Source organism: Patagioenas fasciata, chromosome 30, assembly GCF_037038585.1.
Source record: "Patagioenas fasciata isolate bPatFas1 chromosome 30, bPatFas1.hap1, whole genome shotgun sequence".
NCBI classification, from domain to species: Eukaryota; Metazoa; Chordata; class Aves; order Columbiformes; family Columbidae; genus Patagioenas; species Patagioenas fasciata.
The window spans coordinates 2558118-2674537 of NC_092549.1; the positions used below are offsets into that span (position 1 = coordinate 2558118).

General features: G+C 58.6%; 1 protein-coding gene across 17 annotated transcripts; it reads right to left on the reverse strand.

The window, feature by feature from the left end:
• Window positions 1-18364: 18364 nt before the first annotated feature.
• Window positions 18365-98773, reverse strand: MEF2D (myocyte enhancer factor 2D). Of its 17 annotated transcripts, none has more exons than XM_065857575.2 (12): window positions 98665-98773; window positions 73298-73367; window positions 52414-52695; window positions 45503-45706; window positions 38556-38690; window positions 35413-35623; window positions 31990-32046; window positions 28386-28576; window positions 28090-28110; window positions 24149-24275; window positions 21428-21674; window positions 18365-18757 (listed from the first exon to the last, which is right to left on the reverse strand). In XM_065857575.2, exons 3-12 carry the CDS (start codon window positions 52465-52467, stop codon window positions 18427-18429), a joined length of 1578 nt encoding a protein of 525 aa, XP_065713647.1. In that variant the 5' UTR covers window positions 52468-52695; window positions 73298-73367; window positions 98665-98773; the 3' UTR covers window positions 18365-18426. The 17 variants fall into 17 exon arrangements, with proteins under 17 accessions (XP_065713647.1, XP_065713646.1, XP_065713645.1 ...); XM_065857574.2 differs by having other exon boundaries at window positions 24149-24278; XM_065857573.2 differs by lacking the exon at window positions 38556-38690 and adding an exon at window positions 38825-38962.
• Between the last annotated feature and the right edge of the window lie 17647 nt (window positions 98774-116420).

Below are 116420 nucleotides of genomic sequence, written 5' to 3' on the forward strand. Positions count from 1 at the left end.
TCAGCTACCGGGGTTTTTAGTTGTTTTTCATTCACTTATTGACTGTGAACGGTCAGAAATGGGAACCAACCCGCACAGCGGCAGCCGGAGGGGTCCGTCCTTTCCCCCCGGGCATCACCGCTCCAACACGTTTTACATTTGGATTTAGTTCTCATTTCTACCTGGAGAATGAAGCCGCTGGTTCCTGCAAATCCGCGGGTTTTGAAATGCAGAGAGTACCGTTTGGAACCAAAATCAAACCAAATCAATCCCTTTCGGTTCCCCTTTTCTTGGCAAAGCCGCAGTTACCGACGACCAACGAGATGAAGCGTTTTCCCTGCAAAAATCCTCCCTCAAACCCGAGTGGATTTGGCATCACTTTGCCCACGAGTGGGGACGGCGGCTTCGCCCACCAGATGGATACCCACCAGTGGATATTTTTCCCACCTCCTTACCCCAAAGTAGCAATGAAGTGGCGACTTTTGCCTTCGGAGGAGCCCGGGGTGATGTGTGTCCAAACCTGTCACATCTTCATTTTATTTTGAGCCGCAAAGCTCATTTATTTTCTCTTATACTGAACTTTCAAGAGGAGGGTTTGGGCGGGAGAGGATAGAAATAAACTCGCCCCAGATTTTCGGAATTACCTCTGAAATCACCGAGGAATTGCCGCCTTCGCCTCCAGTTTTGTACTCGGCTCATCTCACATTGATTTTTCCCAGCGGCCGCGATTCGCAGTCCAAGGGACGTTATTTAAGGAAAAACAGGCGTTTTGAGCTGATTTCTTTTGTTTTTAGCGAGCTCAGGAGAGAAGGTGAATTCCGACCTGCATGGGGGGGTGTTAATTTGAGCTGATGCAGGGGGATTTTCAGCTCGGAAAGGCGGGATTTTCGGCGGGGGGTGTCCGGGGACCCACAGGAAACCCGCAGGGAGCGGTTCCCCCGCACGCAGCCGCGCAACCTCCGCACCGGTTGGAAAATACTCGTTGAGATCATGCATAACACCCCCCAAAACTCCTAATTCCACCCAAAAGCGCTCCCGGTGCTGGGCTGGTTTGCAGCGCACCGGACACGTTGTGTTTAGGGGGGCGGGTGGTGCGGGGACCCTCGGGGTTTATTTTGATGAGTTTTAGTAAAGCGCTGCAGCCCTGTGGGGTCCAAGCTTTGCCCCCCCCAGCCCCAATCAGCCCCACGCACATCGGGGAGCTGCAAAAAGGGGGGTGCCTGCTGCAAAAGGGGCGGTTGATTCACCAGCAAGACCCCCCCAAAACTGCTCGGAAAGCCTTGGGGTGCACATATACCCTGTCTGAGCACACCTCATATATGTGAGCCCCATACGTTAGCACCCATTACAAGCGTGCAAGAGCGTGTGGTGCACACACGCCGCGTGTGTGCACATGGTTTAATTCACATTCACAAGACCCACATGCTCCATCTACACCGAACACCCCCCCAGCGCCCATCTCGGTGCCCCCATGCACATGGAGGGGGTGAAACGCCCCCCATTCCACCCACAGCCTCGTCCCGCTTGGGGTCAAGAAACTGATGGTCCCTTTGCTCAGTGGTGGGTGCTGGACACCATCGAGCACCCCTGAGGCCGGGGTGGGGTTTGTAGGGTGGGTTCCCTGTATGGAAGAGCTCACACCTTCCCTGGTGGGATTTTTAAGGGCTGTTCCCTCATTTTCACCTGCCAGCTCCAAGTTGGTCCATGTTTGAGCTCTGTAAGAAATACCACAGATGGTTTGAAGAGTTTTTGGCTGAGTATTTGCACAAATGTGACCCTGGACAAACTGCATGTGCTTATTTCCTATAACCCACGGCCACGCAGCAACCGCTGCCTCGGTGAGTGTGTATTGCTGATCGTGTCTGACATTCAGACCCAGGTTTTCCTTGAAATCCTCCTCGCGGCCCAAGTCAAACCACAACCTGGGGTATGGGTGGCTGAGCAGAACAGATTTGGGGGGGAGAGAGATAGGTCCGGAGGTTAATTTCTAATTAAACTGTGGTTCTAAAACCCACTCACCTTATGTCCCGCACTTTGCGAGTGACCGCGTTCGCTGGGCACTTCTGCAGCGCCAGCTCCTCAGCAGCCCCCCAGACAAAGAAAATAGCGACAAAAGCTGCATTTTGAAGCAGCAGCGAAGCTCCGGAGCCACCCCCAGGGCCGTGCACCCCCCTGCCCATGGGACAAACCCCTTGCCCTGCACCAGGTCTCTCCAGCGAGTGTTTTCCTACCTCGGGTGGAGATTTGGAATAGTTCACCCAAAAGGTGTAATGCAGCTCAATGCATTTAAAGGCGCCCGCATAACCGGGGAGCGGCAAAGGGGAAGGGATAATGGATAAATTCATTGATACGCATCATCCCAGCTTGGGATGTGATGTTATCCTAGCGCTCAGCTCACCTCCAAATCGAAACGAACCAAAATTAAACCACACCAAAAACCCCAACAACAAAACGCCTCTAACATAAGAATTCTCCTTTCCCATAGTGGAGGGGAGTTGTTTTGTCTCAATAAAAGTGGGTAAAGTGTCTCCCCGGCACCTTCCCCGGCTCGCACAGCTGCCCAAAAGCACTCAGTCCAGCAGGTGCCTTTTCTTCTGCTTCAAAGGGCTTTGGATGGGATCTGGACAGCTCTTTTTGGAGAATGGCGGTTGTTAGTAAGAGATGCCTGGCACGGACGTGGCCTGATTACAGCCCCGCTCGTTAAAACAACGCTCGCTAGGTATTGAAGGGGATAACAAGGATATTTAAACATTCCCAGCGTGCACCTTTAAGCAGCAGAAAATAAGGGAAATTGCTATGGTTTAATTCACTATTGCTCCTTTTGAACTCCCACTGGCTTCGCCTGCAATTGTTCCCTACGCCGGAGCTCCGAGCTGAGTCTGGATTATGGAGGCATTGGGTCCAAAGGGTCGGGAGGACGAGCACAGTGGGGCCAGCGTCCCCACACACCAAAGCACCCATTACACCCATTTCCACTGGGGTTTTGAGAGATTTCCCTCAGGGTCTGAGTTTGGACCCCCGATTTGTGATTATTGTATTTCCATATGCATCAGGGAGAGGGTGGAGCGGTGTTTTTTTGTCTGTATCTCTGAAAAAACAAGAGCAAAAATACTAAATCCACAGCTGGTGTTCACGGGTGAGACGCTCAGCCGTGTTCTGGTAGGGGAAAATAGGGAAAATAAGTCTAATTTTAGATGTTCTGCAATGCTCACAACACGCAGCCCTCCAACCGCCTGGCACGGGCGCCTCGGAGTCATTTCCACCTCGGTACAAGGAGAGGAAAGGAGACCCCGATTTGGGGGGTGTCTCCTACGGGGGGTCTTTCTGCCCTGGGAAGGCCCATTTGTGAATATTGACAGACAGGGCTCCTCTTCTTTGGGGCAATTGGCTCCCGTTTGGGTTCAGTTAAGGTGGCCAAAGCCCCTTGGAGAAAAGCTCTATCCCCCAAAAGGGATTTTTGGGGCTACAGATGATGGGAAACCAAGCTGTACAATGACATTATTCAACAAGAAATTCATTATTCCCCAGGTCTTCTGCCCCCATCCCATTTCCGCGCTCTTGTGCCGTGCGGTTGGACTCAACCACCTCCAATGTCTTTCCCAACCTCCACGATCCCCTGATCCCTCCTTGCACCCACTCCTCATTTTCTCCCCACCTTGAAGATTTCACCCCCAGCCCCAACCAACACCCCACCTTCCCATTTAACCCAAAGCACCGCGGAGCATTTCGGAGGAGCGAAGCCACCGCATCACCGACCTGAAAGGGGGGGAATCCCCCCAAGCGGCAGCACAATGCGGCTCAACCCCCCGCTAAAGCCCGGCCTAGGGGAGGGTGAGGGTCTCAGCTTACCCGGCCTCTCACAAAAGTCTCCTCCATTCTAGCAAAATAACCTTTATGTCCAGGGACTCGCAAAGTTTGCTTTCTCCCTCCAGGGTTGGGCACAGCAGGAGCAAAAGAGAAAGCGAGCGCTTGTAGGAGGTTCCCTCGGCATAATAACCTCAGAGGAGTTTAGGTCTAAAGACTAAAAGGCTCTATTTACTTTCACTGACAAGGAACAATCTAAGCAGATGTCCTTTGATGGGATTAGTTATTAATCCTTGAATCATGGGTAAATGGGAAAATGATCCATTATTTTCCGCAAAATCCTTCACTACTTTAGATTTCGAGGATGGGGTGGAGGGTTGTTAACAGAAAGGTCTCGACCCGCCTGATTTTTTTGGGGGGGTGGGTCGTTTTGGGAATGTATTTTTTACAGTTTGTGCCCTGGAGCGTGAATTTAGAATTAAAATGATAATAAAAAGGGAAAATAACGCGAGGAAAGGGGTTGTGCTTCCAACAACTGAGGAGAAGGCGCCGTGTCGGGCGTTTATCGATACGCAGGCCCAAGTCTTGCTTGGGTGATAACACCGATGATGATGGTGATAATAATAATTACTACTACTACTGCTGAATAACAATCGGAAAAATAATAATAATAATAATAATGATGATGGTGATGATGATGATGAAGAATAGGAATAATAGGAATAATAGGAATAATAATAATAATAATAATAATAATAATAATAATAATAATAATGATGATGATGATGATGATGATGAATGGGAATAATAGGAATAATAGAAATAATAGGAATAATAATAGGAATAATAATAATAATAATAATAATAATAATGATGATGATGATGATGATGATGATGAATAGGAATAATAGGAATAATAATAGGAATAACAGGAATAATAATAGGAATAATAATAGGGATAATAATAGGAATAATAATAATAATAATGGTGATGATGATGATGATGATGATGATGAATAGGAATAGGAATAATAGAAATAATAGTAATAATAGTAATAATAGGAATAATAATAGGAATAATAATTAATAGGAATAATAATAGGAATAATAATAGGAATAATAATAGGAATAATAATAATAATAATAATAATAATAATAATAATAATAATAATAATAATAATAATGAAAAATCCCCCTCCAAAAGCGCACTCTGTGCTCTGTGCTATTCTCCCAACCGCTTTGGCAACTCTGCCCAAACGTTTAGCTCCGTCTGCCGCCCCCGTGGCACGCTGGCAGCGAACCAGCAGCCGAGCCCCACGAAGCGCGGCGGCGCGGGCAGGTGTGGCTTTGTGCCGGCTGTCTATGACAAGTGCCGCTTTCCTTATAAATAGCACGTGTAGGTGGGTGCGACACAGGAGAGGGAGGGATGGGGAGACACGTCGGGGTGTTCCCGGGGATGTGAATCCATGCGGATGCTTTGGGTGTGGATGGAGCTGTGGGCAAACCAGCGTCATCCCCTGGATGTCCCGCATCCCTGGTTGCCCGTAAAGGGGTTGGAGCACGAACCATTGGAGTTCGCATCCACAAATACACCAAATTACTGGCAATTTCTCCATCCCTGGGCGCTGTGGCCGTAGCTCAACTTCTTGAAGTTGAATGTGAATATCCCCGAGACAGCTGCTCAAACTCTGCCTCCCATAATAATAATGAATAATAATAAGAATAATAGGAATAATAATAATAGGAATAGAAATAGGAATAATAATAATAATAACAATAACAATAATAATAATAATAATATAAGATATAAGATATATCATATATCATATATAATATATAATAAATATATATTACATATATTATATATAGTATAGAAAATATATATTATATACAATTATATAATATATATTTTAGATATAATATATATTAATATACTGTATATAAATATATAATATATATATAAATATATATGTTATGTGTTATATATACTATATACTATATACTATATACTATATACTATATACTATATACTATATACTATATACTATATACTATATATAATAATATATAGTATAATAATATATAATATAATATAATATAATATAATATAATATAATATAATATAATATAATAATAATATAATATAATATAATATAATATAATATAATATAATATAATATAATATAATACAATACAATACAATATTATATAGTATATAGTATATAGTATATAGTATATAGTATATAGTATAATATAATTATAATAGGAATATATATTATAATATATAATATATATTATATATTATATGTATCATACGTATAATATATATAATATGTAGGGAAAAGCAGAAATAGCTTCCCAATGAATAATTTACTCTGCTTTCTTTCGCTCCGTGTTCTGATCGTACGCAGCGGCGCGGGCTCCGAGGGCGAGCAAAAGAGCCATGTTCTGATGAAAGATCCATACCGGGCGGATCATTTTGTTGCTGTTGTTTAAATCTACTTCCAAATTCGAGGAGGGCGGTCGGCAGGATCAACAGGCAGGAGCTTGCGGGCGATCCGGAGGGTGCGCACGGGGCAGGTGTGTGTGAACATAGAAGCAAAGGTGCACAAGTTCATGGCCATGGGCTTTGGATGGGCTTGCTGGACGCTGTCCCTGATGTCCCAGCATCACACCCAGCCAAATATTACAAGAGATAAACGCTCTGTGTTATCTGATGCTACCGACCCCCGGTTCCCGCTGCTAAGGACGCACCTCGAAGACGGAAAAATAGCATCATTTGCTTTGTTCTTTTAGCGATGACGCAAAGAAGAGTTTGTGGCTGTGAAGCATGATGGTTTTACACGGGGAAACTGAGACGTGGAGAGGGAAAATGCTTCAGCTCCCAGGAGGAATGAGACTTCCAGCCTCCTCTTTCCGTGAAACATAAAGACAAGGCCATGTTATCCGCGGGCTGCTGGCTGAATGGCTCAGGGCAAAGGATTTGCTCTGTCTTTCTTTGCTCTTCCTCCGGCTGCCTCGTCCCCGGAGCCGCAGAAGCACCTCCAGCACAAAGGGGCCGCGATACAAACACCGTTATCGCTGTGTTCCTCAAAGTGCCTTTTGATAAACCCTCGGTATTTACATCCCCGGCTCCCGCTGGCTCGGGGAGAGCGAGATCTTTGTGGCGCCACAGCGCACGGTCTGTGAAAAAGGGTGAATTTGATGAAACGGCGTTTTCCAATAAAAGTATTTTGTTGTTGGAAAATTTGGGGTTGGCTGCCTGTATTCAGCTGACCAAAAGTGTCGACAGTGAAGCTTCTGGAAGGTGGCGAGAACCAGTCATTGAACCAGCTTCTGGGATGGGGAAACTGGTGAGGGGCTGGAGCACAAGGGTGATGGAGCGGCTGAGGGAGCTGGGGGTTCAGCGGAGAACAGGAGCTGAGGGGAGACCTTCTGATCTCTGAACTGCCTGAAAGGAGCTTGGAGCCAGGGGGGTCGGGCTCTGCTCCCCAGGAACAAGCGCCAGGAGCAGAGGAAACGGCCTCAAGTTGCCCAGGGGAGGTTGAGGTTGGATTTAGGAACAATTTCTTCCTCAAAGGGCAATTCAACCCAGACTCAGGGGCTCCCCAGCCACACCATACACAGCGGACATGGCAACAACCACCCTGGCACCCAAAGCTCCCGTCCTGGCAGCCCCAGGTTGGCCACAGCCCCGCAATCATTGGAACCGCGAATTTCCAGCCGCGGTGAGTGACAGCTGTCAATCACCCCCCGGCGCGCTGCGTTCTGGCGCCACCTGGCGGCCGCGTTGGGGAAACGCGATCGTGCAGGGCACGTCCCCCACAATCCCAATCCCAGACGGGCCTTTAGTTTCCAGTAGCTTCATAACTTTGCATTCAAAACATTAAAGGAAACAGACAAGGGGTCATGGCTTGAACCCCCTGGGGAGGCTGCAGGTGCAGGGAATTTGGGGTTGAAAATTTGAGGTGTTCTTTTTTCTGGGAGGTAGCATTTCGCAGAATCATTTTGGTTGGAAAAGCCCCACAAGATCATCGAGTCCAACTATTACCCCAATCCTGCCCCTGCCCCATGTCCTGAGAACCTCATGTCCGTCTGTCCAGCCCTCCAGGGATGGTGACTCCAGCACTGCCCTGGGCAGCCTGTTCAATGCCCCACAGCCCTTTGGGGAAGAAATTGTTCCTAAATCCAACCTCGCTGCCCTCACTGCAGATAACGACCTGGTGACATCCCTGGGGAGAACATGGTGACATCCCTGGGGAGAACATGGTGACATCCCTGGGGACAGCGTGGCCCCACTGATATCCAGCAGCCATCTGGGGTGTTCGATGGGGACCCCCAAAGCGACAACAGCCCTTTGGTAGAGACATTTACTGGGAACCCAACATAAATCCCCTCTTGTTCTAATAGGGGTGGGGGGCAGGAGATGCTCTGACACCCACTGCGAAAAGCTTTGAGTGGGATTGTGCCACTGGACTCGGCACTGGGGAGGCCAAACCATGAATCCTGGGGGCAGTTTTGGGCCCCTCCCACCAAGAAAGGCCTTGAGGTGCTGGAGCGAGTGGAGAGAAGGGAACGGAGCTGGTGAGGGGCTGGAGCACAAGGGTGATGGAGCGGCTGAGGGAGCTGGGGGTTCAGCTGGAGAACAGGAGCTGAGGGGAGACCTTCTGATCTCTGAACTGCCTGAGAGGAGCTTGGAGCCAGGGGGGTCGGGCTCTGCTCCCCAGGAACAAGCGCCAGGAGCAGAGGAAACGGCTCAGGGTGTCCCTCGCGGCTGAGCAAACAGGACAAAGACACTGCAAGGAGGCACCAGAAACTCCGTGGTAGCCCCTAAGAGGATCCTGGGGTGGCCGTCACCCCACATAGCTTTTTGTTGAGCAAGGGGTGTCCGTGGGTCCTCAGACCAGCTGGATCCCTTGGGGACAAGGGACAGGGTGTGGGCGGTGGGGTGGGACAACCCTGTGCAGGAAAGCAGGACCGGCTCCAGCTCCAGCGTCCCTGTGGCCGTCCCCGCTGGATCCCACTGCCCCGCATCCGTGTGAGCTCCTGCCCGTGCATGGGTTACCTGAGGGAGCTGGGACAGCAGCATCACCTCTGGCTGCCGGGCCCAGGTGACACATGGAGCATCCCCACCCCAGCATCCCCACCTCAGTATCTTCACCCCAGCATCCCCACCCAAACATCCCCACTCAAACAGCCCCACCCCAGCATCCCCACCCAAACAGCCCCACCCCAGCATCCCCACCCAGAAATCCCCACCCCAACATCCCCAACTCATCATCCCCACCCCAACATCCCCACCCCCGCATCCCCACCCCAACATCCCCACCCCCACATCCCCACCCCAACATCCTCACCCCAGCATCCCCACCCCAACACCCCCCTCCAGCATCCCCACCTCAACATCCCCACCCCAACACCCCCCTCCAGTATCCCCACCCCAGCATCCCCACCCCAGCATCCTCACCCAGAAATCCCCACCCCAACATCCCCAACTTAGCATCCCCACTTCAACATCCCCACCCCAACATCCCCACCCAAGCATCCCCATTTCAGCAACCTCAGCCTAGCACCCCCACCCCAGCATCCCCACCCAAACATCCCCACCTCAGCATCCCCACCTCAGCATCCCCACCCCAGCATCCCCACCCCAACATCCCCATCCCAGCATCCCCACCCCAACATCCCCCACCCTAGCACCCCCACCCCAGCATCCCCACCCAGAAATCCCCACCCCAACATCCTCATCATCCCCACTTCAACATCCCCACCCCAACATCCCCACTTCAGCATCCGCACCTCAGCATCCGCACCCCAGCATCCCCACCTCACCAGGTTTCTGGTGGGACCTGGAACCCCAGACCCCAAGCGCCACCCGCAGCAGCACAGGGTGGGTGGGGAGGGTGGTAAAGAAAGAACCAGAGGCACAAAAAATTATCAGAAACGTGTATTTTTTTTCTTTTTAATAGTAAACCTCTTTACAACAAATATAGTGAAAGAGTTTCCAAACAAAACTCATAAGAATTTCTCATGGTAATTATTATTATTCTCATTTTTTTAGCTCTTTTTTTTCCTTTTCTTATTGTGGAATATACAATAACGCATCACCATACAGCACAAAAAAAGGAATATTGAAAAACGCAACAGACGTCTCAACCACGTGCTGCAGTCCCTGGGAAGGAGCCACTGATTGTCACGGGTGCAGGTGGGGAGCGGGGACGGGAGGGGACGGGGACGGGGGCCACGGCGTCCCCAGCACTCGGGAGGTTCTTGGGGTGCAAATACTCAAAAGAAAGACGGAATGAGGCAAAGATCCCGGTTAAAGTCACGAGCTCTTGGTGTAAATCCTCCCACCCTCCCAGCGCTGCTGCTCGATCGCGATGCGTCGCACCCCAGGAGCTGCTACGGAGCAGGGACACCATGGTCCCTGTGTCCCGTCCGCAGGACGAGCGCCACCGTCCCATCGCTGTCACCGTCACACCGCTGTCACCATTCCCCATTGTCACCATTCCCCCATTGTCACCATTTCCCCGTTGTCACCATTCCCCCGTTGTCACCGTTCCCCTGTTGTCACCGTCCCACTGCTGTCACCGTCCCACTGCTGTCACCATCCCAATGCTGTCACTGTGTCCCCATTGTCACTGTCCGACTGCTGTCACCATTTCCCCGTTGTCACCGTCCCACCACTGTCACCAACCCACTGCTGTCACCATTCCCCTGTTGTCACCATCCCACTGCTGTCACCAACCCACTGCTGTCACTGTCCCCTCGCTGTCACTATCCCACCGCTGTCACCATTCCCCCGTTGTCACCGTTCCCCCGTTGTCACCCTCCCATTGCTGTCACCATCCCACCGCAGTCACCATTCCATCACTGTCACCGTCCCACCGCTGTCACCATTCCCCCATTGTCACCGTCCCCCCGCTGTCACCGTCCCACTGCTGTCACCATCCCATCACCGTCACCATTCCCGTTGTCACCATTCCCCTGTTGTCACCATCCCACCACTGTCACCAACCCACTGCTGTCACCGTCCCCTTGCTGTCACCAACCCACCACTGTCACCATTCCCCTGTTGTCACCGTCCCCTTGCTGTCACCATCCCACCGCTGTCACCATTCCCCCGTTGTCACCGTCCCACCGCTGTCACCATCCCATTGCTGTCACCGTCCCACCGCTGTCACCATTCCCCCATTGTCACCGTTCCCCCACTGTCCCCATCCGCCACCCGCGGGCGCAGAGCCCCTTGACTCGCACACACACACGCACACACACGGAGGAGCATCGGGAAAAAACAAAAGGTTAAAAATATAGATATATTTATAGATACACGGTTTGGTGTATTTTTTTTGTTTGTTTTTTCCTTTTAAACTGCTTCTCAAAACAATAAATAAAACTACTGGGGGCAGCGCACGTTCTGTGCAGCATCCTGGGGGGGAAGAGCCACCTGTGCCGGTGCGGACGGGCTGAGCCGCGCAGGACACCGAGTGACCATCACCCGCAGAAATTGGGGAGGGAGTCGGTTTATTCACCTTTTAGTGCATCATTTTAAGGGTCTCGTCTATTTTGCAAAGGTTGTTGCAGAGCGTGCTACCTGCTTTACGTGGAAATAGGACGGGGGAAGAACGAGGACCCAACACGCGGCCGTCAGAGGGACCTGTTCACCGAGGGGATGCAGCGGCGCAGCCGCCACGGTCCCTGCTCGTTCCAGCACCATATTTGCCTGCAAACTGCTGGGAAAGAGCCGTGGGGAGCGGTGGCGACAGCGGCTGCTTGTCCCTCGACTCAAAGGGAGATGCTGAGAGCCCATGGGGACGTCCCAGCGCTGGTCCCGTCCCCGTTTCCACCCAGGATGCTCCGTATTGCTCCGCCGCGCATTCCCACTCAGAGAACTGCGCCAAACTTTACATCTTGGTGGCTCCGGTGGGAAAATTCTCCTCCGCAAACCAGCAAGGTCAAGAAATCCCTTATTTTCCCCACCATGAAGCTGGTGGTAAAATGTAGGGGGTCAGCGGCTCAGTGACATCTTGTGTTGCTCTGCTCATGGCATTGGGGATGTCCTAAAACCCCCAGTTCCCAGTAAAACCACCCGAGGTGCAGTGGGATACCCGGTGCGGCTCCCTGAGCCACACCACCCTCTTCTGGCTTCAAGCAAGCATTTGAAATTAAAGGTGTTGCTCTTAGAAAATGCAGCTCCAGAGCAATAAACCGGAAAATAAAGGTGTTTTCCACTCGCTGGGGAAGGAGAAGGGAGCTGGGAGCATCCCGATGCCTGTCGGGAGCCGTCCCGCGCACCCGCTGGGTCCCTATTGCCAGGACTCAATCAAAGGTGCTTCTGGGTGTTGCTGAACCCCCGGGTGACATGACAGCGCTTTGGGGTGACATGACAGCGCTTTGGGGTGACATGACAGCGCTTTGGGGTGACACGCGAGCACTTTGGGGTGACACACGAGCACTCTGAGGTGACACACGAGCACTCTGAGGTGACACACAAGCACTTTGGGGAAAAGCATCACTGGCGTTCAAGTCATCGCATCCCCAGCTGGGTACCCAACGGGGATGGAAAATCGGGGAGTGGGGAGGGATGGGGCACACGGGAAGAGCCAAGAGGGTTAAACAAGGAATATCTGTACAGTTCGGCCATGTCCGAAGTCGGTCTTATTACAATATACTCTGACAAAAATATAATCTCGTTTCATATCAATACAACCAAAAAAAAATCCAAACGCAAACAGTTCTCTGTACTGTTACCATTGCTAACATATCGAAACTCGCTATTTACAGTTACAGTAGCCAGGTGAAATACGACGAGTGAAAGGTCAGTGAGAGGGAAGGAGCGGGGAGAAAGGTGGATATGGGAGACAAAATCTCTGGAGAGAAGGCGGAAGGGAAGGGAAGGCCCTTGACAGCCCCAGCGTGGCCGCTGGCTTCCCGGGGAACGGCGACGGAGGTAGCGAAAATGTCATCGTGTGTACGTCTGGTTGAGGTTGTTGTTGGGAAAGGGAAAAGGGAAAAGGGAAAAGGGAAAAGGGAAAAGGGAAAAGGGAAGGGCAAGGGGAAGGGAAAAGGAAAGGGAAGGGAAAAGGAGAAGGAAAAGGAGGAGGAAGAGGAGGAGGAGGAGAAGGAAAAGGGAGAAGGAGAAGGAAAGGGAAAAGGAGAAGGAAAGGGAAAAGGAGAAGGAGAAGGACAAGCACAAGGAAAAGGAAAAGGAGAAGGACAAGGACAAGGACAAGGACAAGGAAAAGGAAAAGGAAAAGGAAAAGGAAAAGGAAAAGGAAAAGGAAAGAGAGAGGAGAAGAGAGGAGAGGAGGAGAGAGGAGAGGAGGAGAGAGGAGAGAAGAGAAGAAGAGGAGAGGGAAGGGAAGGGAAGGGAAGGGAAGGGAAGGGAAGGGAAGGGAAGGGAAGGGAAGGGAAGGGAAGGGGAGGGGAGGGGAGGGGAGGGGAGGGGAGGGGAGGGGAGGGGAGGGGAGGGGAGGGGAGGGGAGGGGAGGGGAGGGGAGGGGAGGGGAGGGGAGGGGAGGGGAGGGGAGGGGAGAGGGAAAGCCAGAGTAAAATGATGCAAAAATGGGAAAGGGAAACAAGAGCAATCCTTCAGCTGCCATCTGCAGTTACAGACTCGCCCGTGGCCCCCAGGAGAGGCAGACGGGATGAATTTTTGCCACTTGGGGTGTTCCAAATCTCCCCAAACCTCCCAACTGATGGAGGGGAGGGCAGGACATGGCGCTGGGGATGGACACGGCACGGCCGGGCCCCCATGAGCCCCTGTCCCCAGCAGCGTTTTCTCCAGAGCGGGTGACCAACTTTCCAACAAAAACATGGGGGGATTTCAATGGAATGGGGGGGAAGTGCAGGAGGTGGGATTCTTAAGGATTATTTTTTCCCTGCTTCGCTGAGATTTTTTGAGAAGAAGAAAGCGAAATCATTTTCTTCCCCCTCGCCCCGCTTTCCCTCCCGGGACCACGCGCAGCCCTTTGCAACCAGCTCTGCTTTCACCAGCCCCGACGCCGTCACACAACGCGACGGTGACAATCCAAGGGTCTCCCCGCCAGCTCGGGGGTGCCCCTTGCACAACCACAACCCACCGCATCTCCCACACCCCCCAGCGCCAAAGCACAAGCAGCCCCATCCGAGCCCCCAACACAGCCGATCCCCAAACCACCCCGTGGCCACAGGGTCACCCAGTCCCCTCACATCTGACCCGGTTGGTCACCTCACAGCCCCTCGGCGCAGGTGACATCGTCCCCATCCATCCATCCATCACCATCCTCAATACACCCCGGCAGCTCAAATATCACATTTGAAGTTTGAGGCGCCGTTTAGGGTCCAGCTCCGCTCCCAAATCTCCCCCTGGGGTGCGTAGGTGACTTGTCACCCCATCCTGCTCCTAAAGTTGTCACAGCAGCATCGCCTGAGCCCGACCCCATGTCCCCTTCCTCCTCCTCCTCCTCCTCCTCGCACCAGTCAGGGCCACAAGCCCGGTTACCCCGGCACACGCCGGCGGCACAGACCCCGCTCACTCCCCCCGGCACACAGATGTCCCCTGTATTCTGCATTTGCCTCCCTGCAACGCATCGTCCCATCAAGGGACACCACGGATCCGGCCAGTCCCCACCGCCAGCACGAAACCCCAAAATCCCGCTGCTCTTGGCTCTGCCAAACCCAGGGAAAGACCAGCTTCCCGGGACGGGGGTCACAGCCGCCCCCCCAGCGCCGGCACCGCAGCCACGTCCACCAGCACCAGCCCCGTGTCCCCAAAACCAGCCAGCCCGGTACTGGGGTCCCATGTCCCCATCGCCCCAACGGGACCAGGGGGGTTCCGCGTCCCCATCACCCCATGGGGACCGGGGGTCCCGCGTCCCCATTGCCCCATGGGGACTGGGGGATCCCGCGTCCCAATTGCTCCATGGGGACCAGGGGGTCCCCATCGCCCCATGGGGACCAGGGTGTCTCCATGGGGACCAGGGGTCCCACGTCCCCATCACCCCATGGGGACCGGGGGTCCCGCGTCCTCATTGCCCCATGAGAACTTGGGGGGTCCCCATCACCCCATGGGGATCGGGGGGTCCCCATTGCCCCATGGAGACTGGGGGGTCTCATGTCCCCATTGCTCCATGGGGACTGCAGGGTCCCCATCGCCCCATGGGGACCAGGGGGTCCCATGTCCCCATCACCCCGTGGGGACTGGGAGGTCCCGCATCCCCATCGCCTTGTGGGGACCGTGGGGTCCCCATCACCCCATGGAGACCAGGGGGGCCCATGTCCTCTTGGCCCCATGGGGACCGGGGGGTCCCGCATCCCCATTGCTCCACGGGGACCAGGGGGTCCCCATCGCCCCAAGGGGACCGGGGGCTCCCACATCCCCATCACCCTGTGGGGACCGGGGTTTCCCGGCGTTGCTGGTGCCGGTGGAGGGGTGGGGGGGTCGCACCGCTCGGCACCGGCCCCGGGGGTGCAAACCCCCCGCTTACCTCTGCATCCGCCCCGCGGCGTCGAGCCCCGAGCGCACGTGTTCCAGGCTCCACAGGGATTTCAAGAAGGTAAAGATCAGAAACAGACTTTGGTAAGTAACCACACTTTTAGAAAGTAATATATCATTTTCGAAACATATCAGTGCATACTTCTTATATGAAAATATACACAATTGTATTTCATTCTCCAAAAAAGGAACAATTAAAAACAAAAGCAAACTAGCCCAAACACAATATATTAGCTGTTTTTTGTCTTTTTTTCTTCTTGTTGTCATCGTTTAAAATTAATTTTAACGCTACACTTTGTTCAGGTTACACTTTTTTGTCTTTTTTTTCCTTTTTTGTAAATGTTTTTTTTTGTTTGTTTTCTTCATGCATTTTACACCTTTATAGCCTTTGAGAATAAATAAGCTCCATTTTGCTTCCACATCTCTAAAAACTGCAGCATTTTAACTATTGTCATTTAAATCGTGCAATTGTTTGTTTGTTTGCAACACCCCTTTTTAAAAAATGGAAAATATATATATATATATATATATTTTAAAACTAAACCCTATACAACGCGAAAATTCCAAATTAAAAAAGGAAAATTATACACAATTGGAACTGTCAACAGTACAGATGAGCACGAGAAATCAAATTAGATCAGAAACGCATTTATCGAAGCACAAAGGAGGGTGTTGGTTTCTTAGATTGTCGTTCTTCTCGTTGTCTTTTGAAAATTAGGAGGAGTTGACTGGATGCTACAGTCTGGGGAGAAATAAAGAGTAATGACCTGGATGAAAGAAACAGGGTGATAAAATAACCCCGAGCGCCCAACCAAATAAAGACGCCCACCAAACCAACCCCCGGAACCGCTTTGCGGCGAAGCTGACGCCGGGGTGGCCTCCAACGAGCCCGATTTGCCCGTGGCGCCGGCCCTGGGGATCAATGAGTCCCGCGGCCGTGCTGCTGCGGCTCCGCTCCGGCACCGTTTGGTTTGGCGCTGCGCCGAACCGCGCCGGCGCTTTCTCCATAACCCGGCGCCGGGTTGCGTCTTGGTTGGTTCTCCTTTATTTCCAGGCTCTCAGCTTGAAGGTAGAAGGGTGAACGTGGCGTGAGGTTAATGAGGAAAAATGGTTTGGGGTTGTTTTTGCCCCCGCGGGGTCGCTCTGCACCAGCTCCAGCGGCGCCGGCTCCGGGGGGGTCTTCACCTCCTGCCGCGCCGCTCACCGAGCGTTTGGTTGGTTTGCAGGACGGCGAAGAAGGAAAACAAACCAATGAGACCGATGAGATGTCGTTAATCCCGCCTAATTTCCAAAGCAAGGCCGTGCAAAGAGCTCAGGTGCGTGTCCGGTACGTCGTGGGGTCGGCGCGATGCTCTCCCGCATCCCACGGGGAGCCGGACGGAGGGAGATCGGCGTCTGCCGCCGGTGCGCGCCGGCGCTTCGGGGCGAGATCCCGGCGCAGCGCGGGACCCGCCGGGTGCGGCTCGGGGAGGAGAGCCGGGGGTGGAAGGTTTAACCGCACAAAACCTGCCGGGTGCCCGCCGTGGCGGCGCGGGGGTCCCGCTGCCCACCCAAGGCCCTCCGGAGCATTGGAGCAGGAGAGGGGATTCAAAATTTAGCATTAAAAACCACCCCTAAATCATCATTTGGAACAACTTTGTGGCAGCGATTGGGTATCTCTAAGATTTTAGCATGGAATCTTAGCTGGTCTATCCCCAAGGGGTTTGGTGAGATGCCGGTACTCAACGGCAGCTCAACCGCAGGCCAAGCACCGGCCGCCTCCATCACTCTGCCCAGTCCCCGCATCCAAAACCGATTTCACCGCCGGCGAGAGGTGAAGGAGACGCCCGCTCAGAAGGGCCGTGCCAGATTCACTGCAATCATCTCTTTAGCTCGTGCACCACTGTGCCCAACTGGCCACATCTTCCCTCTTTGGCCATTGTTTTTCACGTTTTCACCCCATTTTTGAAGGGCTTCCCGTTCTCCTCTCGTCCTCCAACCGCTCGCAAGTCTCCCCCACTCATATCATCATAATCATCAACTTTGTTTCGTATCGTTAGGTCGAAATCCTAGCGTGAATTTTTTGCTCCCCTCTTTCTGGGCTGGTCTGGGGGGACATTGGCCACAAAGCAGCTCCCGGAGAGGCTCCGGTCACCAAAAGAGCCGTTTGGCAGCGGAGAAGAGCATTTGCAGGGCCAAAACCCATCCCTAAAGCATCTGCCAGCAGGAACGGGCCCGGCTCCTCCAAACCCTCCAACCTGCAGCTGCTGCATTTTGGGGTCAAGGTGGGAAAGGTTTTAAATGACTGTGGCCAGGAACAGCGGAGCTCCCTTATTTGCCAGAAAGGATGCAAACAGGATTAAGCCTTAAAAATCTGCTCCACGGGGACTGCAGGGTCCCCATCGCCCCATGGGGACCAGGGGGTCCCATGTCCCCATCACCCCGTGGGGACTGGGGGGTCCTGCATCCCCATCGCCCTGTGGGGACTGCGGGGTCCCCATCACCCCATGGAGACCAGGGGGTCCCGTGTCCCCTTGGCCCCATGGGGACTGGGGGGTCCCGCATCCCCATCGCTCCACGGGGACCCCGACGCGCTTTTGCGCGTTGTGTTTCCTTCTGAGCCAGGCTCCCCAATGCCAACCTGCCTGCCCGAGCTGGGTGAGGAAAAATGGGTTAGGAAAGCTATTTTTTAGGAAAACTGGCACCTGCCAAAGCCCTTTGCCCTTCCTGAGAGCTGGATCGCGGCCAAACCGCCTCTCCCTGGGACAGCCCGGAGGCTGCATTTGGGGGGATGCTCCGTGCGTGGCCACTCGGAGCGCATTGTGACCTCCGCGGGGGACGCCCCGATGTCCCCGCCTGCTCCGGCTCGCGGGGATCTCGCCAGGATCTGCTTTTAGCGGCAAGGAGCGGCTATTTGATTCCTGTCCCCCGTTCGCCACACCCCGGCCGTTCCCGAGCCCGCGGCCGCCGGCCGAGCGCCGGACGTACTGCGTGCGGCACCTGCTGCGCTAGAATGAATGCCTACGTAATCCTAAAGCTATTTCTCAGGCAGTTTATGATACTTTCCCCCCCACCCCATCCCATTCCCATAACCCGTTTTGCCCCCGTGCCCCCCCTCTCCCACCCTTCCCACCCACCCCGTGGCCGCGTTGCGAGCCGGCGACGCTCCCAGGGCCGGTGGGGACCCGTTATGTGACCCAGGTATCCAACCGCATGCGCTTTACGGAGGGGCTCTCCCCCTCGGGCTCGCTGGTGGGTCGCAGGAGGCCCAGGGATGAGCCGAAATCGGGGCGGGTGGGATCGTCCCGCTCGCTGTTGCCTTCGTAGGAGCTGGTGTTGCTGCTGAGGCTGTCGACGGGCGAGCGGCCGGTGGGCTCGTGCCGGGGCTGGTGGGGGAAGGTGCTGAGCGGGGTGGCAGTGTTTCGTTCCCGGTTGGGCGAGACGGGCTCTGACTTGATGCTGATGTTGGGGTTGGTGTTGACAGTCAAAGTGGTGGTGTGGGACAAGTGACTCCCTTGTCTGGGCATCCAGAGGGTTGGGGGAGGAGGAGGAGGAGAGGAGGAAGGGGGAGAAACAGGTGGAGGAGGAGACAACGGGGAGGCTCTCATTATTCATCGTATCGGTGGCCTTTCACCCTCCAGTCCACAGAACTCATAACCCGCACACCCCGTGCCTAACGAATCCAGAGTTATGAATCTGGATTAGACAATGGATCTGGATTAGACTATGAATCTGGACTAGACTATGAATCTGGATTAGAATATGAATCTGGATTAGGCTATGAATCTGGACTAGACTATGAATCTGGATTAGATAATGGATCTGGATTAGGCTATGAATCTGGACTAGACTATGAATCTGGATTAGATAATGGATCTGGATTAGACTATGAATCTGGACTAGACTATGAATCTGGATTAGATAATGGATCTGGATTAGACAACGAATCTGGACTAGACTATGAATCTGGATTAGAATATGAATCTGGATTAGGCTATGAATCTGGACTAGACTATGAATCTGGATTAGATAATGGATCTGGATTAGACTACGAATCTGGACTAGACTATGAATCTGGATTAGATAATGGATCTAGATTAGACTATGAATCTGGACAAAACTATAAATCTGGACTAGACTATGAATCTGGATTAGATAATGGATCTAGATTAGACTATGAATCTGGACAAAACTATAAATCTGGACTAGACTATGAATCTGGATTAGATAATGGATCTAGATTAGACTATGAATCTGGACAAAACTATAAATCTGGACTAGACTATGAATCTGGATTAGATAATGGATCTGGATTAGACTACGAATCTGGACTAGCCTATGAATCTGGATTAGAATATGGATCTGGATTCATAATTAGAATTATTATGGCTCCAGAATTCATAACCTATGGATTGACCGCACCGCGTTGCTGCCAAGCCAGGATTAGACTCTGCATAACCCCACAGGCAGCACCCATCCGACACCAGCACCCGTCTGATACCAGCACCCATCCGACACCAGCACCCATCTGACAACAGCACCCATCCGACACCAGCACCCATCTGACACCAGCACCTGACACCAGCACCCATACAACACCAGCACCTGTCTGATACTGGCATCCGACACCAGCACCCATCCGACACCAACACCCATCCAACACCAGCGCTTGTCTGATACCAGCATCTATCCAACACCAGCACCCATCTGACACCAGCACCCACCTGATACCAGCACCCATCTGACACCAACACCCATCTAACACCAGCACCCATCTGACACCAGCACCCACCTGACACCAGCACCCATCCAACACCAGCACCCATCTGACATCAGCACCCATCCAACACCAGCACCCATCCAACACCAGCACCCATCCGACACCAGCACCCATCTGACACCAACACCCATCTGACACCAACACCCATCCGACACCAGCACCCATCTGACATCAGCACCCATCCAACACCAGCACCCATCCAACACCAGCACCCATCCAACACCAGCACCCACCTGACACCAGCACCCATCCAACATCAGCACCCATCTGACACCAGCACCCATCTGACATCAGCACCCATCCAACACCAGCACCCATCCAACACCAGCACCCATCCGACACCAACACCCACCTGACACCAGCACCCATCCAACACCGGCACCCACCTGACACCAGCACCCATCCAACATCAGCACCCATCCGACACCAGCACCCATCTGACACCAGCACCCATCCAACACCAGCACCCATCTGACACCAGCACCCATCCGACACCACCCCCAGTCCCCCTGCTGTCCCCACAGCAGCGACCCAGCCATAGAGAGGAGAGGGACAGGCTGTGACATCCCCGTTACTCTGCCCAGAGCCCTCCACGGCTGCACAAATCCAGTGGAGCGCTCGGACGGGCGCTTTTGCTCCAAGCCGGGAACATCTTTAGCCTCTTTACTACAACCCCACACTTTGCCTGGGCTTCCCGCACATCTGCTGGTGCACAAGGTCCAGGGAGCTGCTGGGGACACCTGCAAAATGTGCTCCAGGAGGGGACAAACACACTGACCTCACCGCACAAAGGTGCAGCCGCACATTCACCTGGCTGGGCGTTAGTCTGACTCCTAAGCTGCTTTGGGGCAAAGTCACTGAATCCTCCTCTTCAGTTCCTGCATCTTTGTCCCAGGGTCTTAGTGCAAGTTGCTTAAATCTTCACTTGGACTAAGACACTTTGAACAAGCTCAGTGTGTGGACGCTTTGTTCCAGACTAAAAGTGGATCCATTTCTGGAAACTTCCTCCACTATGCAAGTGCATTTTTTACCCTGGCATTAAGCAATTCATTTCCAATATTAAAAGTCACCCTCTTTCTGTATTAGGGGTCCACTGTCTAAAAGACATGGGAATGTAGTTCTTAGGGACATAGGTTAGTGCCAGTGTTGGGTTAATGGTTGGACTTGGTGATCTTGAGTGTGTTTTCCAACCAAAATGATTCAGTGATTCTATGCCAGCACTCCCCAAACTTCAGGAACTGGTTGCTCCTGCAGCTGTGGGCACATCTGCTCCCATAGCACGGTACAAATGGGGGGGCCCTGCAGCGGGAGGTGACCGTCACCCAGCAATGGTCCCAGCTCGCGTTCTTCAGGTCGTTCCCCTCTCTGACAACACCACCTGAGCGGCCCCTGGTACCCATTGCACTTACATTAGATTTCCTAGTGATACAGGAACCAGGTGCTGCTGCTGCGGCTGCTGTTGCTGCTGCGGCTGCTGCGGTTGTTGCTGCTGCTGTTGCTGCTGCTGTTGCTGTTGTTGTTGCTGCTGCTGCTGCTGCTGTTGCTGCTGCTGCTGCTGCTGCTGCTGCTGCCAGGCAGAGATGTTGCCAAGGGACAGCCCCCCCGGCGAGCTGAACGCTGGCAGCGAGGACAACTCAGCGCTCGTCAGCTGATAATCTGGAGAGAAAGAAGCCCTTGGCTCAGCTCAATGTCAAATCCCCCCCAGAGCCCTGAGCACTGCAAGAAGATGGGGAACCCCCCATAGAGACCCCCCCATATAGAGACCCCGACCAGCTACAGCTCACAGCACAAGAGAGACCCTGAGGTGCTGGAGCGAGTGGAGAGAAGGGAAGGGAGCTGGTGAGGGGCTGGAGCACAAGGGTGATGGAGCGGCTGAGGGAGCTGGGGGTTCAGCTGGAGAACAGGAGCTGAGGGGAGACCTTCTGATCTCTGAACTGCCTGAAAGCAGCTTGGAGCCAGGGGGGTCGGGCTCTGCTCCCCAGGAACAAGCGCCAGGAGCAGAGGAAACGGCCTCAAGTTGCACCAGGGGAGGGTGAGGTTGGATTTAGGAACAATTTCTCCCCCAAAGGGCTGTGGGGCATTGAACAGGCTGCCCAGGGCAGTGCTGGAGTCACCATCCCTGGAGGGCTGGACAGACGGACATGAGGTTCTCAGGACATGGGGCAGGGACAGGGTGGGGAATGGTTGGACTCCATGATCTTGAGGGGCTTTTCCAACCAAAACGATTCTATGACTCCACGATTCTGTGACTGCTGGGGTGTCACAGGACACCGGCCGCAGGACACGGCTCTTTTAGCTTCAAGTTACCAGCCTTAACAGGACCCTCCCGCCACCTCCGCACCATCCCGCACCCACTGGGTGCTGCCGCCCCCCCACCCAGACCGGACTGCGGTGCCTGGATCCCCCCAGCCCCCCTGGCGGACACAATGGGGTGTACAGCGCTCACACCGCCCCCGGTGCCTGGGTCACCGCCACGCCAGCAGGGGGCGCTCCCCGCCCGCGCAGCCGCCGCTCCCGCTCCCCCCGCCCAACCAGAGCCGCTCCCCGTCTCCCCCCCACACACACGGGGTGGGGAGGGGGATGCTCTGCCCACGCACGAACTCCCGGAGCATCCCCAAAGGCAGCAGAGCAGCCCAACCTGGGGGGGGGGTTGTGCTAACGGGTGGGAAATAGAGGGAAAATGGGGGGGCTGGGGGGGAACTGCTCTCCCAGGAGATGCTCAAACCTTTGGGCAGTTTCCCCAGAGCCGCGTCGTCATCTGATGTGGACGGCCACACACCCTGAGCCTCAAATCCCCCCTCTCCTTCCCTGTGCCCCCCTCCCTCCCTTTTCTTCTCATTCTGTGGGTTCGGCCCCCCACCCTGCAGGGCCAAACCCGCAGCAGCAGAACACGAAGCCAGAGGTGGCCGCGAAGGCGCTGAACCGCTGCCAAAGCCGCCGGGCCGATTCGAGGCACGCCCTACAGAGTCCCCGAACGGGGTGCTTCACCCTTTCTCTGCCCCCCCCAGCACCAGCCATTCTGGTTTAGGAGCTCCTGACACCCCCCGGTTCCAACAGCCGCCCCCGCGGCCGGCGCCAAGAGCTTGAGCTGGAGCCATCGCGCATCTCGGAGCCGCGAACGCTCCGGTTTGACTGAATCACCACGGGAAAAGGCCCCACGCTCGGGAACCTCCGCATAACCTCATCGGCCTGAGATGGAGAGAATTCCCACCCGATTAATCCTGGAAAGAACAACACCCCGGGCTTGGGAGTTTGCTCAGGATATCTACACCCTATAGCGACCCACGGGATGACACCCCCGGAGTGGGAACGCTGCTCTGCCCGCGGGCACCTGCGAGAGGAGAAATACATAGAGCAAGCCAAAATGTCAGCCCCCCCTCCACCCTGATTGCCCAGCACAGGGCTCAATTAAAAGCTATTTTGGGGATGCCGGCTGTGGTGGACCACGCCGGGACAGGAGCCTGCTCGTCACGCACCACCAGGCACCTTCTGGGCTACACCTACTAATTAGGAGAGGGAGTTCCCAACACACCTATTCTGGCTTCTTCCAGACAAGCAGCTTTGGACATTTTCGCAAATTTCGAATTGCCAAAGCGAGTTACGCAGCAAACCAGCGACTCCTTAAAGCCCTCACGGAGGTTTGACAGGTTGCAAATGAACAACCCTGCGCCGTAACCGCCGCCTCGGGCCGGCCCGAACCCCACCAGTGCCATTCCGATGTGCCTACGAGCCGGCTGGTTTGCATTCTTCCCCAACTTTTGGGGGCCTGACACTGAATTTTCATTAAGCCCCTATTACAACATCACCCGGAGCTCTGCAGAGCCTGGAGATGGGTGTAGCTGTAATTAGCATCCACTTAAAAGCACCTTCATGCTGCCAGCGCAACGCAATGAGCTGTAGCATGAGAGAATCATGCCCTCCTGGATATGTCAGTGCATTCTCATTACTTATATAATGAGTTTCCCCTTGATTTTAATCCCGTGGAACTGTAGGACTTGAGCGGCTCTTGCGGCGCTGAGTTCCGCGAGCGATGCTGCGGCTGCTCGGTGGAGCCAAGCACGTGCTGGGAGCAGCATTTTCCCTCTTGTATTGAATTATGTGTTCAAAAAGCTCTTCCCGAGCGCTCTCACCTGTGTTGTAGGCTGTGGGCATGGCGGAGAACGGCAGCCCCTGCGTCAGCAGGCTCGGTGTAGCCACGGACACAACCGGCGTGGTTAAGGAGTGAGTTGCTTGCGAGACCCCTAACCGCTGCGTGTTCTGCTGGGGAAGCCAAGGGACAGCGAGTTAGAACCCGGATGCGTTTTACTCTGGTGTCCCCGCGGGTCGTGGTCCCCAGACCCTCGTTCCTGCAGCTGCGATGCTGAGCAGCGTTGTGCACCGGCCATGGGGGACTGAGCAGGATTCACCCTCCGGGTGTTCCTCATTGCAGCAAAGTGCAAACCACACCAGTTACAGACACATAGGACCCTTGTGACATGGATTTGCAGGTCGCTTGGGTCAGGGTTGTGCTTCACCCGCAAGGATGAGCAACGTCCCTGCATGCACGGAGGGGAGTAACAGTGGGATGCCTCAGTCTGAGCTCCTTCTGATGTAAAAACCCACTGTTTTCCAAAGGATGCAGGAGGCTTTGCTGCTCAAGGAGCGAGAAACACAGCGAACAAACCCAGGAGCGGGTAACGCAGCACAGAGCTGACGCCCCCCTGCAGCACCCACGGCTGAGAACAAGCGTGTGAGCATCACTCTCAGGATTTCAGAGGCACTCCGGCATCCTTACACTAAAAATCCAGAGCACAGCAACCTCCCGGCTCGGTGCCCTCGTGAGGTTCGGGTGACTGCTCATGAGCAGGTCCACTGTGGGACAATTCTGCCCTTGGACCGGCGCACCCAGCCTCCCCCCGTGGGTTTCCACGTGGGTGGCTCTACGGGTCAGATTCAGCCCTGTTTACAAGGCAGATAATCTGAACTGTCTCTGCTGATCTGATTTAAATCAGACTCAAGAGGCTTGACTCTAATCTGCAGCACCCCGGCACACGTCACCCCGTGACGGCTGGGGCAGTGCCCAGCTTCAATCACGCCTGGCACGAGGCTGCGGCGTCCCCGGGGTCGCGGTGGGAGCCTGCGCGGCACCGAGGGCGCCCAGAGCCTTTTAGGGCCACGGATGGAACTGTGCACCGGTTCATGGCCACGCAGGACCCTCCCGGGATAAGACAGCAGGTTAAAACCCCTGCCCTTGCCACCTGTGTAGGGTGACAGCACCCTGGCGTGCAGGATTTGCAGCGCCCTGTGCCCACACGCTGCAGGTCCCTCTGTGCCAGCCAGGGAAGGCGATTAGCAGGGCTCTAATTGCTAAAGCCCTGGGGCTGGAGGAGCAGGTTTTCCTGGCGCTCATCCCGCTGGCAACGCTTCCTTCTCGCAGAGCCCACTGGCCCTGGGGTAAGGACACTGCGGTGAACGCCACGGTGGGCAGGATTCACGCACCAGGATGCGACCTGCAGTGCTTTGCACCGCGGCTCTGTGGTTTTCCTGGGGGGGTGACAGCATGGGGACAGCCCTGCCCGCGACACAGGGCTGGGGCAGTGGGATCCGGCTGAGCAGCAGTGGATGGGCCCCGGGAACGGGCAGCGGTGCCCTCCTTACACCCCGAGGCGAGCGCGGGGGTATCAGACCCAGCTGCGCTGTAGGGAGCACCCACATCTTCACCCTGATTCATGCAGAGGTGTGCAAGCTGCCCCCCCTGCCCCATGCACTCACACCCCCGTGCACTCACACCCTCGTGCACTCACAGCCTCGTGCACTCACAGCCTCGTGCACTCACACCCCCATGCATTCACACCTCCGTGCACTCACACCCCTGTGCACTCACACCCCCGTGCACTCACACCCCCATGCACTCACACCCCCGTGCACTCACACCCCCATGCACTCACACCCCCATGCATTCACACCCCTGTGCACTCACAGCCTCGTGCACTCACAGCCTCGTGCACTCACACCCCCATGCATTCACACCCCTGTGCACTCACACCCCTGTGCACTCACACCCCTGTGCACTCACACCCCCGTGCACTCACAGCCTCGTGCACTCACACCCCTGTGCATTCACACCCCTGTGCATTCACACCCCCCTGCACTCACACCCCTGTGCACTCACACCCCTGTGCACTCACACCCCTGTGCACTCACACCCCCGTGCACTCACAGCCTCGTGCACTCACACCCCTGTGCATTCACACCCCTGTGCATTCACACCCCCCTGCACTCACACCCCTGTGCATTCACACCCCTGTGCACTCACACCCCTGTGCACTCACACCCCTGTGCACTCACACCCTCGTGCACTCACACCCCTGTGCACTCACACCCTCGTGCACTCACACCCTCGTGCACTCACACCCCTGTGCACTCACACCCTCGTGCATTCACACCCCCGTGCACTCACACCCCCGTGCACTCACACCCCTGTGCACTCACACCCCCGTGCATTCACACCCCCGTGCACCTTGCAAAACGCTCCCAGTTGCAAACCGTTCAGGCTCATGGCAAACCCATGCAGGCATGCTCGGGGTGAGACCGCGCTCGCCGCGGGCGTGGGAAACGGGTCCTGCGCCACCCTTTCCATTGGGAGAAACGGGGGGGATGCGTCTCTGAACCCACTAAAGGAGCAGAAGGTGCTCGGAGCCTGAAGCCGCCCTGGGGGCGGCAGGGGCTGCGGGGGGAGCGGGCAGGTCTGGCGGGGGGGCCGCTGACTCATCCTGAGTGGAAGGAGGTGGGAGTTGCCATTTGGAGAGCAGCTCTGCTGTGTAGGTTGAGCAACACGGAGGGAGCAGATGTGGGGGGAAGGTTAGCAGAGCAAGGGGGGGCATCCGCGCCAGGCAGGAGGCAAATCCGCAGAGCGGCCGAGACGGGGCTCTGTGTCCCCTTCCCGATGTCCCCTCCCCATCCAGCTGCACTGAGGTCCCCGTCCACCCCCTCAAGGTTTTCATCACCTCCACCTCTCCGCTGCCAGCTCAGCTTGGGTGAGGATTGTACTTCAGGCAAAAATCAACCCGCTTATCTCAGACTAACAATTAAAACTCTTCATGCCAACCTGGCTGATTTTTGCCTAAAGCAAACTGGAGACAGGCAATGCCCTCTGGCAGCGGAACGGTGACGAGCAGATGGGGAGGCGGGTGCTGGCTGCGTTCGCTCCGCAGATGGAGAAACTGAGGCACGGAGCTGCTGGGAGCGGGGCGCTGAGCAAGAAGAGGTTTGGGGCACGGAAAGCGGCAGAATTGGCGTCTGCCAAAGCCTCGGCCAACCCTTCCCCCGGCTAAGAGTCTCCTTGCAGGCTGCGAGAGGTATCGGCTTTCCCCTGGGTTTTTGGAGAGCTCTGCCCTGGCTGCGTTAGCTGCATCCTCTCGCCCTTTCCTCGCTGCGCTGACCCGTGGCCCATCTGCCTTGCACCAGAATAGCAACAGAACAGGGTGAATCATTGCCACAAACAAGGTGGTGTTCACTTTGCTGGCAGGGGCGGGAAAAAACGAAAAGCCACAAAAATAACATGGAAAACTGCCCCCGTGCACAAAGGAGGTTTAGGGAGCGTACCAGCCAGCCAGCGGATTTACACAGGCTTTAAATAATATCCTTAATATGGGAAGAGCCTGATTTACTCCCTATCTCTCATGTGGTGGCAGCGGGCCAGGGCTCCCCGTGCCGTGACCTGCGGTGGCTCCGGCAAAGCCCACGGGACAGGTCCCGGTCCAGCTTGGCTCCAAAAGGGACCCAGCTGAGCTATTGGGGAGAACAGCACAGCTTTGTTTGCCTTGGTGGAGAAACACGCACTTCACAGCTCGTGTCAGCTCCCAGCGTGGCCACAAGCTCCTCCTTTTCCACCTGGTTTTCCTCAAAGCGTCTTCGAATCGGGATTGATTTTCTGTGGCACGGCAGGGTTGGTTGTGACATTTGTGCTGGCACCCGCGTCCCACCGTGCTCCCAGCGGAGGGCAAAGGGTGTCCACCCAGGGTGTGGGGACCGAGGGGACAAGCAGCCCACGTGCCACCCGGCCACGAAGCGCACTCAGCAGGGAACTCACCAGAGCCAGGTGATCCTCCGTCTGCCCACGGGAGAACAGGGAGAAAACCGAGAGGCACGGTTAAGCCAGCGGCCCCGCTGCCCCCGCGCTCGCCGCGCCGCACGCTCGCCCACCGACGCTGCGCACAGGGCTGCTCGCACCGGCACCGTGCAAACGGGAGTGCAAAGCACCCGGCCGGCTCCCACCGCCACCGCACCGAACGGAGCCCAGCGCAAAGTGCCCCCCGCGGCCCGTCTGCGGGCAGGGGACACATCTAGGGGCCGGGGACACCTCACTCTACTCTGCTGGCCACTCACCAAATGGTGCATTAAGCCCTTCCCGCTCTGCGAGGTGATCACGCGTAAATCGGGCTTGCGGCTGTTGGTTGCGAGCTGCGTGCCGTGCGAGGGCGGCGGCGGCGACTTGGCCGGGATGATCTTGCCCAAGCTGCTGCCGTTGGACACGGGAAGGAGCCCCGGAGAGGCTCTGGCGCTCACGTAGCCGTTACCTGCAGGAAAACGGGTGACGGAGAGGGAGGTGAATGCACGGCGGCGGGGAACACACGGCGAGCGGTGCCGCAGCCGCTTTCCACCGGTGCTTCTTCCCGGGAGAGCATCACCGCATCCCCCCCGGTCCCCAAAACGCTCCTGCACGTTCACCACAGCACAGGCAGCTCCCGGTGCCCATGGCGGCTCCTCAACCTGCAGGAACCCGCGATTGTTACTGCAATAACAAGCAATAAATACGACAAGATTTGCAGCAAGGCAAACACGCTGCTCGAGCAGGGCGCGGGGGCCCTGCCAAGGCGGGGTGATCACTGTTGGGTTCAGTTTTAAGGTGTCTTTATGGTAGCGGAGCAGTGAAAAGGGGCCGTGGCAGAGCGAGGACTCCGTTCACTGATCCCACCGCCCCTTTGAGGATCTGAGGTTCCCTCCTCCCCCTGCTGCCCCACTTTAAGGATTTTACGTGCAAAGAAGGGGGGGAAAAAAAGAAGAAAGGAAAGGAAGAAAAAGATTTTAAAAGGAAAAGATTTGATGAACATCAGGAAAGGAATAAATTGGATCAGATTACTGTTCTGATGAGGGTTTTTTTTTTTTTATGAATAGGCCCCAAAGATAGAAAAAGCGTTTAGCAATCACCAGGATTCAGCCCTCATATTCATTGCACGTTAGACCGGGAAAAATAGGTCGCTGATTGCATTATTAATCACATCTACCATTGCGCTACATCTGCATTTCAGCAGGCGGCTGGTGGCAGCGGCGCGGCGCGTGCTCAGCGGGTCGAGCGTCAGCCGCCGCCGCTCCCGGAGCCGTCCCGGCGCCCGACGCAGCGGTGATGGGAGAACCGGGCCCCGGGACGGCCCCGGGGATGGGAGATGCTGCCCCAGTGGGCGCCCGGAGCTGCCTGTGGTCCTGCATCCACATCCCTGCCCGAGGGATGGGAGCGGCGCTCTGTCCCCAGCGAGGTGTCCTCACAGCCCCGAATCACCGTGAGCATCAGGGATGTTTGGTGCAACCTCCACGCACCGTGAACTCCACGCGTTTCGCTTGCAAGCCACTGGTTTTTGTCTTTGTTATCAATGAAGGTGCAAATATTCCCAGGGTGACCTGTGCTGCGTGCGGTGCTGGGGACGGGGCTGCGCTGAGGGACACACAAAAGCCAATGGAGGCAAAGCCAAAAAATATGTGAAACCCCTCGATATTCTCCATCCTGAGGTGGCACCGACATCAGCAGCTCAGGGCAACTGCCACTTTGAGCTGGGATGTGGATTGGGGTGCAGGGTCCCAGCGCTGCCACCCACCACCCTGGCAGGTGACGGTGGGTGCTACCCCAGCCTGGATCCGGGCACCCCCCCAAGTTGGAGAGAAGAGCTGGGATCTCGGGATAACCCTGACCCCAAAAAACAGGCCCAAAGGCAGAGCGCCCCGGGAGCCTCTGCACCCCATGGGCTGGGGCAGCAGGGCTCGGGGATGGTGACACCGTGGAGGACATGGGGACGCAGCCGAATGGCCGCAGGATGCGAGCAGAGGCAGCCGCGGGCGATGAGTCAGAGGCAGAGGGGATCGCTCTGCGCTGCAGACTGCGAGGGAGGAGGAGGAAATGTCCCAGGTACCCGAAAACCACAAGCGCGGTGGCAGAGCCGGAGTCACGCTGCCCTCCCACAGCTGGCGTGGGGACACCCGCGGGTGGCAGGGGCCTGGGGACAGCGGAGTCTGGGGACGGCAGGGTCTGGGGATGACAGGGTCTGGGGACAGCGGGGTCTGGGGACAGTGGGGTCTGGAGATAGTGGGGTCTGGGGACAGTGGGGTCTGGGGACAATAAGGTCTGGAGACAGTGGGGTCTGGGGACAGTGGGGTCTGGGGACAATAAGGTCTGGAGACAGTGGGGTCTGGGGACAGTGGGGTCTGGGGACAATAAGGTCTGGAGACAGTGGGGTCTGGGGACAGTGGGGTCTGGGGACAGTGGGGTCTGGGCACAGCAGAGTCTGGGGACAGCAGAGTCTGGGGACAGCGAGGTCTGGGGACAGCGAGGTCTGAGGACAGTGGGGTCCAGGGATAGCGGGATCTGGGGACAGCGGGGTCTGGGGACAGAGGGGTCTGGGAATGGTGGGGTCTGGGGACAGCGAGGTCTGAGGACAGTGGGGTCCAGGGATAGCGGAATCTGGGGACAGCAGGGCCTGGGGACAGCGAGGTCCAGGGATAGTGGGGTCTGGGGACAGAGGGGTCTGGGGACAGAGGGGTCTGGGGACAGCAGGCTCTGGGCCTGGCCCCGGCAGGGCCGTCCAGCTCCTCGCGCCTGTTTCCTGGAGCAGCGGCAGGAACGCGGGGAATGCTCCGGTGACGTCAATGCTGACATTCACGGGCCCTGCCAAGCTCCGCGCCGCCGCGGCTGCTCCCGACAGCTGACGTGGGGGCGGCCGCGGGGGGAACGGGGCCATGAAGATGGCTGGGGGCCGCACCACCATGGCCCCTTCCCTCAGCCTTGGGAGGAGCAGGGGACCCCGTGCCCGGTGCTGCGAGGGGCGATGTGAACCCACAAAGCACCTTGGCGGGGTTCGCTCCGCGGGCACCGCGGGGAGAAGCGTGGCCAGCGCTGGCACAGCCGCAGCCGGCACGGGGACAGGGTTATTCCCAGGAGCGGGGACGCCGTGCTGCAGAATCACATCCAGACCAGCCCTGTCTGCACAACCCATGGGACCCAGGTGCCAATTTGCTTCTAACTGGGGCAACGCCAAATTGCAGACGCCTCCTCAGGGCTGGAGCCCCCGCACAAAAAGCCCCCGAGGGGGTGACGAGCCAGGCTCGGGGTGCAGGGGACCTGGACCGTGGGGCCGGCAGCAGCCGCCGTGCTCAGCAGGACCCGGGGGCCGTCGCTGGCATTCGGGGGGTACCTACGCAAGAGCCGGCCCCAGAGCCCTGGCCCCGCAGCCAGCGGAGGCGAACCGCGGCGAAGGAGGTATTATTAGCACATTTTATAGCCAGGGAGCTAAGCCACAAGGCCTGAGTCTCATTAGCACTGAGGCTCTCGCAGTGGAAAGGGACCTTAATGAGCTTTTTTCCTCCCAGTAAAGTTCCTTTATAAGGCCCAAGCGCAACAAGGAATCAGGTGTTGAGTGACTCACCCGAGGTCAGGGGAGGAATTGGTTGCAGGATGGGGAGTTAAACCCAGAGCTGCCCAAAGCGCGGTGCTCAGCTCTCCCAAAGCCCCTGGGAGACGCTGGTGCCCAGGCCACGCACCCCCCTCCCGCATCAGTCTCCGGGGTCCCCACTGGAGGCCTGGAGCTCCAGGTGCCCAACCCCAACAGCAGCCCAATCTTCTCCATCACCCGAGGGCGCTGAACAATGTGATGTGCAGGGAAACTGAGGCAAACAGAGCCAAGGACACAGGTCCTGGTGCTCACCAAAACGGCTCCTCACTTACCCACGGGGCTGGGGCAGGCGCCGTTGGTGTTGTTCAGGTCTCCCCCGAGCATCGCCCCTGTAACGAATGGGAAACACAGGGTCAGCTGGAAACACGGGGAGCATCCCCCCCCGAGGAGGGCACGGAGGAGGAAAAATGAGCGGTGTTGCCTTCCCGGAGAGCAAAACGAGCAGCATTCCTGGTGATCAGGTTGGGAAACACGATCCAGGCAGATCCGTTTCCTTTGGGCCGGAGCCAGGCGGCACCGGAGCTCGCTCCAAAGGGGGCGGCTTGGAAAACACTGCGGTTATTTCATTCCAAGCCCCGCTTTGGGGGACACGGGGAGGGAGCCCCAGTAGCAAGCCGTGAAACACTATCTCCCCCGTAATGTCTGCACCGAATGGAAACCACCCCCGCACGCCGCCAGGACGCCGCTACGATTTGGCCCCCCGCGGTCCCAGCGCTTGGAAGGCACCGGCGCTCCCCGCCGCGCCGGGAAAAACCGTATCGGAGGCCTTTTTATCCCCCAAAAACGCGAACGTTTCGCCTCGCCTGCAAAAGGAGTTGATTTTCTTCTGTGGCGTTATTTCTGAAAGCCACCTATTCACAGCGCAGGGAGGTGATTTTGGCCGCGGCCGCAGTCACGCCGGAGCCCTCGGCAGGGGAATGAGGAGCCTCCGATCCCAGGGCCCACGTCAAACCACCGCCCAGCCCTGCTCAGCCCACTTGGAGAAACCTGAGACACAACCTCTTTTTTCCATGCTTGCAGCTGGGACAGCTATGGGCTCAGCCCTGGTTGGGGGAGCGTGATTGGGGATGGGGGTTGTCCCCCAAAATATTATACAGCTTGAAAAAGGGCAAGGTGACCCCCAAAACGTGGCAGCTGCAGCAATGCAGCATCCTTGATGCAAGAGATGGGAAGTCAGAGGTTCTGACGGCTCTGGAGTCCTGGAGGAGAGATCCTCCTAGGATCTGGAGGATATGTCTGCCATGGGACCCCACTTGTACCCCAAACCTGGCCCCATGTTGCACTCACAAGAATTACAGAATGTGAGGGGTTGGAGGGCCCTGGGAAGCCCATCCAGTGCAACCCCCCCGGAGCAGGAACACCCAGCTGAGGTTCCACAGGAAGGGGTCCAGGGGGTTTGAATGTCTGCAGAGAAGGAGACTCCACAACCTCCCTGGGCAGCCTGGGCCAGGCTCTGCCACCCTCACCCCCAACAAGTTGCTTCTCATCTTCCAGCGGAACCTCCTGTGTTCCAGTTTGCACCCATTGCCCCTTGTCCTGTCACTGGTGTCACCCAGCAGAGCCTGGCTCCATCCTCCTGACACTGCCCCTTTCCATCTTGATCCCCAGCAATGAGTCCCCCCTCAGTCTCCTCTTCTCCAGCTCCAGAGCCCCAGCTCCCTCAGCCTTTCCTCACACGGGAGATGCTCCACTCCCTCCAGCATCTTGGTGGCTGCGCTGGACTCTCTGCAGCAGTTCCCTGTCCTTCTGGAGCTGAGGGGCCACAACTGGACACAATATTCCAGGTGTGGTCTCCCCAGGGCAGAGCAGAGGGGCAGGAGAACCTCTCTGACCCACTGAGCACCCCCTTCTAACCCTGTGACACTGACACCAGCCCCCTGGGTCACCCTGTCCCATGACGTCCCCGAGCAGGCGGCTTCAGCGAGCGCCGAAGTGCCGACCGAATTCCGCACTGAGCATTCACTTTGGAACCAACGCGGCAGCGCTCTGCTCCCATCTCGAGCGCATCGCTGAAAAAAAAAAGGGGAAAAAAAAGCTTTTGTGACATGCAGAGGCCTGGCTCCTATAAACAGGATTTCTTCTGTGTCCCAGGCAGCGAGTGAATGAGACGCAGATGGCCGGACTTGGAACACCTCTGCGCTCGCAACCGCAAAATGAGCCCCTTCAAACCACGGGCTCAGGAGCGCGATGGAGCCGGCGAGCCTCCAGCGTTCGGCATTACAGCAAACCCCTTCTTTCGGTGGTTCTCAGCAGAGGGGCCTGCGAGAGGGCAGGGGAGATCCCTACAGCTCTCCATGTGCCGCTCCATGCGGGGGGCTCTGGTCTGGAGGGAGATGTTGCTCTTTGGGACCCGTCCTAGAGCAGAATTTCATTGTCCCTGATCTCTAGGGGCCTCACCCTGGTGTCCAAGCGCTTCAAGCCCTTCCCAAGACGGTGCAGATAGAGCAGGAAGCAACCGAGCCCACTGAAAACCACGGCTCCTGTCGCATCGCAGCCCAAGCATCTTTCTGCTCGCTCTGACCCAGCTACCCAGCACTTCCAGCCCTTCCCCACCCTCCAAGCCCTTTGCAAAGCCCCCCCCGAGCTGTCCCAGCGCCGGGGGCCACCGCCCCGATGGTCCCAGCGTCACCAGCTCTGCCATTTGCAGCCCGGGTGATTTTTTACAGCCCATCTGTGAGAACCGAAATAGCAGGCAGGGGCTTTCTGCACGCTATTATTATTTATGATGGCACGGCGGGAGAGCCGGGCTGCGGTCACCCGTCGTGTCCCCACCCCGCCCCGGCGCAGCGGGGGACACGGGTGACGATCTCTGTCCCCCAACCTGCCCTCCGCCACCCATGGCTGGTCCCCGCTGGAAACGACTGCTCCCCCCGATCTGTCAGCAGATCCGCGTGAGTAATCGCTCGGCGACCAACTGCAACCGGCACAGCCCGACTCCGAAAAGCCCTTTTTAGGCAGCGGTCCCGTGTCGCCCGAGTGCCATCGGCGAGCAGGATGCCGGCAGCCACCCCCGAGCCTGGGAACGGTGCCCGGTGACTCATCTCCTTGCGCTGCCCAACCTCGAAATGGATCCCTGCGGGGACCTGGCGCTTGAAAAGACCCGGTAAGGGCGAGGGGTGGGTGTCACCCCCAGTTTGGATTCAACGCATAAACTGGGGGCATCAGGTTCTGGTAGAAGGGCAGGAGCAGGCACCCATGGGTAACACCAGGCTGTTGGTGGCAGCCATGGATGCAGGGACACGTCCCTGGACAGGGATGGATGCAGCAGGGTTGTCCCCTCTCTCCTGGGATCATAGAATCCCAGAATGTGAGGGGTTGAAGGGACCCCAAAAGCTCATCCAGCGCAATCCCCCCGGAGCAGGAACACCCAGCTGAGGTTCCACAGGAAGGGGTCCAGGGGGTTTGAATGTCTGCAGAGAAGGAGACTCCACAACCTCCCTGGGCAGCCTGGGCCAGGCTCTGCCACCCTCACCCCCAACAAGTTGCTTCTCATCTTCCAGCGGAACCTCCTGTGTTCCAGTTTGCACCCATTGCCCCTTGTCCTGTCACTGGGTGTCACCCAGCAGAGCCTGGCTCCATCCTCCTGACACTGCCCCTTTCCATCTTGATCCCCATTAATGAGGGATGCTCGGTGCTACACGCCCAGCAAGCGAGGATGGGGCCGGGGGGGTGCGAAGGGTGACAGCGTCGCTCACCTGCGCTGGCCGGCCTCTGCGGCAGCCCCGGGGACACCGTGTTCCTCTGCAGCGCCGGCTGCTGCGGTGACAGGAGCCTGGGGTCCGTCAGCGAGGATGTCACCAGGGACTGGGTCACCAGCGAGCTGCCCGGGTTGCTGAACTGCAGCGTGTTTTGGTTGCTCACCGGCACCGTCACCGGCATGGCGAAGTTGGGCGCGGGCACTGCGGACTGAATGAAGAGAGAGCGGGGGGTGAAGGGGGCGGCACGGCGGGCGAGGAGGGGGTGAGCTCCTCACTTTGAGCGAGTCTGATCCTGCATCACCTCCACTGCTGATGGGGGGGACAGTCCAGGCCTTCCCAAACCCCGGTGTCCCTGCTGTGCTTGCCCCCCACCCGCACTGGCAGCCTACAGGGATGCACCAGAGCCCGGACCCCAACCGGGAGGAGCAACCGGCTCTCCCCTGGGACACATCGAAGCTTTGCTCAGGTCTGTGTTTATTTCACCACTGCCCTTCACCCCACCAGGCAGCCCCCCAGGACTTCCGAGCCCGCTCCTCATCCAGCACGATGTGCAGAGCCCTCCCGAAGAACCAGGAGCGGGTCGGCGTTGCTGCTGCTCGACCATCAGCAAAAGGCTCGTTTTGCTCTGCACAGCCCCCAGGGGACACTGGGATCCATCCTGGCACCTCCAGGAGCTGCTGGGAAGGAGAAGGAGCTGAGCCCAGGGAAGCAGCAGCATCCCTAAAGCTCTATCCTTGGCCACGGGTCAAGGAGCAGCTTCACCTACCAGCGGCCCCGCTGGAGCCAGGCTCGCCGCGATTATCCCGCTCGTCTGTCTTATGTCACTGATTTGCTCTTCGTTAACAGGAGCAGGCACCTGCTTAGAGGCTTTAGCAGGGGCTTTGCTAAAGTCCCACTTTAATTTGCTCAGGGCTGAAAAGGGCCGGTCGGGACCATCGCGGGGCCACAGCTCCGACGCTGCAGGGCGCAGGGAGCCGAGCATCCCCCCATCGCAGCTGCGTAGGGGCTGCTGCCCCCCACAAATCCACTCCCACATGGGTGATTTTCTTTCGGGGTAGAGGGCAGGACGGCAGGAGGGAGCGGGATGGGGCTCAACCATTGCCGGAACCCCCGAGCAGCCTCTCAAGGGCACCTCGTCCCTTGGGGACATCCCGGGGCTCAGCCAGGGGATGGTGACTCTGGCAGCATCGCCGCCAGGACCGGGCTCGACGTTCCCCGGCCCTTTACACACCAAAGAGCCACAACCAAGAGCCCTCCCTCTGCTGCTTCTGCACGGCTGCAAAACCCAGGAGGGGGGACGGTTTTCTTGGGCGTTGCATGAGCACCGAGGCAGAGTTGTGTAATAAATCCCTGCCAACGCCTCCGCGCGTGTGCGTGGCAAAGCCAACCCCGGCGCAGCGCCGGGAGAAACCAGGAGGTTGACACATCGAGCGGAGAGCAGAGTTTTGCCTTTAATCCGCATCTATCCCATTGCGCCTTCAAATAAGCACCAGGCCCCGCTGCCCCGGGTGTGCAGCAACACACAGAGCTGGGCCACCAGCTGAGCGGTCCAGGGTCCCACGGGGACACAGAGGGGGACACCAGCTTGCACATCAGTCCAAAATCTATGAAGCGATGCACACACCGGCCAAACCTCAACCATTTCTGTTTGCACGAAAAGCCGTCACAAAGACCAAACGCAGAAGCCGCGCCAAGGCCTCTCGTTAGCGAACAAGGCTCTTGTTAAGCTTCGCCGGGGCTGGTTAGTCCTCACCACACGCCAAACCAACCCAGCGGGTTAAAAAGGCAAAGCATCTCCTTCAATCACACACACTCCACCTGCACCGCTCAGCCCCTCGCTGCACAGGGAGGTTTAGTGGGGGAAGCAGATGCTGCGCCCCCCTCCGGAACACCCAGCACCTGAATGCCACCTTCTGAAAGGACTTTAGGGCACGGATTGCTCCTTGACGGTGATGGGAGCCAGCTCGGAGCCCTCCTTTTGCAGCCGAAAAACACAGACGCTAAGCAGTCCCTGCTTTCCGAGGTGGTTTCGCACCTTTGCTGGGTTTTGGAGCTATTTCGCACCAGCAGGGCTCGCACAGCCGGATGGGTGCACATCAACCAGGGTGGAACTGCCCCCCATTAGTGAAACCAGGGAGGAACCTTCGGGAGGATGAGGTAGAACCAAGCCTAGCTAATCCTGGCTTAAACCCACCCCACAAGGCTGGGCTTGCTGGCACTTCGCTGGCACACCTGCACTTTGCTTTCCTCCACCCCCCCGGCTCGCCCCGCGACGCAGATGCAGATTTTGGGGTCCTTGGGAGCGCCGCAGCCTTCACCTGCTGAGTCAGCGAAATGCAGAGCTGTCATTTCACAAGAGCCAATGCTCCCGAAGAACCAGAATTTTAACGTGTGGAGGCTTGTAAGGCACAAAAGGGCCGATGTGCTTTTTGGCAGGGGGGGATGCGTGAGCGTAATTGTTGCAGTGCTGCATCCAGCCCTGGCAAACGAGCCTCCTCGCTGCTCCCCGTTAATTACGGCTGCGGCGACTCGGGGCTAATCCCTCGCCTGCATCAATAGTCTCTGCTCCCTTGAACTAACAACTAATTTGCAACGTGTCCCCCTCCTCCTCCTCCTCCTCCTCCTCCTCCTCCTCCTCCTCCTCCTCCGTCTCCTGACACAAATCCCTTTGGGCGCTGTCCTGATGCCACCCCGGTGACGGCTCCGGGATCACAGGCTAAAACCGCCCTGGATTTGTGCCACAGGCACCAGCTGCCCCAAGGGCTGGGTGGATTTGGGGGGAATTAATACGGAATAGCCCAACCCCTGCAGGGACCTGAGGGGCTGGCACCACCTCGCATGGAGCAAAACGGGGGTCAAAACCCCGTTTTTAGGGTAAAAAGGGTAAAAAAAGAGGCTCCAAGCTTTGCAGCAAAGGAGGGGAGAGGACGTTGCAATGGTTTTCCCAAGAAGGGTCGTTCCTGCTTCTCCAGGTTGGAAACCTGGGGACCCTCAGGACCCCTTGTTTGACCCACGGGACGCGGGCGCATTCGGGGCTGGGGGGGCTGTGCGCATGGGCTCCCAAGCAAAGCCATGCAAAATCCACCCCCCCCGGCACCGGGAGGCACCTGGGGGGGGGCTGCAGACCACCAGCTACTCACTGCGAGCCGGTAACTCTGCATCATTTTATCAAACTCCTCATCAATCTTTTTATATTTCTCCTCCGTCTGCGGGGTCAACGCAAACACTTCATCCCCTTCCGGGCTCTCGCACTCCCGGTGCTTCTTGTTCAGCGCCTGTTACGTCGTTGGGGGGGACACGGGGGTGTCGGGGAGGGATTCGGGACGGGGTTTGGGGGGAAATCGAACAGAAGAAAAACAGAACAGAGAATATATAATGAAGGTTTTCTGGCCACGAGGTGGGTACTTACACCGTATCGCTTGAACAGGATATCCAGATCCTCGCTGCCTTTACGGTATTTATCCTCCATCAAGGGGCTCTGGTCTATGGAGTCATCGCCGTCGGGCTCCGGGCTGTCACAGCCATTAAACCCTTTCTTTCTTAACGTCTGCAAACACAACCGGGACAGTCTGAGATCCGCCAGTGGGGCGGGGAACGCAGGCAGGTCCCCCCAAACATCCTCCGGCTCACACAGACGGGACCTTGCACAAATTAATGAGGTGTCGTGGACTTCAGTGGGGTGCAGGTTTCAACACTGGGGGTGTCTTTGATTTAGGAATTACCCGCAGGGTGGATGGACGGGTGGATGGGTGGATGAGTAGATGGGTGGATGAGTGGATGGGTGGATGGATGGGTGGATGGGTGGATGGATGGATGGGTGGATGGATGGATGGATGGGTGGATGGGTGGATGGACGAATGGACGGATGGATGGATGAATGGATGAATGGATGGATGGATGGATGGATGGACAGATGGACGGATGGGTGGATGGGTGGATGGATGGATGGGTGGATGGGTGGATGGGTGGACGGGTGGACGAATGGATGGATGGATGGATGGATGGACGGATGGACGGATGAGTGGATGGATGGGTGGATGGATGGATGAGTGGATGGGTGGATGGATGGATGAGTGGATGGATGGATGAGTGGATGAGTGGATGGATGGATAGACAGATAAGTGGATGGACGGATGAGTGGATGGACGGATGGATGGACAGATGAGTGGATGGATGGATGGATGGATGGGTGGATGGATGGATGGATGGATGGGTGGATGGATGGGTGGACGGATAAGTGGATGGACGGATGAGTGGATGGACGGATGAGTGGATGGACGGATGGATGGGGAGAAACTTTGCTTCCCAAGGCTCTGTTTACACCAGAGCTGAATTTGGCCCCATCCCAGCTCAGACTCATTCGTCACCTCCAATTACTACAATGACAAGGAGGAGAAATAAACCTTAATGACATCAGCTCTCCTGCTAAAAATAGGGAAAACCTTCGCACAAATAGGAATCACAGAACCCCAGAATGTGAGGGGTTGAAAAGGGCCCTGGGAAGCTCATCCAGTGCAATCCCCCCGGAGCAGGAACACCCAGCTGAGGTTCCACAGGAAGGGGTCCAGGGGGTTTGAATGTCTGCAGAGAAGGAGACTCCACAACCTCCCTGGGCAGCCTGGGCCAGGCTCTGCCACCCTCACCCCCAACAAGTTGCTTCTCATCTTCCAGCGGAACCTCCTGTGTTCCAGTTTGCACCCATTGCCCCTTGTCCTGTCACTGGGTGTCACCCAGCAGAGCCTGGCTCCATCCTCCTGACACTGCCCCTTTCCATCTTGATCCCCAGCAATGAGTCCCCCCTCAGTCTCCTCTTCTCCAGCTCCAGAGCCCCAGCTCCCTCAGCCTTTCCTCACACGGGAGATGCTCCACTCCCTCCAGCATCTTGGTGGCTGCGCTGGACTCTCTCCAGCAGTTCCCTGTCCTTCTGGAGCTGAGGGGCCACAAGTGGACACAATATTCCAGGTGTGGTCTTCCCAGGGCAGAGCAGAGGGGCAGGAGAACCTCTCTGACCCACTGAGCACCCCCTTCTAACCCACCCCAGGTCCCATTGGCTTCCTGCCCACAAGGGCCCAGTGCTGGCTCATGCTCACCCTGCTGGCCCCAGGACCCCCAGCTCCCTTTTCACTGCTCCAACAGCTCATTCCCAGCTTACACTGGAACCTGGGGTTGTACAAATATGAAAACAGAAACGACAAAACCAGGGGATCAAACCGGGCTGCACACCGTCCTGGGCGCTGGTGCAGGTGCTAATGAGGCCATTTCTCCTCCTCCATTAACCACAGGTTGGAGCACAAAACCAGCAAGAAAACCCCAAAAGCTCCTCTTTCGGGCTCAGCAGCCAATGTGCAGATTGCGTTGCACGTGCATATTTAATCATTCTATTTTCAAAACAGCCAAAGCAATTAGGTGTTATTGTGGAACCCTCGCCTGCCAATATTTTATGTTTTTTTGGTAAGTCAAAGCTACAGAATTTCCTGGAAGTCTTGATCTCTTTTCCTGCCAAATTCAGCAGAGGGGTGGAAAATAGAGCCTTGACGATTTGCCTGTCTTCCGAAACACTAATAAACATCTATTTTGAGGCCAAAACGTATCCCGAAGCGGCTCTTCATCTACCTGCGGGGAACACGGCGCTGGCAACAGCCACGCAACGATCCCCCGGCTCTGCCTTTCCCCACGCTTTCCTTCCCATTCCTCCTCCTTCGCGTTTCCAGAGGGAAACCAGAAGGTGCAAAGAAGCACCAAACCTTTCCTTAACCCCACTGGGCTGCGTCTTTTGGGAAACCACTGAGTTTTCACGGGAAGTAGATGAAGAGATCAGTTTTCAAAGGAGAAAAGCAGGGTGAGGAGCAGCAAGAAAGGCAGAGCGTGTGGGAGGAAACGATGCTCGAGCAGGATGTGACCGACTTCCCTTAGAGGAGGGACCGTCAACCGGCACAGGACATGGGGAAGGCTGGATGGGGATGGGGATGGGGATGGGGATGGGGATGGGGATGGGGATGAGGATGAGGATGGGGATGGAGATGGGGATGAAGATGAGGATGGGGATGAGGATGGGGATGAGGATGGGGATGAGGATGGGGATGAGGATGGGGATGGGGATGGGGATGAGGATGAGGATGGGGATGAGGATGGGGATGAGGATGGGGATGAGGATGGAGATGAGGGTGAGGATGGGGATGAGGATGGAGGAAGAAGATGGGGATGAGGATGGGGATGAGGATGGAGGAAGAGGATGGGGATGAGGATGGGGATGAGGATGGGGATGAGGATGGGGATGAGGATGGGGATGAGGATGAGGATGGAGGAAGAGGATGGGGATGAGGATGAGGATGGGGATGAGGATGGGGATGGGGATGAGGATGGGGATGGGGCTGAGGATGGGGATGGGGATGGGGATGGGGATTCAGATGGGGATTTGGTGCTGGCAGCTGCCTCTGCACTTCACCATCTCCTCAGCATCCTGTAAAATGCCCGATTTTACAGCACCGCGGGGAATGCCAACCCCAGGAAGGCAAAGCAGGCAAAAATCAGCCCCCAGCCAGCCACCCAGCCAGGGAGAGGACAGAAACGGCTGCGTGACTTTAACAGGCGGCAGCGTCCCCGTGCCTGGTGAGCTCTGCTCCCATCCAAGCCCCTTATCAGAAGCTGGCACATCAGCCGGGCTGCGAGGAAACGAGAAGCGACAGCGAGGAGCAAAGCCGGCGCGATCCCGGCCCGGCGCGCACGTGGCGCCCAGCGTGCCTGTCTGGGGCTCAGCTGTCCCCCGCCCGCCCAAGGAAACCCCCCTCTCTGCATTAGGAGAGATTTTCTCAGACTTAAAAGCTTGCAACGGCCGCGACTTTGCCGGGCACAGAGAGCCGGAGGGGCCGCGCGGCTCAATCCGGCTCCGACAGCCGCTGCCAAGCGCCGGTGTGGCCGAAGGGTGGAGGTGGATGCGCTGGGGACGGTGCCATGAGGCAGCTGGGGTGTTGAGTCCCTTGTGAATGGGGCCAGGGATGCTCACCCCGCTCTGCCTCTCGCTGAACAAGCCCCTGGCAGCACACGAGGGGGCGTCCCCAGTGCCCCCCGCATCTCCCCAGGACTAAAAAAACAAGGGGGGGATCTCATGGTTAATGTTGTTTTAAATCATAATTCGAATGGAGTAACTTGCAGCACCTGGAGTTGACGGCTCCAGCACCTTTGCACCCAAGAGCCCCCCAGGGAGGCTCTGCCGAGGCCTCGGAGCCACAGCTCATTCCCCTTCCTCCAAGAACACGAAATCAAGAGGTTTCCACAGACTCTGCCCCGATTCACAGAATCACAGAATGGACGGGGTTGGAAAAGCCCTCGGAGTTCATCCAGTCCAACCCGTGGTCCAACTCCAGTCCACTGACCAGATCATGGCACTAAGTGCCATGGCCAATCTCAGTTTAAAAACCTCCATGGCCGGTGAGTCCAGCACCTCCCTGGGCAGCCATTCCAATGCTGACCACTCTCTCTGCACAGAATTGCTTTCGAATCTCCAGCCTAAATTTAAGTTTAAGCCCCCTTGTCCTATTGCTGAGTGCCTGGGAGAAGAGCCCAATCCCCCCTGGCTAGAACTGCCCTTCAGGTCGTTCTAGAGAGTGCTGAGCTCAGCTCTAAGCCTCCTCTTCTCCAGACTGAACAAGCCCAGCTCCCTCAGCCTCTCCCCATAGGGCTTGTGCTCAAGTCCCTTCCCCAGTCTTGTTGCTCTTCTCTGGACCCGCTCCAGCACTTCAGTCTCTTTCCTGAGCTGAGGGGCCCAGAACTGAACACAACACTCCAGGTGTGGCCTCCCCAATGCAGAGCACAGGGGCAGGATCACTGCCCTTGTCCTGCTGACCACGCTGGTTTGGATACAGGACAGGACACCATTGGCCTTCTTGGCCACCTGGGCACACTGTTGGCTCCTGTTGAGCCTCCTGTCCATGAGTCCCCCCAGGTCCCTTTCTGCCTGACTGCTCTCCAGCCACTCTGTGCCAGCCTGGAGCGCTGCAGGGGGTTCTTGTGGCCAAAGGGCAGGACCCGGCACTTGGCCTTGTTGAACTTCATCCCATTGGAATCAGCCCATTTTTCCAGTCTATCCAGACCCCTCTGCAGAGCCTCCTGCCCTCCAGCAGCTCCACACTCCCTCCCAACTTGGTGTCAGCAGCAAATCTGCCGGTGCTGGTTGCTCCTCATCCTGCCGAGATGCCGGCAGAGCCGTTCCGGGCTGTGCCACTCCCGGAGCCACCGGCCTTGCGGGGAATGCAGGCACCAGCCCCCTAAAATCCACTGAAAACCATACTCATAGCTCATGCCTTCACCACTCTGCAAACGCTCAATGGCAGGGAAGCTTCCAGAATGCACAGATACTCTTGGAGGAGCCAAGTTCAACAGGGAGCCACCAAGAAGCAGCAGATAAACTGGGTCTGTGCGCAACGGGGACAAAGCCCGGCCTGGGGGACCTGAATCTGCACCAGGAGCGAGAGCGGTGTCCTGGGGGTAATTCGGAAGAGAAAACAGTAGAGATGCTAGAGCGGTCGTATCCCCGCTCCAAGGTGAGAGGCGGATGGGGGGACACCCGAGCAGCCTCCAAACCCGCCTGGGCCTCACTGGGTTTTGCTCCGAGGCGGCTGTGCCGGTGAAACACGCCGAGCCCGGCACATTTGGGCTCTTTTTCTTGCCATCACCAATATCCTTCCGCTCCCGCTGTTCCTCTCCTCGGCTTTGGATGCAGATCCAGCTTTTCATGTGGTGCAAACACAGGATTTCTTTGGGTGCCAAGGACTGTGTGTAACTTGTCGGCTTTGGAGTGTTTGCATCTTGGACCATAAGGGAACGGAGAACGCTGCCCAAAATGTTTACGGTATTTTTAGGCCAAGACAAATCTGTTCGGCGCTGCGAGAGCCGCAGGCTGCGCGACTCAAAGGCCGATTCCTCCCGCAGCGCTCTGGAGCAGCGAAGCCTCGAGGGGCGCGAGGTCCGACCTGCCCAGGGCTGGGCCGCCCCGCTCAGCCACCAACGGCTCCACGGGTGCTGATTTATGGCTAATTTATGTCACTAATGACCCAGCCACAGCCTTGGTTTGCTGGAATCTGCAACAACCGAGCGGCTCCATCTTCGTAGGTGCTGCACCCTCCTGTGAGCCAAACACCCTGCGCTGAGCACGGTGATGCTCAACCAGAGCCAGGGATGAGGGGAAAGCCATGGGGAGGGCCGGGGGGGTCACGGACAGCGAAGGGCGGCCGAGCATCTCTGTGATGCTGGAGGAGGAGAGCGACCTTGATGTGGGCAAGGTTTGGAGCTGGTGTTCTCATAGCAAAACCGTTCCGGGTGCTGGTGGGGTTGGTCGGACAGGACTCGGCATCCTCGGAAACCCAGATGAGCCTTCGGCAACCCCAGTGAGCCGTGAGATTTGCCACGCTTTGAGCAGGGGTTGCACCAGAGGCACCCAAAGGTCCTTCCCAACCCAAATTGGGTTGTGCCCACCTGACAAGCCCATGATGTGGGTCTGAAACCATAGACAGGGCAAGGCCACCAGCTGCACCCCAGGGCAGCAGATGCATCCAGATGCCCCTGGTTTGCCTGGACCACATAAAATCATAGAACCACAGATGGTTTGGGTTGAAGGGACGTATAAAGGTCCCCCAGTGCTCCCCCTGCAATGACAGGGACATCTCCACCAGCTCAGGTTGCTCAGACCCCGTCCAGCCTGGCCTGGGATGTCTCCAGGGATGGTTCATCCACCACCTCTCTGGGTACCTGGGCCAGGCTCTCACCACCCTCAGGGCAACAATTCCATTCTATCCAGCCTGAATCTCCCTCCTTTAGTTTCAAACCATCACCCCTTGTCCTATCACAACAGGGTCTGCTAAAAGAAAAATCCCACAAAGAAACCTGCACCTCAATTTCACAGCAGTAAATCAACCACATCACCTGAGACGGCTTCAAACTCCACCACCAAGAACTGAGGATTTTCGCTGGCTGGACCAAAACCATGCAAAACAGACCTAGAAGTAGGTGTTTGAGATCTGCTTGCTCCCATCCCCACCCGGCGCCGGCTCCACCACGACGGCAAAGCCGGCAAAGGGACGAGCAGCCTCACCTCGATGATGTCCGCGTTGGTCCGGCTCTCGTGGGGCTCGTTGTACTCGGTGTACTTGAGCAGCACCTTGTCCATGTCGGTGCTGGCGTACTGGAACAGCTTGTTGGAGTGGTTGAAGATGATGAGGGCGATCTCGCAGTCGCACAGGACGCTCAGCTCGTACGCTTTCTTCATCAAGCCGAACTTGCGCTTGGTGAAGGTGACCTGGAAGCAAGGAGAGGCACGGTCAGGGGCTGCGCCCGCGTCACCGAGCGCCCAGCGCTCCCGAGGAAACACAACAAGCCCGGGATGGAGAGCAAAAGGAAGGGGAGGGCAGAGGGAATCTCCCATCCTCATTTCCCCAACCGGACAAGCACCCCAAGCTCTCCTCTCACACCCCCTTGTTCCAGCCGCTTCATCCCGCTGCTTCATTTGGGATCCTCCAAAGGCAAACGCTTCCCAAGCACAAAGATGATTATCAGCGTTGGAAATCACATATTGAAAATACATTTCAGCGAAATCCCCAGCAGAGCTGCCATCTGGCCGGGGGCTGCGCGTTGTTGGGTTTGCTGTTGGGTTTGGTTTTAAGCTGAATATTCAAGCTGTGGAGATCTCACCCTCGCCTGCTGCCATAGCCCTAAGAGAACCTGACCCCAGGAGCTGCAGAGCCGGGGGTTCGGCCACCCCAAAGTGGGTTGGGGTGCTGCCCTGCACCCCCACCCACCCCATCCCACCCCAACCTGTTCTCCTGCCTCCCAGCACCCACTTTTGTGGGAGGCACCAGGCTCTTGCTGTCCCCATAACTTATGGTGCCATTTATCAACATCACCACCCCACCGGCGTCACCGTGACCGCGTCCCCTGTCCTCCCAACCTGCCCTGCCTTGAAATGAGCCCTCATTAGAGCTGTTGGCTAACGAAGCATCGCTTGCAGGACTGATCCTGGTGAGCTGGTTGGGGGACGGGGATGGGGACAGAGCCGGGTGTGGGTTCCAAACCCCCTCCAGACACCAAGCAGACATCGGGTGACACCCAGCCCACGCTCAGCTCTTGTCACGACGTCCTAACAGGACCCAGCGGGTCAGGACGGAGCTGACCCCCCCGCACTGACCAAAGGTTCAGCGTCCTCTTAGCAAAGCACAAAAGGAAACCAAAAGGCAAATAAAAGCAGGGAGGTCAGTGCTTTGCTTTCAGCATCGCTCTGGGGGCAAAGCAGCATCCTGGGGAGGGGCTGGAGCTCACTGAGATGTCCTTGGGTGCCCAGAGCTGCTCCCTCGCTGTGCGCACGCACGGGGGGGCCTGACCCCGCTCGATTTTAAAGCTGAACAGCTTGAATTTGCAGTGTTGAGTGAGGCGAGCAAACGAGGCTGTTGCCTCTGCTCAACTCGAGTTAGTGGCTTAACCTGCAGCTTCCCCATCGCACCGGTGCTGACGAGCGTTGCCACGCTGATGCCACCGATGCCACCCAAGCGGATCCTGCACCCAGCGCCCTGGAGATGGAGCCGCATCCCTGGGGCAGTGGGGGCAGAGCAGGGCAGCCCTGGGCACAGGGGAGCTGCCCGCCCCCCCCGGCCCACCTCTCAGAGATGATTAAGCAGTAACGAGATTCGGCTCTAATCGCCTCATCCGCCGGGAGGTGCTGGCCCGGCACCCCGCGCCGCCGCTCCCCGCCACGTGCGCCGCTCGCACCGCGGTCGGGACGCGAGCAGCGGCGCTCACGTTGGCAGAGCACCTTAAATTACCTAAGGGTGCCGTCCCGGACCTCTCAGCCACCCAAAATCGCTGCTCCCAGCGCCGAGACTGAGCCAGCAGCACCACGCTGCAGGTGGGACCCCGGCCAGGACAGGCACCAAAGCCAACCCGGGGCTCCCCAACAGTGTTTCTGGTCCCACTAGAGAACGGCTTCACCACCACGGGTGGCACAGCGTGACTTGGCCGTCCCCACCGCCATGGTCCCACTGCTCTGAATGACATCCCCCTGAGATCTGGAGCCTTCAATAGGGCAGTTATGGCTCTTTTATGCCCCACTGTACCAGGGTGGTGCCAAAGTGCTGACTCTACCCCAGGTCAAGGTGACTCCACCTCCACCAGCTGGGGGGGCCGGAGGGGTGGGACTCATGACCAGTTGATCAGGTCCTTAACGGGACCCTGAGTCAATGGACAGGGTCGTTAGCAGAGGAGGTGCCCAGAGCAGCCGCAAAGCGTCTGGACCATGTTGTAATGCCCACAGCCACATCTGCCAGACTATAAAATGGGGTTCCCGCCGAAGTCCCCCTTTGTGTGGTCATCTCGGAGCAGCGGGTCTGTGAACTGGAGCCCTCCCTTTAGACTGGGACCCCATCTAAGAAGACTTCCCAGGATTGAGAGTGCCTCACCTCCTTTGGTGAGTGCTAATTTACTGGATATATCCTTGAATAAGTCCTTGCCTAACCAGGCAGTGTTAGTCCTCGCCTAACCAGGCAGTGTTAGTCCTTGCTTAGCCAGGCAGTGTTAGTTCTCGCCTAACCAGGCAGTGTTAGTCCTTGCTTAGCCAGGCAGTGTTAGTCCTTGCTTAGCCAGGCAGTGTTAGTTCTCGCCTAACCAGGCAGTGTTAGTCCTTGCTTAGCCAGGCAGTGTTAGTTCTCACCTAACCAGGCAGTGTTAGTCCTCGCCTAACCAGGCAGTGTTAGTCCTTGCTTAGCCAGGCAGTGTTAGTTCTCGCCTAACCAGGCAGTGTTAGTCCTTGCTTAGCCAGGCAGTGTTAGTTCTCGCCTAACCAGGCAGTGTTAGTCCTTGCTTAACCAGGCAGTGTTAGTTCTCACTTAACCAGGCAGTGTTAGTCCTCGCCTAACCAGGCAGTGTTAGTCCTCACTTAACCAGGCAGTGTTAGTTCTCGCCTAACCAGGCAGTGTTAGTCCTCGCCTAACCAGGCAGTGTTAGTCCTCGCTTAACCAGGCAGTGTTAGTCCTCGCTTAACCAGGCAGTGTTAGTCCTCGCTTAGCCAGGCAGTGTTAGTCCTCGCCTAACCAGGCAGTGTTAGTCCTCGCCTAACCAGGCAGTGTTAGTCCCCGCCTAACCAGGCAGTGTTAGTCCTCGCTTAACCAGGCAGTGTTAGTCCTTGCTTAACCAGGCAGTGTTAGTTCTCACCTAACCAGGCAGTGTTAGTTCTCACCTAACCAGGCAGTGTTAGTCCTCGCCTAACCAGGCAGTGTTAGTCCTTGCTTAACCAGGCAGTGTTAGTCCTTGCTTAGCCAGGCAGTGTTAGTCCTCGCCTAACCAGGCAGTGTTAGTCCTCGCCTAACCAGGCAGTGTTAGTCCTCGCCTAACCAGGCAGTGTTAGTCCTTGCTTAGCCAGGCAGTGTTAGTCCCCGCCTAACCAGGCAGTGTTAGTCCTTGCTTAACCAGGCAGTGTTAGTCCTCGCCTAACCAGGCAGTGTTAGTCCTCGCCTAACCAGGCAGTGTTAGTCCTTGCTTAACCAGGCAGTGTTAGTCCTTGCTTAACCAGGCAGTGTTAGTTCTCACCTAACCAGGCAGTGTTAGTTCTCACCTAACCAGGCAGTGTTAGTCCTCGCCTAACCAGGCAGTGTTAGTCCTTGCTTAGCCAGGCAGTGTTAGTCCTTGCTTAGCCAGGCAGTGTTAGTCCTCGCCTAACCAGGCAGTGTTAGTCCTCGCCTAACCAGGCAGTGTTAGTCCTTGCTTAGCCAGGCAGTGTTAGTCCCCGCCTAACCAGGCAGTGTTAGTCCTCGCCTAACCAGGCAGTGTTAGTCCTCGCCTAACCAGGCAGTGTTAGTCCTCGCCTAACCAGGCAGTGTTAGTCCTTGCTTAGCCAGGCAGTGTTAGTTCTCACCTAACCAGGCAGTGTTAGTCCTTGCTTAACCAGGCAGTGTTAGTCCTCGCCTAACCAGGCAGTGTTAGTCCTCGCCTAACCAGGCAGTGTTAGTCCTCGCCTAACCAGGCAGTGTTAGTCCTCGCCTAACCAGGCAGTGTTAGTCCTCGCCTAACCCAGGTGAGTGATTATTTCTTGTGGACACCCTGGGCTCTGGTTTGTTTCCTGTGTGTTAATGCACGCTGGGGATCCTCATTATTCACATTTGCTGTACCCCAATAATCTCAACTGATATCTGAGCTTGGATTTTATGTTGTCCGAGCGCTAATTAATCGTATAAACCCTGTTTCTGGTTTATCGGCGCTTTTCCCGCCAGAACAAAGTCTGGTTTGGAACTTGTTGTGGTCTCAAACTGACTTTGGGTGCCTCCACAGCACAGCCCCGGGAGCCCTCGTGGGGAACACACGCAGCATTGCCACCGACATGGGGGGACCGCCACGGGCGGCTGATCCTGCAGCTGCTGGTGCCAGGGACACCTCCCCAAAAACACCTCACTACGAGCCACGAGCCCAGAGGCCAAACCCGCGAGCGAGGGCGGCTCTTGGCACGGCTGCGGTTTGGGTTTTACCCTTGAGAAATGGAGCTCTGGCAATAGTATGAGGTTACTCGTCCAAGAAATCAACCACCAACCTGAGCGGGGTCAAGCAGAACCCAGAGCACCAAATAGAGCGAGGTCTCTGCAACGAGGGGACGTTTCCCCTGCGGACAGGGATGGGGTGGCGGAGCAGCCCTTTGCCTTGGCACCCACACTTCTTGCAGGGAAAAGCAAAGATTTGCCATTTAACCAGCCTCGATGCACAAAAGAATCGCCTAACGTCCCCCTGCGCCTCTGCCCGCGTGGCCACGACCCGGCGCAGAACCCCAACCCTGCCCCTAGCGCAGAGGGGCCGGGACGGCCATGGGCACGAGCCTCATCTAGAAGAATTAACCTTGTAAATCTAAGAGGGTAATCAAATCTCATGCTTCAGGGCCTAAGCCGATCACCAAAGGGGTCAGGAAGGAATTACAGCCCCACACTAGCAGGGGATTTTTGCCTTTCCCCTGATGCAGACCATATTGGCCGTTGCCAGAGTCAGCAGGCCGGCCCTCAAGGACTGATGGTCTGATCTGTTATGGCAAATCCCCTCCAGTAATTCCCCTAATGACATTAGCGACTCTTACTTGCTCTGCTCTCCCGGTTTTGGCTTCTGCTGTCATTCTGGTCTCCTCTGCACGGCTCAGGGTCTGTGCACCCATGGGAGACAAGACCTGGGTTGGGTTGGAGTCGCTGATGAGGTTGGGTGCAAGACACATGGGAAGAGCTTCACTGCCCACCAAACGCTCGACCCCAACTCCACCTGGGGTCCACAGCACCTCGGCGGCCCCAAATCCCCATTACTGATGAACTCTGCTGGCAGAGCGAGCAGAACCCCCGGCGTGGAGAGCGGCTGCGATTCCACAACACCCACGGCCACGTTTTGTCCGCGACAACAGCAGGGGAGGAAGGGAAGAGACGCGAGTTGAAGCCAAAAGGGCTATTTTGAGCCCTGAGAGCGACTCCTGGCATTGCACACACACCATGCAAGGCAGGAGGGGGTTCAATCACCCCCTTTAGCGGGGTTCCAGCCGCCCCGGAGCTGGGGATGGAGCAGATCAGCAGCCGCCTCTCACCGAACGTCCTCTTGTCTCCCAAAGAAAGGGAGCAGTGAAAATAATCGACTGCAAAGCCTGTGCTGATGACCAATTCAACAGCTGCTCCTTTGCTGACACCCGACCTAAACAGGGCTGGAAAAGCAAAGCGATCCGTGCAGTGCCTGTGCGGAAAGGCCGGGACGGGGAGCGACGCGCTGGGTTTTGGAAGAACCAGCCCTTCCGGGGATAAAGCTGCTGTCAAGGGAAAACCAACATCCTCCAGATCCACAGGTTGGGGTCTGGGGATAAAACCTGACACCTGCACCCAGCGCTAAACCCCGCCTGGGCTCGGTTTAGGTCACGGAGACCTCAGCACGGCCGCCCCCCGCACCACGGAGCGGCTCGGCGCCCGCAGCAATGCCTCCCGGCGCTTGGCTTCTGCCTTTGGCACAGCAACGCCGCTTTCCTTTCCCGCAGGCTTATACAACCGGATCGGCTGCGCCATCCGCCTCCAGCATTACCGAAGACTTTCCGTCCGTCCGTCCGTCCGTCCCAACGCCTCACGGGGCCGCGATGCTGCGAATGGCGCCCTCCCCACACAACACCCTTTAACGACCCCCGACACCCTACTCCCTGCTCATTATGGGAATAAACAGCGCCACGAGCAACCGAAAGCATTTTACACCCGCCCCACCCCCCAAACAACGCTGTAATGAAGAAAACCTGTGATTTTCTATTGTTTCGCTGCGGAGCAATAAATCAGTTCATGCTTTTGAAGCATTAGGAATATACGCTATACATATATTTAGTGGTAGGTCAGGCTGGGGTATTGCAGGGATGGGAAGACCCAAGGGAGAGGGTTGAATAAACTAAAGGACCACGGGAGCAAAGGGACCCGCCTGAAATTCTTGTGGTTATGGGGAAATATAGGGATGGATTCATCACAGAGTAAACCTGGGTCGTCCCAAAAAGCACATTAATTAGGGGAAAATGCGTTGTTCTTTTTCGTCTGGGATACACACGTGTATTCCTACACACGCTTCAACAGCGAACAAGAAAAAAAGCCTGGATTCGTATAGGTTTTCCAATTAAATAAAAGAATACTTTGGGTTGTTTGCGTTCAGAAAAACGGATACTTGTGGCTGTTTTCGATTGGAAAAAACCTCACGGAAAATGTCAACTGAAATATATTTCGTGCAAGGCAAATTAAAAGAGGCAACTAAGCGGGGAAGATGCTTCTGGAAAAGCGCTTAGATGGAAAGGCCAAGGCACGGCAGAACGGGGCTGCTTCTCCGCATTCGGGATCCGCCCGGATCCAGCGCCGCTGCTGGGTTTGGCCCATCTGCTTCTTTTAGGGGTTGGGAGAGAAAAGCACCACGTGGGCCAAAATGGGATGGAAATGGGTGGGTTTGGAAGCAGAACCCTTCAAAGGAGGGGGAGGAAGGGGAGGCACCGACCTGCCGGTTGCGCTCGTCCGTGATCCGCTGGATCTGGATCTTTTTCCTCCCCATCTTGGTGGGAAATCGGCGCGGCCGCCGGGACCACTTGGCTTCAGGGCAGGGGAAAAGGAGCCCCCGTTTTAAAAGGTGTTCATGAAGGGCGTGGGGGGCTTGGTTTTGGTGGATGAGAAAAGGAACCCGACAAAAAGTCAAAATGAAAAATTAAATGAGTTCGGCGTCGCTCCTGGCTCAGTTCATGGTCTCCTCCTGTGCGGCCGGGTCCAGCGGCTGCTCAGAAACCTGCGAAAAGAGAGAGAGAAAGGGTGAGAACGGTGTCACCAACCCATCCTAGATCTGGTACCTTCCCAGCATCCCCCCGGTACCACAGAGTGACAGGGACTGGAAGCCCATCCAGTGAATCCCCCCGGAGCAGGAACACCCAGCTGAGGTTCCACAGGAAGGGGTCCAGGGGGTTTGAATGTCTGCAGAGAAGGAGACTCCACAGCCTCCCTGGGCAGCCTGGGCCAGGCTCTGCCACCCTCACCCCCAACAAGTTGCTTCTCATCTTCCAGCGGAACCTCCTGTGTTCCAGTTTGCACCCATTGCCCCTTGTCCTGTCACTGGTGTCACCCAGCAGAGCCTGGCTCCATCCTCCTGACACTGCCCCTTTCCATCTTGATCCCCAGCAATGAGTCCCCCCTCAGTCTCCTCTTCTCCAGCTCCAGAGCCCCAGCTCCCTCAGCCTTTCCTCACACAGGAGATGCTCCACTCCCTCCAGCATCTTGGTGGCTGCGCTGGACTCTCTCCAGCAGTTCCCTGTCCTTCTGGAGCTGAGGGGCCACAACTGGACACAATATTCCAGCTGTGGTCTCCCCAGGGCAGAGCAGAGGGGCAGGAGAACCTCTCTGACCCACTGACCCCCCCTTCTAACCCACCCCAGGTCCCATTGGCTTCCTGGCCACAAGGGCCCAGTGCTGGCTCATGCTCACCCTGCTGGCCCCAGGACCCCCAGCTCCCTTTTCACTGCTCCAACAGCTCATTCCCAACTTACACTGAACCTGGGGTTGTTCCTGCCCAGATTCCAGACTCTACCCTTGCCCTTGTTCTATTTCATTCCATTTCTCCCCCCCAGCTCTCCAGCCTGTCCAGGTCTCTCTGGACCTGATGCTGCATCCAGGCACCAACCGCCCCCCCCCCAGCCCCATTTCACCCCATTTTCAGCCTGCGCTGCATCGCAGTGAAGGTGACAGAGGGGTTAACCCATTTTCTGCAGGTCTGTTTATCTCCCGGTTGCGTCTCCGCGTGGCCGGGTAAGAGCAGGGCTAACACTGCACTTCAGACGAGCGTTCCCGTGCCAAGACCCGGGCAGAGGGAAAAGCTGATCCCAAAATAGCTTCTATCCGCCTCAATTTGGCGGCTCCAAGGCCTTGGTTGTGTCACAAAAAGAAGAGAGGCTTTCCTGCCCATCATCAGCCCAGATTCACCCGCAGCATCCGCAGCCGCCTCCTGCTCTGCTCCCACCCCAACACGGAGCCCCCAGACCCCGCTGAGCCCCCCGGGACCTCGGCCCCGACCGTCACCTCCTCATCCACCAACCTCCGACACAAACAAGCCCTGACAGCCCCACTCCCACACGTGTTTTTCGGGGTCCACTGAGTCGTGTGAGTCACTTCTCTGCTTTTTGGGGGAGTAAAACTATGCATCGTGCTCTGTGGTTTCAGCGTTGGTTCGAGCACCCGAGAAGGGAGAGGGGAGGTTTTATTCCTCCTCTGACACCCACAATTTGCACTGTGGGGCAGACAAGCAACGGGGAGCCCGGGAAGGGCCATTTGCAGGAGAGCAGAGCCACAAAGGCACCAAAACTGCTGCTTTTTTCATGGAAGTCCCACCAGGAATGCTCGTCGCAAGGACAAACTGTACAGGGATGGTGTTTGCTGCTTGAATCGTTATTTCTTGAAATCAGAGTGTGTTTCCCCTCCCGGCAGCGAACAGCAGGGACTGTCTGGCTACAAGCAGCACTGGTGCTGCAGGGGGTGCTGAGCCGGTGCCAGAGGGATGCGCGTTGGCTGCTGCTCGCCATCCCTCTGTGGTCAGCGCTGAGACGGCCAGGGGCAGAGCGCCACTGGTCCCACGGCATCGCTGGTCCCAGGGCATCGCTGGTCCCAGGGCATCGCTGGTCCCAGGGCATCAGTGGTCCCAGGGCATCAGTGGTCCCAGGGCACCACTGGTCCCAGGGCATCACGGGTCTCAGAGCATCACTGGTCTCAGGCCATCACGGGTCCCAGGGCACTGTCTGTCCCAGAGCATCGCTGGTCCCAGGGCATCAGTGGTCTCAGGGCATCAGTGGTCCCAAGCCATCAGTGGTCCCAGGGCATCACCAAATTCAGGCCATCGCTGGTCCCAGGGCATTGCCGGTCCCAGAGCATCACTGGTCTCGGGCCATCGCCAGTCCCAGGGCATCGCCAGTCCCAGGGCATCGCCAATCTCAGGCCATCGCTGGTCCCAGGGCATCACAGGTCCCAAGCCATCAGTCATCCCAGAGCATCACCAACTTCAGGCCATTGCTGGTCCCAGGGCATTGCCGGTCCCAGAGCATCACTGGTCCCAGAGTATCACGAGTCTCAGGCCATCACTGATCCCAGGGCATCACCAGTCACAGAGCATCACTGGTCCCAGGGTATCGCTGGTCCCAGGGCATTGCCAGTCCCAGGGCATTGCCAGTCCCAGGGCATTGCCAGTCCCAGGGCATTGCCAGTCCCAGGGCATTGCTGGTCCCAGGGTATCACCAGTCCCAGGGCATCACCAACCTCAGGCCATCACTGGTCCCAGGGTATCACCAGTTCCAGGGCATCACCAGTCCCAGGGCATCACCAACCTCAGGCCATCACTGGTCCCAGGACATTGCTGGTCCCAGGGCATTGCCGGTCCCAGGGCATCGCCGGTCCCAGGGCATGGCCAGTCTCAGAGTATCACTGGTCCCAGGGCATCACTGGTCCCAGGGCATCACCAACCTCAGGCCATCGCTGGTCTCAGGACATCACGGGTCCCAGAGCATCACTGGTCCCAGGCCATCGCTGGTCCCAGGCCATCGCCAGCCCCACGCGTTGCTGTTTGGGCTGGCACAGCGAGCAGAGGATGCAGGAGCCGCGCTGCCACAGGAGCATCCCTCAGAGGCGGGTGATACAGGACAAGCCAAAAGGAAGAAGACGACTTTTGCTCCAACCACCCAGAGTGGCCGCTTGGCATTTCCACCACCACGAGCCCACGCAGGACAGAGCCCACAGCCACGCGGCCGGGGAACGACGTGAGGATTTTGCACGTGTAGAGAAGATATGGCGGTGGAGGAACTTTCCACCGGGTTTACTTTCCATCTTTTCCCCTTGGAGTTGCCATTTCTTTAAGGTGCCTGAAAAGTATTCACCTTCACCACCTTCAACACCACCAGCAGCACAAAGCAGCAACAGCGCTGCATCCGGACCCAGGACAAGGCGCTAATTCTTTCCTTGTGCTACAGCTCTTGGATAGAGAAATGTTCTGAAAAGGCAGCGGATTTACTGTCCAAACCAGAGAGGAACTCTCCAGAAGCAACAATAAACACTGGAGAACAACGGGCAGCAAATTGAAACCCAGTGAAAGGAAACATATTTGAACGCAATGCATTTGTGGGACTTCTTCACAGGATGCTACGGTGGCCAAGAGCTTTGCGGCATTCGCGAAAGAGATGGGATGTTTGTAGGGTTGAGGAGAAGACGCCGGTGCTGCTCATCCGCCCCGAGCGTGGTGTGAGATGATGCTTCTCATCTGCGCTCGCACCGCGCTCCCCATCCCGCGCCAAAATCAAACCATGATACAAATCACCCTTCTCAACCACCAGACCGCGTTCCTCCTGCTGCTCTCGGATCGCTGGTCCCAGCCCCGGTGACGTCCCCCGCGGGAAAAAGGCAACGTGACAACATTTTGGGGAGAAAGGAGCCAGTGATGCCCCTGATTGAATGGGAAGGAAAACTCCCAATGGCAAACCTGGTCCTCGGATGGGAGAAAGGGGAGATGAAAACATCCCAGCGCTGTTTGCTGCCCTCCAAAGTCATCCAAACAACCCCCTTCTCCTCTTCGTCTTGCAGTTCTGGTTATGGGCTGGGTTTATTTGGTTTTAGGTTGGGTTTCTTCCCCAACCTATATTTGAACCCAGGTGTTCTTTCACGTTTCCTGCCCAGGTGGTTGTTTCAGAAAGAGCGGCCACAGGTTGGAGTTTCTGAGCAGCATCTGCAAGTGCAGGAAACCTGGAGAGATTCTCTGTCTCCTGTCCATGTGCCAGCACAGCAGCACTGGGGAGCAGCGCTGGAGCCAGCCCAGCAGCACCCACTGTGCACCGAGCACCGAGCCGAGCACCCCAGAGCAACCATCACAGAGTGTCAGGGGTTGGAGGGCCCTGGGAAGCTCATCCAGTGCAATCCCCCCGGAGCAGGAACACCCAGCTGAGGTTCCACAGGAAGGGGTCCAGGGGGTTTGAATGTCTGCAGAGAAGGAGACTCCACAACCTCCCTGGGCAGCCTGGGCCAGGCTCTGCCACCCTCACCCCAACAAGTTGCTTCTCATCTTCCAGCGGAACCTCCTGTGTTCCAGTTTGCACCCATTGCCCCTTGTCCTGTCACTGGTGTCACCCAGCAGAGCCTGGCTCCATCCTCCTGACACTGCCCCTTTCCATATTGATCCCCAGCAATGAGTCCCCCCTCAGTCTCCTCTTCTCCAGCTCCAGAGCCCCAGCTCCCTCAGCCTTTCCTCACACGGGAGATGCTCCACTCCCTCCAGCATCTTGGTGGCTGCGCTGGACTCTCTGCAGCAGTTCCCTGTCCTTCTGGAGCTGAGGGGCCACAACTGGACACAATATTCCAGGTGTGGTCTCCCCAGGGCAGAGCAGAGGGGCAGGAGAACCTCTCTGACCCACTGACCACCCCCTTCTAACCCACCCCAGGTCCCATTGGCTTCCTGGCCACAAGGGCCCAGTGCTGGCTCATGCTCACCCTGCTGGCCCCAGGACCCCCAGCTCCCTTTTCACTGCTCCAACAGCTCATTCCCAACTTACACTGAACCTGGGGTTGTTCCTGCCCAGATTCCAGACTCTACCCTTGCCCTTGTTCTATTTCATTACATTTCTCCCTACCCAGCTCTCAGCCTGTCCAGGTCTCTGTCCTCCATTGGTAAATCGCTCTGGCTCCCTCATTGCCCACCTGCAGCGCCGGGGTCTCTCCCGTCACCCTCCTCCATGCTCAGGTGGAACTGAAGCACCGTACTACCGAGCATCCAGAGTGCAGGGTTTTTCATGGGAGTTAAACTCTTGAAGAACTTCTAACATTTGGTCATGAAATCATCTTTATCCTTGGTCATTAAATCATCTTTTCTTCCTTCTGAGACAGCAGTTTCTGTCTCCTCACCCTGCTTTTCCAAGGAAAAGAGGCTCATGCCATCCCATGGTGCACTCGCCCCACACAGTGTCTGAGCCCATAGGTCCTTCCCAGCCCATTTGGGATGAGGCACCGATGTTCCCAAGCCATGACACCCCAGCAAGCCAACGTGGCCACCAGCACATCAAGCCCAACCCTCACGAGACACCCGAGAATCTCCATAGCCCCAAGCAGCTCACCTTGCCCTAAGCCTGACCCAGCGCTGTCCTAAACCAGACTTGCGCTGGCTCAAACACGAGGTGCAGTGCTCGGGGCCACCCCGGGCGCCCTCAACCTCGCCGCCATCCCCAGTGGTACCCGTTTCCACGGCAACCATCTCCGCGCAACCGCCCAGCATCTCAGCTCAACACCCCGCGCCGAGGAAGCGCCGGGTCCGAGGGCATCGCGGGGGACCCACAAACGTCACGGGCACCGCGCCACGCGAACGGCACCGAGCCAGCCCGGCCCTCATCGCACCCGGAAAATTCGGCAAAGGGGAAATTCAGCAGCGCCCCCGGGAAGCACCCGAGAGCACCCGCATCCTCCCTCCTGCCCTACGCCCCCTCGCACAAGGATGACTATCACAGCAATTAACACACATGCCAATTAACGACAAGCAGGTGCTGGTTAACTCTGTGCTGAGTAATTCATACCCAGCTCTGAGTAAATTGCTTTAAATTGGAGAGACGGGCGGGGAGCGGAGTTGGCACTTTGTAAATGGGGGAAGAAAGGGAAAGCAAAGAGGAATCTCAGCTGGGAGATGTTTTCACACAACAAGGGATTTGGGGGTGCTGAACCCACAGCTCCAAGCGCTGATGTCTCTTCCAAAGCCTTAGGAAGACAACTAAAGGCAAATAAATGCATCCTTTCCAGAAAGGTTCTCTTCCTTTCGAGCTGTGGCTTTGCTCTTCCCATTGCAACCCCCAAGCCACTAATGCATGTGGAGAAATACACGGTGGGAAAAGTGATGGGGAAATTGGGATGGGTTCACAGCGCCATTGGTTTGAGGGCTGTTTCCCCATCTCCATCCCCCAAAATCGGTTTCCCCAGGCAGGGACAGAAAAGGGAGAAGGAAAAAAATGCTGCCACCCTCACCCCCAACAAGTTGCTTCTCATCTTCCAGCGGAACCTCCTGTGTTCCAGTTTGCACCCATTGCCCCTTGTCCTGTCACTGGTGTCACCCAGCAGAGCCTGGCTCCATCCTCCTGACACTGCCCCTTTCCATCTTGATCCCCAGCAATGAGTCCCCCCTCAGTCTCCTCTTCTCCAGCTCCAGAGCCCCAGCTCCCTCAGCCTTTCCTCACACGGGAGATGCTCCACTCCCTCCAGCATCTTGGTGGCTGCGCTGGACTCTCTCCAGCAGTTCCCTGTCCTTCTGGAACTGAGGGGCCACAACTGGACACAATATTCCAGGTGTGGTCTCCCCAGGGCAGAGCAGAGGGGCAGGAGAACCTCTCTGACCCACTGAGCACCCCCTTCTAACCCACCCCAGGTCCCATTGGCTTCCTGGCCACAAGGGCCCAGTGCTGGCTCATGCTCACCCTGCTGGCCCCAGGACCCCCAGCTCCCTTTCCCCCTACGCTGATAAGAAATAGCTGGGGGTTATTGTCATTATGCAGAGCTCTGGGGAGACCTTAGTGCGGCCTTTCCAGACTTAAAGATGGGATAGATTTTCAGCTCGACCTGTTGTGATAGGACAAGGGGTGATGGTTTGAAACTACAGGAGGGGGAGATTCAGGCTGGATAGAATGAAATTGTTGCCCTGAGGGTGGTGAGAGCCTGGCCCAGGTACCCAGAGAGGTGGTGGCTGAACCATCCCTGGAGACATCCCAGGCCAGGCTGGACGGGTCTGAGCAACCTGAGCTGGTGGAGATGTCCCTGTCATGGCAGGGGGGGCACTGGATGAGCTTCAAAGGTCCCTTCAACCCAAACTATTCTATGATTCCCTGAACCCAGCCCAGCAGGACCAACATTTTGCTGGGCTCAGGGTTAACCCTCATATGGAAACAACTAATAACTCAGCACGTGGACACCTTCCCCTTCTCAGATCATCTCCAGACCTGGGGACGGGGGTCGAGAGGCGCAGCGTTTGTCCCGTCCCTGCGGCACCAGGGACCCGGAGCTGGGGAAACGCTGCTGCGCTGCAAACCACCCCACCGGCTCAGCCCGCCATGGGAAGTGGTTTACGGCGCCGCGCTGCGCCGAGCGCACACCGAACCCTTCGCCGCGGGGGCACGGGCGGACGGGCCGAGGCAGCGGTGATGTTCCGGTGGTGGTGAGAGCGGCTCCACACCCAAACTCGCCACTTTTACCAAGAAACGCCGAGCTCGGACCCCACCGCTGCAAAACACCCTTCAAAGCAATTGCAGACAAGCAACAAAGCGCAGCCAAGGTCTGCGAAGCTCGGCCTGAGGGTCTCGGCTCTCACAAACCAACGGAGCCGCTTCCCCGCTGGGCTCCATCCCCGGAGGACGTGGACTGAGCTCAATCACCTCTTGAACCCAAATGTTTAAGCGCAGCTCTTGCTTTCCTGTTTCCTTTCTCGCTGGCGGCCCAGCCTGCCCTTTGTGACTTGATTGTCGCTGTTTTTCACCATATCCTCCATGCTGACACCAAGGCTTTTTCGTTTCCTTCTTGGTGGTTTGGGGATCTGCAGGAGCAGCTTCCTCCTCCTCTACAGAGCGGGGAGAAACCCCCTGAAAACCCAGCGCCTCTATCCAGGTTAATGTTGCTCATCCTATCCCGCAAAGCCACCGGTGCCGTGTTTGCTGTCATCCCAGCATCATCCCACCATCATCCCACCATCATCATCATCATCCCACCATCATCATCATCCCACCATCATCCCATCATCATCCCACCATCATCATCATCCCACCATCATCCCACCATCATCCCACCATCACCCCACCATCATCATCATCCCACCATCATCATTCCATCATCATTCCACCATCATCATCCCACCATCATCATCATCCCACCATCATCCCATCATCATCCCACCATCATCATCATCCCACCATCATCCCATCATCATCCCACCATCATCATCATCCCACCATCATCCCATCATCATCCCACCATCATCATCATCCCACCATCATCATTCCATCATCATTCCACCATCATCATCCCACCATCATCATCATCCCACCATCATCCCATCATCATCCCACCATCATCATCACCCCACCATCATCATCCTCTCACCATCATCATCATCCCACCATCATCATCACCCCACGATCATCATTCCATCATCATTCCACCATCATCATGATCCCATCATCATCCCACCATCATCATCATCCCACCATCATCATCATCCCACCATCATCATCATCATCCCATCATCATCATCATCCCACCATCATCATCATCCCACCATCATCATCCCACCATCATCATCCCACCCGCTGCGGCTGCGGAACGGGGGTGACCCCAGCACCCTGGGGCTGCTGCAAAGGGGCGATGCAGCCGTGCAGGGACACGGGGACGTCCCCAGCGCCCGTGAAGGACTCCAGCTCGCCGGCTTTGCATTGTTTAGCACCTCTTTATCTCCAAACCGAGATCAAAACCACACAAACATGCTAAAGTCTCCTCCAAAGCTTCTATTCTGGTTTCAGGATGATGCTATCTGGGTTCCTGTGTTGAGCCTCCACATGCAGGCAGGGGGAGGGGAGAGAGAGGAAGGCGGCCGAAATGTGGCTCCGGAGCAAAGCTCCTGCTCGGAAATACTGCAAAGCCTCCCCGGGGCCGAATCCTGCTCAGCCAGCAGGTGTAAATCCAACTGTGCACCTGGTGCCTGCAGGATGGCCCCGATTCCCCCAAATGGCAGCAAAACCAGCGGCTCAGCCCCTGTTGCCCGTGCAGGATCCATCGCACCGGCTGCAGGTACAAACCTCGGGGGGCTCCGGAGGGTCGGGGCGACCCTGGATTCAACCAGGCCCCCGAGGGATTTCCAAAAGACACACACACATATTCCTGACCCAGATTCCGGAGCTCTCCGGAGAAAAGCAGATGCCAAGCGCGCAGGCAGCTCTGCTGAGCTGTAACGAACTGCGCACCGCGCCAGGACCGGCACGGTCGGGGGGGAAAGCAACCACGGCTCTTTGGTGCTGGAGAACCTCACCGCCTGGCGAGGGGATGGTGACAGAAAGGACTTGGGGGAGGTTATTAAACTGGAGGTGGTTTTCTCTTTCCCTGCAGCTCGTGGACTCAGACAACACACAGCAAACCAAGGTGACGGCGCCGATATCGGCACCACGGCACCCAAAGCACTCTGGTCCCCTGCGCCCCCAGCCAGCGATGCCGTCGCATCCGGCAGCGCAGAGTGACAGCGGGGACAGCCGGTGACCTTCCCCGCGCCGCCAGCGTGGCCAGAGCCAGCAGGGCCCGGCGGGGACGCGGGGCAGCTGGCAGAGCCCTGGGCAAGGTCACCGGCCGTGGTCCCGCTCAGCGCTGGTCAGCAACTGGGGGACGGTCAGCACCCCGCACTAAGGCCAGGATGTGGCCTCGGGGAGGAAAAGCCCGTGGGATGGGGGTGAGGGCGGACTCACAGCCCCTCACGCTGTGCGGGTTCCCGGGGGGCAGCCGGTTCGGGAGGGACTGGTGTGGACGGGCGTTAAACCGGGAGGGTCGGACGGCCCCTTGGAAGCTCCCTGGGAACAGCACCGGGCCCAGGCGGACACAGCCATGGGATCTGAGCAGGGACTGAGCATGGGATCTGAGCCACGGCCTTGAGCAGGGACCGTGGCGGTGGCAACACGTCAGGGCCACCTGTCACCGGGTCTGGCCGCGTTCTGCGCACCCCATTATGGGCACAGCCCCCTCTTTGCCAGCCCCGTGTCACCTCCGTCCCCATCCAATCACAGAATCACAGAACCCCAGAATGTGAGGGGTTGAAGGGCCCTGGGAAGCCCATCCAGTGCAATCCCCCCGGAGCAGGAACACCCAGCTGAGGTTCCACAGGAAGGGGTCCAGGGGGTTTGAATGTCTGCAGAGAAGGAGACTCCACAACCTCCCTGGGCAGCCTGGGCCAGGCTCTGCCACCCTCACCCCCAACAAGTTGCTTCTCATCTTCCAGCGGAACCTCCTGTGTTCCAGTTTGCACCCATTGCCCCTTGTCCTGTCACTGGTGTCACCCAGCAGAGCCTGGCTCCATCCTCCTGACACTGCCCCTTTCCATCTTGATCCCCAGCAATGAGTCCCCCCTCAGTCTCCTCTTCTCCAGCTCCAGAGCCCCAGCTCCCTCAGCCTTTCCTCCCACGGGAGATGCTCCACTCCCTCCAGCATCTTGGTGGCTGCGCTGGACTCTCTCCACAGTTCCCTGTCCTGCTTCAATCCAACCTCCATCCCCAGGGAGCAGCAACCGGAGCAGCCGAAGCCGTTCCCCTTCCCTCCACTCCTCCATCCATCCATCACCAGCTCCAGAGCTGGAGACCGGGGGTAATTTTCCCCTCTGCACTAAGTAGGGTTTTCTAAATGAAGGGAAACGAGAGCCCATTATCCAGCTCTGGCGCCCACCCCCTCGGCTCCCTGCAGGGCATGAAATAACCACCTGCCAGCTCCCCGGAGCCCGCGCCGCCGCAATGATATCGCAGCTTCCCCTGTCACTATTGTCAGGGCAAAATTTAGATACCTGGTAATGAGGAGGTTTAATGTGACAGATGAGAGGTTGAGTCATTAAAAAGAGAGAGAAGGGAAGAGAGCTGAACCGGGGGCTGGATCCTGCGCTCCCAGCCCAGATGGAAATGGGGAAGGCTGCCAAATCCCCCCCACGCCAGCGGGGAGCAGGAGCAGCTCTTGACCCCCAAGCAGACCCACAGTGGGGACTTCTGCTGGTGCCACGAGGAGGAAAAGAGGGGGACGGAGGGGAAGGAAGCGGCTGCAGTTTTGGGGACACCCAGTCCAGCTCCCCCTGAGCTGCCTCCCCTCCCCGAAACAGGGCGGTCAACCCAAGGAGAATCCTCAGCATCCAACACCAGCCATGTTTTGCTTTTAGGGTGTTTTTACAGTAAGACGCAAACCTGGGGTGGGGGCACCGAGGCTACCGTCAGCACCCGGCCCCCAATATCATCCCCAATCTGCTCGGACACCCAAGGGTGCACCCCAGCGCAGTCCCCAGCACCCTCGCTATGCCCGACAACCTTCAAGTCCCAAAACACAATGTGCCAAAGAGGGACAACCTGCCACCCCCCGACACGGAAATGGGGTCCCCAGGGGTGGCTGAGAACCATGAGGGGGGCGAAACCCTCCCGCAGGGATTTTCGGGGCTCTCCATGCAAGGGGATGGGGTTTCCCGCGCTAGCACAGGGGATAAGTCTCCCCATGGTGGGTTTTACCCAGGGGAAACTCCATGACCCCCGAGAAGCCGGAGCTCGGCCCTCGAGCACAATCCCAAGGGCTCAGCCCATCCCCGAGGGCCACCAACAGCTTTCAAAGTGGCCTCCAAAACCACTTCTTACTTTTTCCCTTGGTGAGTAATAGCGGCCACGCTCAAAGTCACGGGGCCGCTCATCTATTTGCATCTGCCAACTGCTGACTGCGCCCAACGCGGGCAGCGCATCCAGCACATCTGCAGCTGCCAGGGCCATGCAGAAGCAGATGTTGCTCCGGCATTGTCCCATCCCATCAAAACTATCCTATGATGCCACGTCCCGAGCTCCCCGGGCGCCGGGGTGCAGAGGGGATGGTTGGGAAGGGGATGGTGATCACCATGAGGATACGAAGCGAACGAGCTTAATTTGCCACTGAACGCTGGGAGGGTGGCGCTGGAGCAGCGCAGAGGGTCCCTTGAGGGCCACACTGGGACCAAAGTCCCCATGCTCAGACTCAACCACCATGGCTCCAACCAGCCCCTGGTACTTCCAACCTTGCCACCTGCCCAACCCTCTGCACATCCCCACCATTCCCACCCCGAACCCCTATTTTCCCATTACAGGCTCAACTCAGAGCACGCCGGCACCTTCCAGCTGGAAGCTCAGCACCGCGCACCGCGATCACCTTTAATAAAGCAGCAGAGGTGCACACGCAGCCTTCGTTAGTTGGGACTACAGCAGAATCCAAGACCCCGCAGGAGGAACGGAGCAGGAAGAGCCGTCCCTTGGCCCCAAGGGCCACAGCTCAAGCACCATGGGAGGAGAAGGAGCCACCAAGAAGTGCAGAGCCGGCTACGGCCACCAGCAACCCTCAAGCCGGCCATGGAGGAGCCGGGCCGGGATGAGATGCCACACACCAAAAATGGGTCCAACTTCTTTTTCTGCTCTGCATGGCCTTGAAAAGGCAACGGTTCCAACCCGGCGCCATGTACCACGGGGCCCTCGATCCAGAGCCCCAGGACGGCACCACTGGAGCACCCCAGGGACTGTGGGGCACCCCAGGGGCCAATGGGGCATCCTTGGGACCACTGGAGCACCCCAGGGACTATGGGGCATCCCAGGGGCCAATGGGACTTCCCTGGGACCAACAGAACACCCCAGGGACTGTGGGGCACCCCAAGGGCCAATGGGGCATCCTTGGGACCACTGGAGCACCCGAGAGACCAATGGGGCGCCTCATGGATCAATGGGACATTTCTGGGACCATGGGGTACCCCAGGGACCATGGGAGCACTCTGGGGACCAATGGGGCATCCCTGGGTCCACAGGGTAGCCCAGGGACCACCAGAGCACCCCAGGGATAATGGGGCAGCCCAGGGACCAATGGGGCATTCCTGGGACCACAGAGTACCCCAGGAGCCACAGGAGCACCTCAGGGACCAATGGGGCACCCCAGGACCACAGTGCACCCCAGGAATCAACGGGGTATCTCTGGGTTCACTGGGTATCCCAAGGACCACAGGAGCATCCCAAGGATCAATAGGGCATCCCTGGGATCACAGGGTACCCCATGGACCACGGGACACCCCAGAGACCAATGGGGCATCCCTGGGATCACAGGGTACCCCGGGACCACAGGAGCACCCCAGGGACCAATGGGGCACCCCAGGGACTATGAGGTACCCCAGGGACCACAGGAGCACCCCAGGGACCAATGGGGCACCCCAGGGACCATGGGGCACCCCAGGGATCAACGGGGTATCCCTGGGTCCACAGGTACTCCAAGGACTACAGAAGCACCCCAGGAACCAATGGGGCACCCCAGGGACCACAGCACACACCAGGGACCATGGGGTACCCCAGGGACCAATGGAACACCCCAGGGACCACGGGGCACCCCAGGGATCAACGGGGTATCCCTGGGTCCACCGGGTATCCCAAGGACCACAGGAGCACCCCAGGGACCACGGGGTACCTGAGGGACTACAGGACACCCCAAGGACCAATGGTGCACCCCAGGGACCAATGGGGCACCCAGACCTGCTGCACCTAAATCCAGGGCAGGGGGTGGACAAACCACCTCCAGGTCCCTTGTCCCCAGCGTGACTCAGGGACCTGGGGGACACCCGCAGTGCCACAAAGGCTTTGCCACCGGCTCGGCCGAGATCCGGCCGCGCTCCCCACTCAGCAGCAGCTGCCACCCACGTGTGTCTGCGGGGACACGGCCGAGGGGGCCGGATCCTCACCCCCCTTCCCAAGCAGGAGCGCGGCGCTGGGGTGCGGCTCCGGCCCCGGCTCGTCAGGCGGCCCGAACGCAGCCAGACAGCTGCTGCTCAGCTGTTGCCGCTCACTCACAGACACACATTCTGGCCACGGGCGCCCAAATCCTGCCCTCCCCGCTCCTCCGCACCAGCTGGGCCACTGAGAACAACACCAAGCTGGCCACGCCAAGATGGCACCACCGGCAGCTCCGGATGGGGACGGCTCCACTTCGCAGGGCGAGGGGGACTCATCCGAACCTGCACCCGTCCCATCCCGGGACCCAAAACCCAGGAACAGCGAGGAACATCGTGCTACAGGGGCTGGGGTCATGGGGACATCCCTGGATCCACAGGGTACCCCAGGGCACCCCAGAGGTCAGTGGGGCACCCCAGGGACCACAGGGCACCCCAGAGATCAATGAGGTATCTCTGGGTCCACAGGGTACCTCAAGGACCACAGGAGCACCCCAGGGACACTGGGAGCACCCCAGGGACACTGGGAGCACCCCAGGGACTACGAGGCACCCCAGGGACACCAAGAGCATCCCAGGGACCACAGGACCACCCCAGGGACCAATGGGGCACCCCAGGGACCAATGGGGTACCCCAGGGACACCGGGAGTATCCCAGGGACCACAGGAGCACCCCAGGGACCAATGGGGCACCCCAGGGACACCAGGCACATCCCAGGGACCACAGGAGCACCCCAGGGACCACAGGAGCACCCCAGGGACCAATGGGCCACCCCAGGGACACCAGGAGCAACCCAGCAACCACAGAAGCACCCCAGGGACACTGGGAGCACCCCAGGGACCAATGGGGCACCCCAGGGACACCAAGAGCACCCCAGGGACCACAGGGGCACCCCAGTGACTATAGGGTACCCCAAGGACACCAGGAGCATCCCAGGGACCACAGGAGCACCCCAGGGATCAATGGGTACCTCCAGCCACTCTGGATGGGGACGGTTCCACTTTGCAGGGCAAGGGAGACTCATCTGAACCTGTTTCCATCCCCAAATCCAGGAACAGCAAGGAAAACCATCTGGTTTAAAAGTCAGGAGTTTGGTTTGGTTTGGTTTGGTTTGGTTTGGTTTGGTTTGGTTTGGTTTGGTTTGGTTTGGTTTGGTTTGGTTTGGTTTGGTTTGGTTTGGTCTGGTTGGTTTTTTAACCCACCCACAGCCTGTGTTTTAGCAGGGAGGATCTGTGAGACGCGGGGTCCCCCGAGTGATGGTGATTATGGGTTTTGGGGGTGCGGACGCTGCCCACGTGCCCACCTTGAGCACCCCGGGCAAACCGCGCATCGCCGGCTGCGCTGGAGCCAAGGGCCTGGCTGCGGGTCCAGCTCCGGCACGGCTGCAGGGGCACAAACCCCGGTCACCATCCCGCTTGGAAATGGGAAAATATTGGGGAAGAAGCCCCCCAAAGAAGGCATTTTGCTCTGCAGACTTGAGAAAGGGGCGAGGGGGGAAGGGTGGGTTTGGAAGGTGCGAGTTCGTGGGTAGAGATGCAAATATTTCGGTTGAAATTTTTGGCTTCCACAAAAGAAATCGAACGCTGCCCATAGCAACTGCTTGGCCAAAGGGGCTGGAGGAGGAGGAGGAGGAAAAGGAGGAAGAGGGGGAAGAAGGGGGAAGAAGGGGGAAGAAGGGGGAAGAGGGGGGAAGAGGGGGAAGAGGGGGAAGAGGGGGAAGAGGGGGAAGAGGGGGAAGAAGGGGAAGAAGGGGGCAGAAGTGGAAAAGGGGAAAGAGGAGGAAGAGGGAGAAGAGGGGGAAGAGGGGGGAAGAAGGGGGAGGAAGGGGGAGGAAGGGGGAGGAAGGGGGAGGAAGGGGGAGGAAGGGGGAGGAAGGGGGAGGAAGGGGGAGGAAGGGGGAGGAAGGGGGAAGAAAGGGGAAGAAGGGGGAAGAGGGGGGAAGAAGGGGGAGGAAGGGGGAGGAAGGGGCAAGAAGGGAGAAGAGGGGGAAGAGGGGGAAGAGGGGGAAGAGGGGGAAGAGGGGGAAGAGGGGGAAGAGGGGGAAGAGGGGGAAGAGGGGGAAGAGGGGGAAGAGGGGGAAGAGGGGGAAGAGGAGGAAGGCATCGCTGCACATCCCACCCGCACCATTCGCTTCCAAAAGCAGCACCTGGCACCAAACCTGCATCCCCAACCTCATCCCCAAACGGGGTCCCCGACGAGCAGGGGGGAGAAGCCACTTTCCCCCCCAGAAACGGTTGAAGCGGTGGGTTTAACCCCCAGATCAAGGTTTGTTCTCCAGCCCCTGTTGTGTTCAAGATGAGGCAGCAAACGCGAGCGCTGTCTTAGGATGAGGTGCCACCCTCCTTCCTATGCATTTTGCACCTTAATTGTCACATAATTGGGTATTAAGAAGGAACATGAGGGAGAGCCCCGGTGTTGCTCGGTGGGGAGATAACGGTACCCGGCTCGGGAAGCGGCACCGAGCAGGACGGTGTTAAAAACCCCGGTACCGACCTCAGGAGGAACCGCAATAAACAGCAAACCCAGGGGCTGCTCCCGCTCGCTTTCCTGTTTGCTTGCGCAGATCCGGGCTGGGACGGCTCCGGCGCAGCCGGTGACCAACACCGAGCCTCCACCCATCGCTGTCCCCACCGCGCGCTCCCCAAAGGGTGTTTGATCCGCTGGGGACCATCCTGCACCCCCGCCTGCCCCCTTTTCCTTCCTCCTCTGTATTTGAAGAGGAGGAAAGCCCGGCTCACCCATCGCTGCGCCACATCCTCCGTGCCTCAGTTTCCCCCTCTCTCCATCCTCCCAGCGTGGGAACCCCCCCTGTGCTGCCCCATCTCCCCACCCGCAACGGGTCCTGATTTGGGGCGCTTTTGTGCTTTACCGTGAACACAAAGGAAAGCGGGGGGGAAAAATGAGAGGCGCACTCACGTTGAAGATGAGGAGCGAAAAGGGGGTCTGGGCGAACCCCCCCGGCGGAGCAGCGGTGCTAGATAAGGGCTCTAAATCGGGCGCTGTAAGGCGATCGGGTGGGGGTGTGCCGGGCGGTTTGGCTCCAAACTCGGCACCAACACCGCGGCGTCACCCGTGTTTAAAATAGGAAGGGACGAGAAGGGGGAAAACATCCTAACAAATAAAAAGAGAGAGAAGTGCACGCGTAGATTCAACAAGAAAAATATCCAGAGAAAAGGAGCTTGGAAAGGGGGGGGGGATAAAAGGAAACCCGGTTGGGCTGGCGAGGTTTAAAGCGACGCCTGTGTTAAAAAAAGAAGCGGCTAATTTTAACTGTGCAGTGGAAAGAGTGAGAGGTACTCACAGGAGCCGGGGTGGCCGGGGTGGCTGTGTCCTTCTCCGGGGGTGCACGGAGCCGCTGTCACCGCGAGGCCACCGAGCCCCGCTGGGCGGTAAAGGGCAGAGGCAGATGCGAGGGCAGGAGGAGGAGGAGGAGGGTGAACGGTGCTGGGGGGGAAGGGAGCGGGCAGAGCCGACAGCTGCCGAAAGCGGCGCCGGGGCTCCTGTCCTCCCCGGCCGCAGCGCATGGACGCGGTGGGACGGGGACAGCGCGGTCGGGCGCCATCTCCGCACAGGCGTTTCTAACCAAGTTGGCTTTTCCTCCAGGGAAAAAGGGCTTTGAAGATGGTTTTGCCCCCACTTGGTGGCCAAATGAGCTCAGCGGAGCGGTGGCCACCAGTGGCCACCCAGCTCTGCCCGCGGTGACCCGCGGCAGCTCCCCGAGGGGACCATCCCCTCCACAAAGCCGGGACCCATCTCCCGAAGCCGGAAAGGGGCACAAAGAGGGGTTTGGGGAGCACATCGGATGGGTGCTCCGAGTTCTCCTGGAGACCAGAGGACGCAAACAGCACAAAGGGGGGTTTGGGGAGCACTTTGGGTGGGTTCGCTGAGCACATCGGGTGGGTTCTCCGAGCTCTCCTGAAGACGGGAGGATGCAAACAGCACAAAGGGGGGGTTTGGGGAGCACTTTGGGTGGGTTCGCTGAGCACATCAGGTGGGTTCTCCGAGCTCTCCCTGGAGCCTGGAGGATGCAAACAGCACAAAGTGCGGGTTTGAGGAGCACATTGGGTGGGTTCTCCGAGCTCTCCTGAAGACGGGAGAATGCAAACAGCACAAAGGGGGGGTTTGGGGAGCACTTTGGGTGGGTTCTCCGAGCTCTCCTGGAGACCGGAGGATGCAAACAGCACAAAGGGGGGGTTTGGGGAGCACTTTGGGTGGGTTTGCTGAGCACATCGGGTGGGTTCTCTGAGCTCTCCTGGAGACTGGAGGATGCAAACAGCACAAAGGGGGGGTTTGGGGAGCACATCGGGTGGGTGCTCCGAGCTCTCCTGAAGACGGGAGGATGCAAACAGCACAAAGGGGGGGTTTGGGGAGCACTTTGGGTGGGTTCACTGAGCACATCAGGTGGGTTCTCCGAGCTCTCCCGGGGACTGGAGGATGCAAACAGCGCGGTGCTATGCGAGGTGCCCACGAGCATCAACCCCAGGTCTCCACCAGCATTACACTTCCAAGACTCTAAAAAGAAGCTGATGCAAGGCCTTAGGGGCAGAGGAGCAGACCCGCTGACCCAAGGGCTCCTCCCAGGCTGCTGCAAATCAACCTTGAGCTGCTCAATCGCATGGGGAGAGAAGCGCGTTGGCGCAGGCCCCGCAGCTCGGGCGCACGGTAACACACACGTGATTTACCCAGCGAGACGACACGACCGTCTTCAGGCCATGAAAGAGTCGATTCAATTAGGGTCACAGTCCCTAGAAGGGTTTTCTGCAGCAGATGCAGTCGGGCAAAGGGTTTTTCCTGCTCTGCCTCAAACGGGACCGGCTCAGGAGCACAAAATGCCCATTGATGGGGCAGCGATGCCGCAGGACGCGGCTCCGCGGGGATGAAATCACCCGGTGCTGGGCGTCGCACGCTTCCCAGGCAGGGTCGATATCGCTCTTCTCATTGCTCAGCTCCTGTCGCTCGCAGTTTCAAGGCAAAGATGCATTTTGAGCTCTTCCTCCCCACCCGCACGACTGGATGCGCCGCTCCTTGGCGCGAGCGATTCCGCAGCCGCGGGGTCGTTGAACCGCTGCTCCATGCTCAAAGCTCCGTGTCGGCACCCGCAGCAGCTTTGCAGGGTATCGCCGGCCCAAAAGACTTGAATTTGTGTGAGTCTAAAGATGAGCTGGTGTATCTGGTCAGTAGGAGGTTGATGGAGCTGAGCAGCCTGTCCCCAGCAGCAAGCAGCGATTTGGGGATAACATGTTTAATGAGATCCTGGCACATGTTTAATGAGTGATCCCACCATATGTTTAATGAGAGATCCTGGCACACGTTTAATGAGTGATCCCGCCACATGTCTAATGAGAGATCCCACCACATGTCTAATGAGGGATCCCACCACATGTCTAATGAGGGATCCCACCACATGTCTAATGAGGGATCCCACCACATGTCTAATGAGGGATCCCACCACATGTCTAATGAGGGATCCCACCACATGTCTAATGAGGGATCCCACCACATGTTTAATGAGGGATCCCACCACATGTTTAATGAGGGATCCCACCATATGTCTAATGAGGGATCCCACCATATGTTTAATGAGGGATCCCACCACATGTCTAATGAGGGATCCCACCACATGTCTAATGAGGGATCCCACCACATGTCTAATGAGGGATCCCAGCACATGTCTAATGAGAGATCCCACCACATGTTTAATGAGGGATCCCACCATATGTCTAATGAGGGATCCCACCACATGTCTAATGAGGGATCCCACCACATGTTTAATGAGGGATCCCACCACATGTTTAATGAGGGATCCCACCATATGTCTAATGAGGGATCCCACCATATGTTTAATGAGGGATCCCACCACATGTCTAATGAGGGATCCCACCACATGTCTAATGAGGGATCCCAGCACATGTCTAATGAGAGATCCCACCACATGTTTAATGAGAGATCCCACCACATGTCTAATGAGGGATCCCACCACATGTCTAATGAGGGATCCCACCACATGTCTAATGAGGGATCCTGGCACTGCCGGGCCGGGATGGGGCACACGGTGCATTGGGATGCTCGGGATGCGCGATGGGTCCTGCTCCCCATTCCCGGCCCCAAGCTCCAGCACAGCCCTGTCCTTACGCTCCATTTCATTATGCACCACACTAAAAAACCCCTTGGCTGGTATTAACTGATGCTCCAAGCATGGAGATGGAGCCGGTCCCAGCCCAGCGCCACGCTTGGCCCAATCGGTTCGGACCCGGCTGAGCCATCCTGGCTCCGCTCTCCTCCCAACCCAGCATCACCGAGGCCCTTTCACCGTGACACGCGCCCATGGAGCTGCTCTTGGTCTCCATCAGCATAACCAATGGCAAAATGAACCTCTTTGCAGAGGAAACAGCGAATGCTCCCTGCATCTTGCAGCATCGAGCCCCTAAATAAACCACCTGCCCCCTCCCCGGCATTAAAAAGCAACCTCAGCCCAGCAAAACTGCCCGGTCCGCAGCAAGCAGAGCCCTCTCCTTTGGGGAGCTGGGGGCCAATTATCCTTTAAGCCTTTCTTTTTATTGATTTCAATCGATACATCGCGCAAAACCATAGAGGCCTTGTCAAACGGGCCCACGGCATCGCCTCAACCTCACTGCACACAAGCGAGATCCGGACAAGGCGCCTTCTCCCAACAGGGAGCACAAGGGACAAACAACCTTGGGTTGGCCACGAGTCTCATCCACCCATGGAGACACTAAGGCAGGAAAACCCTCCCTTGCACCGACACCAAAAGAGCCCCAGAGCCCCAAATCAGCGCCGATGAGTCTGGGGTCCAAAGCGCCGAGCTGCACCCATGGGTGCGATGGAGACGCGCGGTGAGCTCAAGGAGGACAGCGAGAGGCCGGAGGTTGGGATTCCGCCCTACCTGCTATGCAGAGTCCTGCATCGTCTGCTCCCGCTCGAGGACGCGCTGCGGCCACCGCTGCTCTGTCAAACTGCAAAGGAGAACGAGCAGCGGTCAGGATGAGGGGACACGGGCAGCGTGGGGCAGGGGAACCATGAGCCATGACCATGGGAAACATGGGGAGCATCCTGGAGGTGGGGATGGGATACGGGAACCTGGGCGACCGCCATAGTGGGGAAAAGCACCAAGAGAGTTGTGCCCGCGCTTCCATTTCAAGCTGAGCTCCCAAGAACGAGACCGGCCCGGCAGCGCAAGGTTTGGAGTGAGTTTCGTGAGGCCTGAAGGGGAACGACACCCACCTGAGCGCTCGGGTGCTCTATCGGCCCAAACGGGGCCTTGCCGAGAGCAAACGGCCGCGCAAACGCGGCTCTTAATTCACCTCATGCGCCACTCGGCGCCGGGAGGCGATCGGCGGGTCCGGTGCGGGTCGCTCATAGCGGCGGCGATCACCGTCCCTGTGCCGCTGAGAGACGGGCGGCTCCTCCTCCCGCTGAACAAAAGGGAAACTGAGGCCCGGAGGCCAGCACCCGGCTCTCCGAACGCGCCGTCAGCTCCCAGAGCCGAGCTGCGGCCTCAGCGCCGGCGCCTGCGACACAGCGAGGAATTGTACTCGGCTTTCCGGCCTCCTCATCCTCCGCTTCAACCACAAAACCAGCCTTCCTCCCCCGGCCCCCCCGCCCCCGGCCAGCTCATTTCCTGACATTACAAAATTCAGGCTGAACAAAGCCGGAGCGGGGAGCGCGTGGCTCCGGCGGCGCCTGCACCCGGCCCTGGGACCCGGGGAGCATCGCGACACCCCAAAATAGCCACGGCCAAGCGGCTTTCCAGCCTCACATGAGCGCCGGACCTCGTGCCACGCGGGCTGGGGTCCTGCGGACAGACCGGCCACAGTGCAGCGGGACACTGGGATGAGTCTCTGTCACCTCCAGGATGGGAGAGCAGTGAGGACAAGGATGGCGGCTCCAGTTCCTACCCCAGCTAACGCCCGGAGCAACCTGTCCCCCCAGCTCTAGGACCAGCGCTTTATCCCCCTTAATCCCAGAATGTGAGGGGTTGAAGGGCCCTGGGAAGCCCATCCAGTGCAATCCCCCCGGAGCAGGAACACCCAGCTGAGGTTCCACAGGAAGGGGTCCAGGGGGTTTGAATGTCTGCAGAGAAGGAGACTCCACAGCCTCCCTGGGCAGCCTGGGCCAGGTTCTGCCACCCTCACCCCCAACAAGTTGCTTCTCATCTTCCAGCGGAACCTCCTGTGTTCCAGTTTGCAGCCATTGCCCCTTGTCCTGTCACTGGTGTCACCCAGCAGAGCCTGGCTCCATCCTCCTGACACTGCCCCTTTCCATCTTGATCCCCAGCAATGAGTCCCCCCTCAGTCTCCTCTTCTCCAGCTCCAGAGCCCCAGCTCCCTCAGTCTTGAGCCTCTATAATAAATAAGCATCCTGCAAAACGCCCAACCACGTGGGGACAAGGACACCCACCCCAGAATCATTGCTCCGCGAGCGCTGCGCTCCCGCCGGGACGTGGACGGCGCTCCCTGTGCTTCCACTTCTGCCTGATTTGCGGCTCAGTGGGGGCTGCTCTGCAAACGAGCCCCCCACGCACACCAGGCTGTAATTAGCGCAAAGCCACGTGTCACACACAGCCAGCGGGACACAGAGGCCGGTGGCTGCAGGGCCACCAAGGGGCTGCACAAGATGGGCACGGATCCAGCCCCGGGGCTTCACGCAAAGTGGCTCTGAACCCGCTCCTGAAACTCATCCTGGGTACGAGCAGCTCACAGCGGTCTGGGCGTCGCAGCCCCGCTGGTGGCACCGCAGCCACGCTCCCATCACCACCCCGGCACGGGGACCGCGGGCCAGGCGGCCAACGGGCAAACGCATCGCTGGGGTCCGATCCGCGCACCAAACGCCACCTGCACCGGGGGGCTCAGCACCAGCTCCGCTGCCCCAAGGGGATGCGACTGGGACAAGGGGCCAAGCACGACCTCGTGGGTCTGTACACGGAGATGTCCACGTGTCGCGGTGCCGGTCCCGCCGTGCTGGGCACCACTGGCACAGAGCTCAGCACCAACAGCAACAGCCACAGTTGGTTTTTCACTGTAGCCAACAGCCCCAGGCCATAGAAGCAGTTGGGCTGCTCAGTGATGACCGGTTATCAGTGGCGACCGTCCGTACGTCCTGGCACCCGTGGCGACCGTCCGTACGTCCTGGTATCACTGATGACCGTCCGTATGTCCTGCCATCACTGATGACCGTCCGTATGTCCTGCCCTTGGCCAACAACCCTTGGCCGGGTCACAGTCCCCAGATCATGACAACTCATGGCAATGCCCATTGGAACAGGCTGGAGTCACCATCATGGAGGGCTGGACAGACGGACACGAGGTTCTAGCACATGGGGGTGGGTAACGCTTGGACTCCATGATCTTGAGGGGCTTTGCCAGCCAAAATGATTCTAAGTATGGGGTCTCTCGTAGAGGATCCTTATTTCCATGCACCTTAATATCTACGCTATAACATTTAATATCTTTACCTTTGTAGCCAATAGGGTTGAGATGAAAGGGAAAGGCGCTGGGTTGTGCCACCGCCGGCCCCAAGGGACCCCACAAAGCAGTGAATTCCCCTTTCTAAGAGGAAAAAAGGAGGGGAGGACAAGGGACAAGCTTTTTGGTCCAGCTTTCGGTCAGAAATGCTGACCAGATGCTAAAATGGTTCCTGTTTGAAAAGCAAAGCTCTGGTTTCACCCAGCGATGAACCAGAAACGCCTCGGGCTGGGATCTGCCCCGAGAGCAGCGGGGAAACCGCCCTGAATGGGGGGACCCACTGGGACCCCCCTTTTGGAACTGATGGAGTTGGGTGGTGCAACCTGCAGTGCAAAGGCTGGTGGAGCAGCCCGGGATCCGGAGATGAGCGGGGAAGGATCCCCAGGATGAGCGGGGAAGGATCCCAAGGATGAGCAGGGAAGGATCCTTGGGATGAGCAGAGAAAGATCCTGAGGTTCTGCAGGGAAAGATCCCAAGGATGAGCAGGAAAGGATCCCGAGGATGAGTGGGAAAGGATCCCGAAGATGAGCAGGAAAGGATCCCGAGGATGTGCAGGGAAATATCCTGAGGATGAGTAGGGAAGGATACCCAGGATGAGCAGGGAAATATCCCAAGGATGAGTAGGGAATGATCCTTAGGATGAGCTGAGAAGGATCCCAAGGATGAGCAGGAAAGGATCCCAAAGATGTGCAAGGAAAGATCCTTGGGATGAGGAGGGAAGGATCCCAAGGATGTGTAGGGAAGGATCCTGAGGATGAGGAGGGAAAGATCCCTGGGATGAGCAGGGAAGGATCCCTGGGATGAGGAGGGAAGGATCCCAAGGATGGGCAGGGAAGGATCCCCAGGATGAGGAGGGAAAGATCCCTGGGATGAGTAGGGAACAATCCTTGGGATGAGTAGGGAAGGATCCTTGGGATGAGGAGGGAAGGATCCCAAGGATGAGGAGGGAAATATCCTGAGGATGTGCAGGGAATGATCCTTAGGATGAGCTGGGAAGGATCCCAAGGATGTGCAGGAAAGGATCCCAACGATGAGTGAGAAAGGATCCCAAGGATGTGCAGGAAAGGATCCCGAGGATGAGCAGGAAAGGATCCCGAGGATGTGCAGGGAAGGATCCTGAGGATGAGGAGGGAAAGATCCCTGGGATGAGCCGGGAAGGATCCTTGGGATGAGGAGGGAAGGATCCCGAGGATGAGCAGGGAAGGATCCTGAGGATGAGAAGGGAAAGATCCCTGGGATGAGCAGGGAAATGTCCTGAGGATGTGCAGGGAATGATCCTTAGGATGAGCTGGGAAGGATCCCAAGGATGTGCAGGAAAGGATCCTGAGGATGAGCAGGAAAGGATCCCCAGTATGTGCAGGGAAGGATCCTGAGGATGAGGAAGGAAAGATCCTGAGGATGTGGAGGGAAAGATCCCCGGGATGAGCCGGGAAGGATCCCAAGGATGAGCAGGGAAGGATCCCGGCGAATACCCTGGGCATCCACTCACCTGATGCTCCGCAGCCCCTGTGCCACAGCCGCTCTTTGCTAATAGCCCCAAATATCTATATATATAAACCCATATATAGATATGCACCCCATATATATCCTGTCAAATATATACATATATATCCTCCCAAATATATACCCACCCATATCTATGTATATATGCACCCTCAACTACATCATATATACATGTAATACCCCAAATAAATAACCTCCTTGAGCGGGCAGCGCGTCTCAGGCAAAACCCGTCCTTGCCATGAGCAGAAGGCTGGAGGACGTTAAATCACTCAGCTCCATCATCAGATCCATCACCAGCCAATTAAGCCGCTGGCATGAGCAAAGCTGGATCGGATCGGGGGCCCGTGTCCCCATATCCGAGCACATAGGGGGTGAAATTGGGGGGATCATCCATTGTGGGGGTCCCCCGGGCCGAGGCGCAGCCGAAGGGGCCCAGACGGAGGCACAGATTGCGGAGGGGAAGAGCAGCCGACCGCAATCTCTCCTTCCCCTTTTGCCACGTTTCCTCCAGCAACGGGCTCAGCGCCGCAAACACTCGGGTGCCAAACCCAAACTTCCCCCCCCCAGGCTCCCAAACCAGCTCATGGAGCCCCCACTCCAAACTGGGGCGAGCCCAGTTCCCATGGCTGTGCCATACTGGGAGGCCTCAGTAACAGCATTAGCCGAATTTCCCCATTTCGCCAGCCCACGAAACTAAAACAACTCAACCACGGCCCCCCCTCGAGTCACCGGGAACATCCCCAGGGCTTAATTAGGCCTGATGAGTCTTTTCTGTTTGGGTTTCCTCTGGCTTGGGAAGGGACAAGCAGGGGAAGATCCCTCAGCAGAGGGGAGCGCCGGGCAGGATGGGCCAGGGGGTCAACGGCAGCTCCCAAGCGCCCATCCTGCCAGGTCCTGCACCCCCGGCAGCCGCCGGCACAGCGACCGTGGCACCGAGAGGGAGACGGGAGGGAGGTGAGAGGGAACCAGGACAGAGAAACCCACCCCGGGGGCAGCAGGTGCTCAGCTGCCTGGGACAACAGCGCGGGGATGGGTGATGGCACGGGAGCGATGGCACCAGAGTGATCGCATGAGAGCAATGGCACGAGAGCGATGGCATGAGAGTGATGGCACTGGAGCGATGGTATGAGAGTGATGGCACGAGAGTGATGGCATGAGAGCAATGGTATGAGAGCGATGGCACAGGAGCGATGGCACGAGAGTGATGGCACGAGAGTGATGGCACGAGAGTGATGGCACGAGAGTGATGGCACGGGAGCGATGGCACAAGAATGATGGCACAAGAATGATGGCACAATAGCAATGGCACGGGAGAAATGGCATGGGAGCGATGGCACAAGAGTGATGGCACAAGAGTGATGGCACGAGAGTGATGGTATGAAAGCAATAGCATGAAAGCAATGGCACAAGAGTGATGGCACGGGAGCGATGGCACAAGAATGATGGCACGGGAGCAATGGCATGACAGCGATGGCATGGGAGTGATGGCACGGGAGCAACGGCACAAGAGCAATGGCACAAGAGCAATGGCGTGACAGCAATGGCACAAGAGCGACGGCATGAAGGCAATGGCACAAGAGCGACGGCATGAAGGCAATGGCACAAGAGCGATGGCACCAGAGCCGAGAACGATGGCACACACCAGCCGTGCCGGGGCCACGTCCACGCCGTGCAGAAGGTGCGACCACCACGGGAGCCCCTCCAAAGCCTGCATGGGCAGGTTGACGGTGCCCCCAGCTCAACGCAGGGTGAGAGGCACAGGGGATGTCCCCAGCATCTCCAGGTCACCCAGCACGGGCTCCCAGCCCAAATCCAGCCCCAGCGGCCGCTCTCCGTCCCCGCCGCACTCCAGGGAAGGTCACAGTGACCAAACGCGTGGCACAGGCACCGCCGTAGCTGTTGCGACAGCGGCCACCGGCCCTGCCAGGCGCGGGGGACGCGGAGCGGGTGCCGGGGGGGTGGTGTGCGCCTGTGCGACCGTTGGAGCCGCCGAGTTTCGCTCTCGCCGGCTGAGTTCCCCTTGGGCGGCAGAGATGCAGAACCGAAACCTCCAGCTGGCTGGACGCGGGCGGGGGGCGCAGGAGGGCTGGGGCCAGCGCCGGGTTCGGGGCGAAGCCACGTACCCCACCGCACCGGTGACCGAGGGGCGGCGGGAGGTCCCGGGGCGGCGTGGGCTGAGGGATGGACACGTGTCTCGCAGCACCCACCCTGCTCCTGCTCTCTGCACAGCTGGGTCTCCTTGCACCCGCACATCTGGCGGGAGGACAAACACCCCTGGGACTGTGGGTGCCAACACCTGGGCAGGCTCTGCTTTGCACGCCCCCCTCTCTGAGGGCCCATCGGGGCTGATGCTGCCCCAGGACGTCCCCACGGCCCCACAGGCTGCTCCTGCTGCCTGGCAGCACTGCCAGAGCAGGGAAACTGAGGCACGGGAGGGGAAGCAAACAGCAGAGCTGGGAACACAACATCCCCACCCCGATCCTGAACCCTCCGCCTGAGCAAGCCCCTCACCTCCCTCCTCGTCCCACCCTACTCACCAGCACCAGGAGGACCGGAGCCTAAACCAGCCCCAAAACACCCAAAGCCACCGCAGGGGCTCCTGTGAGAGTACAGGGACACCAGGGTGTGGGTGCCCCGCACCCCGAGCACCCAGCTATCACCCTTGCCCGGCCATGGAGGAGAAGCTTTGGGCCACATTGCCACCTGCTGGGACCAGCCCCGGGGCCCGACAGTGACAACCGACCCAGCCACAGCGTCCCCAATGTCCCCTGCAGAGAGAGCAGAGCTCTGCGGGTGCCGCGCAGGCACCGGGCGGGTGAGGAGCCGCCGCTTGCTTTTCTTCATTAACTCTCAACAGACACCAGGGCAGCCCGGGACGGCACACACGCAAACCCACCAAGAGGGGCTGCGGGTGCCCCCAACCACTCAGATCCCCTGGGTCCCATCAGGGCATCGCGAGGCCCCGGTGCCGCTCCAGGGATGCAGGAGGTTTCTACACATCTGCAATTCCAGCTCCTGCTGGCATTCCCAAGGCAGAGGCAGAGCCGAGGAGGCACCATCAGCCGGTTCACCCCCCACATTCCCCCTGTGTCCCCCCGACTCCCGCACAGACCTGATTCTCACTTGTCTTTCAAGCTGCGCTTCTCTCTATAGCATGGGGAGGATGGACCCTCTGTCGCTGCTTTGCAGCCGCTTCACATCCACGTAAAAACCCGCTCTGGGCACAGGGGGCTGCGAATCACACCGGTGATTTATCACCAACGCTCCACGGCCACTGACACAACCGCCCCCGGTGACAGGAGTGGAGATGGAGGTCACAGGATCCCAGAGTGTGAGGGGTTGGAGGGCCCTGGAAAGCCCATCCAGTGCAACCCCCCCGGAGCAGGAACACCCAGCTGAGGTTCCACAGGAAGGGGTCCAGGGGGTTTGAATGTCTGCAGAGAAGGAGACTCCACAACCTCCCTGGGCAGCCTGGGCCAGGCTCTGCCACCCTCACCCCCAACAAGTTGCTTCTCATCTTCCAGCGGAACCTCCTGTGTTCCAGTTTGCACCCATTGCCCCTTGTCCTGTCACTGGTGTCACCCAGCAGAGCCTGGCTCCATCCTCCTGACACTGCCCCTTTCCATCTTGATCCCCAGCAATGAGTCCCCCCTCAGTCTCCTCTTGTCCAGCTCCAGAGCCCCAGCTCCCTCAGCCTCTCCTCACACGGGAGATGCTCCACTCCCTGCAGCATCTTGGTGGCTGCGCTGGACTCTCTGCAGCAGTTCCCTGTCCTTCTGGAGCTGAGGGGCCACAACTGGACACAATATTCCAGGTGTGGTCTCCCCAGGGCAGAGCAGAGGGGCAGGAGAACCTCTCTGACCCACTGAGCACCCCCTTCTGCCCAGGGAGGTTGTGGAGTCTCCTTCTCTGCAGACATTCAAACCCCCTGGACCCCTTCCTGTGGAACCTCAGCTGGGTGTTCCTGCTCCGGGGGGATTGCACTGGATGAGCTTCCCAGGGCCCTTCAACCCCTGACATCCTGGGATTCTATGATTCTGTGACACACACAAAGGGCTCCAGGATGGTACCAGGAGCCGCCCCGTGCGTGCCCCACACATGGGGGTCCCGCCAAGCAGACACCAGTTCCATTCATCCACCAATTCGGTAACGAGTCCCCCTTGGACAGGTCCCCAGGGGATTGTGCCATAGCCCGGAAGCCACCAGCACCGAGTGCGCTCACCCGGCACAGCCGAGTCCTGGTCAAACTCCAGGGTCACCGGGTGAGGTGACACACGGGGATGAGGTGACACACGGGGATGAGGTGACACACGGGCATGAGGTGACACACAGAGGGTTTTCCCGGGGTACCTGGACGCCCCCAAACCCCATGCAAACACAACCGCAAATGCAGAGCGGGTGGGCGCTCGCTATGATTGGGACCCTGCAAACCCGCGTGTGCCGCTCGGTGTCGTCCCCACCCCAGGGAACAGCGACCGTCACCGTGCTGGAAAATCCCAGCCCAGCTCTCTGGCAACAGAGAGAGTTTTTAAAGCTGCTTATAAGGGCCATGGGCAAACAAGGGAGAAAAAGGCCCTTCTTGTGCTTTGTGGTCACACGCGGGATGCTCGGGAGGTTTGTGTTTAATTCGGGGTTGTGCTACAGACCCTCCTTGTGTGTCCTGAGCTACGGTGGCCATGGATGGGGCTGCTGCCGCCTTCCTGGCACCTTCGACAATGCTGCTCACCCGGTTCCCCCATACCTGGTGACACCAGTGACACCAGTGACACCAGTGACACCAGTGACACCAGTGACACCAGTGACAGCAGTGACACCAGTGACACCAGTGACAGCAGTGACAGCAGTGACACCAGTGACACCAGTGACACCAGTGACACCAGTGACAGCAGCACCGACCAGCCGGATGGAACCTCTGCTGGCGCTGGAAAACCAAGTGGCGCAGCCACGACCCAAGCGGGAGCCAGGGCTGCTTGTCCCCGAGCGCCAAAAAGGGGTTCAGCTCTGAGTCGGCGTGTAAACCACGACCCCTTGTGTAAACCACGACCCCTCGTGTAAACCACGACCCCTCGTGTAAACCACGACCCCTCGTGCAAACCCCAGCCCCTCATGCAAAGCCCTTGTGTAAATGCCAACCTCTTGTGCAAACTCCAGCCCCTTCTGTAAACTTCAACCCCTCGTACAAACCCCAAGCCCTCATGTAAACACCAACCTCTTGTGCAAACCCCAAGCCCTCATGCAAACCCCAACCCCTCATGCAAACCCAATCTCTTGTGTAAATCCAACCTCTCGTGCAAACCCAACATGTTGTGCAAACCCCAACTCCTCGTGCAAACCCAACATGTCGTGCAAACGCCGACCCCTCATGCAAACGCCGACCCCTCGTGCAAACGCCGACCCCTCGTGCAAACGCCGACCCCTCGTGCAAACGCCGACCCCTCGTGCAAACCCAACATGTCATGCAAACCCAATCTCTTGTGCAAATTCCAACCTCTTGTGCAAACCCCAGCCCCTTCTTTAAAGCCCAACCCCTTGTGCAAACCTTGACCCCTCGTGCAAACCCCACGTCATGCAAACCCAACCCCTCATGCAAATCCCAAGCCCTTGTGCAAACTCCAACCTCTTGTGCAAACCCCAACCCCTTGTGCAAATCCCAGCCTCTTCTTTAATCCCCAACCTCTTGTGCAAACCCCAATCCCTTGTGCAAACTCCAACCACTTGTGCAAACCCCAGCCCCTTCTTTAAAGCCCAACCCCCTGTGCAAACCCAATCCCTCATATAAACCCAACCTCTCGTGCAAACCCCAATTCATCATGCAAACCCCAACCCCTCGTGCAAACCCCAACCTCTCATGCAAACCCCAACCTCCCATGCAAACCCAGCCTCTTGTGCAAACCCCAAGCCCTCGTGTAAACCCCAAGCCCTTGTGCAAGCCCAACCTCTCGTGCAAACCTCAACCTCTCATGCAAACCTCAACCTCTCATGCAAACCCAACCCATCGTGCAAACCCCAAGCCCTTGTGCAAATCCCAGCCCCTTCTTTAAACCCCAACCCCTTGTGCAAATCTCGACCCCTCATGCAAACCCAAACCTCTCACGCAAACCCCAAGCCCTTGTGCAAATCCCAGCCCCTTTTGCAAACCTCAACCTCTTGTGCAAACCCCAACCCCTCATGCAAACCTGTACCCCCTGTGCAAACCCCAACCCCTCGTGCAAACCCAAACCTCTCATGCAAACCCCAACCCCTCGTGCAAACCCCAACCTCTCATGCAAACCCATATTCTCATGCAAACCCCAACCCCTCGTGCAAACCCAGCCTCTTGTGCAAACCCCAACCTCTTGTGCAAACCCCAACCTCTTGTGCAAACCACAACCTCTCGTGCAAACCCCAACCCCTTGTGCAAACCACAACCTCTCGTGCAAACCCCAACCTCTTGTGCAAACCCCAACCCCTTGTGCAAACCACAACCTCTCGTGCAAACCCCAACCTCTTGTGCAAACCCCAACCCCTTGTGCAAACCCCCACCTCTTGTGCAAACCCCAACCCCTTGTGCAAACCCCAACCCCTCGTGCAAACCCCAGCCCCTTCTTTAAACCCCAACCCCTTGTGCAAACCTCGACCCCTCATGCAAACCCAACCTCTCGTGCAAACCCAGCCTCTCGTGCAAACCCCACCCCCTTGTGCAAACCCCACCCCCTTGTGCAAACCCCCACCCCTCGTGCAACCCCCCCTCTCCCCAAACTCCAGATCCGCCTCTTTTTGTGAACCCCCAATAAACCATTCCCGTCTTTCTCTCGGCCGTGGTGCAGAGAAACCCTTGCACACCCGCTGCCGTCACCAGCGACTCCTACACCAAAACCCACACACACCGCCGTACGGGGGATCTTATAGGCACCTATAGATAAGATCACTGTATAGTTTAACCAGCCAACTGGTCATACTGGGGGTTGCGTTTGAGATTTGGGATTTTTCCATTCGGAAAAATCCCAAATCTCAAACGCAACCCCCAGTATGAACAAACCAGCACCGGCAAACACCGGATAATGGGATTGATGGAGTTTGCAAGCACCATAAATTCGTGGTGGTGTTAGAGAGCACCCGAGCATCCCCTTAAATCCCCAGCCCTGCGATCCCATCATTTAAAGCCAAAATCCCAGCTTCCAGATATAAAAGGGAGGGAAGAAAAGCAGCTCCCAGGCCTCGAAACCCATTAAAACCAATGCAAAGCATTTGGTTTTGGGATGTCTTGAATTTTTAGCTAATTTCACTATGGGAAAGGGAAGATTGGCTCAGAATAAGATGCTGTAGGAGAGATCTGGATACCCGAGGCCTGTATCTAGTGGAATCCCTCAAGGGTCAGTACTGGGACCAGCACTATTCAATATATTCATCAATGATTTGGATGGGGGAATAGAGTGAGTGTCAGCGAGTTTGCTGGTGACGCCAAACTGGGAGGAGTGGGTGACACTGGAAGCTGTGCTGCCATCAGAGACCTGGACAGGCTGAGAGCTGGGGGGGAGAAATGGAATGAAATAGAACAAGGGCAAGGGTAGAGTCTGGAATCTGGGCAGGAACAACCCCAGGTTCAGTGTAAGTTGGGAATGAGCTGTTGGAGCAGTGAAAAGGGAGCTGGGGGTCCTGGGGCCAGCAGGGTGAGCATGAGCCAGCACTGGGCCCTTGTGGCCAGGAAGCCAATGGGACCTGGGGTGGGTTAGAAGGGGGGGTCAGTGGGTCAGAGAGGTTCTCCTGCCCCTCTGCTCTGCCCTTGAAAAAAGGGTTTAGTTCAGATACTATCAGGATATACTTGGGGAACATATATATATACACATAATGTAATCTATACAGCCATAGCACCCTGAGAACGCCCCATCTTGTCTGATCCGGGAAGCTAAGCAGGGTCGGGCCCGGTCAGTGCTTGGATGGGAGACCAGCTGGGAACAGCGGGTGCTGTGGGCTGAGCCAGCACTGGGCCCTTGTGGCCAGGAAGCCAATGGGGCCTGGGGTGGGTTAGAAGGGGGTGGTCAGTGGGTCAGAGAGGTTCTCCTGCCCCTCTGCTCTGCCCTGGGGAGACCACACCTGGAATATTGTGTCCAGTTGTGGCCCCTCAGCTCCAGAAGGACAGGGAACTGCTGCAGAGAGTCCAGCGCAGCCACCAAGATGCTGGAGGGAGTGGAGCATCTCCCGTGTGAGGAAAGGCTGAGGGAGCTGGGGCTCTGGAGCTGGAGAAGAGGAGACTGAGGGGGGACTCATTGCTGGGGATCAAGATGGAAAGGGGCAGTGTCAGGAGGATGGAGCCAGGCTCTGCTGGGTGACACCAGTGACAGGACAAGGGGCAATGGGTGCAAACTGGAACACAGGAGGTTCCGCTGGAAGATGAGAAGCAACTTGTTGCGGGTGAGGGTTTTACATGTGCAAAGGGCCAAAAGCACATAGGAATGGGGTTTGCTTCCTCCTGCACCTTTGGACAAGAAGGGGCCACACTGAGCATCACACCAGAAGAAGGAGCCGGTTTTAACCTCTTTGCCAATCCAGACTCACCCATTCTGCCGAAGGAGGGAGCCGGAGCGGGGAGGAGATCCTGGGATGCCAGGCCCAGAGCCCATAAATCACAGCGAGGGGAAAAAAAAAGAGTTGCGTTTGCCCTATTTCTTATCTCTCGGAATTTGCGCCGCTTTCCCAGCTGCACAGGCAGCTCCGTTCCCAAGAATTTCAGCGAAGCCGTGACCTCTTTCCAGGACCGTACAGTATATGGTGGCGTGGAGCCAGCGCTAATTATAGGCGCAGGAAAAGGGGAGCGAGGCTTTTGGAAAAGCTTCACCTTCCCAGCGTGGGGATGGGGCGAAACGGCCCCAAAGGGGCCATAGAAGGATGGGATGGGTGCGGGACCCGCTGAGCGCCGGCACGAGCGCGGCATCGCCCGCAGAAATCAATGCGTCAAGATCTCGGGACCAGCGCCCTGTCCCCAAGCGGTGCCACAAAGCGCGACCTGCAACTTGCAAGCAAATCAAGGCGCGTTAAACTTGAGACACCGGCGAACGCTCTCGAGCAAAAAAGCCGGGAACCCTCTCGCTTGCCGCAATGGTTTTCATTTTCAACCAACTAAAACTGAGCCTCAACGCCGGCCGCTCGCTCATCCCGCCGCACGCTCGCCTCCCCGTTCGCCTGCGCCTGTGGGAACGCGTGGGTGTGCGGGTTTGGTTTGGTTTCTGCAATGGCTCCGCAGCCCGGCTCCCGATGGCGCGTGGATCGCAGCCCTGCTCCGTCATCCCCACATCGCACCCCTCCGGCTTCGGAGCCTTCGAAGCGGATTCCAAACCGTGAGGTTGTGGGTATCCCGACCCTGTGGGTGCTGCAGGGCTCTCGCACCCATCCCGGCGCCCCAAGGAGGTTCCTGTATGTGGCGATGGCCGCAGGGTCGGGCACATGGAGCAGCCGGGCCCCAGTTCTGGTCTCCTGGTGGGGAAGAAGCCGCTGGCCAAGGGAAGGAATCATCCCCTGCTCAGGGGGCCAAGCGATGCCCTTTGGAACTGAGAGAGAGTTGGGGTGTTCGGCTGCAGAACAGAAGCTCCGGGGAGGCCTGAGCACGGCCCTTCCGCACTTAAAGATGGGGATGGACTTGTGAGCCGGGCCTGTTGTGATAGGACAAGGACCAATGGTTTGAAACTAAAGGAGGGAGATTCAGGCTGGATAGAATGGAATTGTTGCCCTGAGGGTGGTGAGAGCCTGGCCCAGGTACCCAGAGAGGTGGTGGCTGAACCATCCCTGGAGACATCCCAGGCCAGGCTGGACGGGGTCTGAGCACCCTGAGCTGGTGGAGATGTCCCTGTCATGGTGGCACTGGGGGAGCTTTAAACGTCCCTTTAACCCAAACCATCTGTGACTCCATGACTTCCCAGGCTCCTGCAGCAGCGGGAAGGGGGTTTCGCATCCCGAGCTCGCCCTCCTTCGGCGTCACCTCCACAAGCTCAACGGCGGCTGAACCCCCGGCACCGGGGACACTCCAAAACGCTCCTACAGAACCAGCCCCAGCGCCAACAAAACCCAGCGTTCTTCACATTGCAACACCCCCCCTCCAGCAAACACCCGGCGACGGAGGGGAAGATAAACAGCAATGACACCCCCACGGTCCATACCGAAGACACCGGCACTGCCCAGCACACGGTCCCAGTGTCACCCACTCCTTTCCAGCAGCAGGATGGAGCATCCCGCACCCCCCACGCAGAGCCCACCCTCCTCGGGCACCGGTGCCACCGGTGCCACCGCCACGTCCCAGCGCAGCACGTGGCACCGCAACACGGCCCCTTCCCACCCCAGCGCTGCGGGCGCCGCCGCCGCGCGCGGCTCTAAGCCCTAACGGGATAACAAGCTCACAATGAGATCCTAATGAGGGATTAGCGCAATACAGTTTAAAGAGATTAAGGCTGGGTGCAGCGCTGAAACTTCTCTTTTTGATATTATTTTAAGAGGTAAGACCCAAATTTCACCCACCGGCCACTCGGGACGGTTTTTCCACCACGGCCGCAAAAAGGATGGATGAACACGATAATAAAACCCTGCTTATGGCGCCTAAAAGCCCGGCTCGATGCGCTTTAAAGTGAACCAGAGGCTTCCTCCATCTCTCCCCTCCCACACCATCCCATCTGCATCCCAGCTGTGCCCCGGTGATGCTCCGGGTACCAATGGTGATGCTCCGGGTACCAATGGTGATGTCCGGGTACCAATGGTGATGTTATCCACCCGAGCTTGCCAAGGAGCCCCAGGGAGGCAGGTACTCCGCTCTCATTCAGGAAAAGTGATTAATATTAATTACCTGGCTCTCCACAACCAGAACAAGAAGTCAGGCCTGGCCAGCCCCACGCGCTCCAAAAGGTCGGGTTCGCCCCCAAATCAAACCACGAGGGTTTAAAATAGAAAAGGCAACACATCTGGGGTCGCTCTTCGGGTTGTTTCGGCTGCTCCTGTTTGTCCTGCGACCGCAAACGCCAGCGCTTCCTCCTCCGGAGAAAGGCAACGTGACTCCCGCTCCATCGCGGGAAACCGGGGGTGAACGGGCAGGGGGTGATCGCTCAACCCTCCCCAAATTTGCACCGTGTCACCGAAACCACGCGGCGAAAGGGAGGTGGGGAGGGGAGCCGACAAAGATCCCTGTTGAGAGGCTATAAAACAAAGCAGATGAAGATGTTTGGAGCGCATCCAGATGTTTACCAGTGACGCACAGCGAGGTATAAATAATGATCCGGTAGGAGTTCGTTCACAGGCAGCTCTCCCTTATCTAATCAGATCTCAACGCTACGCCCCCCCAGCTTAAAAAGTCTTGAGGAACCAGATGCACGATAAAACAACTCACTAGGAACACCAATTAATCGCTGGATGCTCGCAGCGGAGCTGCAGGACTCAGGATGCTTATGTTGGGGGTCATGGAGCCGAATGTGGGTGCTGGTAACGCAGCGTCTGCCGATCCCTCCGCTGGTAAAATAACCCCTTGCTTAAAATACATTCACAAACAAAAAGCTGCCTTGTCCTGCGTGTCACCGAGCGGTGGGTACAGAGCCAAGACGCTGCAATTACCTAAAAATAAACGGACCGCAAGCGCCGCGATGCTGGGGGTGAGGACGGCAGCGCCGGACGGCCCGGAGCACGAGCCGAAGGGTTGAGAAATACACGTTGATATAAAGGTTTGAACAGCGCCAAAAACACCCCCCCCTCCACCCCCGAGGTGATTTTGCACCGTGCGCCCCACCGCCCCCCTCCAAAAGTGAAAGGGACCCACCATAGGCGATGCTGCCGAGGAGCAGCGTTGGAAACTTGCTGTAGGAAATGGGCCGCTCGGCTCCAGCTCCGCGTCCCTACTGGTGGGAAAGTCTATAAATCTCTAATAAAGGGGAAAATAAAGAATAAAATCAATCCCCTCCCATTCTATTCCTTCGCTCTCCCTCCTCCAAAAGGATTGCGAAAGCAAGAGGGCAGCCGGGGCTTGGAGCTGCAGCGTTGCTTGAGTTCCTACGGAGTCTGGGCTCCTTGCCACCAGCACAGCGGCTCTGGGGGTGTGGAGAAGGGAGGAAAAGGAGACCAAATGAGAGAAGAGGAGGAAAAACAATTAAAAAATAATCCTGTTTATTTTGGGGGATGAGAGAGAAAATGTGCGAAGCACGAATGGGGATGGGGGGACGAGCGCGGCTGCGGCATCCCCGCGCTTTTTGGTGGTGTTGGGTGAAACGGCGTGGATTTGGGGGGGAAAGGCTGAAGATGCGCTTGCCGGGGTGCGCACGAGCGTGGCACCCTAGGGGTGCACCCATGGGTGCTGCGGTGGCTCTGCCCCGCGGCCTCGGCTCCGGGAATTACTGGAGACAGGCTGGAGGAAAAGCCGTGACCCAGATTCCCCCCAGGCTGATCCCTCACTGAAGTCATAATCCTCGCAGGGCTTCTGGTCCTTGTGTTTTAAAATACCTCCCCGCGCGTCGCCATGGCGACCGGGGCGATGCTATAATTTCGGCGTTAGAGACTCAAGCGCGACGACGGGAGAGCGGCGAAACATGGCCGAGCTGCACTGGTGATGTATATGGGGGACAGGACTCACCTGCCGCGGACGCTCCAGACCCCGCAGGGCGCTGGGACAAACGGACACATCCTAAGCACAAACACCCTATTTCGGGGCGGCCTCGGCGCTGCCCATCACACCCAAAACCAACCAACCTTGCAAACGAGCAGCAACGGAAGAGCCACGCAGCCCCTTTTCTATGTTATTTTCCACCGTGCTTTGCTCAGGTCTGGTCCCCGAGGTCCCATCCAGCTCCCAATGGGAGAAAAACCCCCCACATGGTTCAGCAAGGCCGGGAGGTACCTCTGGGTGCTCTCAGCTCGGTGCCATCACAACCCAGCACCAAAAAGCGCTGGGCTGGTGTCACCAGGTTTTCAAGCTGGAAGGCGACTTGTGACCCTGCAAAGGGACAAATCAGGACCTCAAGTGCAGCCCCCAGGGGTTCGGAGCCCCCTGATCACAGGAACCTCAAGTTCTGTTGCGCACGGGGACAGGAAAATCGCCCGAGCGGATGCTAAACCAGTTTTAGCCGCGTTTCCGTCCCCCCACGCCCCTTCCCGCCCCATCGCCAGCACCCACCGTGACGGAAAAGTTCCGAAATACGGCCAAATGAAAATAAGACAAACACCTCTGCCCAACCGCCCCTGAGCACGGGGGCCCAAAGGAAGCCAGAAACCCCCGGGGACACCGCAGCCCACGCAGAGCAGGGCGCTCCGGTCCAGCGCGGGCACCTGGTGCTGCATCTGAGCCTTCCCAGCCCTGAGCCTTTCCAGACCAAGCCTTCCTAGTCTGAGCCTTCCCAGCCTTCAGCCTTTCCAGACTGAGCCTTCCCAGCCCTGAGCCTTTCCAGACCGAGCCTTCCTAGTCTGAGCCTTCCCGGCCTTGAGCCTTTCCAGACTGAGCCTTCCTAGTCTGAGCCTTTCTGGTCTTGAGCCTTTCCAGACTGAGCCTTCCCGGTCCTGAGCCTTTCCAGACTGAGTCTTCCTAGTCTGAGCCTTCCTGGCCTTGAGCCTTTCCAGACTGAGCCTTCCCGGTCCTGAGCCTTTCCAGACTGAGTCTTCCTAGTCTGAGCCTTCCCGGCCTTGAGCCTTTCCAGACTGAGCCTTCCTAGTCTGAGCCTTTCTGGTCTTGAGCCTTTCCAGACTGAGCCTTCCCGGTCCTGAGGCTTTCCAGACAGAGCCTTCCTAGTCTGAGCCTTCCCGGCCTTGAGCCTTTCCAGACTGAGCCTTCCTAGTCTGAGCCTTCCCGGCCTTGAGCCTTTCCAGACCGAGCCTTCCCAGGCTGCTGTGCCGGGCAGAGACCCCCTGGTAAAACACATGGAAGGCGCCCACGGTGCCAAAGCCCAGCTCAGAAAGGCGGCTTAAAGCAGGGGTTGTCTCTGGGAGGTGCGATGCTGAGATAAATGGTCTCCCGAGCACATAAATGCTTGAAAAAGCCACACTGTGGCATTGCAAACGTGGGGAACGCGGGTGCCGCACACCAACCATGAGACCCTGCAACGCCCCTCGGTGCCACGTCCCGTCCGTGCCGGGTGCGGATCAGACCCTTGGAAAAGCTCGAATAACCCCAGCAACACCAAGCAAATTGTCCAGTCCCCAAAAAGGAGCCAAACCCCTCAATCGTCACCCTCAGCCTGACCTGCCCAGCCCTTGTGCCACCAGGGTGGCTTTTAGCAGCGCCCTGAGCTCCAGATTTAGCCTGCAAGGTGTTTATCTCCGAGAAGCTAAAAACAAAGCTGCATTTGCATAACAAAAAGGCCCCGTTTGCTGGGGACATGTGCGGCATCATGCAAAGCGGCGCCCGCCTCGCCGAGCAAAGGCGCTGAAGGTCACCCGAGCGCCGCCGCGCTGGAAAGGACAAGGCAGGAACATCTTCCCTTACGGGAAAGCTCTTCCGACCTCCCGCTCGGACCGCGGCCAAAGGAAAGGCGTGAAATTCTGCTCGCTGAAGCGCACGCTCGCGTCCGGGCTTAAACCTCAAAGAGCAGAGGGCAATTAACGGGTTTTTTCCAAACTCGCTTGATTTGCAACCAGGACCGGGCTCACTGTTTCCTCTGCACGGTGCCAGCAGATGGTTGGGGCGAGGACACGCGGCTCCGGCCCCCCTGGGGAGCACCGGCTGTGGGGAGAGGGGTGGCCCTGGGCAGGGGCTCAGTCGGGTATGGGGAGACCTTCCCAGCCTGAGCCTTCCCAGCCCGAGCCTTCCCGGCCTTGAGCCTTTTCAATCTGAGCCTTCCCAGTCTGAGCCTTCCCAGCCTTGAGCCTTCCCAGCCTTGAGCCTTCCTAGCCTTGGGCTTTTCCAGCCTGAGCCTTTCCAACCTTGAGCTGTCCCAGCCTTGAGCCATACCAGCCTTGAGCCTTCCCAGCCTTGAGCCTTCCCAGCCTTGGGCCGTCCCAGCCTGAGCCGTCCCAACCTTGAGCCGTCCCAACCTTGAGCCGTCCCAACCTTGAGCCTTCCCAGCCTCGAGCTTTTCCAGCCTGAGCCTTTCCAGCCTTGAGCCTTTCCGGCCTTGAGCCCTTCCCAGCCTCGAGCCTTTCCAGCCTTTCAGGCCTTGAGCCTTCCCAGCCATGCTCCTTCAGGGGAGGTAGAGCTCAGCCCGAAGGCTTCTGTGGGGCCCCTGGGAGCAGCCAGGACCTCACCTACCAGGACCCCCACCCACCACAGGGCGACGGAGCCGCCGGAGGAGTAGGCGGAAGATCCGGCCGGTCCGACACGCCAGGTCGGCACCCGCTGCCACGCCGTGCCCGAGGCTCAGCCCGGCCGCTCCGTCATTGTTTTGGGACAAAGTCCCTTCGCAACCCAGCACCACCCAACTCCCATCCCCTTATCTCGCACCGGCGACACCGCCGCGGCACCAAAACCCTTTCACCCCACCACCCCGCGGCTCGATGAAAGCTCAACCACACCACAAACCCAGGCGTATCGCACCCAAAAGACAGACGCTCGCCTCTCCCCCCGCTACCAAACGCCGGCTCTGGGTTGAGGATTGATGGAGGGAGCTCGAAGCAGCCGAGCAGCCACCAGCTGCCGCGGGAAGCGCCTTGGCTGCCTTCGCCACCACCATCCTGCTCCAGCCATTTGTTCTGCTTCTATTTTAGAAGGCGCCGGGGCTCGGGCTCCGCGGCTCCCAGCCTCCCCAGCGCCGAGCCGAGGCGACAGATTTCTGCTAAGAGGGAGCGCCGGCTCCGCTCCCCATCTTGGCAGCGGCATCCGCGCGGGGCCGGGGATATTTTTGAAGGAGAGGTGCTAGTTTTGCCGGCGGCTCGGTGCCGGTGCGTGGGAGGGCCGGCCGTGCCGAGTCAGGGAAGGCTGGGGATGGAGCTGTGATTGATCCCTGTGCCTGAAACCCTGGAGGTGGAGCGTTGAGTCCTCACATATGAGACGTCCAGTGGTGCATTGAGCCCTCTGGGAAAGCATCACCCAAAAGAAGAGCTTGGCTCCCGCTGCACCCCAACCATCTCAGGAGCCCCACGCGATCCATGCACCGGAAAACCAGACTAAACACCCCCCGAGCGTGCAGCTTCACCCAACCCTTCCACCCCCATTCCCGGCTATCGAGGGAAATTTGTCACAAGGTTTGTCACAAGACGCCTCTATGGGTTTATCCCCTGGGATAACCGAGTCCGGAGCCGCCTCCTCCGCAGCGCCCTGGGAACCAAAGGGATGCCCGGTGCCCCAAGCGAACGCTTTGCTTCCCGATGGGTTCTTCCCAGCAAGTTCTCAGCCGGTCCGAGCACCACGTGCCGGGCTCTGCACTCCATGGCACCGCTGCTGCCTAAGGTGACGCTCCCTTCGGTGCAATTTTAAAGGGCAAAATCCCTCCTTGCGCCGCCCGACGAGCCCCCGGTTCTTCAGCCGCTCCAACCTGCCACCCCGAAGGTGCCGTGGGTGACACGGGCCGGCCGCGGTCCCCAAACCATTCGGACAAGGCGGGTTGTTCCTCCCGAGGCTGAAAACTCGCTCGCACACCAGTAGGATGCCTGAATGTACCAGCTCCATAGGGACATTTGGACAACGTACGACAGCGCAAACAGCCCCTCGCTGCCTTTATACGGCTGCACGATGGGGGAGAAAACAAAACCCCCACTTCCTCGTGGCCTTAACCTCTGTTTTCACCCAGAGATGCCACCGCGAACCAGGAGCAGAACCACAGAATATTAGGGATAGGAAGCGACCTCTTCCGATAATTGGAAGGGGGGCGATTGGAGGCGGTTTTGGGCTCGTGCCAGACGCTTGCTGGAAGCTTTTTGAAGCCTGGAAAGAGAAACGATCCCTCCTCCTCCTCCTCTTCCTCCTCGGCCAGAAATAGGTCATTTAATTACCACCTTTCCAACCCAAACCAAGCCTGACTCAAGGCAGGGGTGGCAGCGCATCGGCCTCGCGCTGCTTGATGCCCGGCGGGGCCGAGTCAGCGCCGCGCGGCTTTGACCTTGAGCATCGGGGCGATGTCGGTGCGGGCGGCGAGGACTCGGCTCGCCGCCTCTGGATCTCAATTAGCGCCGTGCAATTAAAGCGAGGAGGGTCGGGAAGGCGGGCGCTGCCGAGCACCCCCCAGCCACGCGCCGGCACAACCGACCGCTAATTGCACGTTGTGAAACCATACGTGGCCTGCATACGTGTCCTGCTCGGCGCAGAGGGAAACGCGCGGCCCCGGTCTGGCTGCTTTGGGATGGGGCACCGCGGTGTGTGGTGACCGGAGCCTGACGCATCCCGGCGCTGGCACCGTCCTGCCCTACCAGCTCAGCACCGACTCGAAGCCGCGCAAAGCCATGTTGGGCACCGCGGCAGCGGGGACAGGCCCTGGAGCTGCTCCAGCGTCCCACTGTGGGGATAGGGACCTCAACACCACCGCGTGCATCCCACCCCATCCATACCTAAGCAGCTGTTCTATAGGCTCATCTATAGCTCGGGACAGAGCGGATGGGGACGCGCGAGCAGCTGCTGCACCCCCAGCCTCGGCACAACCTGCAAAACCAGGCCCCGCTCCCCAAAACCTCGCCCGGCGCAGCCTCAGTCCCCCCATCTTTTTTGCCACCAATCCAAACCACACACAGCCCACCCCCCCAATAAATCGCTCCCAACCGATCTCCCGCTTATTTAACAACTCCTCGCTTCTAAATATTATTCTTTGAGCAATGTAAGCTCTTGTCTGTTTTTCAAATGAGGGGGAGATACAGCACGGGGACACCAGGAGGGAATTAAAGAGAAACCACGAGCAAACCGAACCGGAGAACCGGAGCGCGAGATGCGAAGCGGCAGAGCCGCTGGCGGGCAGGCGCCAGATCCATCTTGAAAGGCAAAGCAAGAACCGCAGCTCAAACAAGGAGAGGGAAAAACCTCGAGCTCTGCTCGAACAAAATGATTCAAAAGAAAAGGGGAGGTAGGTTGGATGGTCACGTAATAAATACCGGCAAGGGGAGGCGAGGGGACGGCGCGTCCCGCGGTGCTGTTGGCACAGGGAGGGCGAGCGCGGCCAGGGGACCCAGCGGGGCCGCGGGTCTCCCCTCTTCCTCCTCCTCCTCTTCCTCCCCGTCCCTGCTGTGACTCACTTGCTGTTTGTGCCGTGCCTGGCTCTCCGCACCGTCCCCAGGGCAGGACTGTCACCGGCAATAGAGTCACCTCTCAACTCCGGACGCTCGGCCTGCAGGAGCCGCCGAAAGAGCCGCAAGACACGCGAGTCCGGGGCCCTCCAAGTGCACAGCGCTACGGGGCGACGAGGGGGGATGCTCTGCAAGTCGAGTGCGGCGTTTACACCGCAGCCCCCCCGTGCTGGCTCAGCATCCGGCTCCGTGGGCACCCCCGGCTGTTAACGGCACCGCAGCAGCATCTCCCGCGGTGCTCGGGCGCGATGCCGGTGACACACGTCCCTCTCCTATTTTCCCTCCCGTTCCCAAACAGGCCACCGCAAAACACCTGCATCCGTATGGCCCACGGCGGCGAGGGTCCCTCCTGGCACAGCCCCGGCAATGCCGGCACGGCCCCGGCAACGCTCCGGTTGGGAAAGAAAGAGGGAAAAGCCGTTTCGCCCCCCACCCACCGATGCATTTTTAGGTTTCAATGAATCGCCGGGGTCACGGTGGCTGATTGAGCCCTCTCCTCCTGGCGCTTCGGGATGAGCCGGGTGGCACCACCCTCGGCATCACCCACGAGCCGAGCCATGGCCGGCACCGGCAGCGCCGCGGCAGCCGGGTCCCCCCGCCGTACTTTTCGTCCGACACTTTGGGCTTTGTTCTCCTTCACACAAAGCTGCCGCTGCGCTGCCCTGGCGGCACGGAGGGACCTCGAAGTGGATGTGGTTTATGACCATATTTAGGCTCCTTTACATTGCCAGAGTCGCAGGAAAGGGCCACGGCATTGAATGAGAATCAGACCCCACTTGTTTCACTTGGCAGCCTGGGAAAAATCCACCCCGGGCGACTCCGGCGCTGTCCGCGCCTCCACCCTGCCCGCTCGGGGACGGATAAAATAGCAACGGCCCTTCCCAGCTCCCAAACGGAGCTGAGGGCCCCACACCGGCAAGGAGGGGGGGATTACACACCCTCCCCATCCCCAGAGCAACACCGAAGCGCAGGGAAGCAAAGAGACTTGCCCAAGGTCACCCAGTGACAATGCCGGCACCTCCCAAGGTCCCCCGAGCCCCACGTGGCAGGGACGCGACCCCCCCGGTGCCAAAGAGGGGCCGGGGTGGGAGCGGAAACACCGAGACACCGGCCATGGGAGCGAGTGCCCCTTCGACACGAGCACGTGAAGTCCCCGGTGCCGCGGCGGGGGCGACGGAGCTTTCCCAGCACGCTGGCGAGCGCCGGCGAAACCCGAGCGGCGGCCCCCGCTGCCCCGGGGACATCGGCCACCTGCTCCGAGCGGCCGCCAGCGCGGATGCCTCGGGCTGGCAAAGCCACGACAACTGCAGAAGGGCAAGATGGGGGGGGGAAGGAGAAGCCACAAGGCCCGTCCAGAGGTCTGTGACCTTCAGGAGCCCGCGGGCAGCAATTCGGGGGGCAGGGTGGGCAGCACCCCCTCGGCGTCACACCTCGCCGAGCTCCCAAGGGACACGGACATCGCGGGTGCGCCCCGCGCCAGGGCCACCGGCACTAAATCATCCCATGGAAGGGAAGAAGGCACCCAGAATAAACCTCATGTACACCCTAAACCCACAACCCCTCACCTGGATGAGGGGACGTGGCTGCCCCGGCGTCCCTGTTGTCCCTCGTCCCCATCGGCCGTGAGGTTTTGGGGTGGCTGTCTTAGGATGGCAATTGAAGAGCACACACCCCAGCACCCAAAAATCCACATATGGGGTTGCAGAGGGACAGGATCAGGCCTTCCCTGGTGGGGCTGGGCAGGCAGAGGGGGTTTCCCTGGGAGGAGTTCACACCGCTCAGCGGTGTCTGCAGGTTTGGGGGGCAGGATGGTGGCCAAAAATTCAGGGCAGGTCCCAACAATCAAGGAGAATGGGGAGGGGGGGACACCCCAGGTCGTGGTTGGGGTGCACGAGGCTCCTGGGGTGCACAGCTGCGTGTGCATGTGTTGCTGGGTGTGTGCAGCTCTCGTGCGCGAAGGTGAAAATAATATAGGAAATAACTAAAAGAATCAAAGCCAACAACAAAGCCAAGGGGGCGAGCTGCTGGGGAGGAGATGAGCTGCTGGCAAACAGGCGTTACAGATGTTAAACAGCACCCAGATGCCAGGACGCCCCGTCCACCGCATCCCTCCCCCCGCAGCCCACGGCCCCTCGTTGTCTTGTGTGGCCAAGGCGAGGGAACAACCGCCAGCGCGGGGAGGCTGCGGCGGCACCACCGGGGTTTGCCCCCCCCCAAGCACGGCACCTCGCTCCGGCCGCTGTCAAATGGCAGGCGCGGTGCTGTGTCCCCACCGCCGCTGTCACCGGCCCGGAGGAACAAACAATCACAGCTGTCAGCTCCGGAGCCGGCACCCGGCCAAGTCATTGAAGCTCCAGGACTCGATTTACTGCCGGCTCTCCGAAAAGCTGCTCTTGCCAATCAAAGCGCAGCCCCCCACAGGCACCCCCAGCCTGCCGGTGGCCCCCCCAGCACCCTCAGCATCACGCCAGGCTCCACTATGGAGGTCACCCCTCCAGCTCCCCAAAAGCGGCTGGTCCGGCTTCTCCCTCAAGGCTGCTTTGGGTGTCATGGGGGGGGCGCGGGGGTTGTCACCACGGGGGTGCAGCCCCGTCCGGAGCGGGGTGAGCACCCTCCAGTGCCTGCCCCCCACCACCAGCAGCACCCAGCGAGACCCATCCCCTCGCACCCTGCACCCGCACCCCACCCGCGCCCCCCTCCCGCCCCCTCACCTGTCCCCGCAGCGCCCGGGCCGAGGCGACTCTGCTTCCCTTTCCTCCCTCTCCCTCCTTCACCTCTGCACCATTTTGGTGACGGTTTGTTTTGAAGCGGCGGAGCGGGGTGGCGGGGGGGGGGGGGGGGAAGGATGTTGCTTCTCCGCCCCCGCCGGCTCCGGCCGCCCATCCCCGCCGCCTCGGGGCGGCACCGCGCAGGGGGGGGCACCACAGAGACCCCCCCCTCCTAGAAACACACACAGACGGAGCTCCAAGCCCTCCCAAAACAGACGGCACGGCCCGGGGCGGATGGGGAGGGGGGGCGCGTCGTTCTCGGAAGTAACGCCAGAATCGCGAAGACGCTTAAAAAAATAACTCAAATAATCTTTAAAAGAAAAGCGAAATAAAGCCAGCCCAGTGTTATAAAGATAAAACCGCGAGAGAAGGACGCGGACCCACCTCTAGCGGGGTGCGGAGCGGAGCCGCCTCCCGGGGCTGCGGCGGAGCCGGCGCGGAGCGACCATCGCCGGGGCCGGCCCAGCAGCGTCAGGACGGCGCAGGGCGGGGAACGGGCAGCCAATGGCCGCGGCGGCGAGGAGGAAGCGGAGCGGGGCCGGGGGCAGGGACGGGGGGCAGAGCCGGGGCCGGGGGGGCAGAGCCGGGGGTGGGGGGGAAGAGACGAGAGGGCAGAGCCGGTGGCGAAGGGGGAGGGCAGAGCCAGGGCTTGGGGGGGCAGAACCGGGGCTGGGGGGGCAAAGCCGAGGGGGGCAGAGCCGGGGGTGGGGGGGCAAAGCCGAGGGGGGCAGAGCCGGGGGTGGGGGGGCAGAGCCGAGGGGGGCAGAGCCGGGGGTGGGGGGGCAGAGACGAGAGGGCAGAGCCAGTGGCGGGGGGGGAGGGCAGAGCCGGGTTTAGGGGGGGCAGAGCCGGGGTTGTGGGGAGCAGAGCCAGGGCTTGGGGTGCAGAACCGAGCGGGGCAGAGCTGGGGCTGGGGGGGCAGAGATGAGAGGGCAGAGCCGGGGCTGGGGGGGGCAGAGTCGGGGTTGTGGGGGCAGAGCCGAGGGGGGCAGAGCCGGGGCTGGGGGGGTAAAACCGAGTGCAGAGCCGGGGCTGGGGGGCCAGAACCGGGAGGGCAGAACTGGGGGGCAGAGCCAGGGTTGTGGGGCCAAAGACGAGGGGGACTGAGCCGGAGCTGGGGGGGCAGAGACGAGGGGGAAGAGCTGGAGCTGGGGGGAGAAGAACCAGGGGGAGCAGATCTGGGGCTGGGGGGGCAGAGACGAGGGGGGCAGAGGCGGGGCTGGGGGGCAAAGATGAGGGGGACTGAGCTGGGGCCCGGAGGAAGGAAGAGCCGGGCTGGGGGGGGTGGGACAGAGCGGGGCCGGGGCAGAATGGGAGGAAGGAGGCGCTGGGTCGGGGGGGCAGAGCCAGGGAGGGGGACCCTGGTTGGGGAGGGGGGGAGAACCACAGTCCCCTGCACCCCCAGCCACAAGGGCCCACGCGTGTCGGTGCCTCCCCAGGGCAGCAGCACAGGGAGGTGGGGGCTCTCCTGACCCCCTGAGCAGCCGCCCTGGGTGATGGAGACAGGGGATCTTGGCCAGAGCTCACTTGGAGGGAACGAGGCGCAGGGGAGTGGGGTTGGTGGGGTCCGAGTGTCACAGTCCCAGCCCAGAACCCCACGATTGGTCTTGGTGCGTGTCCCTAAAAGCCACGCTGGGGCACATTAATCACCCCCTACCCCAGTGAAAGGGCCAGTTCTGCAGCACAGATGTTTGACCTGGTGCTCAGAGCTGGCAAAGGGTCCCAGTTCAGTGCCCGGTGGCAGCACAGACCCCTCATGGGCACCACGCAGCCCAGCGGGTGCCCGTACGGCGTGTCCTGGGCCGCGGGTCTGCTCTGGCCTCCTGCATCCCCAATACATGGGGACATGGTAGTGAATCCGGTGCTGCCGCAGCACCGAGTCCTTGGGGCTGGGGACACACGGCCAAGCACGTGGCACCACCACCACCCCATGGCAAAGGGCTTCACCGGCTGCGGGGCCGCAACGCCTGGGCCCAGCTCCAACACAGGGCATTACATCCCCCCTCTCCCAGCTCCTCCTGTGCCTTCAACCCGGCTGAACTGCCCTGTGGTCACCCTCAATGCATCCAACCTGTTGAACGGCGGCTCCCGCCGCGGCGCTCGCCCTGTGCCGGGGCTGTGGGTTGGGGCAGGACTCTGGTTTTTAGGGTGTCAGAGACCTGGTGCCATCCCTGTCTCACCACCTTGTCCAGTGCTGTGTATCCGCAGCACCAGGGCAGCACAGCCTTGGGGCTGGGGACGCGGATGGGGCCGGTGGCTGGAAGGATGGGCACCCCATGGGCTCTCCCGGTGCCGGAGCGGTGCTGCGTGGCACGGCCGGGGCTCAGCACAGGCTCCCAGGGATGCATGGCAGGCTCGGGCGGGCTCCCACGTGCCGCAGAAAGCAGTAAGGATGAAATTGAAGCTGGAGTGGGAAACAAGCTCGTGTCAGGGGTCGGAGCCTCCATGGGAGATGCTTCATGGGTCCCCCTGACCGAGAGATGTGCAAGCGGCCTCCCCACCGAGCCGGCACCGGTACGGCAGGAGGCTGGCGCTGCGGAGCACGGGGATGCCGAGTGCCGCCTGTGTCGTGCACAGCACCACTGTCCCAGCATAAGGGGTCTGGAGACGGTGACAAGGACGTCTGGGCCCTGCTGGGTCACATCCAGCTGGAGCACTGTGACACAGGCGCTCTCAGCAACCCCGGAGCACAAAAACAGCCGCGGGGCGGTTGTCGGGGATGGGGGAGAACAACCGGCCATTGCATTTTTACCAAAACAACACCTGTAACCATCAACTGCCACCCATCTTGTGACAGCACACGGTCCCTCTGAGTGCCCTGCACAACCCCCAAAACCCCCAATTCCCGCCCCAAAGGGCAGGGTGATTGGGAGGCCGGGCTGTGCTCCTGGGGCTGTTCGGCACAGCCGGCTCTTCCTCGAGCCCATCCAGGAGGGCCGGGTGCCGGTTCCCTGATGCCGGTGACTCAGCCAAAAGGGACGTTTTGCAACACATTGGGCGCGTGGCAAATTACCCGAGGTGTGTGGTGAGTCCACGGCTCAGGACGGCTCGTGGCCAAGGGCCAAACGCTGCTGAGAAAGCTGTGGGGTGAGTGGAGCTGCTGCACTGGGGATGGGGACAGGGGTCCCGCTCAGCGCCAGGACGGCGGCACCGTCTCTCCAGGATGGGCTTTCTTAGGGTCTGGAGTGTGGCCCACACACCTTAATCTGGCCTAAACTCAGCAAAGACACAACTATCTCAGTTTGGGCAAGAGGTGAGCGGCGCCAACCAAGACACCGGGTCGGCCGCGGCATCGCCGGTGGCACCGGCGCCTCCGGTGTCTTCGCCCCTCTGACTCAACGACACAGTTTCCTGCTGGCTCCTTGCCCCGTCTCAATAGTGGACTTTCCTATGTGTTTGGCTTTTTGGGGCTGTTTGTTGTCAGTTAGTTATTTTATGATCTTTATTGTTAGAAATAGAGCTATTTTTAGCGCCCCGTTGGTTTAGATAGAGCTGGGATTAGTCATCTCACCGAGAGCTGTTTGCAGTCTCTCCTCAAGGATTCTCTGGGGTTTGTTTTCCAATCAACCCAGATCATGCAGCCAAAGAAATAACAAATAAAAATAGTCATCCTAATGCGCAGCAGCCGAGCTCCAGCGCCTCTCCACGAGGGAAGAATCCAACCCGGGATATTTATGAGCCGAAGAGGAGAACATTACTACGAACCTCAAAGTATTTTGGAAGGTCGGTTGGAGCCGTCTTCTTTTCCCTTGGGAACCAAACGCTGAGTAACTCCCTTCCCACAGCGGGCCGGTGGCTCCGTGCAGCTGCGACGCAGCCTCTCCACGCTGGAAATCGCTTTCCCTTGCCCTGTGCCAGCGGGTAGGAGGCAGCACCCCTGGGTCTTCCAAAATACACAACCACCTACACCCTCGGGATATTAAGGATAATAAAAAAGACACCTAAAAACCCTAAAGTGGGGAAAGCGTTTGCTGCTTTCCTGCCCTAAGGATGGGAGAGGAGATGGTTGAGGGTTGGTTTCGGAGCCAAGAGGCTGAGGGCAGTGTCTTGTGCCACGGAGCCTCGTCTCCACCCTCCTTGCCATACTTTCGGTCTCTCTCCGCCATCACTGAGCTGAGCAGGAGCCGAACCCCCACGCTGGGTTTGGGGAGATCAGTTTGACCCTAAAGCAGAGTCAGATGGGGTGAGGAATCAAAGTTTGCGGCTCGTCCCATCACCCGCAGTGCCACCGCCAGCCCGTCCCCTGGTGACACCAGCGTCCTTGCGGTGCTGCAGACCCTAAAGCGAGGGAGCAGGGCTGGATCCTGCACCAGGGGGGTGGTGATGCCCTCGCAGGGGCACAGCCTGGTTTTGGGGAGCAAACAGCAGCCGGGGAGCAGAGCCGGAGCTGCACAGCGAGGTGCGCTCATGGGGTCGGTCCAGGGGCTGCAGCCCTGAGCGGAGGGACAGTCCCAGGGAGACCCCAGGTCCCTTCCAGCCCCGGTGACCCCTCCAGGGCCATTCGAGCCCCAGTGACCCCTCAGGGCCCCTTCCAGCCCTGGTAACATCCCGGGGCCCCTTCCAGCCCTGGTGACTCCCCCCAGGGTCCCTTCCAGCCCTAGTGACCCCCTGGGTCCCTTCCAGCCCCGGTGACCCCTCCAGGGCCATTCCAGCCCCGGTGACCCCCCCGGGGCCTCTTCCAGCCCCAGTGAACCCCCCAGATCCCTTCCAGCCCCAGTGAACCCCCCCAGGATCCCTTCCAGCCCCAGTGAACCCCCCCGGGGCCTCTTCCAGCCCCAGTGAACCCCCCAGATTCCTTCTAGCCACAGTGAACCCCCCAGGATCCCTTCCAGCCCCAGTGACCCCCCCCAGGGCCCCTTGCAGCCCTGATCCCGGTGGCACCCACAGGGGGACGCCCCAGCACCCAGTGTGGCACTGTGGCCACACACCTGCCACACACCAACCCGTGGGGGGGACGAGGGTGGCACACGTGCGGTGACAAGCCGGGGGGGCCACGCGGGCGGGGAGGAAGCGTCGCCTTCACGTGGCCCAGCGCGGCCCCCCCACGCCACCCACCCCGGCGCGGCTGTGCCGGAGGCGGATTATTTGCCCTCGCAGCTGGCGGAGGCCCCGGCGTTTGCTGGAGGGGGGGACATCGCATGGAGCGAAGCCACCGCGGCGCTCCCGGGGGACCTTGCACAGCTGGGTGCCCCGGGCGCGCACCCCCCCGTGGCCCCTGGTCCCTGCAAGCGGGTCCGTCCCTCCCTGCCCCCCCTTCCTCTCCAAGTCTAAATTCTCCCACAGCGTCCATTGACGTCCTGCCTGCGTCACTGTCTCCAGCACAACCAGACAGCACGTGGGAGAGGCAGGTTTAAAGCGGCAGGGCCCTGCGAGGCCTCCAGCCACGCAGGGAGGGGGGCACCAGAGCCCTACAGGGGGGTTCTGCCCCTCCAGACCCCACTAGGGCCCCCCAAATTGCACTTGGTGCAGCCCAGTGTCACCCCATGGCGAATGGGGCGCACAGGGCAGTTGGGGTGAGATGAGGATTTTCTCTCCCGTAGCGAGGCTTGCACGGGAGCGTGAAAACATTTTGCTCCCAGGTCCGTGCGTGCACCGTCCCTCCCTCCCCAAACCCCCCCAAACGCGGAGCAGAGCGCTGGCGGCCGGGGGGTGGCTCCTGTTAGACACGCAGGCTCACCCACCCCAAAGCCAGATTGCTGGTGCTTCCCCCGGCTGCCAGGAAAAGCACCGGTTCCCTGGGGCGCAGCGAGTTCGGCGAGGGCGCCGGTGCCGTCCCTGCAGCCCGCTCCTCATTGCTGCTCCTGGATCTTGTTTTACAGCTGCAGGACATCAACCTGCTCAGGGCTGCAGGGTGGGTTGGGAGAACCCTCACCCCCAACCATCCCGGCTTCCTCGCCGCATCCACACCGCAACCCTAGGGGTTATTTTTGTCCCTTCCCTTCTATTTATTGTGCCAGAGACGCGTGTGGTTGGAGAGCGCCGCTGCTGTTTGCTTTATGATTGTTTCCTTCCCACCCATAACCTTTTGCCTTGAAATGGGATTCGCCCTGATCCTTGACCCGCGGCCGCGGAGCCGCCGGGCGCTGCCGGCCCAGCTGCGGCTCCTGGCAGCGCCGGCACCGCCACCACCGGCCTCCCGGGGGACAGAGATTCCTGGCTGTGCCCCTCGTTTGGATGCAACGCTGAGCACAAACACGTTGCCCTTGGTGCTTTCACGGGGCGCAAACTCGCACCCCAAACCTCCCAACATCCGCAGCCCCTGCTCGGTGCCGCCGGCAGCGCCGGACCCGTGAAACGCTCCGCTTTTGGAGGCGGACAGATGGGTGAGTGGGAACCATCGCGGCGAGCCCTCGAACAGGAGCCGCCATGGGAGAGAGGGGAAAACGCCATTTAAAATAAAGCAAATTGCAGAATGCAGCCGCACTCAGCATCCTGCCCAAAGTCCCACCAAAGTCTGCGGCCGAGCGAGGAGCTGGGTCGGGGTCACCCCCAAGCATCCCCAAGGCCAGCACTGGACCCACAGCTTGTCCTCATCCTCCCCAACACCCCCTTGGGGCCACAAGCAACAGGAGGGTGACCCCCACTCCTGAGCTGGGCTACCAGGGCTGGCTTGGACCAGCATGGAGGTTGCTGGGCCGCCAGCTGCATCATTATAGAACCATAGAATCCTTTTGGTTGGAAAAGACCCTCAAGATTATCAAATCCAACCATTCCCCCACCCCTGGCACTGCCCCATGTCTCTGAGAACCTCACCTCCATCTGCTCAACCCACCAGGGATGGTGACTCCACGCTGACATCGAGGGGGATAAGGACCCCACTGCTGTCCCGAAGCTGTGGGACCATTTGCTGGCACGCTGCTGCCCCCCCTACAGAACACACAGCGTGGGCTCCACACACCACGGCTTGAGCTCCCCGGTGGAACCACAGGGGCCAAATCCTGCTGGGAAACAGCCCCAAAGCTTCTACAGGCAGCAAAGCCAGGCCTAGCTTAGCCCAGCCTAAGCCTGGCTTAGCCCAAGCTGGTAACAACATTGCTGGTCCTTATTGGAGGTTCCCAATGAGAACAGCAGCAGCACCTGGGGCAGAGCGGGTGCAATGGGAGCATCCCCCTGCTCCCGCAGCTGCGGCTTTTATCAGCGAGGGGGGGTTAAGCCCAGCACGCAGTTTATCAGCTGAGGCTGTGAAAACACCTATCTTGGAAGGAAAAACACCTGCGGAGCATCTTGTGATCAAATTCACCAGATCTCTCCTTTTTCTCCCAAAACAGAAACCTGCAGCTCCGCTCTCCGGTTTCTGGTGCAGGCAGAGCTTCAGCCCCGAGCCGCTGCAAACCCTGCCTGTGTAGGAGTAGCTGCTGATTGGGAGCAGCCCAATTTCAAGGAACTCCCAAAAGTTACCAGGCTTAACGTCTTGTTGAATCAGAGTGCAAGATCCAGAGCGGCTCCAGGCTCTGGAGAAAGCAAAGATCTGAGTTCCCAAAGCCAGGACCTCTTTGCTGTGCATGACAACCTCCATCCCCCTCCTGCAACCCTCCTTGAGACGCTGTCCGCAATTCCTGGCTCTAATAAAAGGGCCCAGCGCCTTCCCCATTGCCCAGCCTGTTAAACCTGCACAAACTGAGGCCAGCGCACACAAAAACCCTCTCCTGGGTGAGGTCCTTATCACCCGTGAGTCAAGGCAGCCTCCCAGCCACGGCCCGACCCATCCGAGCGCCGATGCGATGGGAGGTGCCGGCGCTCTGCAATGCGGATTCGGCCGTGCTTTGCACCCTGAAAAAAGGGCTGGAGCCCCCCCAGCCGCGGCCCTGGGGATCGTGACCCCCTGCCAGGCCGCCCTGGTGCTGCTCACTTGATCCCGGCCCTTCCCCGCCTGATCCCCTCCCGGTTATCCTCTGCTCCACTTTCATGCCAATCGTTGGCCGGCAGCCACTGGGCTCCGGAGGACGCCTTGTTTCCCGGTTATGCAACACACGGCTGAGCTCTTTGCCTTTCACTGCGAGGCAGTTTTGGGAGGCTGGGCTGGGTACCCTGTCCGGGGGAGCAGGCAGGTCCTGGGGTGCCCCAAACGGGGACCAAGAGGCAGCGGTGTTGCCCCTGGGGCTGCTCCCCATTCCTAATCGCTCTGCCTTCTCCTCTCCCCAGCACCCCGGTGCTCCCACGGGGTCCAGCCCTGCTCCCCTTCCCCGTGCGCTCCTCTGCACCTCGATAAGAGCTCATGGCATCCTCCCGGTGCGCCCGGCACAGCGTCCCGGCTGACCCTGCCCTCTCACCGATGACACCGAGTGGCGGTTGCACCCCCATTTCACATCACCGTGCCCCAACTCTGCGGACACCGAGTCCCATTTTGTTTCTCCCCAAGGCACAGAGAAGCACAAGCCCCCTGAACAGGACAGCGTGGCGTGGGCACGGTCCCCAGTCCCTGCACCCCGAGGGGCTGAGCTCCCCCAAGCCCGTGCAGCCCCTTTTCCCCTCTCCCATGCGCAGAGGCTCGGGCAGCGCCGTCGCTTCTCGGCGCTGGGCTTCTCCGCTCCACCGCAGACCGGCTTTCATCGGGAGAGCTTTGAAGATAAGCGAGGACTGCGAGAGCGGGGATTTAAGGCTCAGGCTGCCGCGGCTGGGGATGCTATTCCAGAGCTGCCATCCACGGTGGGGTCGGAACCACGGGCTGGGTGGCCGACTGTGCTACCGGCTTATTTTGGGGTGGATCTGTGCCTGCTGCCGGTGCCCAGGGTGGAGGAGAAGCCTCCAAGCTACAACAGGGTGTCCAAATGGGCCCCTTCCTCGCTGCAGCTGGGACCTCCAGCCAAGGCTACCGGGCCCTTCCAGAACCCACCGTGACATTAAAAGCTGCCAAAGAGTCGCTTCCAGGGAACAAAACGTCCCCAAGACCACTGCTCTGGAGGCCATCGCGTCCCCTCACCACCAGACGTGCTTCCGAACCCCAGCAGCCCGGCCGGTACCCACCGAGTTATCGGGGGGAAGGTTGGGACACAGAGGACACTTTGTTCCCTGTTCTCCCCTTAAATTATCCTGCCACGTATAGGAGATCTCAGTGCTATTTTTAGGCCTGGCTTGTTGAATTATTGAGAGCGATTTTGAAGGATCTCTTGAAGGCGAGGAGAGGAGCACCCGCGGGTGCTCACCGGGTTCCTTCATTGCGGGGGCTGCTCAGAGATGGGGCCGTGCTGGCCAGTGTTCCCCTTTGCCACACGAATTTTGCCACACCAGCTTCAGGGATGGGGTGAGCAAGGCTGAGATTGGGAATGGTTGGGTCAAGAACCCTCACCGCGGCTCTAGCAACCTCCTGTGCGCAGGAGAAGCCGCAAGGAGAGCAAACCTGGTCCCCAGAGGGACACTTTGCCAGCGCAAGGGACCACGTGCACGAGCCAGCGGAGCTGGGAAACGCTGGGTCCCACCAGCAAAACCCACCCACCAGGGACCCGTGCAGCCCAGAACTCACCGTTTTTATTTTTAACTAAAAAAGCCGCTTTTCGCACCGAATAACGACCTTATTCTCGGCTCGCCGAGTGGAATCACAATGGCAGGGGGTTTTTTTAAAGACAAATTCCTTTCATGTTTCCACTTACGAAAAGGCAAACAGAGGATGGCCTTTATTTGAGATTAAAGGGCTGTGGTCAACTTGAAGTCTGCTGAGATTTCAGCAAAATAATACATAATGAGGTAAGAGGCAGATGCTCACCTGGCATGGGCTGCCGTGGCTTTGTTCGCTGCAGTTTTCTAACACCTATTTGTACCTGCACGCAACCTGGCCCGGAGACTTCAAGGCACACGGTGATTGAGCGCAGCTGCAGGCTCAGCCAGGCGGGATTAACTCCCACCAGCTGAGGACATGGGCTGCTCAGGGTGTCTGTGGTGCTGTGCGTGCTCCCTAAGGAACGTGTGTGTGTATAATCACGGATTTGGACTCTTCATCCTCCCCCAACTCATCCCTATTGGATACAACAATATTAACTTTAATAGCGTAGATATTAAGGTGCTGAAGGTTGTGTGAACATATCCGTTACGAGAGACCCCATACTTAGAATCATTTTGGCTGGAAAGGCCCCTCAAGATCATCGAATCCAACCGTTCCCCACCCCTGTCCCTGCCCCATGTCCTGAGAACCTCATGTCCGTCTGTCCAGCCCTCCAGGGATGGTGACTCCAGCACTGCCCTGGGCAGCCTGTTCAATGCCCCACAGCCCTTTGGGGAAGAAATTGTTCCCAGATCCAACCTCACCCTCCCCTGGTGCAACTCGAGGCCGTTTCCTCTGCTCCTGGCGCTTGTTCCTGGGGAGCAGAGCCCGACCCCCCTGGCTCCAAGCTCCTTTCAGGCAGTTCAGAGATCAGAAGGTCTCCCCTCAGCTCCTGTTCTCCAGCTGAACCCCCAGCTCCCTCAGCCGCTCCATCACCCTTGTGCTCCAGCCCCTCACCAGCTCCGTTCCCTTCTCTCCACTCGCTCCAGCACCTCAAGGCCTTTCTTGGTGGGAGGTGATCCCGACACCCCTGGGGCCGCCATTCTGAGCCCTGAGGTGATTCTGGTGCCGCCATTTTGAGCCCTGAGCTGAGGGGCCCAAAACTGCCCCCAGGATTCACGGTTTGTCCTCCCCATTCCCAGCACGGGTTCGGTCACTGCCCAGTCCCTGCTGGCCACACCAGTGCTGGCACCAGCCAGGATGCTGGTGGCCCTTTTTCAGTCACCTGCACCAGGGAGGACAGCAGGAGGGAAACGCCGTACCAGACATCCCCACAGTGCAGGGTGGATGCCTCAGCGCTGGGAGAACCTTTGGTCCAAGACCCAGAGACCCCCGCGCATCCAACCCTGGGTCCTGCCTCTCTCCAAAGGGCTCAAGCGAGCGATCCAACCTGCCAGAATGTACCAAAAACTGGCCCAAAGTGCTTGCCGTGCCCAGGGATGGTGTGGTTGGGCTGGGCCCGGCACGGCCGAGCCTGGCGAGCGCAGGTTGGGGAGGGGGGACGCGAGTTGTCATCCCCTGCTCCTTAACACCCTGACAAGCTTATAACTATTTCATTTGTTACACTGTGAACCTTTTTAAATTAATGAACATAAGGTTGTCACGGTTGCTGTGGCGACGACACGTTGCCGGGGCAACAGCAGCGATGCAGAGCCTGCGAAGTGTAATCAGGGGTCAGGCTAACGATGGAGCCGGGACGCGTGTGGGGGCTGCGGGGAGGGAAGCGAGCCCTGGGGCTCCCACCCGCCCACTGCCCCTCCGCTGCTCTCCAGCCCCCAAAACCGGCACCGGGAGGTGGGAAAGCCACCATTGCAGCATTTCCCACCATGGCCGCGGTGACACCATTGGTGCCGGCCCAGCCCAAAGGATGCGCGGCCGCAGGTCAAGGGGGGGATTGTCCCCTCTGCCCCGCTCTGCTGAGACCCCCCTGCAGTGCTGGGCCAGCTCTGGGTCCCCTGCACAGGACACACATGGAGAGGGGCCAGAGGAGCCACAGAAATGATCCGAGGCTGGAGCAGCTCTGCTGGGGACAGGGTGGGAGAGCTGGGGTGTTCAGCTGGAGAACAGAAGCTCCGGGGAGACCTTAGTGTGGCCTTTCCGGACTTAAAGATGGGGACAGATTTTGAGCAGGGCCTGTTGTGATAGGACAAGGGGCGACGGTTTTAAATTGGAAGATTGAGGCTGGATAGAATGGAATTGTTACCCTGAGGGTGGTGAGAGCCTGGCCCAGGTACCCAGAGAGGTGGTGGATGAACCATCCCTGGAGACATCCCAGGCCAGGCTGGACGGGGTCTGAGCAACCTGAGCTGGTGGAGATGTCCCTGTCATGGCAGGGGGGGAGCTGGGAAGGTCCCTCCAACCCCAACCATCTGTGATTCTATGATTCTATGATGCATGTGCTCCCTTTGAGCTCGACCCTGCTAACGGGGACAACGACAGACTCGTAGACCCCATCCCCTGGTCACACTGTCCCATGGTCACACTGTCCCATGGTCACACTGCCCTCTCTTCCCATCCCCCCCAGCTCTGTCTGGGCCTCCAGCCCCCACCCCACATCAAGTGTCCACCAGACCAAGGGTACCCAAGGCAGAACACACATGGCCCTAGGGCAAAATCACACCCGGGGGTCCCCTGTGGGAGGGACACGAGCACACGGGGGTGGTTTGGGAACAGCTCCCCCTGCTTTGCTATTCCCACGGGGCAGGGGCTGGGACCAGGGACCAGGACACCTCGTCCCCCCACCTCATCTCCCCATGCTGTGGGTTCACAGGCTGCACGTCACGCACGACAGCGGAGATTTTGCAGCCGCAAAACTCCTTAGATGTGTTTATTTGCCCCACTGGAAAAGGGTGGGGAAGGAGGGGACAACCGAGCACCTCTGCAGAAATAAACCTCACTGCATTTCAGAGCAGGAAAACGCCCTTGGGAGATCTCTAGGGCTCTGAGCTCCTCTTCCCACACCCGAGCAGGACCCCCAGCCCCGTCGCTCCCTGGGGTGCGACTCCGCAGCCCCATGGCACCGCACAGATGCCACCGCACACGTGGCGCCATGTCCATGGGGCTCACACATCGGGGAGCAGTGGGTCAGGAAAGGGGGAGCCCACTGGAATTCGGCGAAGGGACAGGATGAACCCTGAGGCGCTGGGACGAGGGGAGCGGGGTGCAGGATGGGACCCGTCCCCTGCTGTCCCCTCCCCAGCGCAGGGTGCGGTGGCAACACGACCAACCCTTCATCTCCCCGAGACCAAAACCAGAGGGTGTGAGCGGGACAAAAATGGGGTGGGGAAGGCAAGTTTCGGGGCTGGGGATTCTGTCCCTCCTGGGAAGGGAGGTCTGGGCTCATCCCGGGGCTGCGGGCACACAGGAGGGTGGCTCTGTCCCCAACAGTGCTCGGTGACACTCCAATGTCCCTGAGATGGGCCCATCCGAGGTACATCTGGCCCAACCTCTCGTGCGCAGACCGATGGGAAAACGGGTGGTGGGTACGAACCGCAAACCCAGCTCGCTTTCCAGCCCCGAATATATTTCCTTATCCATCTTTTGAAGGCAACTTGGTGCTGGAGGGAGGAACGACCCGTCGTGGGTGGGCAGTGACACCCCACCCGTTGGGGCTCGTGGTGTGGTTGCTGGGGACACACGCGTCCCCGAGCCGGACTCGCTGCGCCCGCACGTGCGCGATGCTGTACTGCAGCTCCTTCAGAACCCTTCCAGCTCTACCGCCTGTCTGAATGTCTAAATATCTCTATTTGCCCCAAATACATTTTGCAGCAGAGTTAGAAAGAGGGAAATTTAAAAAGGAATTGTGAAAACGTTGAAATCCACAGTAGAGTTTGGACAAAAGCAGCGTCGCGTAATTGAGAGGAGGACACACGCTCAGGCGCCCGAGGGATGGGTCCGCGCGCCAATCTCGGGGCTTTGCTGGGTGTTTTTGTACCGTAAAACCCAATTTCCATCCTGTCGATGGGGGGTGAAGCACGTGGAGTCCCAGGGGACGATTTGCTGTGTTATCTCCTGCGGGTATCCAGCATCAGCCCGAAAGCAGGGAGCAGAGCGGAGCCTGGCTCCGTGTGTGTCCCAGATAACGCTGTCACCCCACAGAAACCAGAGGCCAAGGGGTGAAGGGGACGAGATGTCAGAGCCTCCTGATGGCTGTGAAAAGCAGGACAGTGACGCCCAGGAGGGACGGGTGTCCAGGAGACCTTCCCGGCTGGCCCAGCTCTGCTCAGCATCACTCGCCATCAACCGCGGGGGCTGCAGTGAAACCTCACCAGGTCCCTCGCTCCCACCCCACGTTTCCCAGGGGGGCTGCGCGTGTCCCCTGCCCGAGAAAATGCTTCTCTTGCCAAGGGGGCCGTTTCTAGAGACCAAAATATGAGAATCTCATGTCCGTCTGTCCAGCCCTCCAGGGATGGTGACTCCAGCACTGCCCTGGGCAGCCTGTTCAATGCCCCACAGCCCTTTGGGGGAGAAATTGTTCCTAAATCCAACCTCAACCTCCCCTGGTGCAACTTGAGGCCGTTTCCTCTGCTCCTGGCGCTTGTTCCTGGGGAGCAGAGCCCGACCCCCCTGGCTCCAAGCTCCTTTCAGGCAGTTCAGAGATCAGAAGGTCTCCCCTCAGCTCCTGTTCTCTGCTGAACCCCCAGCTCCCTCAGCTGCTCCATCACCCTTGTGCTCCAGCCCCTCACCAGCTCCGTTCCCTTCTCTCCACTTGCTCCAGCACCTCAAGGCCTTTCTCGGCGGGAGGGGCCCAAAACTGCCCCCAGGATTCACGGTTTGTCCTCCCCATTCCCAGCACAGGTTCGGTCACTGCCCAGTCCCTGCTGGCCACACCAGTGCTGGCACCAGCCAGGATGCTGGTGGCCCTTTTTCGGTCACCTGCACCAGGGAGGACAGCAGGAGGGAAACACCGTACCAGACATCCCCGCAGTGCAGGGTGGATGCCTCAGCGCTGGGAGAACCTTTGGTCCAAGACCCACAGAGACCCCGCAAAATACGACCCCATAGCCAAACCGCAGCTTCCCCTTGCAGCAGCACCGGAGTCAGCGCCATGTGCCCGGCGTGGCCCGCTCCAGGGAGGAAAAGACCAGCAAAATCTGCTCCAGCGGCCGTCAAGGCTGATTAAACAGCAAATGCATCTGTTCCCAAAGGATTCGGCGCTTTTGAGCTGCGCTGCCCTGTGGCGTGACCTGTTGTTGGCTCTCTCACGGCGGCTCAGCACCCCAAAAGCTGGGTGCTGTGGGTTTGCGTGACCCCCTGGGGATCGCCGGCTGCACCCCGGGGGTGCTCACTCGCCGCTCTCCCCCATCCACGCTCACTTTACACCAATTCCCTGCCCTAAAGCCAAAGCCACCCGTGCAGGAGGTACCTGCGCATCTCCGGGCGCGAGGGACTAATCCTGGTTTACAGATTAAGCATCCTGCCACGTGATGGGTTGGAAATAGCACCCGGTTCCCTTCCCCGCTCTAACCCCACCGGGGCCGGAACCCCCGCTGTATCGTGTCAGCCCCAATCGCGGGATTTCGCCCCTTCCCTTCCCATTGCAGGGCTCGGTTTCTCCCGTGCGGCCCCAGCACCACCTCGTCCCGCTCCCCAGCGCCGGGCACGGCCGCGCGCCCACCCTAATCCCCCCTAATCCCCGCTGCAAAGCCCTTATCGAGCTCCCTTGTCTGACTCGGGAGCAGCGATAACTCTCCATCTCCCACCCCAATCTCTCCCATAGTCTATTTTCTCCCTGCCCAGAGTTGATTTCTCTCACCTAATTGCCCGGAAAGCTCTTTTCCCTTCCTCTAATCAGTCTGGAGCAGACTTTCTCTAGATAATTGTGCCGAGACCTGATCGCTCTTCTCATCTCTGTCTCTCCAACACTCCCATTTCTTCACTAAACTCATCTGCTGGAGCTGTGTTCTTGGTCTAATTATTTCAAGGCTCTGTTGAGCTACTTAATTGCTTGCTCGTCTGGCACATGCATCTGAAAGCACCCGCAGCATCTGGGACGGGGCTCGGGTCTGAGTTACCCTGGTGTAACCGCATTGCCAGCCAACAAACCTCCCCCAGGTGCGCGACTTTGTGAGCGCGGAGCAAAACCCGCTTTAAAAACAATCAAGAAATCATCCGAAATGAAGGACTTGCTGCTTCTCTTGGGCCTGGAGACGCTTCATCACATCCCACGAGGGGTTGCATGGGACACACGCCAGCCCCAGGTGACAAGAAGCTCATCTTTAGGCCAGGCTGTGAGTTTACTGCTTCTAATGTCAAGCTGGAATAGCCCACTAAGCTCAGCCCAGCACCCCCGGTCCCCAAAGCCTTCGGGGGACCCAGCGGGGTCATTGTCCCCATAGGAGCTGGAGGGCTTGGTTTTCCCGGCTCCGCTCCCCTGTTCTCGTTATCACCCAACCTCGTCCTCTTCCCAGCCTAATTGATCCACTGTTTTGTTTTCTTATCAAATTGCTCTCAGCCTCTGATGCTCCTTTAATCAATTCCCAGCCCTATCTGTACCAGGACCGCTGGGAGACCTTTCTGTGCAGCCACCGCTGTATCTAATCACCTGGGGACTTTACCTAATTGGTGTAAAACCTGATTTCTTTCTCTAATCGCTCCAAGGCCCTGATTCACTTATCTAATCGCTCCAAAGCCCAGCCTCGCACACCTCTCCCCGCAGCTCCGGCCTATCTTCCTCCGGAGGTTTTTCCCCCCGCAGGTGGCTCTGCTCTCTTGACTCCTTAATCCCTCAACCGCTTGATCTCTTTCGCTAATCCAGCCAAGATTTGGCACCGTGGCTCAGCTGCTCCCCCAACCCAGCGCTGGGAGGAGCAGCCCCACCGCACGGTGATGTCTGCCCACCCTTCCCCATCCGCAGGTTGGCTTCGCGCCTCCTCCTCCTCCTCGCCACCGGTCCCCGGGGAAGGTGACACAGTCCCCAGCGGGTGCCCTCGGGGTGCGATGTGATGAAGGCACAGGTGTGTCTTGCAGCCCCCCAAGTTTCACCCCAACCAGAGGAATCTCCCCTCTCTGCCGGGACGGGGCGCTCCAGTTCTACCAGTTCCCACCCTGCTGCACCCACTGGGCTGGGCACGGGGAGGGGACAGCGATGGGACAGCGATGGAGGTGAACGGCAGCTCAGGGTTTGCCTCCTTGTGTTTGCAATATCACAGAATCACAGAACCACAGAATGTTGGGGATTGGAAGGGACCCCAAAGCCCATCCAGTGCAATCCCCCCGGAGCAGGAACACCCAGCTGAGGTTCCACAGGAAGGGGTCCAGGGGGTTTGAATGTCTGCAGAGAAGGAGACTCCACAACCTCCCTGGGCAGCCTGGGCCAGGCTCTGCCACCCTCACCCCCAACAAGTTGCTTCTCATCTTCCAGCGGAACCTCCTGTGTTCCAGTTTGCACCCATTGCCCCTTGTCCTGTCACTGGGTGTCACCCAGCAGAGCCTGGCTCCATCCTCCTGACACATCAGCCTTTGCACCGAATGGGACCCGGTGCTGTGCCCGCGGGCCGCAGCCGGGCTCGCCGAACCCCTCTCTTTCCTCCTGGTGAGTCACGTCCGCTGATTCAAGAAGGCAACGGGGAAAATATTCACGCGCGCCAGCCTGGCAGGATCCCAAGGCTGAGGACGGGGTGGCAGGAGCAGAGGGGACGTTCTTTTTAATCATTTTGTTTTCCCTGGCGTTCCTCCGGAGAACGAGTCCTGCCCAGCACCGCTCACCGCACCACGCAGCCCAATCCTCCCCTCGCACACGGGGCAGACCCCAGGCCTTGCCCAACCTCGTGCTGGCGGTTTCGGCCCTGGGACTCATTCTTTCCCTTGGAGCATCGGAGCTGAGCAAACCCTCCCTTCCCGCGCCGGGGGGCTCGGCAGCGCAAGGTCGCTCCTGCTGCACGGGGTGACTCACAGCTGCTCCCTTCTCAGCCCCACACAGTTTCTGGGGGTGGGAAGCGCTGCCCCCCCCATCCTGGGAGCTGGATGCAGCTGCAAGTCCCAGCTCTGCGCTCTTATCGCTTTGGTTTCCTTGTCCCGGAGACCTGGGCTGGGGCTGCGGCCAGGGATGCTGGAGGAGGGGATGGAGCTGGGGGTGACGGCAGCGGGGAATTTGGGCTCAGCTGGGATAGAATAGAACCGGGGCCTGATCCTTCCGCCATGCGGAAGGTGAATCTCTGCGCTTTAGGAGTTTTCAGCCCCTCGTCAAAGTGCTGTTTCTCCACAGCCCCCAGGGTTTTGTTCCCCTTGTGATGGCTCCGGGCGCCACCGGAGCCCCTGGTGGTGCTGGGGAGGATGGAGCTGGAGGCCGGCGGGTCCCCTGCCCTTCATGCAGGGCTGGGAGCGCGTTCCCAGAGCCCGGCAGTGGGAATCTGCTGTGTTTATTTGCAGTCCAGTGCTGACCCTGGGGCGGGGAGGAGAATGAGTCAGCTCCCAGTCCAGGGCAGGGTTCCTCCCCAGGCCTCTCCTTTCAGTTCAAACAAGCGCCATTTGGAGATGCGGCAATTAAATCGTTTAATTAAATGGGCACCTTTAACCAGGCTGCAACCTTTCCACGCCAGAACTCCTTGTGCCAAGTGGAATGGAAAGCAACGGAGCCCTCAGAATATTGGAGAAGGTCTCCCCTCAGCTCCTGTTCTCCAGCTGGACCCCCCAGGTCCCTCAGGTGCTCCCATCACCTTGTGCT

What these genes read in the sequence shown, in the direction of transcription:
- MEF2D (XM_065857565.2), bottom strand. Translation starts at nt 52,467, where the DNA reads ATGGGGAGGAAAAAGATCCAGATCCAGCGGATCACGGACGAGCGCAAC. An exon ending in CGGACGAGCGCAACCGGCAG is followed by an intron (nt 45,707 to 52,413) that starts GTCGGTGCCTCC and finishes CCTTGCTTCCAG; the next exon opens with GTCACCTTCACCAAGCGCAA. An exon ending in GTATCACTAGGAAATCTAAT is followed by an intron (nt 18,758 to 21,427) that starts GTAAGTGCAATG and finishes CTGGATGCCCAG; the next exon opens with ACAAGGGAGTCACTTGTCCC.